The following is a 121,896-nucleotide window of genomic DNA, read 5'->3' as shown; positions in this document are numbered from 1 at the left end:
TCCCCACTGGTGGTTACTCTTGCAGAGGGAAATGTGCACTTCTGCCCACATCCAGCCGGGCTCTGCCAGCTCTCCCAGCTTCCCCCGCTGGGTTGTTTTACCCACGGCAGGGAGACCTGGAGCTCCCCGAGCTGCAGCACCACTGTACGAGCTTGGAAAGCCCCCGGCTGCTTTCGTTTTCTATTTACAGCCCCCAGGCTGCGAGGGCTGAGCTCGCTTGCTGGAGGAGCAGGAAAGGAGCCAGAGCAGTCCGGGGACAGATGTTGAGAAATGTTGACACAGCAATACCAGAAGAACTGGATGTTTATTAAAGATTAAAAAAAACAGGCAGTACATACATAAATTCTTTTTTTTCCCTTTTTTTTTTTTTTCTTTCCCAGGGAAAGCTTGCCTTAAAACAGCACCCGGCAAGCCCCGGCTGCAGGCAGAGGCGGCACTGGATGGGGACACGGTGGCAGCTACATGGGGACGTCCTCGTGGACGCGCACCCGGAGGGGGCAGATGCGCAGCGCCTCGGGCGGCGCGCCCACCGGCGTGCCCCCCACGTAGAAGTAGGGGAAGACGGTGCCCCCGAATTTCTCGTGGAAGGTGTAGATGTGGGTCTTGCGGTCGGCGTCGTAGAAGGAGAGCTCCCCTTCGTCGCAGTCCAGCTCCACCCGGATCCGCGCCAGGTCGCCCAGCGCCGCCTCCGAGCGAGCCGCGTTGGACGCCCGGCACGTCTCGCCGTCCGCCCCGGGCAGGCGGTAGATGTACCAGAAACCAGAGCGGGCGTCGTGGTGGAAGGTCCAGTGGGTGCCCCCCCGCGGCCGGGCCACCCCCACCCGCCAGTTCGTGATGCCACCCAGGTCCACCTCCCAGGTGTGGAAGCCGGCGGAGAAGCCGCGGGAGCCCAGGATGCAGGGGGCCGAGGTGAAGCGCTCGGGGTTCTCCACCAGCAGCTTGTAGCCCCCGTTGGTGACGCTGGTGAGGTCCTCAGACACCGAGAGCCAGCCCGCAGCGGAGTTGGGGTCGAAGCTGAAGGGGACTGCAATGGGGACAAGTGTTAGGAGGGCCGAGCCTGGCTTGCCACGGGGACGAGCTTTATGGGGTGGAGCGCAGCCCTGCAAGCACCCACCTACCCATCCTTTCCTTTCTGGGGACAACCAAAGGCACAAGCCCCACCCTACATGGAGAAATGCACTTTTTGGGGCTTCCTTTTTGGGGTGCAAAAAGATCACCCTTTTGCTCTCCAACCCCCATCTCCCCAGCCCCACCAGAGGCAGGCACAACTGACCCAGCACCCATCGCCCCCAGGCTGCCCCATGCAAAGGCTGCTCTTGCCCTTTGGGAGGCACCCCCACGTCCCCTGGTGCCTCACCTACGGTGATGATGTCCAGCATCTTCTTCCACACGTTGTACTGCAGCGAGCCCAGGTACTTGGCGGCGTCGATGAGCATCCCTGAGGGCACGGCCTCCGGCTCCTCGGCCGTGCAGGCGATCCTAGGGCAGGACGGAGCCGGGTCGGGGTGGAGGCAGGGGCTGGGCTGGGTCTCCTGGCACCCTGGGTTTCTGCAGGGGCTTTCCTACCAGCACCCTGCATCTCCTCCTGGGTGGGCTTCCCCAGCAGGGCTCGGTGCATGAGCAGAGCAAGAGAAGGTCCTGCCCTAGCCCCTGGGCCCCCACCTTGCTCTCATCCCAGGGATGGGGCTGCAAATCATGCTGGGAAGGTCCCAGCACCGAAATCCCACCAATGCCCCTCTTCCGCTATTGGGGTTTTAATGCTTCAACCCCAAACCTGCAATGCTGCTTCATTTCTGGGCGCTTTCTCCCTGCCTGAGGCACCCGTGGGGGCCCCCAGCGCCTTGTCCCGCTGGAGCACGCTGCCCTGAGCGGCCACAGCAGGAGGGGACGTGCGGGCACAGGACCTTGCACAGGGCAGAGACCTCGCTTTGTGCCGTGGGCAGGGATACAGGGGACACAGCCGGGGCCAGGACTCACCTGCGCTTGCGGTTCTTGTGGGTCTGAAAGAGAAGGAGACACCGAGCATCAAACCTCTGCTTGTATGGGGTCCTGGGGGCTTACAAATGCCCCGAGGATCGCCCAGCGCCGCTGTGCCCTTGCTTGGTGGAGCCACGGGGACCCCAGGGCACGGGCAGCACCCCGGCGGGGCTTTACCATGAGGAAGGTGTAGTCGTCCTCCGTGAGGTCGGCCTGGAGCTGGCGGGCCTCGTTGAGCAGAGCCCGGCTCTCGTCCGACAGCCGCTTCATCTTGCCCTCGATGAGGCCGTGCTTGTGGCGCGTCTCCTCCTGCAGCTGGGACAGCAGCGCCTTCTGCTCGTCCCACAGGAACTCGTGCAGCTTCTCAAACTCCCTCTTGATCTGCTCCTCCAGCCGCACGGCTTCCACCTGCCCGGAGTGGGGACGTCACGGCTTCCCCACGGGAGCCCCCGTGTGCTCAGCACCCCCGGGCTCCCCTCCATCCTCCCCAAAATGCTCGGCCAGCTCCGGCACTCGCCGAGCTTCTCGCTGGGAGCTGCCCTCCCCAAAATAAATGGCCCCGCTGCCAAGGCGGGCACCACCCCACGCCACATCCGAGTCCTTCCTCCCGGCATCACCGTCCTCACTGAGGGATGGAGCAGCCCAGGATGAGTGCAGCCTCCGCCCCGGAGCTGGTTGCATTCCTGCCCAGGGTGTGTGTACACACGCGTGCATGCGTGTGCATGCATGTGCGGGGAGCTGGGCTCGTTGTCACCCTGCCAGGGGGACCGTGTGGCTGCCCCCACCCCAGTGCCGGCCTCGCACCTGGTTGTGTTTGGAGATGGACTCGTAGGAGCGGTGCACGGCCCCGAAATCCTTCACCTTGTCCCGCAGGGAGGTCTCCATGTTCTTCAGCTTGGCCTGCGGGGGGGAGACGCCTTCAGGACCCTCGCGAGCCTACGCCCCGGGTTTCAAATGCGGAAAGACAAGAGCCCCAACCCCAGCAGGACGCGGTTAAGCAGGATCCTTGCTCAGTCCATCCCTTCCCCTCCTGCAGCCGAAGTCTGCCAGCGCTGCCCACCCGCACCTCGGGGCTGTGCACCAGCGAGGCGGAGGACGTTTGCTCCATGGCAAGTCCTCCACCCCGCTTTCCAGCCCTTTTTTTTTTTTTTTTTTTTTTTAACGCACTGTCAAATCCCGGCCTGCCCCTGTGCCTATCACACCGTGGGCAGCCCGCCAAGCCGGCTCCGTGCGGAACAGCCGCCCCGCGACATTTGAAATCTGGCGTGCTCCCCGCGGGGCTGAGTCACGGCAGCGGCGGGTCCTGGCACGGTGCCTGGCCCCAGCCCTGTCTCCTCCTCCTCCGCAGCCCGTGTGGCTCCACGGGGCTGGGCTCGGGGCTGCCTCTCCCGCGTCCCCCCGGCTCTGCGGGGCCGGGAGCAGCCGGCTGGGTTGTGCAACCCCCTCCCCAAAATCAGCGCTCCCAGCCCCGAGGCGCTGCTGCAACAACCGGCGCGGCTGGATCCAGCTCAGCCCGGCGAGCCAAAAAACGGGGGGAGCGGGCAGCTCTCCAAACCCCTCCCAAGCCCTCGGAGCAGCTCCCCTTCACCGCAGGCTTTTGGGGCGAAGCGCTGCGCCCTCGGGGACGGGGTGGCACTGGGTGGCGATGAAGCCAGGCAGAGCGTCGGCAGCGGTGCCGCGGGGGCAGGAGCGGTGCTGGGGACCCACCCTTGCAGCGTGGTGGCTTCACCCCGGCGGGCGCAAGCGTAGGTGCCGGGGTGCGCACGGGCTGCAGCCCTCCAGATGTCGGGGTGCTCCCCATGCAACCGATCCCCCTCTTTCCTGGAACATCTCGCACTCACCCTGAAATCCGCAGCCGTCTCCTGCACCGGCCGCATCTTGTGCCCTTCGTGCTGCTTGGAGCTCTGGCAGACGAAGCACGCCAGCTCCTTGTCGTCCAGGCAGAAGAGCTTGGCTTCCTCCTGGTGCACGGTGCAGAGGGCGGCCGGGCGGCCCCGCCGCTGCCCTTCCTCCTTGAGGATCATCTCCACCAGGTTGTTGAGCGTGTGGTTGACGCGGAGGTCGTCGAGCGAGGAGGCCTCCTTGCAGACGGGGCACACGTGGTGCCGGTGCTCCCAGGAGCGGCTCACGCAGCCCTTGCAGAAGTTGTGGCCGCAGCAGAGCGTCACGGCCTCTCGGAAGGGCTCGTAGCAGATGGGGCACAGCAGCTCCTCCTTGAAGGTGGCCGTGGAGGACGAGGCCAAGGCCACCGAGCTGCCGGGCGGGGGGCTGGCTCCTTTCTCCATGGCGCTGGGGACAGGGGGAAGGAGGCTTGGAGGGAGGCCAGAGCCGGGTTTCCGAGGGCCCCGACTGGAAAAACAGCCCCGTCCCTGATGCAATCGGCTTCCTGCCTCTGACTCACCCCCTCCAGCTCCCTCCCCGGCCGGGCACCGGCCCTGAGTGACACCGCTCCGGGCCACTGCCGGCCGCCCCGGGCGGGCTCCGGGATGCTGCGGGGCAGGGGCCGCCGGTGGCCGCATCCTGCGGGGGGCTCGTCCCGGTCCCGTGCCCGTGCTCGGAGCCCCAGCCCCGGCGCAGCCCCAGCGCCCCACCCCGGTAAAACCACCGCGAGCCCCCCTTATCCCCGGAAAGCCCCCCCAGTACCCGTGGTGGCGTGCTCGGATCCCGCTGCTTTTCCCCCGGTCCGGATGCTCGCCCCGGGCGCAGCCCCGGCGGCCGCTTCCCCTGCCCCGGTGCGGCCCCGGTGCAAGCCCCGGTGCTCGGTTCCTCGCCCCCGGTGCCCGGCCCCCAGCCCCAGGTGCCCTGTCCCTTCCCCCCGGTGCCACCCCGGGGTCTGTTCCCTTCCCCCAGGTGCCCCCCCCGTGCCCAGACCCCCCCCCGCCCCGGTGCCCGGACCCCCATCCCGGTGCCCGGACCCCCCGGTACCCGGTTCCCCCCCCCGGTGCCCCGTACCTTGCGGGGGGCGAGCGGCAGCGTTTGCAGCGTCCCCTCCGCCGTGCGGGGCGGTGCGGGGGCCGTGCGGGGGCCGGCAGCATCCCGGGGCCGGGGCTCGCACCGGGCTGGCGGCGGCGAGGGCGCCCCGGGAGGCGGAACGGGGCGGGAGGAGGCCGGGCTGCGGGGAGGGCTCTCGGCAGCCGGCTCGGCCCCCTCCGGGCTTGCCTCTGCCCTGCTGCTGCCTCCGGGAGCATCCTCACGGGGAGCGGGGCTCGTCCCGGGGTTTGTGTCCCCAGCCCCATAAGGACGCCAGCCCCATAAGGGGCGTCAGCCCTGGCAGGTCCCCCGCCAGGGAGCAGGAGGAGGGTGAAAACGATTTTCAAGGGCGCAGATAGCCAGCGAGCAAAGAAGGGTGTTGTGCCGCTCTGGTATGCACGTGCAGTGAGAAAGCGCTGGTGCTGTGCAGGGGAGTCAAGGGTAAAGATAAAGCCGGCCTGGACACCCGTGCTGGGAGCGAGACGTGCCTGGGGTGAAGCAGGGAGCGGGAGGGACGCGACGCAGCCTTCCTCGAGATAATTCCGCCCGTGGCACTGCTTTGGGCTGGTATCGGCCCGGAAACGTGGAATTTGGGTACAGAGCTGGGACTGATGAGGGAAAAATAACTGGGGGTGGGTTGTTTGGGAGGAGTCTGCGAGGGACAGACCCTATAGGCCTTCAGAAGCTCTGGCAGGGATTTTCCAGCAGCACAAACACCTCCCCAGGGAGGTGCAGGAGCAGGCAGCAGGACTCCGGCCACGGAGGATGCCGAGGGACCACAAGGTGGAAGGACTGGAAGGGGTCAGGGAGCAGGGTCCTGGCTCAGGCCCACTGGAGGGGTCCCGCAGCTGTGCTGCCCCGACAGTCCCCGGCTCCCGTCGCAGGAAATGACGGGCTGGGACAGTGACGCACCCCCGCTGCCCCCCAGCACCTTCAGAGGTGAGAGGAGCACTTGGAAGGTCCACACACACGCCTGGCCCAGGTGTGGGAGAGGTTTATTAGCCCCGGCCAGGAAGCCCTGGCTCACGGCAGCATCAGCTTGGGGCAGAGAAGAGCCCCCGGCACTCCCCGTGCTCCCCCGGGGCAGAGCAGCTCCAGATCCAGGCACTGCACGGGTGGGGACAGCAGCTTGCCGGTCACCTGCGGGGAGAGGAACCCGGCGGTGATGGCATCCAGGTCCCTGCCTCCACGTCCTCTGCGTGGGGACAGCTGGGGACAAGTCCCCGTGCTAAAAAACCCCTCTCCTGCGGGATCGCACCGCGTGCCCCCCCCCCCGCCCCCCCCAGCACCACGTCCCTGGGCTGCAGGGGGACCCCGCGCTCTCACCCCGGAGGTGCTGTACTGCTCCAGCATCAGGCACAGCTCCACGTTCTGCTGCTGCAGCTCGTCCAGCTCGGCGAGCAGGCTGGCCCTCCGCGTGAGGACGTTGCTGTTGCGGGGAGGGCAGAGTTAAGGCGGCCCCGGGGACAGGCGGGGAGGTGTCAGCAGGGTCTCTGGGGTCTGAGAGAGCCTCGCGAAGCCCATCTGCAGGGACAGGGGGGGAGGTGGGCCACCTCCACCTCCCCGCGGGGCGCCCTTGGGCTGGTCTCCAGCACAGACCCAGCACCAGCACCGCTCTCCTGCCACCGAGAGCCGGCGCCCCCACAAAGGCAGCCCCGCACACCGCTCCTAGTCACCCCCTCGGCCACCCAGGGGACGTCGCAGAGGTCCCTGCTGAGCCCCTGCCCGCAGGAGCAGCGTCAGCCACGTTGGCAAACCCCTCTCACAGCAAGGCCACAGGGTCAGCCCCTCCTGGGCCTGCCCCGTCCCCAGGAGCCAGACACTCACTAATATTCCTCCAGTGCCGCCGCCAGCGCGTCCCACAGCTTCAGAGTTGTCTCTGGGATAACGTGTGCCAGGGCTTCCCAGTACTCCCCGTCCTCGGAGCTGTCCCGAACCTGTCGCACCTCCTCTGCTGACCTGTCCTCCTCCCTGAGGGACAGAGAACAAAGCCCCGAGGGGTGCAGTCCTTCGTGGGTGACAAACAGCCCCGTAGCCTTCAGCTGCACTGAGCACCTTCGCCATCATCACACGAATGAGCACGACCCCGCAGCTGCTGTGGGATCAGCTGCCTCAAGGGCAATGCGGTGTCCCCTAACCCTGCCCACACAACCCCAAAGCCCCTTGTCCCCTTGTCCCAGCGCTGTCTGGCTCTCTCCCAGTGAGAAGTGCTCTGCTCTGCCCTTAGTCCTACCTCGGCTTGTCAAAGCCCTGAACAACGAACGCTTTCAGGATCCTTAGGACATCATCAGCGCGGATGTACGCAGACGGAAGGGAGCCCAGCGGTCTCTGAGGAGCTTTGAGCTCATCACTCTGGGCACCGGACTCACTGCCCGCTCTGTCCTCCCCCAGATCCGTGACATCTTCTCCACCTGGGCTTCCCTGGTTGTGGAAGGAAGGTCAGCAGGCTGGGCACGGTGCCCTTCTACCACCTCCTCCTCCCCAAAAGCCACCTTGGGCTTCCAGCCACCTGCAGCTTTGTCCTCTAGCATATTTAGGGAGCCCGGGCAAGAACGCGTGTGCAAGAGGCCCTGGGCAGCCACGGCAGAAGATCCTCACGACCCCTCAGCCTCATTTTTACCATAGGCTCTGCTTTGCACCACAGAAAATGGGCCAGGGTGTTCTCCAGCTTGGAGGTCGACTGGCATTGCCTGGCTACATCCCTGGGGACAGAATTGCTAAAATGAGGGACCTGGTTTAAATGTTTTGTTGGGATCAACCCAGCTCCACCTCCACTACTGCCCTGTCATGAGCCCCTGGAAGGGCTGGGGCTGGGCGTGCTGGCCTGGTTTCCCCACACCTGGTGGGTTATGTCCCCGGGTGTGTGGCTGCAGGGCGGCCCCGGCACCGTTCACCTCCTTCCTCCTGTCACAGGGAAACATTTCAGGGTCACCATAACGTTCCTTGCCCCAGGGGTTCAGGCGATGTTCTGCTTCCCCTTCTCCACACCCCCTTCTCTGTTGGCTCTCCCCACTGCTGTCTCTGCAGTCCCACCTGGCTGAGAGCCGCCTCCTGGGCTTTGTACTTCAGGAAGAAATCCACCAGCTGGTGCAGGTCATCCTCACTGTCGATCTCGAGGGCCTGGGGGGCAGAGGAACGCGGCTAGCATCTCTGAGACAACGTGGGTTTTCCAGCCTACATCTATTTGTCCCTCCCGAAATGCACCGAGTCATTTTTTGGGCCATTTCTTGGGCCACCGTGTCCTGCATGCAGAGCTTTCACATGTGACTGGCAGCCTTCCCACAGGAAACGCATCCCTGCAGCCCCTGACAGGTTTAGATGTAGAGCTCAGTGATACGGTTTAGTGGAGGACTTGTTGGTGTTAGGTCAGAGGTTGGACTGGGTGATCTTGGAGGTCTCTTCCAACCTAGGTGATTCTGGGATTCTGTGAACTGACAACTCACCGAGAAGATGGAGTCGAGCCTCAGGAGGGTGCGTTCGTGCTTTCCCAGTGCGCGCAGCGGCCTCAGCAGCTTTCTCTCAATGAGGAAACCCTCGGGAGACACACAAAGAGGAAGCATAGAAACAGGAGCGTCTCCGTCCACGTCCAGAGCTCAGCCCCCTGCAGCCAGCCCGTGGTATGGCTGCACCACCCTGCAAGCGCAGCCTGAATGGGGAGGGCTGGCAGGAGCTGGGCAGCGTGAGGATGCTCCTCGGCAGCCTGCCCTTCCTGATCAGGGCAGGTGCTGCATCGTCACTCACCGACTCGTCGCTCATGAGCTCCAGGATCCTCTTGGCAGTCTTCTTGGAGATATTTTGCAGAGGTGTGACTCTATCCCCAGCCTTTGCTGTGCTTTCTTTCCTTCTTTCTCTGTCACTCACTTCTTCCTTCTCCTCAGCCTTTGCTATGTTTTCTTTTCCTCCTTCTCCACTGCCCACTTCTTCCTTCTTCTCTTTCTCCTTCTCCTCCTCTTTCTCTTTCTCCTCCTCTTTCTCCTTCTCCTCCTCTTCCTCCTTCTCCTCCTCTTCCTCCTTCTCCTCCTCTTTCTCCTTCTCCTCCTCTTCCTCCTTCTCCTCCTCTCCTCCACAGCTGCTCTCTGAAACACAGAAAAAGGGTTTGCAGAAGTCTTTATATGCTTTGACTGTGCTCCCCAAACCAGCACTGAACACTGTAGGAGTCCACCGGGGAAATCACAGCTGCTCCCTGAGACCCGGAAAGCACCCCAAAGAGCCCAGGATGCGAACTGGCTCTGGGGTAGCTCACTTGGACCTGGGAGACGCTGGCTCCCCAGGCTGCCTCGGCATGAGCCAACTCAGAGCTGGACACATTCCAGACCCTGGCTGGGCTCACAGAGTCAGTAAGATCCCACCTTGCGATGGCAAAGGCAGGGGAGACGGAACGGAGAGACAGAAGGGGCTCTCATGGAGGAAGGTGAGGGTCTCCCAGTGCCGCAGGGGTGACAGGGGCACTGAGGCTGTGTCCCACCTGCCAGGACCTCAGCAGCCAGCTTGGTCGCCATCCTCTTTGCCTTGTAACGCCTGAGGGGGCCGACGTTGTTGAGGAACCGGTACCGAGGCTCTTCCCAGGGCAGCCCCAGCTGCTGGGTGTGAATGATGCGATCTGCATCGAGGGCTTTCCGCATCAGCCATTTGGCTTCCTCCTCGTTCATAAGCCAGACCTCCGTGAACTTCTCAGCGTCGCTAGCAGCGAAGTGCCTGTGCAGAAGAGAGAAAGCACCATGGCAGCAGGCTCTGTGCCCCAAAACGAGTCAGCTTCCCTTTGTACCTCACTCTGAGGCCTCATCAGGGGTGGGTGGCCAGGCCTCCGCACGCAGCCCACCTCATCCTCTTCTGCACCTCCTTGCACTGTCCTGTGATGCGCTCGCAGTCAGCTGCCAGGCTCCGGTTCTCCTCCCTGAACTGCTTCTCTTGTTTGTCCAGTTTTGTTCTCAGGTTGTTGAGTAAGCTGCGGAGCCTGAAGAGGGACAGCAAAGCTGGGGATTCCCGAGGAGGCACCTCTGGGCAATTCCGGCGTGGATGAAAGCTCTGGGACTTGGGGCTGCCTATCTGCTAGGGACTACTCAGTGCCAAGGCCTGACTGACCCTGACCCAGCTGGCAGAGTTTCCCCACTGCTGGCTTATTCAAACTGCTTTGGGGATGGCCCTGCCCTGGGGTGGGCTGGGACAGAGGTCACCGGCCTGTGCCAGGGGGCAGTTTCCACAACAAAATAAAAAATAAAAAATACTGGGAGGTGACAGCGGGTAAGGCAGAGCCCATCTTCCAGGGATGTTTTTGTTACCTGTTGATCTTCCTCTTCTGCTGGGCTCTGGTGATGGTGTTCTCCTCATCCTGCTTCTTAAGCACCTGAAGGTTGTACTCCAGCTTCTCCTGGTTCAGCTGATAGGCGGCTTTCGTCTGCTGGAGCTGCCTCTCCAGGTTCTGGCGTTTCAGAAAACACAAAAACGAGCTGTGCCGTGAGCAAAAGTCACACTGGAGCCCGGATCTTACTAAGTCTGCATCTCCAAGTCCCATCTTCCTACAATTTCTCCCAGCTAACCCCTCCTGCCTGGCTGGCCATGTGGCACGCTCTGGTGAGTGATGGAGACATCGGTTGTCCATGCTGCGGGACCATTTCTGGGGAAAGGAGAAGGGACTGAAGCTGTACCCAACTTACACTCACTGGGGCACTAACATGGGCCTCGCTCCTCACCTTAGCTGCTGATTTTCACGGCAGTTTTAAGAACCGCGTGCCTTTGGGACCTCTGCCCTCCTGCCAGTTTCACTGAATTAGCCAAAAGGCGCAGAAGTTGGAGGAAGGCACGCAAAGGAGTGACTGCACGAACTCCAGGTCTCGCAGAAACCAGAACAAAACAACTAACACTTCTCTTTCTGCACTGATGCGTTTGTGAACGTGGTGTCTCGCTGGGTAGCCTGGAGGACATGAAGCAGACAGCGAGTCCTCCCCGTTACTCCCCAGCTGAGACGGAGACATCTTTCTTGGCTTCTCAGCACCCCATTTGCTCAACAGCTGACGGAAAGAAGAGCCGCTTCCAGGGCTGATTGCTGCTGTCTCCTGGGGCCGCTGCTTTCAGCTGGAAGGCATCACACCCTATCTGTCTACGATTGCTGCTCTCTGTCAGCCCTAAATGCCATTTGGAAAGAAGCTCAAGGGGACGTGACAGCATGCGATCAGGGGAACCCCAGGCTCAGTGGGGTGTGGGCAGCGTGGCTGCGTGGATGGATGAGAGGCAGTGCTTGGGCCTTGCATAATTTAATTCATTAGTCTGAGCACGTTCCATGTGGAAGAGGAGGCAAAAATCTGCTACTGAAAAATTTTATAGCGCAGTGCTTTACTGGGGAGGCCCAGAAAGATTTCTTCCACAACAGAAAGTGATTTGAATTAAGCTGCTACGTAGCCCCATATAAAAACATCAATTACTGGCTCAGCTGTGCAGAGAAAGAAGAACAGAATCACAGAACGGTTTGGGATGGAAGGGACCTCAAAGCCCCCCCAGTTCCAACCCCCTGCCATAGCAGGGATGCCGCCCACCAGATCAGGTTGCCCAGGGCCTCGTCCAGCCTGGCCTTGAACACCTCCAGGGATGGGGCATCCACAGCTTCTCCGGGCAGCCTGTGCCAGTGCCTCACCGCCCTCTGAGGGAAGAATTTCCTTCAAGGTCACAGCAAACTGCACAGCAGAGAGACCCAACTCATCACCAGATGCTTAGGCAGGGGGGAGCCTTGCTCTCTGCCCAGGGGGGCTCTGAGGGCAGGTGAAGGGTCCCAAGCTGCAGGCAAGGAGGACATTGCTACCTGGGTTGGGAGGTTCAGGGCTCTCCTGGGTTGCCCTGTGTACAACAGGGAGCGTACAGACAACCTGCAAGGCACCCGGCAGCAGTCCCACCTGCCTGGGATCAAAGCTTGCCTAAAGAGATGACGAAGGCAAATCCCTGCAGGGACAAGGGACGTTCCCCTTGCAGCAGACGGAGAAAAGCCATGGCCCAAACCCCATAATTAAAATGCTGATTACCATCTAATAAAACCGGGGAATACTAATTAGCCTCAAAAACACGGTCTTCGTCTTTAGCTCTCGACTAAGCTCTTGTTTCAGAGACACCTCGGGACAGTGATATCACCTGTTAATAAGGAAAATAGGTGTTTCCCACTTCTCTTTTCTTATCCTTGAACTGGAAAGGTGAATTCTGGGCTGTAAAGAGTTACACAAATCTTGCTCATCCCTCTGCCCCACTGAGGGAACGACTTTACCAAGCCAGGCCCAGCAGAAGTTGACTTATGCTATTCCTAAACCCCTGCATCAAAGAAGAGCAAACCGACGGCACAGACGCTCCTGACAACCACCAAGCAAATCCTTGCCATGTCTCGGCTTTCCTAGCTTGAAATCTCAAACCTTGACCTGAATGTTAATTTAAATCGTCCCCACCAAAACTCAAATCCATAACTTTTACTTGCATCTAGTACAGACGCAGGGAAGTCATTCTCCTCCTCCATCACACAGAACTGTGCATATTTGTAGACAAATCTCCCGACACAAACCTCTCCCCTTGTCTAAACAGAGCCAGTCTTTCATCCTTTTATTACAGGTCATTTGTTTGCTTGCTCTCTTCAAGACTCTCCCCCCTACTCCCTCGTGTGTTGCCAAACCTGGACAAGGACACGTAGGTACAAAGTAGAGAGGAACGGTTACTTCCCTGCCTTGTATAAAACCCTCTTGAAACTGCAGCTAGAGATAGCAGGTGCATTTTTACAACAGCACCACAGCGTCATTTGTGAACCTTGATCCCCAGCGTGCTGCTGCCTCCCTCCCCAAGTGTTTCAGGGCTGTTTTGGGACGTTACACACTGCATCGCCCTCCGGGTTATCAAATGAAGATGAAGAAGGCACAGAGTCAGGACTGGCCCCCTGGACTTGCCCTTTCAGGCTGACAGGGAGCTTGTGACAGTAATGCTTCTCCGGTGGTTGTGCAAAACCTTCCAGACACCATCCCTAGCCTGCGTGTCCCTGGGCTTCCTAGGAGAACACCATGAGGGATAAACGACGAGCCTTACTAAAGTAAATGTAACAACATGTCCCATTTCTACCGTGCAGCCTGGGAAACAAGAAATGACAGCAAGCAGGTAAGGTGTGAGCTGTGGCCGGGTCCTCTGCTGAGCTGAGGAGGCTAAAAAATGGTGGGGAAAGCCAAATCTCACAGCCTAGGGCAAACACTGGGGTGCCAAACCTCACAGCCTAGGGAAACACTGGAGCTGCAGGCCAGCAGGGTTGTGGAAAGCCACAGATGCACTGCTTTGTTCGCACTGCTCCTCGCAGACAATTTGGTGGATTAAGAGGTGTCCGTATCTCCGGGAAGCCATGGCTCCGAGGTGTGGATGCCTAGTGATTGCTCAGCCAGTGGCGTGTGAGGGCCGTGCTCTGCCACCACATGCCTGGCTACCTCGGGAAGGGCAAACTCATAATTTATGTGTGATGTGGGCTTCAAGGGCATTAGAGAAACTGTGGGTCTGTGGTTGGATGTCAGAGGGAAAAGCTCATACTTCCTCGGCCAAGGACCCCAATAAAGGAGGCAATTAGTTTGATCTGAAACGATCTGGTGTCAGGACACTCACACTATTTGATTCTCCTAGTGATCACGATCCCAGAAGTAACAAAGCACTCAGCCTTCCCAGTTGCTTCATACCTCCTAGTTCACGTGCTACAGAAGCCTAAGAGCCAAGGGCAGACGGGCACTGCAGCGTGAGTCCCACCGAGACGCGAGACAAAGAGCTCCATCACCCTGTTGATACGGGGCTGAAGAGCTGAGATGACCAGATACCAGATGCAGCTTTCACTCCGATTAGCTGCCCCCCAGAGCCAGCAGTACAATGTAAAACCCAGGGAGAGCTGCTCCCGTGGCACACGTCTGCCCTTTCCGTACCTGCACGTCATTCTCCAGCTGGACCTTCATGCTGTTATACTCCTCTTCGTCCTGCACCCGCAGCTGCTTCAGCTGTTTCTCAAACTCTTCCACCTTCCTCATGCGGGCATGCAGGTATTCCAGCTGAGGGCAAAGGGAGAACGCCATCCATTAACGGTGACAGCTTCCTCCCACGATCACAGCTCCCCCAGCCAGCGCAAAGCAAGGTCACGCACGGCTAATTCGCCAGCAGAGCAGTCTGAAAAACCGCCCCTCTGTCCGAGGGAGCCAGACGCCTCCCCACACACTTGTCTTTCACGGCAGCCCACTGCCGGACAGCAGCGCTGCTCCTGGTAACCTTTACGTACCTCGCGGGGACGTTACCTCTTTCGTGTTGTGGGCCTGGATGGCCTCCTCCCACTTCTTCCTGTTGCTGTCCAGCAGCTCTCGCCGCTCGAGCTCAAAAGCTTTCTGTAAAGGAGACAGAGCCCCTCACCGTCAGATGGTGAGCCCTTCACCATCACCTCGTACTAGTTCACATCAGGAGAGGATCTGGTGCTGCTGCCTGATGTCTCCTCTCACAGGCAGAGACCTGACACTGCAGCGCCACCGGGACTGCAGCTAACAGCCACCCAGAGCCCAGAGGTGCCCGTGGTGCTGGGTAGCCCGAGAATTCGCTGGAAATCTGTGGAAAGTTAAGTCCATCCCAGCCAGACCCAGTACAAAATCGCTGTCTGCAGATTAGGAGTGGAGCTTGGTCTGACAGCCACTTGGTTTCGCCTAACGAGACGTTAAATGAGGGGAGACGCCCTTGCTCATTAGCAAATACAAACTCGATCTGTGAAGTGGGACCTCCTGTGCTCTGCGAAAGGTAAGGCTGAATGACCCCAAGGCTCCTCTGGGGCTTTTAGGGAGATGGATAACCAGCCAGCAGGCAGCAACAGCTTCTACATGCTCCCAGCTGAACCACGGTCACTCACAGCATTGTACAAACCAGCCCCGCAGCACTCAGCACCATCCAGCACTCTTGCTCAGCCGTATTTCAGCCTCATTCACCAAAATATCAGCCCTACTGCTCTGGGCAGCAGTCGGCCCAGCCCGCGCAATGAGCCTGAGGCCTTTTTTGCCATAGATGTGGAGAAGGGAGCGACTGCAGGCTTTCTAACTGGACTCTCCCTCCACCAAACGGACCGTACCTCAATGTGATGCAGTTTGTGACGGTAAGTTTTCAGCACGATCCTGATCTGTTCCTCCATTCTCTCCAGAAGCAGGTGGATGTCATCCGACTGCTTCTTAATGGCCTGCACATAGCGCTCGTCTTTGCTTTTCAGCTCCTGGAGGAGGGTAGGAGATGCTGAAATCGGAGGGAAGTATTTCTCTAGGAACCCTCCGGGGCTAACAGAGAATGTAAGACCCAGACGCTGCCTTTTCCGAAGAGGAAGAGGTGACAAGGGCAAAGGGCCAGGGATGGGTAGGAGGGAAGGTGGGAGGACAGATCACCACTGCCACGGTCCCCGTGCTACCTGCTGCAGTTCACCAATGAGCTTGTTCTTCTCCTCCAGAAGCAGCGCGCACTGCTGCTGCTGTTGGTTCAGCAGCTGCCACAGCTCCTGCGGGACCGTCACATCCTCAGCCAAGGCCCACTTGGAGGTGATCTTCTCAAACTCGGAGGCGCTGGACTTGGCTTCATTCTCCAGCTTCTTCACCCTGCAGGCAGTGGGGAGCACAAGGCGAACCGGGCGCTGGGGCAGGGCAGCAGGTTATTCAGCCGCTCCCGACATGGTCCAGCGGCCCGCGCCACATACGAAGCCACAGGAGCACCCCCCTGCATGACTTAATCTGACGAGTGTCCTCCAGATGTCAGCGGAGCAGCAGCTTCCCTGCAACCCCAGCGACGCAGCCCAACCCAGTGCTCCACACCCTCTGAGCAAAGCTGCCAGAGCCGCCAGATCCAAGCCTGCTTAGTCCTTTAGGTAATCCGTTAGGCTCCAGAGTCCCTGGAGCATCAAAGGGTCCCACAGCTGGAAGGAATTCAAAGCGCACTGGATGCAGAAATGCCTGTCTGAGGAGAAGGTCCTTCAGGCATCCACAGGCTTGGTCGTGCAGCTGGACTGAGCTTCTCCCGTGCACAGCCCACCCTTGCCACCCCCAAACCTCCTCTACGGGCAGTTTCTGGGCACAGCACCTGGTTCCTTCAAAATTCCTGTTGGGAAACCGTCTGAAGAAGGGCCAGAGCTCTTGCTACAGCCAGTTTCCCATAAACTGTTCCTACAGTGCCCTCCAAAGGCAGCTAGGAGCTCGGACGTGGTGTTTCCCAGCTGATCTTGGAGCCCTGCAGGCAGGGCTGAAAGAGCCAGTCCCTCGGAGACCGCCCAGCTCCTCCGGTGGAGCAGGACGGGTTTGCCTGGGAAGCCACACAGAGGGGATCAGAGAATAACTGAGGCTGGAAAAGTCTCAGGAAACCATCGGGTCCTGGTCACGATGGGATCAACGTGAACGTCAGAGCAGGTTGTGCAGGGCCTCGTCCAGGCAAGGGCTGAGGGTCTCCAAGGAGGAAAATCCCTACAACATCACCGGCCCCTGACCCCACATCTGACCACTCTTGCTGCGAAAACATCGATATCCAACTTCTCAGACTAGCACAGCCTCACGTTTTTCCCACTCCTCACACACCAGAGCCCTGTGTGGCTGTCCCAGCACATCCTCATGCCTACAGATGGTGGGCAACTGCTGGAAAGGGGCCGTTTACTGAGCCACCTCAGCAGAGGGTGGCACCTCCAGGCTCAGGAGAGCTGCTTGGACGGCCAGAAATGAGGGCAGCTGTGTCTGTGCCTCTCAAGCACGGAGACCCCAAGTATGTGGCACAACATAACCATCCTGCGAGGTGCTCCGAGAGCTGCACAAACATCTGGACTGCTCCTTCCCAGCGGCGCAGACCCACAGCACAATCTCTTACCTCTGCTGCTTCAGCTCTGCCTCTTCCGCCCTCCTCTGCGTTTCCCTGGAGTCAGCAGCCACCTGGATGTTTGTCACCATCTGCGTGCCTTCGAAGAGCAGCTTGGCCAGCCTCTGTGAAGGAGGAGGTGCACACATCACACCCTGAGAGCTGAGCTCTGGAAGGAGGGACGCTCAGGATTTGCCCCAGGAATCACCTCCCACCCGCTCCCGAGGAGTTTCTGTCACTGCATCTTTTCACGTAAAGATTGCTGTGACACTGGGAACTGCGCAAAGCTAGAAGGGTAAAAGCAAATGCCTACAGGTCAGGGACACGAGAGGACCTTCCTGTCCTACTGCCACACCTGCTGGCTCTCCTCCACCTCCTTGTGGCTCCTTCTCTCTTCTTCTTCCTCCTTAGCCTCCTCCTTTGGCTTCTCATCTTCTCCAAGGGCTTGCCTGGGCGGAGGGGAGGAAAAGACAGAACATTTTGCACCACACGAAATTCCTAATGTTCAGAGACCACCTTGCAAAGCTTGCAGCTCCACCACACGGAGCTGTCCGGACCCATTTGGGGGTTGTCACTGACCCCATTCTAGTCCCCTGGGATCTCACCTGAAGGAAAGGCTCTGAGCTCAGGAAGGGGAAGACGAGCCTGTTTGGGTGGAAGTGGACGTTACTGTTAAGGTTTGGCCCCATGGTTTGGCGATGGGGTCCCCAAGCACCTTGTGGTTCCCTCTCGGTTTGGGGAGGAGATGTTGGGTGCTGCCCAGGACTCGGTCAGAGTAGCTCTGGCTCAAGGGGATGGCATTGCTGAGGCCTGGTCCAAAACTGCTTGGCAGGGAGGAAGGGGCAATGCCTTGGTGCAGTTCCAGCCCAGGGAGGTCCCCAAGTCCCAGCTGGGGGAAGATGGGGTCCCTGACCCAGCCCCAGGTCAGGAGAGGGTGGCAGGGTACTGCCACCTGCTGCTCTGATCCCACCCAGCCCGGAGGGACAGCTGAGGCTTGCAGGAGGACCTCGGTTCAGCCCTGGTTTGGGGGAAGGTGTGCTCCATCGCTGGCGAGTCCCAGTTTAAGGAACAACTGGGGCCTGATCCAGGAAGCCACTGCTGTGGTGCTGATTTTGTCCAGGGGGCAGATGGTCTGTGGCAGGGCCTTGTCTTGGAGCAGGGGGAATCACTGCCCCAGTGCTGGGCTGGGGACAGGACAGGGTCAGGGGCCTGGGGACAGGCACACCCCTGATGCAGAAGAGACTGACCTGGCCCATAGGGTTCACTGATCCACTCCAGATCCAGGCTGAAGCTGTCCTAACCCTAACCCAGTGCCGCTTTGCAACTGGGACCCTGTGCCAACTGGCAGGGAGTGGGAATTTGGGGCAGTCCCTGACCCAGAACCAGCTGGGGGAGAGGTCCTGGACACAATGAAGGCTGTCACAGGCACGCTGGGTCCCTGCCCCCTGCCAGCTCATGGTCGGGGTGCTCAGGCCCACTGCCCGTGTGGCGTAGGGAATATTCCGAGACCTGGTGCCTGCTCAAGGAGGATGGTCCCTGAGCTTGTGGGGGACCACAGAACCACAGAATCATCTAGGTTGGAAGAGACCTCCAAGATCACCCAGTCCAACCTCTGACCTAACACCACCAAGTCCTCCACTAAACCGTATCACTGAGCTCTACATCTAAATGTCTTTTAAAGACCTCCACGGATGGTGACTCAACCCCTTCCCCGGGCAGCCCACTCCAACGCCTAACAACCCTTCAGGACAGGCTATTAGCTCAGGGTGAACCGGTCCTGGTTCGGGGGTGCCAGCTCAGGGAAAAGGAAGCCATCCACGACCAGACGCTGGATTTTGGGGAGCAGGCAGTGGAATTGGCGCTGTTTTGGGGCCGCCGCTCGGGTGGGAGCCGGGCCCGGCCCAGTCAGGTCCGCGGGAGGGCCCCGGGGCTCCCCGTTCCTCACCGGCGCTTGGCATCGAGGCGGGCGGCGATGCGGCGGCGGCGAGCGGCGATGCGCTCCTCGGGGCCGGGATCGGGATCGGGATCGGGATCAGGATCGGGATCGGGGTCGGCGTCGTGGGGGACCGGGGCCGGGGCCGGGGCCTGGCCCCGCGGAGCCTCCTCCGCGCCCGCCCTGCGCCTCATGCCGCGCCCGTCGCTAGGCAACGCGGCCGCTGCGCATGCGCGGTGCGGAGCGGCGGGAAGGGGGGGGGAAGACGGAGGGGTGGGGGGTGAGGCGAAGAGGGGGGGGCGGCTGTGGGGGCTGCAAGGGGGTATCCGTGGAAAGGGGAAACCGTGGGGTGTTGGTGGGGTTCTGGGGGCTCTGTCATGGAAACACAGAGCCACCAAGGCTTGTAAAGCCCGCCAAGATCACCTGGTCCAACATCCCCCTGCCACCAGTGTCAGCAATAAGCCACGTCCCTCAGCACCACGTCCAACTGAAGCCAGGGATAGAAGAATGGGGGCTTGCTTAATCACATTAATGATTTCTGAATAAAACAATCGCTATTATTAAAGCCAGGAATGGAAGAATAGGGGCTTGCTTAATGGCATTAAAAGTAGATATTGCTGAGTGTCTTTGCTTACTCGCACATCGGGTAATAGGGAATATAAGGTTAGGATAAACTAACTAACTAACACTGCGCAGGCGCAAACAGGAGGAGTTCATGGAAATGACTTCTTGGAGCTGATTTTAATACAAAGCAGGGATAGGTTATGCATATGTATAGGTGCATTGGGAAACTTCATGCATATGTAACTCTTTACTGCATATAACCAAAGCAAGTTGCCGCGTTAGGGCGCGCATGTCTTTGGGAGCTATCCCACATGCGCCCGGCGCCGAAATAAACCACGTACCTACTTTATAACTCATCTGCTTTGAGTTGTAGAGTTCTTCCACCAATCACAACCTTTCCCTGAACGCCCCCAGATGATGTCCGTCCACCCCATGGCCAACATGAGGGCTCAGAACCAAAATGAACGGGTAGGGGAAGTGCAGGGGGTGACAACATGCCAAGAGCTCAGACCAGTACGGGTCCCTGCTTTATCCTCGTCAGTCCCTGACCTGGGTGGAGAGAGAACCGGCAATAAAAGTCGCCCTGCGATTGTGTTTTTGCAATAGGAGGTGTTTTTGCAGTGGGAAATTCCACTAACCTTGCATATGCAAAAGTGATTGTGTGGCATAGCAGTGGGGAGTTGTTAAGCAGATGAGGGGAAGGTCTCGCTGTCCCAAAATAAGGGGGATAGCTAAGAAAAGCAGGATGAGCAGTACGAAATTAACAGTTGGTCAAACAAAATTGTACATCTGTGGTATAGAAGTGCCTAGAGTAGGTTGTGAACCTGCAGTACTCAGCCAGTGAGGAAAAGGGAGAAATCAGGTGTCGGGTAATAGGGAATATAAGGTTAGGATAAACTTTTACTGTGCGCTCCTGCTTGCAGGATGCCCGCCATTGCAATCGCAAATAAGATAGCTTCACACTAGATCCTGCCTGAAGAAAATTATTGAGAGTTTTCTCACAACCCCGACAGCAAGTGAGTGAGGACAGGAGCTTTATTTGAGAATGCCTTGACTCGAGTTTTCCTGAGCTGCTCCTTCCCCGCCTGTTTCATGCTCCCCCATTCTCATCTGGCTGGATATGGCTGTGCCCACCATGGGGCAGCTCCCTTCCCTTCTCAGAAGGGCTTACTCCTGCCGACCCTCGGCCACCAAAACCTTTGCCATGTGAAGCTGGTACGCTCAGATTTGTCCCTGCTGTCCCTGCATGGGGACTCTGGGTGCGGCTCTGCCCTGGGGCCATTCCACCCATTGTGTGTCAGTGGGATGGAACTGTGGCATCACACCCACGGCCAGCTTTGGTGGGCTTCAGGTGGCTCAGTGTCACTTTGCCTTCGTGGCAGTGAGCAAGAGGCAGAGCGAGCAGCTGAATTAGTGGCTTAGGAGTGTGTTAGTGGAGCTGGGAGAAGGAGCAAGGAGGCGGGTAGGAGCAGGTGGCATTGCTGTGGCCCCAGCCTCCCCTCCCCTTGGGTTTGTCAGCCTCCCCGGGGCTCCTTCCAGCCCTGGGTGCGCAGGTTGATGCTGCCAAACGTGGGGCTGGGCAGGGTGAACACAGCTGGGGAGGATGGGGAGATACCTCATGCAGTTGTGAAAGCCTTTTTGTTGAGGAGGTGTTTGTGTAGGGAGAGATACTGTGCTCTGGGAGTGCTGGGATGAGAGCATGAGGAGCCCAATCGCTAACCTCTGGTTGTGTTTCGGATGGCTCTGTTACACAGGACTGGGACTGAGCACAGGTCATTGCCTACCACGAGGTGCGGTCCCTGTGGCCTGATGGGGGTGCTCGGACAGCTGGCCTTGTGGTTCTTCATCGTCCAGCTGCAGACTCTGATGAAGGCGCTTGGCTTCCACTCTCTCTGGGGCCAAACCATTTCGGCAGCCATCGTGGTTGCCAAGTCCGTGAGGATGGTATCGCCAGAGGTAAAGAAGCATCCGATGCCCAAGTCCACTGCCCTCCTCCAGCACTAAGAGCTGCTCCTGGGCTCCTCAGGGCACCTGCCCCCAGGGCCAGGGGGATGGATCATGGTGGAGGGGAAATGTGCCCGGCTGAGCGGTGCTTTCTGTGCACTCCCAGGGGACTGCTAAGAGGAGAAGCACATGGAGGAGCAGGAGGATCCGGCGAAGAGCCCTGAGGAGGCTCGTGAAGAGGCACGTCCGCAGTGGAAGATGCAAAGGGAGGTGGGTGTCATGGAAGGCGGAACGGCTGATGGAGGGCCAGGGTCGATCCAAGCAATGCCCAGGAGCAGCCCGCTGCTCACACACAGCGCAGCCCCTTTGCTCTTTCACCCTTGGTTGAATGCCCCAAACCCAGGGCCCCTCTCTGCACCCAACCTGGGCCTCTGCAGGGCCTCCCTGATGGGGTTTCCAGCTCAAGGGGGCCCAAAGGGAGCCCTGCAGTCCCTCACCACCTCCTTTCTCCCTCCCAGCCTGAGACAGAAGTGGCTGCGTGCTGGGCAGCCCCGGCGGTACTGGCTGCGGTCAGTGAGGAGAAGGGGCTGCATCTTCTGCAACCAGCAGCAGCCCCCCTCGGTGCCAACGGTGGCTGTCTCCATGCCTGCAGGAGTGCCGGGAGAGGTGCTGATCAGCTCACCTCCATCGTCACCTGCACCTCACAGGGTGAAACGAATCTGCTTCGGGAAATAGTAATAATGCAAATAAATGGGGGTGGTTCTTGAACATGGCCAGGAGTTTTATTTGAGAAACCCTTGATGCGATTTGTCCTGACTTGCTCCCTCTCCTTTCCCTTCCGTTTCACGCTCCTCCATTCTCCTCCTCGCAGCCACACAAACACCCCAATGGGGTATGCAGGGGCCTGTCCGGGATCCCTGGTACAGTGCAAAGGAGAAGGGACCCCTGAGGTGCCCTGGAGTGGTGACAAGCCATCAGGCTGGGGATGGGAGCGATGGGCTCCTGCCATGGCCACCTGCACATCCCCAGAGGCCCATGGGGCGTCCTTGGTGGCCCTCAGAGGGAGGCTGGTGACAGCAGCCCCAGTGCCACCAGCACTGTGGCTATCACAGTGGCTGTTATCTGGTCCCAGTTGCTATCATAGGGACCTTCCCTGCCCTCTCCCCCACAGACCCGGGGCTGCCTCCTGGGGTGTTCTGCACCCACAAACCCTCAATGGAGGGGTGTTGGGGCAGCTTCCTCAAGGGCTTCACTGCCTCCTGCACCACTCTTTTGTGTGTGAACGTCCACGTTTCAGGGAAGGAGTGGCTTGGGCTAGTTCCCCCTGCCCTGACAAATGTCCCTCGGGGAAACCAATAGCCTTGAAGAGGGAACACCCCGTCTGCCTGCAGTGCCACTGGTGCTTTGCCGGCAGCTGCCCATGTCACAGGAGGTCTCCGAAGAGCCCCCCACAAGGGACTGTTGGGCACACAAACCACCAAATCCATCTGCTGTGGGAGCAACGTGAGAGCTCGGCAGAGAACTCAGCCGTGAAACCCAGACTTTATTGACAGAGTACAACAGCAGTGTCCTAAAAACATCCCCGAGAGTCATTCCAGCAGTGAATGAGGGTCTTGCACACTTGAAGCTGAGCATGGTGGGTCTTCAACAGCTGAGTATGGCAGAGACTTTAGAAGAGAGCCCTTCCCTCCCTCGTCCCCAATAGACACAGCCAGAAATGCCCCAGCCCCAATGCACCTGCATGAGCACAAATCAAAGCCATAAGTGAGACGGGCACGGGGAGCTCACGCGGTGACAGAGGCTGTGGCTCCCTGTGAGCCCCAGAGGTGTCCAGGCAGCAGCCGTGCTGGGTTGGTGGCCCTGGGAAGATGCTTGTGCTGCTGGATGCTTCCCTGCCTCTGTACGGGTGAGTTTTGGATGGGGCTCTCCCCACCTTCTGGGTCAGAGTGACATGGTGCTGGGAATAAACCACAGCTTGGTTCCAGGTGCTGGTACTGCTGGTTGTGGGGCTGAAATGCCATGTGGGGGCACAAAGACAATAGCAAGAAGGGGGACAGGGGCAGGCAGGACCAAGCAATGAGGTCTCAGCCTTTACCCCCTGACTTAGATGGTAGACATCTTCTCTCCTTTGATGCCATCAAAGCATCATTTCCAAAACCACCTCATCAGTGGTCCAGATAATAACCCACAGCTCCAAGCTGGGTGGCCGTGCCAGGCACACACTGAGGTCATGCAGCCAGAGATGGAGATGCAGAGGCAGAGACAGCACAGAAGACAGCAGTGTTGGCTGGTCAGGCAGCAGAGAAGGGCTGGTAGGACCCAGCCCCAGGGGAGGAGCAGCTCCAGCAGCACCCACAGACAGCAGAGCCCCCTCCAGCCACAGCCACAGCTGTGCTGCGTGTCCCCCACCTCTGCCAGGACAAGATGTCCGCCAAGGTGGCCATGACACCTCACAAAATGGCCGCCTTGTTTTCCACAACATGGCTGCTGGGCGTGGTGTTCTCAGAGCTCTTGCTCATGGCCGGACAATGTGTGGGACCCCTCACCGTGTCAGGTCCCACGTCTCCCCTGCCCCATGGGCACAGCCGCCGTCCCCGATGGCCCTGGACCAGCTGCAGGGAGCTGGGCTGGAGCCCAGGGCCTGAGGAAGGGCAGCAGGGTGCACTGCCTCCGGCAGCCCTGGGGCAGGATGGAGGACAGAGTGCGGAGGAGCACCGGGAGCAAGCGGGGACAGCTGGGGACACCAGAGAGCTCGGCACATGCCGGCACAGGAGGGGACCAGTGGCTGCCACCTGCTCTGCTATTGAAGCTCTTCTCCACGCTGTGATGATGGAGGGACTACCAGCACTAGAAGTCACCAGAACATGAGAGCTCAGCAGAGAACTCAGCAGCGAAACCCAGACTTTATTGACAGAGTACAACAGCAGCATCCTAAAAACATCCCCGAGAGTCATTCCAGCAGTGAATGAGGGTCTTGCACACTTGAAGCTGAGCATGGTGGGTCTTCAACAGCTGAGTATGGCAGAGACTTTAGAAGAGAGCCCTTCCCTCCCTCGTCCCCAATATACACAGCCAGAAATGCCCCAGCCCCAATGCACCTGCATGAGCACAAACCAAAGCCATAAGTGAGACGGGCACGGGGAGCTCACGCGGTGACAGAGGCTGTGGCTCCCTGTGAGCCCCAGAGGTGTCCAGGCAGCAGCCGTGCTGGGTTGGTGGCCCTGGGAAGATGCTTGTGCTGCTGGATGCTTCCCTGCCTCTGCCAGTGCCCCGGGGAGGGCAGAGCAGGGCAGGGCAGGCCCCTTGCACAGCCCCAGGGCTCCATTTCTCAGAGTCCCTCAAAGAGCATTTGGGGAGCGTTCCCACGGCTCCAGAAATGCAGCCCCAGCTCTTGCTCCCCTTCCCGCTGCAGCAGAGCACCGGCTCCTTCCCCACTGGGAAAAGGGGTCCAACACCCCCAGCCTGAGTGCCCCGCAGTGGCCGGCTGGTCACTGCTACTAGCCCAGGGGAAAGATGCCCAGCCTCGGGGTCAGAGCCTTCCTCCAGACCCATTTCTTTGGGAATGAAGCCAGAAATGGGATCCGTGGAGAAATGCAGCAGAGGAGGGCCAGCAGCAGTGAGATGTCCCCCGAGGCTGCTGCGAGGCTGCGGGCAGGAGAAGGGCATGGGGTTGGGGCAGGTGGTGGTGCTGGGCTGGGGACTGGCTGCCCCCATGCTTCATGCTCCCAGGAGCTTCTTGACCATGTAGCCTGGCATGCTGTAGAGGAAGAGGGCCACCATGATGAGGAGCAAGAGGGCCAGCACAATTTTGATGATGAGCCACTTGTAGCGGGTACAGATGAGGTATTTGATGGACTTGAGCGGGTTGAGGAACCAGATGAAAGACGTGTCTGGGCGGCTGCCAGGGAAGGAAACGCCTGTCATGAATGCCATGGCCATGGGGAGGGCAGGCAGCGCAGCTAGGGCCACAGTGGGCAAAGGGAGGCCCTGGGACCCCCTTCCTTGGGCTATTTTGCAAGGGGAGTCAGCAGGATGTGTGCCAGAGAGAGTGATGCAGGAGTGTGAGGGAGTCAGGTGAAGTTGATGTCCTGGGCATCAGGACCAGAGGGCAGGAGGTGGGAGGCCAGGAAAAGGGGATGGAGGCAAGAAGGGAGGGAGAAGATGAAGAGAGGAACAGAACAGGGCAGTGAACAGTGGGCAATGGTGGGAACCACAGGAGATGGCTCTGCCCATAGTTCTCATTTCTACATCCCCTGAGGTGTAAGCCTTCTTCACCTCCCCATGTATGCCTCCCCATGGGACCACCCAACAGCATCTCCTACAAGCCCAGGTATCTGCTGGGGAGAGGGCTTTCCTACTTACTTGGGTTTTTCCAGCGGGTCAGGCTCATTGCGAGCCAGCCCAGCGGGGGATTTCTCTGCCTCCTCTGCAGTCAAGAGGTGTAGTTCAGCCTCAACTTTCCCCTGCACAGAGAGAGGTCTGCTGAGCCCAAGGCAATGCTCCCCACCTGCCCCCCCAAGACATAGGAACAGAGGGGGCCTGAGGGAGCAGAATTGGCTGTAGGGGGTGTTCTGCAAAGAGCACAATCCCCACGACAGAAAATCACCCCCTTCTCCCCATCCTTACGGTGACCTCCAGCTCATCATTCTCATCCCTGGCCACAAACGGCCACCAGCCTTTCACCCTCTTCTGCTTGAAGATTGAGACCATGGGCAGCTCCGCCTCGTTTGTCACCATCTCCAGGCTGCACTGCTTTGACGTCTTGGCTCCCCGGGGGAAGCGGTTCAGGTCCAGCTCGATGGCCCCTGGCGGGAGATGATGGGAAGCAAAGATGTTGGCAGACCCGAAATGAGAGACCTTGTCTAGAGACAGTCCTGGAAAACTTTTTTTTGGGGAACTAAAAAGCTGACATCTTTGCTATGGGAACAGCCTTTGAACAGCAGCAGTGGAAATAAAGGCTCTCATTCTACCTGCTCTTATACCTAAAGGGGTGTGAGAATTAAAGTTGTGTTTTTGCAGTGTAAAATTCCACTAATGTTGCATATTTGAAAGTGATTGTGCAGGCATAGCAATGGCATAACAGTGGGGAGTATGTTACGCACAAAAGAGGACAGCAGAAGGTCCCACTGCCCCAAAATAAGGAGGATAGCTAAGAAAAACAAGATGAGCAGTGTGAAATCAGTAAAAACAAAAATCACGGGCCCCCTAGTCATGAGAGAAGAAGGAAAAAAAAGAGGAAAAGGAGAAGTTAGTGGTTGGTCAAACAAAATTGTATATATATGGTATAGAAAGGTGTGGAGTAGGTTGTGAACCTGTAGTACTCAGCCAACAAGGAAATGGGAGGAATCAAGCGTCGGGTGATAGGGAATGTAAGGTTATGATATACTTTTGCTGTGCACTCCTGCTTGCAGGACGCCCGCCATGGCAATCACGAATAAAAATGCTCCTTCACTGAGATCCGGTGTTATTGGCTGCAGATTGTTTCTCACAGGGGCTTGCAGGATATTTGGGCTTGAGGACCAGGGCTGCCCTCTCAGGCTCCGTTCCCATCTTGGTGTCATCTCTCCCCACATCACCCCTGCTCCTCCAGCCGCTGAAGGACCCCCGCCGGCCACCCCATTGCCCCAGTTGAGCCCCTTCTTACCGAGGAAATCATCGGCTGAGAAGTGGTCGGCGTCCCACACCTGCAGGGTGAGCCGGGCCGGGATCTTGTACTCGGTCTCGTCCCAGGAGAACATGGACTCCTTCTTGGAGATGACAATCTTCTCCTCTGCCATCAGGTAGTCGAAGGGGAAGATGTAGCGCCAGTTGAAGTTGCCTTCACCAGTCAGCGAGTGGTAATGGACGTCCGTGTCCTGCTTGTCCTCCTGCTGGCCCTTCAGCCACCTGCAGGGCCCAGAGGGGTGACAGGGGTGGCGTGCCCTAACAGCAGGGAGCAGAGGGCAAGGGGACATCCTGCACGTGCAGCCGGGACGTCTCCAGGCCAGCAAGGCATGGACGGACTGGAAGGACCTAGAGCCATAAGCTTTGGCCTGGGGCTGCTTGAAGCACTGCAGCAACCTCTCCAAGGGGCAGCATGGGCATGGGGCACAAGGTCCTAGAGATACCAGTGGGGTTTGAGGGCAAGAAACCCTCTAGTCTGACCTCCACTGACCGCAGGTGTCCATGGACTCCTTATTTTACATTTATTTGAGCCCCTTGTAAGGATTTAGGGTCTGATGCAGTCTGCTTTGGGGTGGGGTTGTCTCTGCTGACCCAGCCTCCAGCAAAGGGACCTGAGGAGCCCAGCTTGGCCAGATAATAACCCACAGCTCCAAGCTGGGTGGCCGGGCCAGGCACGCACGGAGGTCACACAGGCAGAGATGGAGGTGGAAGGGCAGAGACAGCACGGAAGACAACAGCAGTGTTGATGCTCACTGACCCCACACCCACAGCTCCCCCAAAACCCACCCTGGGGTCCCCCCAAGCACCAGCACCCCCCAGGTTGAAGCAGAGGGGGTGGCACGGGCTGACCATGCTGTACCTACCCCCGGACAAAAATGTCGCTGGATTTCTCGCCCGTGAAGTAGTCGTCGTCCTCCAGGATGACCTCGTCTGTGTTCCACACTATCACTCGGAGCTCGTATCTGGCAGGAGGGAGGGAAACACGGAGGGGAGGTGGTGGGGAAGGGGCAGGAGAAAGGGGAACCCTCTGGAAGGGGAAGACACCACCTGGTGCTTCCAGTCTTGGGATGTCTGGAAACGTCAGCGTGGTTGGGGTGCCCAGGCAGAGGGCTGGGCTGTGGAGCAGCAGCAGAGCAGGGAGAAGCGGGGCTCCCCCCCAGCCTTGGGTTTTCCCAACAGATTTGGGAGATTTCCTTACTTCTTTGGTTTCCTGGGGGAAATATCGGTGGCAGGGCCAGGCGCTGGCATATCCATGGGGAACATGTCCACCCACATCTCCAGGCGGCCCTGCAGGGTTGGAGAGGTGCAGTCAGCTCCCCGGGTCCCTCCTCGCTCCCAGACACCGTAGCATTCCCCCCCAGCTCCTCCTGCCCTTCAACATCAGTCTGGCTGTGCCAGATGTGGGGCAGGGGCTGCAGCACCACACCGAACCCTGCCAGATGTGGGGTGGGACAGGGCTGCCCTGTGCCAGGAGTCCTTGCCCACCCTCCTGGCATGGTGTGGTGCCAATGTGCACGGACATGGTGGATCCAGAGGACCCAGAGACTTGGGGGTATGAAGTGGATGAAGGCAGGAGAGGGAGAGGCACTGGAGATTCAGTCTGTTGGGGTCACCAGGAGGGTGCTAAGGGCTGTTGGTGCCCGAGTGCTGCTGGTCGGAGGGTGCCTCCATCCCCTCCACTGACCACAACAAGGCTGGTGTGCCCAGCTGAGGTCCCTGCACGCTACAGGCTGTGTCCCCGCTGCCCCGGGGCCGCCAGGACCTGCTCGATGCCCGGCTTGTCGGGGTTCAGCAGCGGGCGCGTCTCCACGTGCTCGGGGACCAGCTTGCAGCCTGCCCGTGGGATGTCCTCCCAGTGGCGCAGCACAGTCAGGGCCAGGTGTTCGTCGGTCTGCTTCTTCTGACCTGCGAGGGCAAAGGGAGGGCTGAGCGTGGAGGTCTGGGCAGAAGGACACCAAGGACAGCAAAAAACCCTCTTCCCCTGCTCCAAGAAGGACCCCGGCTCTTCCTGGCATCCCAACTGGGCTTGCAAACCTCTAGCCACAGCACCTTCCCCAGGGATGTGCCCATGCACACACACTCCCCTTGGATTCCTCTTCCAGCTCCTCCCTGCTCCAAGGAGCAGTACTGCCGAGTAGCTACTCCTCTCCATTGCCTTGTGCCCACCTTGTCCTTGAGCCAACATTTCCTAACTCTTCTCTTTCTCCTCTCTCTAACCCGAACCATTCACGGAAGGTGGTCCCCAGCCAGTCTGCTTTTTCCCAGGCTAAACGAGCTCCATGTCCATTGACCATGTTCTCCTCCTCCGCACCCCTCCTGGCCTGCCTTCATCTTTCTTGAGCACATGGGTGTGCTGGGACACAACCTTTGAGGATTCAACTACATAGCGCGTGGCTTCCTAAGCCCTGGAAGGGCCGGGGTGGGCTGTTTTCATTGCTCCTCAGGCATACCAGGAGGAGGTTTCTGAAGGCAGCTTTTGGCCATGCTGCGGACACCTGTGGGTGACTCTGACAGCAACCCACGTGCCTGGGTGGTCTGTAAGACGCTGGCAGGCCACATACTGCAGGGTCTGGGCAAGGTGGTGGATGGGGAATGATTGCTGTGCTGCTTCAGGTGATGGGGCCACTGGAGCTGTCTCCAGCCCTGGATGATGAAGAGACGCCCAGAGCCCTGCTCCCCCCAACCCTCACCCCACGGGGCAGGTACCGTTTTCATCCTCGATCTCTGTGGGGCCGGTGAAGACCCTGTTGGCCACTTTCACTCTTCCTCCTGGCCCGAAGTGCGGCCCATCCACCTTGCCCTCTTTGCACAGCTTGGACAGGATTTGTGAGGGCTTCATGGGGTCACGCCACACATTATACCCGTGTCTGCAAATAGGAGCGCAAGGTCAGTGAGGTAGTAGCAAGACCTGAAGGAAAAAGCCATTTTGCTCCCCAGTGAGGTAAATATTCCTGCCATGAAGCATCCAGCATTCACGGGGGAAGGATCTGAGGCTCCAAATGTGAAGCCTCAGAGCAGACGAGGTCCCTCTGCACCCCAATCTCTACCCTTTGCTAGCACCTTTCCACCCCAATCCCTTTACTTTGTGCTAACTCAGACCCCAGTGCACCCTACTTGACTTTGAAGCTCAGCTTTGTTCCTTTGCTCACCCATCTACTGAGCCCCACCAGTGCCCCTCAGCCCCTTCTGTTGCCATTGCCCATCTCTTTTGATCCTAAACCCCATTAAGAGTAAAGGTACAGCACAGACTTCCCCATCAGAAGCCAATGGAAGAGGGAGATTTCTGCAGGAAACCTAGGCTTGGTGTGGAAGACGAGACAGACATGGGTCCAGGCAGGAGACCGGGCAGGGAAAGCTGTGTTCGTACATGGAGTAAGTCTGTGACACCCCACACGTAGCTCGGTGCTTGCTGTAGTAGCGGTTCTCCAGGTCGATCTTGGTCTCCCCAATGAGGTCATCTGTCCCCACCAGGTCCCAGTCGTACACTGCCACCGTCAGCATGGACTCCATGGGGAAGGTGGCCTCAATGTCAAAGGATCTAGGCCAGGGGAAAGCAGATGAAGAGAAAGAGAACAAGCTGAAGTACCTGGCTGCTGCTCAAAGCCACCCGTGAGTGAGGTGGGTCTGTCCCTAGGCAGGAGGTGGCACATGGTCATTGCTTGGCCTGGGTGCCTCAACAGCCCTGAAACTAAGTTTGTGTCACTGGGGAGCCAGGCAATCCTCTCACTGGAGTTCAGGCCTCATGTTTCCTACAGCAGATACTTAATTGTGATCAGATATGGACATCTAAACATCCTTTATTGTATTGACCATACTCCTGCTAAAGGAGAAATGGCTTAAATGAGGGTGCCTACGCTGCTCGTAAGGAAAGTTCATTGTGATGAGTCCCATCTTCTGAACCCCAAACAGCTGTGGGATGAACAGGGTGCAGGTCCAAGGGCTGTCAAGCTTGGCTCAGGCTTAGCTCACCCCTTCCGGGTGCAAACAGGTAGCAGAGCTTGGGCAACTCACTTTCCAAAGACAGGGTTCAACTGCTTGGAGATGTAGTTCTCCTTGTCTTTGATGTCTGTCTTCCCCAGCTTGATGGCAATGTAGGGGTCAGCTTTCCCGTTGATGTCAGCTGGGTGCAGGTCCGTGGCCTAGGGGGGAGAAACGAGAGATATCAGCTCCATCCGTGCTAGAGATCAAATCAGGAATGGCCCCGGTCTTGGTCCCTGAAACCAGCAGTCCCTTCCCAGCCATAGCCACGTGGCTGAGCTCTTTGGTCCCTCTCAGCTGAGTCACTTGGATTAAACTGGTGAGAAGTCCTGCTGCATGCTGGACCAGTTTGTGGGTTTGAGCTGTGGAAGGGAGCACAGGATCACACTTTGCCACACCATGCAGTTACGCTCACCCGCACAATGTAGACTCGGACCAGCACATTGATGGGGTCGTTGCTGGGGATCCCCTGGAACATGCCAAAGTTGGGGTCGTATCCTGCCTCCTTGGTGATATCATCGGGGAGAGGCACTTTGTAGACACACATGGAGCCCTGGAGGGATGGAGTGCACAGCCTGATCAGAGTCCTGCTGCCCCGGGAAAGGGGCTTGCCAAGGAATCAGACTAGCAGAGTGCATGGGCAGGGATTTCCAAGAGTAAAAGTGACATTGGGACAACAGCCTTGGCACCGAGCTGGGATCCTGTGCTGGGCAGGGGCAGTCCTGGGCCAGAGCAGCTGGAGGAGGCAGCCACGCTCTTTACATCACTTAGACACAAGCAAAGAGCTAAATTGGCATTAATTGGCTTAATCTGCCAGGCTCACAACCTCCAAAAGCAGCTCCACTTGTCCAAGAATCTTACAGCTGGCAGAGGTGCTCCTGCATTGCCTGGGGGCTGGCGCTGGTGCCAGTGAGTCCAGGTGAGCACTACTGGTGAGAAAGGGTTCTCAGAGAAAACCCGGGGCAAGACTTATTTCTCCAGTGGCCAGCAAAGAGGATCTGCTTTTCCCTTGGCCTTCTTCAAGAACTGTGAAACATCTGTTTGCCTGCAGATCATCCCCTCTGTGGATGCTCTACCTGGAGCCATCTGATTCCTGGGGCTGCCCTTGGAGGCTTTCCTTCCCTGCAAGGTGCTGTGGCTGGGTCAAGGCAAATCGCTTTCTATTTCTATTCCTGCTAAAGCACCTTCAGGAGAGAAGCCTGTAGGCAAGGGCTGCCCTAGTCTTGGTTTAACTCAGCAACCAAACTCACTTTGAACCTCCCCACTATCCGCTCCTCTTCTGTTGCGTTGTCGTCGTTGTCCCCAATCTTCCCGCGGAGCAGGTTGAAGGTGTGCAGCCAGTCCTCAAAGTTATCAAACTCTGCTTCCAGCTCTTTGTTGAAGACCTAGATGATGGAAAGGAGGGGAATCAGATAAAAAAACAGGCTCCAGATAGCTGGGACTGACTCCCATCCTGCTTCTGTTGAGCAGGCAGAGCCTCCTCCTCGCAAGCTGACACACACACCTTCAGCTCTTCGATCTTCTGCTTGTTCTTCTTCTCAGGAAGCTCAGGGGCCGACTGCTGCTTCTTCTTCTTGTCATCTTTGGGTGCCTTGGACTTCTCCTTGTTCTTTGCCTGGCCCTTGAAGCCTTTCATGGAAGAGTCATCAGGTTTGATTTCTGAGGCCGAGGGGAAGCAGCGGGGATGGAGGAGATGGAAATGAGGGGGGAAGACAGGGAAGGGGGGACTTGATCAAAGTCCTTAAAACAGAAGGAACATGAAAGCTGACAGCTGTGACTGCCTGCAGCTCCCAGCCCAGCCCTGGAGCAACCTTTCAAGCCCTCTCCTGTCTTTCCCTGAGCCTGGCCATCGCTGCCCAGCTCAAAGCATTTCCAGGAGCCCAGGCAATGCCGGACCATTCTGCCAGCCCTCACAGTCCCCATCCCTCACTGCCTCGATCCGCCAGCTTTCATGACTGCTGGGCAGTGCAGATGGGGACAGACAGACGACCACAAGGACTTGGTGTGGAAAGGAAAGGAGGAAGGAATGGGAGTGCCAAGGGGAAATGGATTCTGCTCAGAAGACAGGACAAGAGTTATGTGGGACTCGTGACACCCCCCAGCAGCCCCGCCATGACAGCAAGCCCAGGAAGAAGCTGCTCAGAGTCATCTCCAAGTATGCTTGGAGTCATCTTAGCCAAGAAATTTTGCATTACCCAGGCAAGACAACAACCTTCCGTCGTGTGAATGTGGGACATATGGAGAAGATGAGTGAAAGTCGTCAGGGAGACCCTTCCCAGCCCTGCTGGAGGGACTGGCAAGGGGCTGCAAATGGACAAGGTCACCCCTGGCCCATACAGCCCAACTCATTGGTATTCTTGGCCCATATCACTTGTGTTATAAATTTTGTTTCAGTCAACTTTAGACACCTGCAATGCCCCTGTAGGAGCTACACCCCCCCCCCCCCCCCCCCCCCCGATTTCCTTCAGAGACAGATGCATTTAGGGCACAATTTATCCTATTGCAACACAGTACTGAAAAGGGGTCAGAGATCTGGCACTAGAAGCTCACGTTTTTCTTCTGCCTGTGCTAGGCAGGGAGAGCAGACCAGGATGCCTCTACACACAGGTAAAAGCAGTCAGGTTAGAGGAACTCCAGACCTTTTGTCTGGCTGAACCTTCCCTTGAAAAGCTGGGGCAAAACAAGTTTTCTTTCTTTAAAGCTTCCTGCAGAATGAGGATGGAAAACCCCATGAAGGCGATCTAGAAGCACCTACTCCTTGGCACGCTTAGTAGAAGCTAAAACGTCTGCATGGCCAAAGCAACACTTCCAATGACATAGGAACTGGTGATTGCACAAAAATGCCCTGGGACAACAGCACAGCCCCCAGCCAGCACCCCGCATTGCTCCCCTGCAGCCTTCCTCCCGGCAGGGATGGGCTGGAGGCTGCCACAGTCCCAGGCTCTGCACCCCAGCCGTGTCAGCCCAGCACTGCCCATGCCACGTCCGCAGTCACAAAAATCGATCCTGCTTTGGGCTGTACATGCTGGGAGCACCTGATGCGGCAGAGGAACAACTGCATGCACCAAAAGGGGTGCCCGAGCACCGAGAGGAGCCCCGGTCCTTTCCCTGGTGGCCCCGCTCCCCCTCTGCTCACCTTCTGCAATCTCCATTTCTTCCTTCTCCTCTGCTTCTGCTGCGGCCGCTTCCTGCTGCCGGAGTTGCTGGGAAGGAAAGAAGTGAGCAAGGAGTGGGTGACTGTGTCGAGGTCCTTGTGCTCGCTAGAAGTGGCTGCCTGGGGGTCGCAGCTCTCCAGCTGTCCAAGCAGGGAGCTGGGGTCTGGCAGTGCTGGAGAGATGAAGCCTCGAGCTCTGAAAGAACCGTGTCTGCCTGCAAGCCAGGCACCCCAAGTGCACCCAAGGAAGGGGAAGCCTGCTCAGTTCTGCCAGGTAAAAGCCTTGCCAGCAGGCTAGCAAGGAAAGCAGCACAGCCCCAAGCCTTTGGAAATAGCTGGAGAGAGCTGAGACCTTGCCTACAGGAGACAAGAAGGTTTTCCTATTCTACCTTACGTGTCTCACCCCCCTGCTCTGCACCCACCTCCTTCATAGTCTCAATTGAAGCAAAATACTTGGACCACCAGTCCAGCATGCTCTCGTCCGGCTCCTCCTCTTCCACTTCCTCTCCTCCTCCTCCTCCTCCTCCTCCTCCTCCTTTCTTCTTCTTTTTCTTTTTCTCCTTCTCTTCCTCAGACTGCAGGGACGAGGGAAGCAAAGACAGAGAAGGAGAGGGATCAGATGAAAACAAAATGTCTCTTGATGTGCAAAGGAGGCGGGTAAAGCACCTGAGAAGGCAGAGCCCTCCTGGCTGGGTGGCCTCTTTAGCTCTTTCCCCCTTTTACAGCCACAGGCATGGAGCAGCAAGGTGCCCAGGGCTCCAGCAAGACACAGTGTCAGAGTCCTAAGACATCCCCTCCTGTCTATCCCTATCATCAATGCATTTTCTAGGCTACAGCACCCGCACTGTACACGGCAGCAATCCTCTCTTAGCCCAGGAAAGTGCCCTGCATCCACCTAGAGGTACCACAAGTCCTTTTTGGAGCTGGTGTCTGGCTGTGCTGGCAGCAACCAGCATCCCCCTCCCAGGACGCTGCCCTGCTGCTCCTGACACAGCAGGGCTGGGAAGTGCAGGTCCAGAAGTGCTTCCCAATCTGCAGGGACCAGCGCTGTTCTGTCTCTGCCTTGAGACGAAGGGGTGCTGGTCCCCTTTGACAGCCACACAGAAGGGCAAGAGGGGGCACGGAGGGTTGGGAGCAGGGGTGAAGAGCAGCTCCATCACTTACCACGTCCACCTTCACCACCGCGTCGGAGTTCTGCCGCCCGGGGTGGAAGGGAACAGGGAGAGGGAGAGCAGGTTAGCAGCACAGCCGAGTACAAGCACACACAGGCACACGCGTGCACGGTGAGCCGGAGGAGTCGCAGACCGCTCGCCAGGGCTGAAGGAACCACAAGCCTTGAATGAAGAGCCCTGGCTGGGCACGCTGCTCGTACACGGGAAACGAATGCTGTGAGATGCCAAACCCGGGGGACACATCTCTCTGGGATTCCAAGGGAAAGTCCCACAAAATGAGAGCCTGGCTCTGGAGACGTACCCTGGCTTTCAGCACGGATAACTCCTCTCTGCTCTCTTGGAGCTTTCCTGCCCAGCCAGGGAGGTTTGCAGGCTACTGTGGTAGGCTGCTGGGGCTTTCCAGATGTGCTCATATGTGCAGTTGCTCCCCTTGTGTGAAGCTGTGTGAGATGTACATGATACAGCTTCTTGTGCAGGTGCTGGAAACTCTGCATACAGGTGCACGTGTAAATGCACCAGGGACTTTGGGGTGTGTGCACGTGTGCACCTGTACGTGTGCTTGTAAGGCACGTGTGTGCCATAGCCTTTCTGTAAAAGTGCACGTGTGAGGGGCCATGCACATCTGGAGCCCACAGCGTGCCTGCAGGCACATGTGTGTTCTGCTCATCTGTTTGTGTTTGTTGCTGCAAAAGGCCCCCTGCAAAAAGAAACTTCTTTCTTTTCGTGGATGAAGCTCTGGTGCAGAAGGGTATAAGAAGGAGCAGAAATTCCCATTCTGGACAAGAAAATGAGCACAGGTACATTCAGGCTGTGCACAAAGCCTGGTGCCTCGGGGACACATTGCCTATCCACCGCTGGTCACAGAGAGGGACAGGGTTGTGCTCACGGGTGCTCGTTCCCATCTGGCTGTTTTTGAAGGAAAACTTCGAGCTGCCTGATTTGCTTAGCCCGGGATAGTCCAGCTGAGCCCAGCCAGGACAGAAAGGGGCTGCTTTGTAGGACTGCTGATAACCCCAAGGCCCTTCATTCCGGGAGTCAGCCCGGCCCCATGTTCAGCAGGACAAGGTGGCCCTCCGTTGGGTGGGATTGGCAACTCAGTGAGGAGAGGGATGCTAACGTGGCGCTGACACACGGATACTCACTGCTTCCAGCTTCACCATTGTCTCCATCTTCTTGATGGGAACCTCAGGCTCCATGTTGACAATGATCTCCCCTGTGGGGCGAGAGCGAGGGGCCCCGTTGGCCATTGCCAGGTAGCCTTTGAGATGTTTAGCTGGACAGGGGACAGAGAAAGAGAGAACAAAGGAGAAGGACAGTGTAGAGAAGAAACTGAGAGCTCAGGTGAGATCCCGCAAGATTCATGCTGGAGTGATGTGTGGCCACCTTGCTCAGAGAAGAAGAGCAGGGAAGACGAGCACAGCCCCTTACAGCATGAAAAAAAAATTCCCATAGCAAAGGAAAAGAGATGGTGAGAAAGGCACCTGCCCAGCCTCCCAAAGAGAAAAGACAAGGAGAAGAGATTGCCCTGAAAGTAGCAGCACACAGATGCAACACAGCTCCAGATCTGTGTCTGGAGGCAGGGACAGACCCCAGCAAACCCCCCAGACCTCCCGTCTCTGCCCAGCCAGGAGTGCCCCCACCTCCAGCAAGTGCTTTGAGAAGGGGAGCGATTCCAGCGGATCACCAAGCCCCAGGCTGCTGGGCTGGGTGCAGGGACAGTAACTTGTGGTGGTTTTGCCGTGGAGAATTCCCCAGGGCTGATAGAGAATGGAGGTTGGGATTCGGAGGGTGGCCCCCATCTGTAGCTTTCCAGTTTTACCCAAATAATGGCAGCAGGCAGAGAGCATGGCAAGTCCACCTCCCAGGCTTAGGGAGAGTGTGGGCTCATGAAGATGCAGAGAGGTTAGAGGTGAACCAGCCTTCCTTGTCTTACAGGTGTCGGGGGAGCATGCAGTTACTGCAGTGAGATCCACAGATGAAAAACTCAGAGGGGACTCGGGGCCTTACACCCTGCAGCTTCCCACCCCGTTGTCCCCATCCCTGCAGCACAGCTCCCTTCACCAAGGTGAGGAAACATCTCATCTCCCTCTTAGTCCGCGCCCCTCCGTTGTCCGCAACCATGCTCCTGGTTACCCGTCATGTTCCAGTGCTGGGCCTTCTTGTCTGGCGGGCGGTAGATGAACTTTCGGAGGGAGCTGACGGCGTGGGAGCCCACCAGGGTGTAGCGCCCGAAGGCCCGGCAGTCCACCACCCTGATGTTCAGGGGCGGGTGGAGCAGCTCGTTCTCTGGGAGGTCCTGGGGAGCAGAGGGGGGCTGGTTAGCAAGGGATGGATGTTGGCTGTGGGATGTTCACTTTGGTGGACACCAGCAGGGACTAAAGCAGGGATGGTTTAGAGCAGCTCAGCAGAGCAGGGCTTGGGAGCCTGCAGAAAAAGCCCCCCGCTGGCTGTGATGGAGCTCAAGTCCTCTGTTGTTGCAGGGGAGCTTGAAGCAAGGGTTTGGGAGCTCCGGTTTGGGTTTCAGAAAGGCTGGGTTTCGGCTGAGGACCCCGGGGGAAACACTCACCACTTCGAACGACTTGACCAAAGTGCTGAAGTTGGGGTTTTTCTTGTAGTTCTGGATGAGGGCAGACTGCACCCCCTTCCCAGCGCACTCAATGTCCACCCGGGGCCGGTCCACCTGCGCCAGGTTCACTCTCTTCAGGTCCCTGAGCCCCCAGAACAAGATCTAGGAGAGGAGGAGGCAAGGCATGAACATGAGAGGGCTGCCCTCAGCTTGGAGGCCAAAGGAATTGGTTCTGCACATCCCCTGGGAGTGTCTGAGACTGGGAAATGGGATGGATCCCTTTAGAGTCCTGGCCAGCAGCATCTCAGCCCAGCAGAGACACTCGTACCCATGGATGAATTGTGCACAGAACATCTCGGGCTGTATTGCCTCCATCTCCACTGTCTAACAAGGCAGCCAAGGGAGAGGGACGCTGATGGCCAAGCCCATGTGCCCTTTACCACAGGCTCTAGGCTCGCTGTGGTGCCCATATTTAAGCAAGGGGTGACCCAGTCGTCTGCTCTGTTAGGGTGGCTGCAGCCTAGCTCCCCGTGCAGCCACTACAGACAGATCCCTGCAGTGCAGACATCTAGACTTGGTGTCCAGCTACCCACCAGTGATCCCCCCTGACCTCCAAAAACCCACGGACAGGCTCTCCTGCCCTACACAACCCATCAGAAGCAGCACTCACAGCGTGACCCGGCCAAGGCCATGACAACACAGCAGCTTTTGCTGTGTATCCGCCTTGCTGCTGAACATTAAAATCTGGTGCTCCGATGCAATTACCTCCACTCTGTATTTACTCAGCACCGGCCGAATCCCCAGTGGCACCGGCAGGATGGGGCCCCGGTCCATGTCTGTGGGGCCGTCGATCGGGGGCAGGTCCGACTTGCCCCCAGGACCAATCTGGGAAGAGAAGCAGCTTGGATTAGGATCAGAGAATGATAGAATGGGTTGGGTTGGAGGGGACCCTTAAAGCCCACCTAGTTCAACCCCTCTGCCACGGGCAGGGACACCTCCCAGAAGCCCAGGCTGCCCATGTGAGCCACCCTATTGCCCCGGGGCTCTGAGGACAGGACCCCGTCTGATTGCCACCACAGCCCTCAGCATCACGGCATGGCAGAGACCAAAGCCCCAGCTCCGGGGTGCCTTGTCTTTGGAGCACATTACCGGTGCTGGGGAGGATGAGATGGCTGCTTGGGTGGTTCCTTGGATGGCTCAGTCAGTGCAGAGGGACCCCCAAGGGCCACCTCCCAGGCACTGCCTGCTCCTGGTGCACAAAGATGCGTGGCCAGCCCTGAGACCGCTGGCCCAGCTGGTACTCAGCTGCATTAGAGGAGCCTGCAGCCATTCAGCACATCCAAAGCCACCACTGTGATGAGTTTGCCAGGGCCTCTCTCCTCTCAGCTGCGAGGTCTCACCCCCGCCCTGCACACCAGGAGACTGCTGAGACATGGCCGTACAAATGTGACAGTGTCAGTGCATGGAAAAGAAGGCAGGAGAGAGGGAGGGTTTAACTCTGGTACTTCCATGCACTGTGTGGATAAAATTTTGCCATATTCTTGGGATGCTGATCTGAATTCTCATCCCTTTTTCCTTATACCTTCAAACTGGCATCTCAGAGAGCCCCAAGACTCCCATTGGCATCTCCCAGTGACGCTGTAGAGAGTTTGGGCTAATGCAACCCTTTAGTGGGGTGCCCTGTCCAGAAGGAAGCTGGGACTCGCTGCGCATCATCTTGACCAGCATAACTGGGCAGGAGCTGCCCTCTTCATGGCTCAGTAGATGCGTTAAACCCTTCTAGCTCCTCTAGGATGTACGAACTACCTGCTGTTTGTGTAAAAATGGACTGACCCCACTGCCTTGCAACCCTCCAGCCCGTCCTTGCCCTCCCTCAGGCTGGGGTTGTTGGTACCTGGAGCAGCTCGAAGGCTGCCAGCAGGTCGCCCGCGGTGGAGTTGCCCCTGTAGATCTGGTAGTACTCCAACTGCGGGGGGAACCGCGGCGGGCAGTACTGCTCATCTGACATCTTCACCACCGGTTTGGCAAAGGTGCGGCCCATGAAGTCAGCTTTGCCCTGGGGAGGGGAAGAGAGCACTCAGGTTTGCTGGCCCAGCACGACGCCTCCCAGCTCTCCCCACCATGGTCAGAACACGACCAGCCCCCTGGGCCTGGGACACCAAAGCTCAGCGCCAGCTTTCACTCCTGGCTTCCCATCCAAAGGCGCTTCCTAAAGCATCAGCATCTTCAAGTAAGGTGAAGGAGATGGCCTAGGGCTGGGACAGCAAGAAGGCCAGGGTTGAGCAGCTTCTCTGAAGGGAAAGGCTGTGGTAACGTCTCCTTGATTCCCACCTCACAAAAACTCTCGCTTCACTCTCCATAAATAAGATATCATTCAGTTGAGTCTAAGAGATTTAATGAGAAGCAGAGGCTCCTAGTCCATGCCCTGGGAGATGTGGGGAGACCTTCTCCCAAGGGTCAGGAGAAAGGCTGCTTCTTGCACCCTCTGCACTATTCGCCTTGCCTGTGAGCCAGGAGTGATTGCAGCATCTATATGAGAGATTTTCCTCTGCTGAGATTCATCTTACCACAGTGTCCTGGTCATAGATCTCAATGACAATTATAGGGGGGTCATCCCGCATCTCGTGGGCTTCTCCGTACAGCTCCACGTTGTCGAAGACCAGCAGCTGGTCCCAGGTTGGGCAAAGGGTCTCATTGAGGACCTGGAAGAAAGGAAGAGGGACTTACTGGGACCCTGGGCAGGGGCAGCACGCAGGCTGTTGGTCTCAGTTCTCCTGCACCAGGGGCAGCCACGGGGATGGGTTCTGGAGAATGAGCACAGCCCCGGCCTGTCTCAGCCACGTCTCAGGCAGCAGCTCCAGCGCCTGGCTGCATACGTGTTTTTTGGGCCAGCAAGCCATGGAGCATCTCCCAAGGACTTTTCCCAGTAGTAAAAAGCCACAACAACGGGAAAGCAGACACAAGTTACTCCCGCTTCCCACCAGCTCTCCAGGTCAGGAGATGGTGCTCACCTCAGTGCATTGGCTCTGGGAGGTGAAGAAGACTCGGGCAAAGGGGTCCGAAAGGCCGCTGCTGTCGGCAGCAAACAAACTCCTGGCCTGGTACATGTGGGCTCGCAGCTGGAAAACCTGCTTCTCTGCAATGGAGAGGGGCAGTGAGACAGGTTGGTACACAAGTCTGGAGCCCAGCCGTGGGGCTCAGCCTGGAGAGCAAGGTCTCTGAGGCATGCTATTGCTCAGGGCTGGCACTAATGAAGGAAATTGGTTCAAAACACGATTCCCAAATGGATAAGGACTTCCCCAGCATCCTGCTCTCAGCATGCAGAACGGCAGCTATGAACGGGGCAGGGAGGAGGAGGCACAATTCCCACACCCCAGCTCGCCATAGAACTCCCCATGGAACAACTGGAAGTATTTCCCCTCAGCTCCTGGAAGACCCTTGGCCCAAGTGGTGTCCAATCAGGCTTCCCCTGCCCTCCGTGTTCTGTCCCCAGAGCCACCAAGGGCAGCAAGCTCTTACTGGTGTAAAGGAGGCTGATGGGTGGGAAGGACGGCAGGTTTTGGCCTCTGGCGATCTTCTTCTCCTCGAAGCCACAGGGCAGGCCACTCAGGAAGTCCTTGCGCTGCTTGTTGAGGCCCAGCCACAAGTAAATCTCCATCTTGGCTTGAACCGTCCAGCCGGCAGGTCCAAAACCCCTCTTCCCAGGTAGCTGGGTGCAAAGGACAGATGAGTTTAGGTGGCAATAGGGGAGGCCTTAGAGCTGGACAGACCACCTCTTGCTGCACTCCCCTTCCAGTGCATTGCTTGTACCCCACTTACACCCAGGGACGCAGCCCTCATCAATTTGGATCATGCCCACTACTCTGTCTCATGCGTTATCTTTTTCCTACCACGTTGGCTTCCTCTTTCCAAGACAAATTCCCCTTTCCTGGCCAGCCGGATCGAACATCTCTCTCCTTACAGCCATTTATCACCCACCAGACTGCATATGACCAGTGGTTTACACTTCCTAGCAGCACATTGCCACTATCAGTGGTGGATCTGTTGTGCGTAGTATTCAACCACCAGCAAAATTGGATACCCAGCTCCCTCATCTCCAGCTCCCATCCTCCCAGTTAGCCTGTTCTCCATCTCCCATCCTCCTGGTTTGCCCCTTCTCCATCTCCCTCCTGGCTGCAGTTCCCCAGGGAAGACAGGCAGGCACCTTGAGGAAGACGGTCTTCACTTTGGCGCAGTCCTTGCCCATCTCCTCATCCACTATGGAGTAGAGGATGTCCTTGGAAGGGACGCGGGCGTAGGCAATGCGTTTGTTGTTGCTCATCATCCAGATGAAAATGTCGGGAATGGTGTGTTGGGGCTGCGAACACCAGCAAAGAGCCCTGTCGGTGTCTCAGCTCTTTGACCACTGAGGCACTGGCAGGGCTGTAGACCTTTGGAAGGCAACTTCAGCAGATCCCACAGGAGATGGATGTGCCTCGTGCCACCTTGGGGCCATAAAAATGGTTTTGAGCCTCCCACTGCAGAACCTTGTCTGCTTAAGCAAAGCTGCTGAGAGCCAGTCTCAGCAGGGTGAAGCCTAGCAGGAAAGAAATTGGGATTTACGTTTGTTCTAATTTGAATTATTATTATTATTTAAATTATTTTAAAATATAATAACAATAACAATAACAATAACAATAACAATAATGTTGGGTTAGAATACTGAAGATTCTTCCTTCCTCTTCACTCAGTGGCCATGGAGACTGTAGGGCAGGGGCCATTCCTCCGTTCCCTGCTCTGGAAGAGGTTCCCTGTCTGAACATTTCCCACCATGCCCTACAGTCTGTTTTATGTTCTGTAGTGGAGAGTCCAAGCCAAGGCAGCCCTTACTGCAGCAAGGAATATGTAGTTGAGCCTGGGAGCTTGCCATGGGAAGTGAGAACAGGAGGTGCAATGACTACAGCTTCCACAAGGGCCAGGAACCCCCACTGGCTGCACCCCACTGATCCAATCTGAAACTGAAAATATCAGAGGAACGGTAATTTTCTGAAGGAAGGAAAAAAAGCTCCTGCTGATGCAGCATCTCTTTGGAAGTGCTGTGAGGAACTGTCATGTAATGGTGTATTATCTCTTACCCATGAGCCAGAGTGAAGCAAGAGCATGCTGCTATGATAAAAATGAGATGGCTTGAGTCCTGCAGGAGGACAGGGCTTTATCCCACAGCCCTCTGAAGAGCCATGTACTTTATCAGCTCCCTGCCTAGCCAGAAGCATCCCCCTGGTGATGATTTCAGTGCTGTGTAGACATGGTGCTACCTTCCAATGGCTGGTGTGTGGGGACCTGCACGGCCTCACCATGGCTGGAGGCTGGCGAGACCACCTTCAGCTCAGCTGCAAGAGGGCCCAGCTCTGTGGCCAGCTGAGAAGGGCTCTTAAATTCCTTCTAGCACTGACTCATTCCAACCAGACAACCCTGGGAGGCCTGGGGCAGTGCAGAAAAGCAGAGAGGCTCCTTGGCCGAGAGCTGTGCGCTGAGGCCTTCTCCCCCCTCAGGGCGTGCAGAGGCCTCCATGAGGCCTGGCTGCTGCCTCGCGGCTCCGTCCCTGTCCCCATGGCAGGGCTCTCACCTCGTCCGCCAGGAAGCGGAGCTTCTGCAGGAAGTTCTGCACCAGCTTCAGCTTGTCCTTCATGGTGTTCTTCTTCACCTGCGACCGCAGGGTCGTGGCTTGCTGGCCCATGTTCTCCTGCAGTTAAAGGAGAGCCCGGGACAGAACAAGGGGCGTGTAGGTTTTCACAGGATAAATCTGTAGCTTGGTGGTATGCAGCTGGCTACAGAAGCTGATGGCCTGTGCTGTGCCAGCTGGATAAGTCTCTGCTCTTTGTATTTCTCTTTTGGATGTCTATTTGCTTGTTTAACTCCCTTGTAAGGAGCTGGGCTACCAGCCCCAAATATTTAGGTTTTCTCTACTGCTGAAGCGTCTGTGCTCTGCAGGGCTCCCAGAAATCCTCCATTCCAGTGCCCTCAGCTGTTTGTGAACCCACGGGACACCTGGGACCCTTACCAGACCCAAGTGCTCTTGGGCTCCTCTGTTCAGAAACAACCTCCATCCCTCCATGCACAGAGAAACCAGAACACCCCAGGACCAAACTCCCCATTGCACTGACAAGGTCTAGCTCTGTTCCTGAAACCTCCTCATGTCCCTGCCTGGCTGCATCACACTCACCAGCTCCCGCATGCAGGACTTGAGCCTCTCCCGGTCCAGCCTCGTGCGGGAAGAGTGGTGCTGGTCCTTGTCAGCCAACGTCACGAAGCGCCTACGGAAAGGGTCAGCAGCATGAACCCTGCAGGATCCTGATGGCTCCCTCAAGCAGTGTGGCTGCCTCTGTGCCACCAGGACTAGGGAGAAATGTCCTCAGTTTTTTTGCCCAAGCCACAAGGCAGCCAATGTGGAGTGGTGCCAATGCAATGGAAGAAAAGGAAAGGAAGAAATCCTTTATTTTGAGGGTGGTGAGGCACTGAGCAGGCTGCCCCAAGGAGCTGTGGGTGCCCCATCCCTGGCAGTGCCCAAGGCCAGGCTGGATGGAATTACGGGATTATAATCCCTCTGGAATTATGGGATTCTACAATCCTATGGATGAAATGCTCTCCCATCCTCCAGAGGATGACCAGTCAAGGTGAGGTCACACTCCCAGTGCCACAACCTTGCCCGTAGCCCTGCAGAGAGCAGGGGTGTGCAGCACATCGCCTTTGCCCATCTTTTACTCACAGGCACCCACTGCTCAGCTCCTCCAGGACCCCTCGCAGCCGGCGCTCCGGGTGCGGCTTCTCCGTCTTGATCATCTCCTGCACGTCGTTGAGCCCTTCCTCCTGCAGCACAATGGGGGAAGCCATGAGGGGTCAGTGGGGTGGGGTCCAGCCCCACAGCAGCCCCACAGACAGCAGCCCCATTGGGGTGCTGCCAGAGGGAAGCATCTGCTCCTTTTCCAGACCTGATGTCCACAGGGCTAGGGTTTGGGGCATTTTTGTATGGGGGAGATGGTTCTGGGTGGTGGGAATAGCTCCATTACCCCCAGTGAGAGTGGCTGAGCAAAGGCCACAGTGTCTTGGCTGGACCTGGTAGGTTTTCTCTTTGTGGGTCCTATTTGGACCCCTCTACTCCACTGTCTGCTCTTGTGAGCCTCCACCTGCACTGCATTCAGCTCTGGGCCCTAGCACCAGAAGGACACAGACATATTAAAACAAGTCTAGAGGAGGCCCCAAGGATGAGCAGAGGCTGGAGCCCCTCTGCTCTGGAGCCAGGCTGAGGGAGCTGGGGGTGTTGGGCCTGGAGAGGAGAAGGCTCCGGGAGACCTCCCAGTGGCCTGCTCATGCCTAAAGTCCATGAAGGCAAAGCCAACCCCCTCTTGCTGCCCTTGGTGGGGACCACTGGGTCAAACTCACAGAAAATTCAATGAGCCCCTGGGATTTGGACGTTCAAATCGAGCATTTCACATGGGGGAACTTTCCCCTTTCTGCACAAGTGGGTTACTGAGTCCTGCAGTTTGTCCCAGCTTTGTGGCAAGCTGAAGAAATGCTCGGGGAGCCTGGAAGTGCCTCATGGCCAACTCAAGCCCTGGCTGCCTCCCTCCATGGCCCACACTGACCAGCTTGTCTGCAATCTTGTCCATGATGTTGGCGTTATACAGCCTGCGGCGCTGGTCCTGCCACCAGCTCTTGATGTAGATGCAGGGCTTCTTCTCAAAGTAGGGCAGGTGGAAGTAGTTCCTGTGGGAGGAGGCAGAAGAGGCGCTCAGTGCCCCTGGCCAGCACCAAACCCTGTCCCCTGCCTCTCCTGCGGAGGCAGAGCTGTGATGGGGAAGGGGCACATGGGGGGTCAGGCTGGGAGAAAGGGGGCTGACGTGAGCTGTGCCCTTGAGGACAGAGGCTCCAGCTCTCCCAGCACCCTTCCCTGCCCCAAACCCCATCCAGTTTGGCCGTTGCCAGGAGGGAACCCCACTCTGTCCCCAGCCAGAGCCCACCCAAACATAAAGCTATTGCATAAAGCTACTAGCATTAAGCTACTGCAGATCTTGCAGGGGTCACCCTTAGTCCAAAACCAGCCTCAGCTCATCCTTCTGAAGCCATCGAGGGTATTTCCATCCAGAAGATGTCAGCAGAGCCCTGTGCTCGAGCGAGAGGCTCCCGGCACACAGAGGCTGGATGCTCTGAGGAAGGGAGCATGAGCAGCTGAGCCCAGGCTCTCCAAGTGTGTCCCCTCAGCATTTGGTGTTCACCCACACAAGGAGCTGGTGAACAAGTGAGGGACCCCCAGGCAGACACCTTAACTGGAGGGCAAACAGCCCCAGTTCAATGTGGTTTGCTTTGTTTCCCAACTGAGTTCAGTCAGCCAATCAATTCTGATAAATAACATCTACTTACTGATAAAACACAGCTAAAATAATCCGCTGCGAGTACTTCTCATTAGGTTACATCCAATTAATTTTCCTGAGTACAAGTCCTTTACGTGCAAACCCAGGCTGGGGCTGAAGGCCAGCCCAGACACACTAAGACACGTGCGCTGATCCCGCTCAGTTTGGGGTTTTCTGATCCAGCTGCTTGGGGCAGAAAACACCAACCAGAATCCCACTTGCAGCTGTTTGGATCTTGTCCGTACGTTAAGGTCATTGCTACCTGCACACTACATGGCAATTTGTTAAGGAGGCGCAAAAGGTTGTCTTAATTTTACAGCTGGGGAAACTGAGGCAGGTAGAGCAGAAGGAGTCTGTCTGCTGACAACCAGATGTGTATCCACAGACCAAAGACAGGACCAAGTCTGGCTCTGTCAAGCACCAGCCAGTGGCCTGTCCACGACTGCAAGGAATGGAGATAGATAGACTGACCAAAAGAGATGCTGCAAACTAGGGGGAGAGAAGATTTTGTCTTTCATCCCAGTCTCCTGCCTAGCTCATTCTCAAGAACTTTTTTCCAGTGTTTTTTTTTTTTTTTTTTTGGCACCCTCCCCTCTCTGGATGGCTGTGACCTTGTATAGCTTTTAAGATCCCATGTGATGAGAAAAAGCAGCTTGTCCCAGCACAAATGACCCTCACTACTGAAATCCATGCCTTATCTCTAGATGGATATTGCCTGCCTCCACGTGGTGCCTGTGACATTTTTCTGTCGTGCAGATAAAGAGAGCAAAGAGGTGAAGCCCAGACCTCTCCCCCCTGGTGTGCAGTACCAAGGGTGGCAGTGCTCCTCAGGAAGGACCCAGATTTAGACTAGTTTCCTGAACGCATGGAGCTTACGTGTACAGGAACGGACCTATTTTCTGAATGCTTTTTGAATCCACTGCTTAGCCTCATCCCAGTTTACCACAGGGTCAGAGCACTGGACAGCCACGAGTGTTGGGTGTACAGCTGGCCAGGTGGGGGAGACATGAATTCAACCCTTATTAGACATCAGAGAATCACAGAATCACAGAATGTCAGGGATTGGAAGGGATGTTGAAAGATCATCTAGTTCAATGCCCCTGCTGGAGCAGGGAATGGGGTTCCCTCCATAGGGCACTCGTGGCCCTAGGCCTGCTAGGCCCCATGACGGCCCCATGGACGCCCAGCACATGTGGGGACACCCATGGAGCCCATCTCTGCCCCCTTTTGTGGTCAGGCGGGCAAGTCACCTGTCTGTGACCAGCGGCTTCATGGGCTGGGATGAGGAGACGGAGACCATCTCTCCGTCCTCGCCACCTTCATCCTCACTCGAGTTTTGCAGCAGCTCGGACTCCTCCTCGTCGCCGTCCCCTCCTTCCTTCTTCCTTCGCAGGACGGGCTTGGCCGTGCCGTCGATCTGGTTCCCGTAATTACCTCGAGAATAAAATGTGAAATGAAGTCATGGGGCTGTAATTTATTGGGGGTTAAACGAGCTCGGTGACCTGCCTCTCATTCAGGCTGGGGATATTTTCTCTGCAGGACCCATGTGGGACAGCAGAGTTAAGTTCTCCAAAACCCTGCCCAGAAGCCACAAATTGATGGCATATCTCCATCCCCTGCTCTCCATCCCTGCCCCCTGGCTGCTTTACCAGGGCTCTCAATCATCCCTGGTCCGTGTGCTCTGGCACGTGGTAGCATGGAAAAGGAGACAGCTGCTCTTGGCTCTCGATCCTGCATTCCCCCCTGTAAATGCTCCGAAACCACCCTCGCCGAAACCCAACCAACCTATCGTGACCTCAAAGTTGATGGGCTTGTCACCAATCTTCCTGTCGATCATGGTCGCTTCCAGAAAGGCTCCGAAGAGGAAGAACTCCTCCATCTTCCCAGTGCAGTTCTGCAGGGGAAATCCCATGGATCGGGGTTCAGGTCAGCCCAAGGGACACCCAGTGCTGGGCTGAGGGGTGCATCACCTGGTACCTCTCAGCACCCCAGGGGCCCTCTGGAGGTGAGGTGCCACCACCTATGGGTTCTCAAGGAGACGCTGGGGTGTCCCCCTCAGCCTGACCTACTTGAGGGGTCTCAGGCTCACTGCAGAGAGAGTTTAGTTGAAGATTTGAGCCTAATGTTTAAATGTGGTGGATAAACTGAGATCAGCCATCCCTCGTTTGTGAGGGACTGTCTAAATGACACTCAGGTATATGAACCCGAGTTTGTTCTCCAGGTGAAATTATCAAACTGCATCAAACCTGGATGGTCTCTCAGAACTGGAACGGCTTTATTTCCAGGTGGCTTAATTTCCCTTGGAGGTGAACTGAGACCACTTAATTTCCAAAATACACTAAATGTGCACTGCCATCCGACTGCTCCGCTTCTACTTCCCACACTTGGCTCCACGGATTGGCATGTGTGGGCATCCAAGCCTGGATGTGCCCATTTACACAGGGCATGGGCAAAGGCCTTGCAGGCTTTACACATCAGGACTAATGCTGTGGGACTTCCTTTTGTCAGGAAGCAGCAGTTTAATTTCTCTGAGCAGTTTCACCCTGCCAGAATTGGTTGGGAAATAGATTTCATAGAATCATATCATAGAATGGCTTGGATTGGAAGGGACCTCAAAGACCATCCAGTTCCAACCCCCTGCCATGGGCAGGGATGCCACCCATGAGATCAGGTTGGCCAAGGCACCATCCAGCCTGGCCTTGAACACCTCCAGGGATGGGGCATCCACAGCTTCTCTGGGCAACCTGTGCCAGTGCCTCACCACCCTCTGAGGGAAGAATTTCCTCCTAACATCTCATCTAAATCTCCCCTCTTGTAGTTTAAAACCATTCCCCCTTTTCCTATCATTATCTGCCCAACTGAAAAGTTGCTCTTGGCTTCTGTTTTAACCCCACCTTCAAAGATGGGAGTGAGAACACTGGCATTAGGAGATGACTCTCATTGTCTCTAACTCCCATCATCTGAATGATCATAAAACCTGAAATCCTTGCAGGACTTGCTTTCATTATGCTGGGCGATCCAGAACATTTAGGGCAACACTAAATGAGATCCTCAGTTTGTGATAACAGAGATAACTAACTGAGATAACTGAGATAACTCTTCACTCTTCAGCTCTGCACAGTTAGGGGAGACTTACATCAGCAACTGATGTGGCCTGCTCGACTTGCACCTCAGTGGAGCTGTTGATCTCCGGGTTGCTGGTGTCCAAAATCTCCACAGCAAGGCTCATCAGAAGCCTGGCCCGGAAGGAGACACCCTCGCCCAGGCCCTCGTTCAGCTCCTGGTGCTCGTCCATCAGGGTGTAGTTGCGAGTGGAGCCGTACATGTTCACCCACGCGGGGCCGAAGGTGGGCAGGTAGCCTGCAGCAGACCAGACGTGCACGTAGGGAGGGGGTGTGCAAGGAGGGCACGTCTGTGTCTCAGGGTGCAAACATGCTCATGGGTTGGCATCACTTTCCTGGCGTGTGTGCAGTGATGTGGACTTAAATATGCACATAGAATCATAGAATCATAGAAACACCAGGTTGGAAAGGACCTATAAGATCATCTAGTGATGTGTGTGCATGGAAATGCCTTCTTGCAACTGCATGTGGAGACAGTTTTGCAGTCAAGGCAGTGATGGGCTCTGTGCGGTGCACCAGTCCAAAGACAGAGGCAAGTCTCCCATGGAGCAAGTCACCCAATGGGAGAGTCAAGAAAAAGAGGACTCCCCCCTTAGTCCTTTTTCAAAACCCATCTTTGTTTTTGCATTGCTCCTGCCCACGTGTGCTGGTGTGTTCCTGGGTGTGTGGAAGTGGCAGCCTGTGAGATATTCACCCCTTCTTGGGAACACATTTTTTGGAAGGGCCAGCTGTTCCTGGGTGTCTTTGCTTTCAAGTGTTGGACTGGAGGCTTGTGATGGGGCTTGGTTCTCAAAAAGTGTGTGTCCAGTGACCTCGGAAGGCCACTGCAGCAAGCTAAGGTCCCTCCAGCAGGGCACCACAAAGCAGCTACCTCCAGGGGTGGGGAGAGAGCTTGGGCTATTGTGCTGCACCTCTGCCAAAGCAATATCTCTCCATCTGCACCCCGCTGTAGCTTTACCTTTGTCTCCTTCATTAGAGATCTTCCGCAGGTCAATGAAATGGGTACCAATGGCCACGTCATTAACTTTGTCTGAGTCTCGAATCTGGACCTTTATCCGCTTGCACAAGGGGGGGAACATTTCTGTGAAGATTATCTGCTCATTCCAGAGAGGCTCGTAGCTGCTTTTTTGCACTGACGTCTTCCCCTGCCGAGCAGGACAAGAAAGGTGTTTGACATCTCTTGGGTGGTCTGAGCTCAAAACCCATCACAACCGGAATTCCTTCTTGCTAGCGACCACCAAAACCCACATTTTGCCGTGTGGCTCCCCCACATAACAGGCTCTTCTCTACTGGGGCTGCTGCCACCCCATCCTAGTCTGCACAAGAGAGGGGAACGTCGTATGCAGCAAACACGGCGGCTTTTCCATGCCTCCGTGTCATAGAATCACAGAATCATTTAGGTTGGAAGAGACCTCCAAGATCACTGAGTCCAACCTCTGACCTAACACTAACAAGTCCTCCACTAAACCATATCACTAAGCTCTACATCTAAACATCTTTTAAAGACCTCCAGGGACGGTGACTCAACCACTTCCCTGGGCAGCTCATTCCAATGCCTAACAACCCTTCCGATAAAGAAGTTTTTCCTAATATCCAACCTAAACCTCCCCTGGTGTCCTTGTGCCAAGACTGCTCCTGCTCATGTCACCCCCCCAGTACTGCATGCAGCTCCCTCACCTTCTGCCCCGCGAAGACCACCTGCACGTAGGGGTCTACCAAGTCCTTGTTCTCGCCAATGAGAGCCTTCTTCACGTTGGCCATGATGCTGGTGTTCATACGGGGCAGGCCCTCTGCCCGATAGATCTTGATGTAGAAACGAGCCCACTGCCTCTCCGGAGGGACCCCGTCTGGGAGGAGGAGGTTCCTGCAATGGCACAAATTGAGCTGGGCACAGCCTTTGGGTTGCCAGGTTGGGCAGGAAAGGCTAATAAGGGGCGAGAAGCTGCCCCACTTTCTGAGCACTGGCCCAGGGAGGTGGAAAGAGGACCATTTCTGCAGCCCTGCATTTTATTGCTGTCCTGCCTCCATGCGTCCTCCTGTTTTGGGATGGGGAGGGATGGTTTTTTAAGCAAAATCTTAAAGAAGTCCCTTGAGGTGCCCCTGGGACAATCTGCGTCCCACCTAAGGGGTGTAATCATTATAGTCAGTGGAGTCTAGGGGACAATTAAACTTGGCCTAATTTAGATAAAGCAGGCCCTATTAAAGGGATGTTAGAAGAGCCTTTCCTTTTTCGTGGTAGGAGGGATGATCATTTGGGGGTGAGACCTGAACTCCACCAAATGCCTTTTATTGGCAGATTTTTTCCTTTTCTGGGAGAAGAAATGAGAGCCGTGGGGGATGATGTGAACAAAATAATTTCTAGAGGAATTGCTGGACCTGTCCAAGAAATGGAGCTGTCCAAGAAAAAGTGACAAAATATCATAAATATAGCACAGAACTATCACCTAAAACAGCTCAGTTGGTGCCTCCAGCCCCGGATCCCAGCAAGTCAAGAAAGCTACACGGCCGTTTTGCTCCTAGTCTGGGTTTCTGACTATGTGGTGAGAGGCTGGGAAGTGGATTTTAAAGCTTGTGGATGCACATGGAGATATTTAATTAGCCTGAGACATTTGAGGCTAGAACTATGTTTTAAACTCTCCTGTTTTTTGTTTGTTTGTTTGTTTGTTTGTTGTTGGTTGGTTGGTTGGTTTTTTTTGTTTTGTTTTGTTTTGTTTTTTTGTTTTTGTTTTCCTTCCACAGCCTTTTAGAGGGCCTGCAGGGTCACAGGGCCCTGTTTTCTCTCTGAAAAATCAACTTATTCAGTCTCTCTGGTTTCATTGCACAAGGTAAGCACGGGCATAAGAGGGGCATTCTGGGAAGGCTGCTGTCTGCATTGTACAACCCAAGGTAAAGAGGCACGAAAGGTGTTTCTCGAGAACGGATGTGTGAAGCTGGCTCTGCAAATCCTTACCCTTCGATATCATCCTCATCTGTTTCATTGGCTTTGTGTGGAGTCTTGATGTTGTCACCCTTCCCTACGACGGCAATGTCACATTTCAGGTAACCTTTCAGCCCGGCGGTGAGATCCTCGGGGTCAGACAGGATGGCCCACTTGTGGTAGAACTGGTGCTCTGGAAGCCAGGGGACAAGACAGTCACTGTCGGAACGGAGCACAGCAGGAATTCGGACAGAACCTCCCGAAAAATTCATTAAAAGATCTGTCTCATGTTAAAGACAGAGAAACAGTGGGATAAACTGTCTGTGGAAGGATGTAGCCTCGACCACTGGAAGTCTTTAAGGCCTAACGTGCCTTCTGGATGGTGTGAGACAGATTTCATCCTCATGTGGAGCAGGGAACCTGACCAGATGCTCCCTCTGTCCCCCCAGCACCATTTGCTGAGCACTCTTGAAGTGCAGGCACTGGAGGCTCCATTTACGCCTTAGCTCTCAGGCTTATTTACAGAGGCAGACTGCTGCAATAGGCATGACATGGGAGCAAGGAAAAAAAATGCAGTGATCTTGGAGCTATCTTTTCCAAAGGGAAGTTGATATGTTCAGCTCTGGCATGCTGCAAGCACCGGGCCCTCAGAGGGGCAATGCTCTTCTGCAGAGAGCAGGCATTTCATAGGTCCCCTGGGTGTGTGTTTGCTTTGTCAGTCCCCCAGGCAGGACCAGCATGATTCCCTGATTCAGGGACTGGGCTTTTCAGGCAGAAGTGTCCTGGAGAAACTGGCAGGGAGCAAGGCATGGGCTGAATGAGCTTTCCAGGGACCCCTCTGGACCTCTTTTACACAATTCCCTAAACTAATCCCATCCGTGCCTGCTCTCATTGCCCGCGCTTAAGGACAGAATGCCAAAAGCATTCACTTCTCATTTATAGTTCTATAAAACAGGTTTCCCTGAAACAGATGTGCTATAAACGAGGCCCATAATTGCACAGCAGATTTCAGGAGCGCTCTTTAGGCCCACCTGCACTTTTAGCCCCGTCACTGCGGGCTTTACCATCAGCACAGCAACACAGCAGCAGCACTAATCAACATCTTTCTCTTTTTCATTGCACACTGAGCATCTCCCTTTCTTGGTTTAAACGTGAGACACAGAGGGCAAGATCCCAGGACCTCATCCCAGGACCTTGGGCTATTTGAAAGGTCAATGCCGTGCTTGCAAAGATACCCTGGGCTTCTGCAGTGGGTCAGCAGAGAGCTGGCACATGCAGAGGTGCCACCTTATTCCGGGTGGGGTATGCCACCTTCTCTGGAGGTGCCAAGTGCTCTTTCTAGGCTGCAGAGGGAGCCCAGCTGACTTGCTTATGTCTAGGACACTAATTAAGTGAGATTGGCATCACCCAAGGGAGCAGTGCCTGCCTGGCTGCCTTGCAAAGGCGTTTATTCAGGGGTGCAGGTAGGCACGCATGCCAGTCGCACACCGTGGCTACGTACCCGGCTGGGTATAAACGGTTCCAACATCCATCTTGAAGGAGCCTACCAAAGTCCCACTGCGCAGGAGGTTTTTTGAGTGGATCACCTGGAAATCAAGAGGGGAAATCAAGTCAGAGGTTTGCCTATGCCCCGGCTCTTTCCGGAGGTGTTCGGTGTCAGGCAGGAAGGGAGCTGATGCATTTTCCTTGCTCGGTGCAGGACCTTAGTCTGTACTAGGACTCTAAGAGGCAGAGATGGGTTGGCAGCTCTTGCTTAGCAGTCTTGCAAGCCTGTATTAATTGGATTGAACAGAAGCAATGCAAAGAAATTCATTTTTGCAACAAGGTGCAGTTTTCCAGCCACTATGGCAACAAGACACCAGGACGCCAGGGCACCAGGACATTTACATGAAAGGTCTTTAGGATGATCAAAATCGATGCCTTAATTCCCTTTGTGGGAGAAATTGTACAACCGGTCTGTGCATGGGATGGATGTGGGGGCTCCTAGTTGGTGAGTCAAAACACCCACAGTCAGTCACGGAGGGCACAGCGGACACGGCAGCAGAGCTGTGTGGCCGCAGCAATTGAAGGCCAGTGGCATAGAGGGACCAGGGCTCAGCAAGAAGGGTGAAGCTTGTAGGGCCGAACACCTCAGCTCCTGTCAGGGACTTTACATCCATTCCCAATGGGGTCTTTTTCTTCAAAGCCCGGTAAAAAGGACAACGCGACTGCGCTCACTCACGGACAGCTTGATGATCTTGTCGAACATGACGTCTGGGGGCACGTGGAAATCGAAGACGAAGTACTGAAAGGAAAAGGGCAGGCGTGAGGGCAGGAGAGCAGCTCCTTTGGGGACGAAAGATGGCATTATGGTGCCCACTCCGCCAGGACAACTCCAGCCCCTGGCAGCATCTGTGGTCCGAGCAACCAGGAGGAAGAACCGACTGCTTGGAAAAACCGAGAAGAGGTCAGCACAGATCGCTTTGTACCATTTGTAAAATGCCAGAGGGCAAAGGCTCCCTTTCTTTTTCTGTGTGGTTTGAGATTTCATCTTATTCTGACAAAAACTGACAGAAGAAAGAAACCCCGGGTGAAAAGAAATCCCATTTCATTGACTATGTAGAAACAGGGGGTCTGTGAGCATTGCTGGGGGACAGACCCACCTCATTGTAATAAGGGCAGTTGGTTGATTCCTTCATGGACGTGTATTTCTTTTCCTCTCCAACCTCCACGCAGACCACAGGGTCCATGTTGAGCCCAACCAGCTGCCGGGCCTCGATGATGGTGACGCTGACCTGCAGAGAGGGATTCGTGGGCCTTCCCCTCCCGAGGGCAGCATCAGATGCCGCTCCTTGACTCCCATCTCCTGGCTTTTGGTTTTGAAGCGTTTTCATCACAGTGTTGGCAGCTTTGGGGTTTCCTTGTCACACCAAGGACACCCAGCTGCTTGGACAAGCCTGAGAGCTGTGAGGTGGTGAGAGCAGGAGACCCAGGGCATCCCTGATCCTTCCTCCCCAGAGCACGAAGCATGGGTTTGCTTCCTACAAGGCGTAAAGTCCAGGGGATTTGGGAAGGAGAGGCTTGTTTGGTGACACCCCAGCTGGCTTAAGGTGCTTCTGCTAGAAAATGCAGAGGGTGCAGTGCTCCTGCAAGGCAGCTGAGAAAGGGTAACAGAGCCCCCTGAGGAAGAGGGCAAGGCTGCCTGGCGTTTGTCATAGAACAGAATAGAGAGCTCTACCATGTCATGGTCACTCTGCCCAAGACGGCTCCCTACCTCCACATCTCCCACCATTCCTTAAAAACAGTGCACAAACCAACCCAGCACAATGGAGCTGAGGTGTAAACGCATCCCGCAAACCCGTCGTATTCCAGAAATGAGCCATCCCCCACAGACACTCTCCTGCGATCCTCTTGCTTGCAGGGGTGGAATAACCAGAACTTGTGTCCCTTCTGTCTCTTGGCTGCAATTCCTTCCCCCTCCTCTTCATGTTCTGGTTGCACCACTCCTGAACCGAGCACACTCACTGCTTGCAAGCCTCACTGTTTGGTCTAGGTTCATTATGTGTCTAATTAAACCTCCTCCACATACATACTGCTCTAACTGCTTCTCCTGTTTGGTCTCGTCTGGGATGCACAAGTGGATCTGGCAATGCTCTGCAATAAATCTCTAACAAAAATCATTGTTTTTGTCATTCCAAGATGTCCCCAGGAAGGTGTTGCTGTGCCAAGAGGCGAGGACATAAAGCGAAATTGCTGCCGAATCAGCATGCCTTGGTGAAAATGAGGAGAGAAACCAATTTATGAATCACGCCGACACCAACAGGTAAAAAAAAATGGGAGCAATATGGCTCATATGAGCCTTGGGAAACCAAATGTGTGGTTCTTCTAGTGCTGGATTAAAGTGGCAGGAATGGAGCACTGCTGAAGAAGACAGCAGCAGCCATGTCCCAACCTACCCGAGGAAATACAGCGATTTTCTGGCTGCTAACTGCCAGGCTCTGCAGTCTTCAGTATGAACTGGCAGACTGAAAGGTCTTGGGAAGTAAGAGAAATGCCTTGGAGGTGGCCTGCTGCTATTACAGATTAATCTGGGCTTTCTGGGCTTCAGATTGGGCAATCGGATTCAGGGTGGGGAGCCACACCAGCAAGTGGCTTAATGCAGAACGTGTTGCTCTGCTATTGAAACTCCAGCTCATGGGAAGCCACGCTGGTCCTTCCTCCTGGCCCCTGAGCTGTCCCGCGGGAAGGGGGGCACACGTGCTGGGATGAGGAGCTCCTGCTCCTCAGGCAGCAACTCTGCTGACATTCATGGTCCAAGAAGGTTCGAAATAAAAGCTCTCAGTCTGCCTCTTCCTCTCCTAAAAGCATCCAGCCGAGCATCCTCCCCTCTGAGAGCTGTGGACGCAGCGCTGTCACCTACCTGGTAATCCATCGGCCTCCCAGCACTCGGCTCCATTTTGATGTCGGGCTTGGACCTTTGAGGGGGCAGAAGGAACCATCAGTCAACCAACAGATGGACTTGCTGCCAGCTGGGACAGAGCATTGGCAGCCCTGCAATCTGCAGGGAATCCGCTTGAATGTGAGGAACGCAAACCCCAGAGCTGCAAGCTACCATGGCACATTCGTGCTCTTTTGTTGGACATTTCCAAAAAGCACTGCTTGCACAGGATGACATGATTTTTCCCTTACCCCGTGTGCCAGCGTAGCCCCCCTGCTTGCACAAGCTCACGTCTGGCCCTCACCTTTTATTCGAGACATTGGTGGTTACAGCTGTGACGGAGGCCAAGGAGATTGTGTCCGGGTCCAGCCCCCCTCCGAGCCTCATGGCTTTTCGGTCCAGGTCTTCTGCCTCCAGAACGGCGGGTTCATCTGCATAGGCACACGGAGACAAAAGAATGTCTCTTGCTGTTTCCACTCAGTGAATAATTAAAGGTGCAGAGAAAGGTAAGCAATACGTCCTATCGACCTCACCCGATAACACAAAGAACAATGGGCGTCAGGTCAGCTCACAGGCAGCCCAGTCCAAAAAGGATTAAAAGGAGGTTTGCCTCATGTGACATATTATTCCACCCGGGGAACGTGCTGTATACGGCTTTGTGATGGCAGTAAGCTTTGGAAAACTGAGAAATGAGGAACAGCCCAGACTTCAAGGGGTAAAACAACACTGGAGCAAGCTGCAGAGCGAGCTACCAGGAGAGCAGCTGCAAAGGCAACCAGCTCTCCAGCTCGGGGGTGGTTGGGTCTGGAAAAACAGGAGAAAGGGGTCACGTCCCAGGTGGGTCAAGCCCCCAAAGCCAACTGGCAATTGCAGACCCAGAGGTCTGCATTTCTGTTGAAAGAAGTTGCTGAGATGCTGAGCTTCCTTGTGTGGGGGTCATGTGCATGCAGTGCCTGCCCTCCTGCCTTTGCTCTGGGCAAGAAACGAGCAGTTTCAGAGGCAACAAGCAAAGCAGGGACAGTTCCTGTCCTTTGAGTCAGACATCCCGGTGTAGGTGATGGAACACAGCTTGGCTTGGTGGCACCAAGGGGTAGCACCAAACCTGCTCTCGCAGCACGGGCGCTGCTCCTGGGGGACAGGTTTCCTGTCTCTACCAGCCTAGGCAGGCCCCCAGCTTGCTCCAGGAGCAAGGGGAATGTTTTTAAAATAAGAGAGGGGAGATTTAGATGAGGTGTTAGGAGGAAATTCATCAGTTAGAGGGTGGTGAGGCACTGGAACAGGTTGCCCTGTGGGTGCCCCATCCCTGGCAGTGCCCAAGGCCAGGCTGGATGGGGCTGGGGGCAGCCTGGGCCGGTGGGAGGTGTCCCTGCCATGGCAGGGGGCTGGAATTAGGTGATCTTTAAGGTCCCTTCCAACCCGAGCAGTTCCGTGATTCTATAAATCTGTGATTCCATGATCCTATGGTTCTGTGACTCTATGAATCAGAAAACCGATGTGTTGCTCGCGGAGCACTGCAGTGTGGTCTGACAGCAGGAAACCCAGCGCATGTTGCCGTATAACCAAAGGAGGCAAGACATCCACCCCATCCCAACACCAGCTGGCAGGACCAGGGCTCTGACAGAGGTGGTATGAAGTGAGCAGAGCCCCTGCAAAGCGTGCAAAAGCCAGGGGCACATGGATAGCTGGGGAAGAAGTTATTGCCGTGTACCAGCTGCCACCAGGTGCGGGGAAGTCGCCAGAACCAGCATCTAATGCAACGTTTCCTCCTTCTTCACAAGAACGTACTGCCCCAACTGTTTGCCATTGAAACCCAATATTCGATCTGGATGGAAACAGCAATGAATTTCGGATCGCTGTCCCTCGTGCGGCTCCAGGAAGGCGTCCAATTTCAGGCGGCCCCGCGGTGGCCAAGCCCGTCCTTTGCTCTGCTGTGCAAGCACCAAGGTGCAAGGGCAAAACTGTGCTTGGCACTGTCATGTCTGTGAATTACCCCTAAAAACAAGCTGGAGGCTGCCTGCGTGACCACCAGTCTTTTCACCACAGTTGCACATTGCTGTCTGGCAAAGGGTTCATTGGGGAACTCTCTCCATCAGGTCCCACTCCCCATTTCCCCACGGAGACCTTCCCTCCAGCTCTTCTCTCTGCACCAAGCACTCCCTGCCCCATCCCTGAGTTACAGACGGGCTGTGCCCAAAGTGAGCCCCTCGTGGGGTCTCTCAGGTGCTTTCCTGGGGTGTGGGAGATGGTGGAAAAGCAGCACAGCAGGGAACACCCTCCTCCTGGCACCTACCTTGCTTCCGATGGTCGTCCTTTGTGGGACGTGCCTTGCCGAGCTTCATGGCTGAAAAAACTCCTTTCCCAGCTCTGAAAGGGAAAAAAAAAACCACATACATTGAATCCTGTGTTTTCAGTGCAGTCGTCTGGGATCTGGTTGTGAGAACATTAGGAGCTTTCCACAGGTCAAATCAAGAGAGGAATGTCAGCTGATAGAGCAGACACAGACAGCTGCAAACAAGGGCCAGCACGCCAGAGTCCCCATAAATGCACTGCCTCTGAGTCTTGGGTCACATTTTCTCAGAAATGCCCCACACTGAGATAAAACTCGAGGCTGGAGCACAGCATCAGCACGAGCAAACTCTTCCACCTGCCCCATGCCCCTGCTCTCTGCTTGCCCCCGCTGCTCCCTTCCTCTCCTAACCCCTGTGCGATTGCTCCCTAGGGCAATTACCTAAAAAAATTGTTCACTAAAAGTAACCAATTCTAACCGCCTTGGTGTCAAAAATCAGTAACGTCTTTGGCTAGGTATGCAGCAAGGCCGTGCAGGTGCCCCTCGCCTGCAGGGGGTCAGGGCTGAGCTCCCCACCTGCTCTCTGGGCTGGGGTCAAATTCGCTCGGGAGGGTTTGGGCTGGATTGGCAAAGGTTTGCGAACTGCTTGCCAGATGCTTTCCAAAAATGTTAATCACTTTAAGCCAAGCGTCAGAAGGAAAACTTCCCCTAGCTCCGAATGCTGCTGTGGGATGCAACCACAAGTGCTTCAGGCATCCGGACCCTGTGTTACTTCCCCATTTCAACAGAAGCATCTCAGGAGTCTGAGATAAAATGTTTGGCTTCTAGAGCTCAAAATTCACCTTATTGTTAACATCCATTTACACCTCACCCAGTTCAGAAGGAAACAAGCAGACTTTCAAGTAGCTTTTTAAATGGATGCCTCCCGGGGTGTTTTCTCAGCTCACCACAGCCTCACGGACTGGGACCATTTAAATGAACTTAATTTCTAGTCCCTGGCTTGCTCTGGTACAGCACCAAATACTCTAACCTGCATAAAGCACAGTACTGCAGGGTGATATAAAATGCCCTTAAAATGCAGCACTCGGTACGCAACAGGATTATCACAACACCGGCCAGACTGCTCTAAAATACAGATTTAACCAAAGGTCAGAGATTGCTGAAGGCAACAACAGATTTGCAGACATTTTTGCGAGACCGTTCGCTGTTACTTGGATGCAAGGCCGTGCTGCTGTTGCAAAGACTTGGGAGCTTCAGAGTTGCACAAGACTGGAAGTAATGTGGATTTTTAGCCTCAAGAATCAGCTGAAAATCCCCAGAGTAGCCACAGCATCTGCAGAACTGAAACCGGCGGAAGCACAATCAGACCGTGCGGAAACTCCCTTCTAAATTAAAGAGTGAATTGCTGGAGAGGTGCTTGGACTTTGGCTGGGATGAAGCAGTGCTCAAGGTCTCAGGGCACTCTGGTGGCTGTGATTTGCCCGCAGGACCCCCAGACAGGGGCAGCCCCTCAATGGGCAGCCAGAGGATGGGCGAGGAATGGGATCTATGTTCCCAGAGCAGCTGCGGGGGCAGCAGCACTGTTAAACCCTTTGCAAACTCCCTCTTTTATGAGCAAATGCAGGAGCTCAGGCTGTAAAACTCTGCTTCGAGACCTGTCTCCACTGCCAAGTTTCCTTCTAGCAAACAAACGGCCCCTCAGCAAGCTGCACACCTCTGGTGTTCGTTATGTTCCCTTCTTTTCAAGACATACCTTAAAAAATGGGGAAGAAAATCTCACCAGCCCCCGAGCTGTCGTGCAGGCAATTTGCTTGCAGATGGTTGGTGATAAAATCACTGTATCTGTCCTGGGAATTTACTTCCAGAATTGTGGAATGGTTTGGGCTGGCAAGGACCTTAAAGCCCCCCTGGTTCCAGCCCCCTGCCATGGGCATGACCCCTGCCCTCAGCCGAGGCTGCCCCCAGCCCCATCCAGCCTGGCCTTGGGCACTGCCAGGGATGGGGCACCCACAGCTCCTCGGGGCAGCCTGCGCCAGGCTTTGCCTTTTTCCTTGGGAAGTAAAACAAAGCAGAAAAGCAGCTGGTGATGGATCCAGAAGGAACCTGCAGAGAAGACACTGGCAGTGCTGCTGCCCCATCAAAATATCGAGCTCCTTCCAGGGCCACCAAGGGTTTATAGGGTCCTGGTGAGCACAGCATCTGATTGCCCCCCTCAGGGGAACGATGGGGCTGGCTTGGGGCCATGTGGAACAAGATGTGTGGATGTGGCACTAGGGGACATGATTTAGGGATGGGACTAGGTCAGATTGGTGGCCCTGGAGGTGTTCAAGGCCATGTGGGAAGGGGCTTTGGGCAACCTGGTCTGGTGGGAGGTGTCCCTGCCCATGGCAGGGGGGTGGAACTGGGTGGTCTTTAAGGTCCCTTCCAACCCAAACCATTCTAGGATGCTATGAAGAGGCCCCAGAAATGGGAAATACGTAGCCTGACAGCTTCTAGCCCACCCATGAGATGAGCCTCAGCTCCAGAGCAGAGTTCAGAGGGCACCCAGCCATGTCCCCATGCTCGGCTCATCCCTAGTTCTTCCCTCGCCCTGCCCCTCCTGGTGTTCCCCCGGGCACTGCAGCCCTAGGGGGACGAGTATTTAGGAAACAGCCACCGAGGAAAACCAAAAAAAGCACAAGGGAGTGGATTTGGGTGGATTTTGGCAGCGTGCGTGGCAAATATCAAGGACAAGGGAAGAAGCAAGCAAAGGACCAGGAGGAAGCCATCCCAGGTGCTTTGGGGGCAGACACCCAGGTAACCCCCCCAGCAGCTCCAGCCCCTTCCCAAGCCCCCTCTCCAAGCCAGATGAGCACCAACAGGTCCCAATCGCTGCCCCCATCCCCTCCCTGTCCCACAGGGGTACTACCTTCACCCTCCGGCCGCCAGGAGCTGGCTTCCTCCAGGAGACACTGGAAGAGCTCTGCCGAGACGGGAGAGCCGCCAACATCTATGGCAGGAGGGCCATGTCCTCGTGCCCCACGAGCAGGTCAGGGTCAAGCAGGGACGGGGACCCTGGCCAAAAGCCTGCTCTCTGGGTACAGCAGGGGTTTTGGCAGCGTTAAGGAAAGGCCGTGCCAGCCCCTCCGTTGCTCCTGCTGGGCTAAAACGTGGAGGCAGGCGGCAGCAGCCGGGTGGGAGCCGGCGGAGAGCTGACACCGTCCCCGCATGAATATTGCATGAGGACCCGTGAACCTGAGATGCCGACGCAAGCTGTGCCACAACCCCCTCTGCCGCAGCCTGGCTTTAGCCTCCTGCAGCACCGGGATGCCGCCAGCCTGCCCGCCTGCTCCCTCCAAAACCGTGCCAGCTGCTGGCCCGTTGCAACCTGGTTTGGTGTCTCCAAGCAAGCTTAGCCCCATATTAGACACCAGAGCATCCACCCAGCCTCCCCCGGTGCTCTTCCCTCGGATTTTCTGGTGCCTAACATGGGACTGAGCAGATTAATCGTCTTCAGCCGATGGAGGAAGGCACATCCACGTTTTGCCTGCAGCTCCCAGGAGAGCACGGCTCCGCAGCAGGGGCAGGCAGACCTGCAGCACGTGCAGGGAGCTGGAAGCAGCCCCTCTCCTGGGCAGCTTCTGGTTAAAGATCTGGTTGCGGGTTACTGGTTAATTATTCAGGGGTAGAAAGGACACTCTAATCATTGCTTTTTACTGGGGAGTTGAGAGCAGGGAAGGAGAGCGGGGCTGTCACGGCTCGTTTCTCTGCAGGAATTCTGTCTGTAAGGTGGGTGCTGCCTCCACGTGTGCCAAGGACAGACCCCAGGGCCACACCGTCCTCCGGACAGCTTTAATAATGTGCAGGGAAGACCCCAACCCCAGTCCCAACCGCAACCCCAGCCCTCTTCTCCCCCTTCCAACCAGTGTGGGAGGAAGGCCAGCAAGGGCTGGGCTGTTCAGGGCAGGGAGTTTTTCTTCCCACCTCTTCTCGTGTCTGCCTTCAGGACACTTCTCTCCTTTCCCCACCTCCTCCCTGTCTCCTGTCTTTACGCGAGTGCCTGTCTGTTCATGCCTGACCAACACAGCAAAATACTGCCATAAACTGGTCTTTAAGCAGCAGTGCAGTGAATATGAGCCAAAGAAAACCACACGGGTGGGGAAGTGCCCTGACGGGGCAGGGGTTGTCCCCTGGGCAGCAGATATTAGCCTGTACTCGCAGGAGACTTGAGCTTAAGCGCCAGCAGATCTGTGTCGGGGGGCTGGGGGATGCTGCTCAGGCACAGCCTGGTCTGGTACCAACACAAGCGACCGGGATAAAAGCAAGGCAAGAGGTGAAGAAACACGTCCACGTGGATGATGTGGCAGCCTGACCCATGGGCACCAGCGCTGTAAAGCTGGTGCCAAGTCCTGTGTGCTCAGTCCTGCGCCAAACCCCTCTCCTGCCCCAAACATCCAAGCATCCAAGAGACCCGAGCTCCTCCGGACCCGAGAGGCTCAGATTTAGAGAAGGGGGGAGCACAGCAGGCACCAGGCCAGCCCCAAGGTGAGCTAGAACAGCTGGAAACAAGGAGGAGGAGAAGGAGCGGGGAGAGCAAACCTACTTGTGCTCCTTTGTCTTCTCTCTGCCTTTGCTGGAGCCGGTGGCCGGGTGTCAGGGGAAAAAAAGGCAAATGAGTTTCAGTGCGTTTCAGGAGCTCCAGCCAGCCCACTAAAGCAGCCCTCCTGCAGCTCTCCTGCTCCTCAGGGGTGCTCCCGGGTACCCCATCCCCAGCTGTGGCCATGGGCATCTTTTCTCAGCCAGGCTGATCCCAAACATTAGGTGCAGGAGGAGCAGGGCTCTTCTGCTCAGCCCAGCACGGGCAGGGGTCAGCCTGGAGCAGGGGAGCAGCCAAGGAAATCCACCCGGAAAAGCAAACAGCGATGGCAGCCACTCAGCTGCGCCATCTACATTGTAAATCTGCCTGGGGTGGAGAGGGATTTAAATCACGCCAGGCTTTCCTCTGTGGTTCATGCATGTGGTCCAAGCTCCCTGAAAAGCTGTGGCTTGTCACCACCTCACCCCGGCCTGGGGGCTCGTCCCCTGGCTGTGCCAGCTCCCAGCCCCACCTCGCTGGGCTCTTGGCTTTGGCTTTCTTAAAGCCTCAGCTCTTGGACCTCAGCTTCCTCTTAAAAAAAATGGGCTGCTTGTGTTTTCTGCGTTACGGAGACAGATAGAAACAGCGAGGGGGGACACTGAACTTCAGCAGAAAATCAACTAAATAAAAACAAAATCACCAGCGAATCACATGGCCCAAAATATAAATATAAATATAAATATAAATATAAATATAAATATAATATATATATCATATAAATATAAGCTATATATATATATGCATATATAAACAAAAAATATAAATATAAATAAATGAGAGGGACCCCAATAATCCCTGCAGCCCAGCCTGCACCAAACTTGTTCCAGTGCTGCTGGTTTGGCTGTGTCTGCACACACAGGCCATGGGGATGAGCTGCTGCATCTCCCCAAGGGACTCGTCCCTGCAGGACCTTTCCCTGCCACAGCCAGAGCCCATCCAAAGCACCCTGGGGTGCCCCTGGGGTTCCCCTGCCCCCATCTCTGGATGGGGATCAGCATCCTCGGGTGGCTGATCCCATTAACCTGGGTGGATGCGAGGGCTGCAGAAGTGCTGAGCTTCGTGAGGGGCTCAGAGATCCCTCCTCCAGTGCCCCGTGGAGCAGCTGATGCTGCATTTCTCTCTCTGTCCCATCCTTCACCCCCTGCCTCTCCTGCTCCAACCCTCGTTGCAGAACGAAGCTTCTCCGACTGCCACAGTTTGGCATTTTGGTGCCAGAGAAGGACACGGATTTCCCAGGATGGCATCACCAGGGAATTCCCACTTTGTGCCTTCATGAAACTTGGTCTTAAGCACTCTCGTTAGCACAGCTGAACTTGTGGCCCTGCCCTGGAGCTGTTCCAAGGGAGAGCTATAGGAAAGTGAGCCTGGGCCAAAGCAGGGGAGGGGGAGTCAGGTACCTGAATGGCAACACGAGGTGTTTTTTCTCTCTGCCCTTAGCCTTAGCTCTGCAACCACAAAGATCGATGAGTTAGGTGAGATTCGTCCTGCTGCAGTGACAAAACCTGCACCCGCCTTCTCCCCTCAAAACCATGCTCAGCAGCATGCATCAGGCACCAAGCAGGCATGCCAGATGAGAATGAGATGGGAATGTGCTGGCTGACTGGCCGTGTGCACGGATGGGTGGGTGGATGGAAGGGTGGATGGATGGACGGACGGACGGATGGATGGATGGGTGGATGGAGGGAGGGATGATGGACGGATGGATGGGTGGATGGATGGACGGATGGATGGATGAAGGGATGGATGGATGGATGGATGAAGGGATGGATGGATGGATGGATGGATGGATGGATGGTACGGCACTGGGATTGATGGACAGAGAGACAGACCTATATAGAAGTGGATGCAGGGAGGGATGGATGGAAAGAATTGCATTGACAGATGAATGGAAAGAAATTCAATGAGATGGGTGGATTTTATTGGGATGGATCAATGCACAGATGGACAGGTGGAGAAAATAACATTAGGATGAGGTGGTGGCTAGTAAGAACTGTGTTGGGATGAATGCATGATGGATGGATGGATGGATGGATGGATGAGTGGGTGGATGGATGAGTGGGTGGATGGATGGATAGCTAGGCAGACAGATAAATCTCATCCTACAAGCTCCTTCAAAAGGCCCCCAAGTGGAAGGAAGTACGTCCTTGTTGGTCATAGGAGAGAATAGACCAAACCCAAAGAAGACCTTCCCTTTGGGGAGGAGGGAGTGGGGTGAGCACAAGAAAGCTCTGCCCCCCAGTAAGAAGAGGGCAGGAAGCAGTTAGGATCCTTCCTTGGGGCCAAACACCATGCAGGGATTGTTATGCCAACACATGTCACATGCGTGCACACAGAATGCCCAAAGGGCCTGAGACAAGAAGAGATACCATCCCCGGTACCTGGGATCTTCAGGGTCTTCGCTGTTTGGAAGAGACACAGCCAGGAGGATGAACGTGAGGAAGAACCAACCCCCCCCCCCCAAAACAGATGTACCCTCCCACAGCCCGTGGGAGCCCACCGCAAGAGGAGAAGGGAACACTGGCTGCCCTCCCCACCCCAAGAATGATCTCCTGGAGATGAAGCCGAGAAGGTTCACTCACTGCAATGCACAGCAAAGGGCACGGTTTGCTCCAGCCTCAGCCAGCACTGCATGGCCAGGCAGCGAGGAGGCACCGTCCCGGCAGCAGGACAGCGATCCTATCCCAAATTCTGCATCCTCTCCACCTCCCCCAGGTACTGAGCAGCAGGAGCAAAGCACAGACCTCCTCCTGCATCTCCTCTGGTGACTGACCCTGTGTCAGGGCAGGGGTTGGAACTAAGTGGTCTTTAAGGTCCCCTCCAGCCCAAACCACTGCAGGATTCCCTGATTCTATGACCAGGATGGGCCAGGATGAGGGCAACCCCCCACCAGCCATGACATTTTGGTACCTTGCTACTGACTTGTATCCATCGTTGAACTTAATCCTGAGCGAGGCACCGAAAAGAGAGAAAAACAACCACAGCGTCAGGCTTCTTGAAGCATCCCACCAGCAGCAAGGCACGTGCTGAGCCGGCCAGTGCCTTCCAGGCTTCTCCAGCATAGCTGCTCATGCCATCCCCAGGGAAGGTCCTGAGGTGGCAGGGGCTGCCTTTCTGGCACAGGGCACGGGAGCTGTCACCAGCTGGCAGCGGGCAACCTCCAGTGCTCCTCTGGATCTGGAAGATCTCCAGCAATTTCATTGTATATGGGAAGGGTTGCAAAAAGGACGGGGGAAGCGTGGCAGGGACTGGTAGTCTTTGGGAGATCGTTTCATTGCCTTTGCCCAGGACAAAAAGGACCCAGGTTGCACAGTCGTGCTGACGGAGGCATGGTGCAACACCCCTGACATGTGTGCCCAAATGCCACGCTTGCACCATCAATTCCAGACCTCCTTGTCTACTTGGATGTGGAGGTTTTGAACCTGTCCACATGGATCTTCCACCATAGCCAAGGACAGAGACACACAGCCAAAGAATGAATCGATCCTAGGTGAATAAATGTCCCTTGGGATATTCCTCTCGGGATTTCCTTTGACTGTAGGGACAACCCTAGGGAGATGGGGCTTTGAGCTTCCTAGGGCCATGCAGGATGGTGCTGCTCTGCCCCCCACAGACCCAGTGCCCACCTCCCTTTAGCCACAGCAGCCCTGGAAGCCACCAAAAGCACCACCAGCACTGAGCAAACAGGGCTGCACCCCTGACCTGCACGGGCTGGCCAGGGGGGTGCCCAGGCATGACAGAGGCAGGGGGTCTGCACGTCCCAGCCTCACGTCCTGGAGGTTTCCATCACCAAGTTCAACGCCAGAGCTTGGCAACGATGCCAGCTTTGGATCAAGCGACCCGTGGGGATAATTAGTGGAGGGCAGAGGGCTGAACCCGGTCGGACACGGTTTGGGTCTGCTGGGCACGCACAAAAAAAGGCACGATCAATAATTCAGCGTGCCCAGATTGCTTTCGGCTGAGGGCTCTGTGCTGCCCATCAATATTTCAAGGCCAGCGGCTATCAGGTGATGCGTCATGGGGGCTCGGTTTCAAGGTGGTGTGCAGCTGTGATGTTCACAGCCCCATCCCGCCGGAATTTGGGCAGGCCAGCAGTCCCTGATCTCCCTGCACCTCTCTGGAAGTGCCCATCAGAGGGAACCCAGGGACAAATAGATGGGAAATAGATGGACCAGGGCTCGTTCTCTGGCCACGATGCAGCTTGTGTTGGACACTTGTGTGTCTTATGGACACCGCAGGGTGAGCAGGCTCCGACCAGAGAGCCCTGGTGGAATGTATAAACCTGGATGTGGCGGATCTGGGCCCCCAGGTTTTGACATTTTGGCCTGGATTTAAGGAATTGGTCTCTGGAGAGCAAGACTCTGAGCGTGTCTCAGTGGGGCAGAGGCAGGATTTCAGAGCCGTGGTCTGAGCAGGGCTGCTGGGGGTATTTACCTAATGTGCTGATCTTCTTCTGCGTCGTCTCCAAGGCTGGGGCATTTACAGAGAGAGAGGGAAAATAACACTGTGATAAGAAGTTAGAGGGCTCCTCCGTTGTGCCAGAATTTTTAAAAAAGGGATGATTTGTTCCAGTACAGGAATAACCTCAGAGCACAGCACCACGGCAAAGCACTCCACGCATGCCTGGGGACCCACAACCAGTCTGAGCTGAGCTGAGCTTGATTTTTTTTCAGCTGAGGTGGCAGTGGCTTCCCCCACCCTCACTTGTAGCACCTGCCTTCTCTGTCTTGTCTCCAGCTTGCTCGGCCACCCAAAAAAACAGCATGCAAAACACAGAGGCAGCCCACATGGGACCAGAGCGGCAGTCAGGATGGGTTTACTGATTGATTTCAGCTCTGGTGGGGCTGGCAGGTAGGTAGGTAGGTCCCCTGTGGGGTGAGCACCTGGTGCAGAGCATCCAGGTGGCCTGCAGGAGCTGGAACGAATGCAGCTTGCAGCCCCTTTTGGGCTGCAGATGGACCTGGTAGAAGCAGCACAAGGTGAAACCCCGGAGCAAAGCCCCAAAACCTCGATGGGGCAGACTGGGGTGGGCTGGGGACTGAGCGCCCCCATCCCAGGGTTTTGTCCCAGGGATGGGACAGGCTGCACTGACATTTCCTGCATCTTTTCCTTCCCGCTGCAAGCTTCCAGCCCTGTTATTTCTGAAAAACACGCCTCTCTGAGATAAATCACTGCAATCTCCCTGACTTTTTTCTCACCTAACGTTCCAGTATAATAGAAACAACAACAACTGGTGGGCTGGGACCCCCATTTCCAGGAGCAGCACAGGGACCCTCCGCCTGCCTCCAGCCGGGCTGCAGCGTGTGTGCAAGCAGAGGATGAACCCAGGCTCCCGGGGGATCCATCAGACAGGGGTTAAGCCAAAAGGAAGCACATCTGGGGGCTGTGTTTTAGGAATATTTGCCCAAAGAGCAGCCTCCTGCTGTCATTCAGCCTGCCTCTGAAATAACAACGTGATGGGTCACAGAGGCCCGCAGAGGACGAGGGCTTTTATAGCTTCCTCAAACAGTCCCTGATGGGTTTGGAGATGCTCCTGCTGGGGGTGATGAGGTTTAGCTCTGGGGCTGCTGGTGCTAGACACGAAGCAGGCTTTGCAGCGAGGCTGCAGCCTCCAGCGAGCTGCTTTCTGCAGGTTATTGACCGCAGCCTGATTTCTCACCGTGCTGTTTGTCTCTGCCAGAACCATTAGCAGGGAGCCCGGGAGGTGCTCCAGGCTCTTTGGTATTTTTCCCTGTCGTGGAGGGAAAAAAAAAAAATAGCAAAATGGCTTTGTGTCTGCACTTTCTCGCCAGGAATCCTGCTGGGACTTTACGGGGAGCAAATGGCCGTCCCCTTGTGCCTAGGGCTGAAGGCAGGGTGGCCTCGTGCAGCACTTGCTGGGGCAGAAGGGACATAAAGCAGAGAGATGGCAAAGCTGGCATCCCTTGCTCACTGCTGCAAAATAACTGAGTGCCAGAGCATCCCCATCATCCCCACCCGAGTGCTGTTACCTCCCTGGGCAGCCCCTGCACCTAAGAACCTCACCACCACCAAGCCACCCAAGGGAGGTGACCCTGATATTGAGCTGGCCACCTCTTCCCATCCACCTACACCCGTGTCCAAGCTCCTGTGCCCAGCTGCAAGGTCCAGGCAGGATTTCAGCCAGCCCCAGGCCACAGCAAAGGGGGGGCGAGTTTGGGGCCAGCGTTAGCAGAAAAAAGAGGGTTTATAATCTTTGGAAAAAAGGGCGGGCCGCTGAGGAGGACTACAAGGATGTAGCGAGGCTGTGCAGGGAGAAAATTAGAAAGGCCAAAGCTCATCTGGAGCTCAACCTGGCTACTGCCGTTAAAGACAACAAAAAATCCTTTTACAAATATATCAATGCGAAACGGAGGACTAAGGAGAATCTCCATCCTTTACTGGATGCGAGGGGAAACCTAGTTACTAAGGATGAAGAAAAGGCTGAGGTGCTTAATGCCGCCTTTGCCTCAGTCTTTAGCGGCAATACCGGTTGTTCTCTGGATACCCAGTGCCCTGAGCTGGCGGAAGGGGATGGGGAGCAGGATGTGGCCTTCGCTATTCATGAGGAAATGGTTGGCGACCTGCTAAGGAGCTTGGATGTGCGCAAGTCGATGGGGCCGGATGGGATGCACCCGAGGGTACTGAAAGAACTGGCGGAGGAGCTGGCCGAGCCGCTTTCCATCATTTATCGGCAGTCCTGGCTATCGGGGGAGGTCCCAGTTGACTGGCGGCTAGCCAATGTGACGCCCATCTATAAGAAGGGCCGGAGGGCAGACCCGGGGAACTATAGGCCTGTCAGTTTGACCTCAGTGCCAGGAAAGCTCATGGAGCAGATTATCTTGAGGGTCATCACGCGGCACTTGCAGGGCGAGCAGGCGATCAGGCCCAGTCAGCATGGGTTTATGAAAGGCAGGTCCTGCTTGACGAACCTGATCTCCTTCTATGACAAAGTGACGCGCTTGGTGGATGAGGGAAGGGCTGTGGATGTGGTTTACCTTGACCTCAGTAAGGCTTTTGACACCGTTCCCCACAACATTCTCCTCAAGAAACTGGCTGCTCGGGGCTTGGACTGGCGTACGCTTCGCTGGGTTAGAAACTGGCTGGATAGCCGGGCCCAGAGAGTTGTGGTGAATGGAGTCAAATCTGGTTGGAGGCTGGTCACAAGTGGTGTCCCCCAGGGCTCGGTACTGGGGCCGGTCCTCTTTAATATCTTTATCGATGATCTGGATGAGGGCGTCCAGTGCACCCTCAGTAAGTTTGCAGATGACACCAAGCTAAGTGCGTGTGTCGATCTGCTCGAGGGCAGGAAGGCTCTGCAGGAGGATCTGGATAGGCTGGAGCGATGGGCTGAGGTCAACTGTATGAAGTTCAACAAGGCCAAGTGCCGGGTCCTGCACCTGGGGCGCAACAACCCCAAGCAGAGCTACAGGCTGGGAGATGAGTGGCTGGAAAGCTGCCTGGCCGAGAAGGACCTGGGAGTATTGGTTGATAGTCGGCTGAATATGAGCCAGCAGTGTGCTCAGGTGGCCAAGAAGGCCAACAGCATCCTGGCCTGTATAAGAAGCAGTGTGGCCAGCAGGTCTAGGGAGGTGATTGTCCCCCTGTACTCGGCTCTGGTGAGGCCACACCTCGAGTACTGTGTTCAGTTTTGGGCCCCTCGCTACAGGAAGGACATGGACGTGCTCGAGCGAGTCCAGAGAAGGGCGACCAAGCTGGTGAGGGGTCTGGAGAACAAGTCTTACGAGGAGCGGCTGAGGGAGCTGGGCTTGTTCAGCCTGGAAAAGAGGAGGCTCAGGGGCGACCTTATCGCTCTCTACAGTTACCTTAAAGGAAGCTGTAGTGAGGTGGGGGTTGGTCTGTTCTCCCACGTGCCTGGTGACAGGACGAGGGGGAATGGGCGAAAGTTGCGACAGGGGAGTTTTAGGTTGGATGTTAGGAAGTACTTCTTTACCGAAAGGGTTATTAAGCATTGGAACGGGCTGCCCAGGGAGGTGGTGGAGTCGCCATCCCTGGAGGTCTTTAAAAGACGTTTAGATGTACAGCTTAGTGATATGGTTTAGTGGAGTACTTAGTGTTAGGTCGGAGGTTGGACTCGATGATCTTGAGGTCTCTTCCAACCTAGAAATCTGTGTCTGTGTCTGTGTCTGTGTCTGTTATTTTTGTCCAGGATATAAGATCATTCACTTTGCATGAACATCTTTTGGGAACTGATGTTTTTTCTCTGGTGATGGAGGAGTGACCTGGAGCACCTGATGAAGGTGTTTGCCTGGAGGATGTGTGTGTGCCTGCTCCTGGGACACGGGGCTTGAGCTGCAGGCAGCCCCCTTGGTCCCAGCTGCACATAAATGCCTGGCAAGTGCCTGGCAAGCACGGCACTATTTGTGTGCTCCTGGTTGCTGCTGCTGCTCTTCCCCTTTCAAGGCCCGTTTGTTCTACCCCCCCTGGACCCTCTCAGGAAAGGGAATCGGCTGAATAACAAAATAATGTCCCTAATGAGCCGTGGGAAGAGGCAGGCAGCTCTGTGATGGAGACACCGACAGCCCGTGGAAATCCAGGGGGATCTTTCCACTGCCTTCAGCCGGATCCAAAGCATCCCCAGGAGGACACAGATGATGGAAGCAGGCTGAGAAGACACGTGGGATTACATGAAAGGGGCTGCCAAGGAGATTTCATCCTGCTCACTGGGCACGTACAGCAGCTTCGTACCTCTGCACTGCCAGATTAAAGGTGCAAGGGCACGCTCCCTGCCTTTGAAGACACACTGCCTGGCAATCATCACACCCGTCCTGATCTCCCCCATCCAAAGAAAGGTTTTGGATGAGAAATAACCCCAAATCTGCCCTGTGGGGCTGGCCCTGGTGTCAGCTTGGTGCCTGGGTTTTACCTGAACTTCTCTTTGCTGCGTCTCGTCCCTGAACCCTTTCTGGGCATGGTGGGGAACAATCCACAGCACTGCACAGCAAGAAAAGCCACTGCAAACAGAAACACACATCACAAGGATCTTTACCCTGCTCTGGACAGGGCTGGTCTCAGGTTCTGGGGACAACTGTGGAGAAGGAGAGGCCTCCCAGGCGAGGCAGCACCCCAGCTGCAGCCTCACCCCACGGCCTTTCCTCCTGCATCGCAGCACCCGCGCATCCTTTCCAAGGATGCTGCTACAGCTGCTCCATCACAGCTCTCCCACAGCTGAGAAGTGGGAATCCAGCAGCAACGCTTGCGGGACATCCCCAGGGACACGGCAGGAGCAACGCTGCACTGCATACCCCACGGCCACCAGCACGGGTGGGTGCTGGCAGGCTCCCTACCTCGTGCTGAGGGAGCCCTGGCTAAGGGTGTCCCCCTCGCCCAGGAGCTCGTCTTCGCTGTGGTAGTACATCTCGTCCTCTTCCATCCTGCGGGGGTGGTAAGATGGGAAACGTGAGCCCCTTTCCTCCTTGGTGTTCGTATTGGGGCTGACATTGATGGCCACGGGGGACCGAAGCCCCCCTGTGCTGCTGCTGCGGGACAAATCTTCTCCATCCCATCTTCTCCTTGGGACAAAGGCAGCAGGTGAAGCCCTGGGCCACCCTCAAGCTTTAGTGCACTTATCCGCATGGTATCTTGCTTGGGACAGTGATTAGAGCATGCCCTGCATTTTTGGGGTGACTGCAGTGCCACTGCCTGCTCCTGGGATGCCCAGGGAAGGAGCTGCAGCAGCCTGGCTCTGGGTCAGCCCTGCGGATGAGATTTTTTTGAAAAGTATTGTGGATATCAAGGAAAAAATGCTGCCAAGTTTCGGAGGCTTTTGCCAGACTGTGACCCCTGAGAACCGCTCTCCCTCCTGCTGAGCTGTGGGGGAAACGCAGCAAGAGGATCAGTGCCGAGTAAGATTTGCCATGGTGGTGTTCAACCTGCACACATCCCTGCTGCCTGTTCCTAAACTGCCGCATTCATTTCAGCTCCCCGGTAGGAAGGATGGGTCACCCACTGGGTGCAAACCGGCCCCAAAATGTCCTTCTGCACCAGCACGGGGGCAGCTCAGCAGCCTCCAGCACCAGGGGTGCTCAGCAAACCAGGCACCTGCCCTGAAAAGTGCCCCCGGTGGGCTAAGCCGGCCAGCTCAGCCTCATCCGCAGCCCCCGAGACCTCGTGCAGAGCCCCCAGGCACAGCAGAGACACATCAGAGTCTCCTTGTGTCTTGTTTGAGAGCAGTACGGGCAGGATGGGACCCTGTGAGGGGGCTGTGCAAGCAGCGCTGTGCCTGCACACCATCCCAAGACCCCCCCAAAGCCCTCAACACCTTCCCTCCCAGCAGCATCACAGTCCGCCGAGCCGGGAAACGAGTCTGCGCTTTCCATTTGCCTGAAAATTCACAGGTTTCGGCCCAGTTCACACAGTTAATTAAGTGCCTAGGAGTGATGCGAGCGACTGGGAATATCTTTCCTCAATCTCACCGTGGGGAAAACGAAATTTTGCCCTTATATGGCCGTAATAAAGTGCTAAACGCAGGCAGAAAGCAAACACTGCCAGAGCACACGACTGCAGAAACGCAGGGTGGAGGATGCATGGCTGCAGCAGCACCAGAGATGCAAATATTTTTTTAAAAAGTGGTCAATTCCTAGGGTTATTCACCTTGCAAGCAGTTGGGCTGTGACCTTCATCCAGGGACTGCGTGGTCCTGGGGGGTGTAGAGCGACCGGAGCACCCAGCTCTGCACCCTCCGTGCACAGCTCCCCCTCCCCTACTGTTTACCAATTTCCATGAGATTTTAAGCAAGTTCAGGGCTTTGAGGTCTCCACTTTTCCAGCTGGGTTCAAGAGCTACTGGAATGGAGCCAAGCAGAGTGACTGTCATGGACAGCACAACTACATAAATGACATAAATTTGCCTGAAAACGTGACTTGGCAGCTCGTGAACCCGATGCTGTTATACCTGAGTGGTTTTACACTTGCAAAGCCCTCCTGTTGCCTAAAAGCTGGATGAGGGATTGAGCACGGGGCTCAGAATGGGCAAAATCCAGCCCAGCATCTCCGTGGTCCATCTGTGCCTTGGCCTTGTGGGTGGCATACGAAGTGGTAAAGGGGCTGTTCCTTGGGGTCCCGAGCACCCGTAAGCAGCAGCCTCAGCTCTCATCTAACCCCAGAGGACAGCCACCTGCAGCGTCCCCAGCCCCGAGCCCTCCCCACACATCCTTTGCAACTGGTTGCAGCAGCTCTGTGTCAAGCAATGGAAGGAGACCGTTCCTGGGCTTGTTTTCATCTGGGATCACATCCCATGATCTTAGGAAGACACAAAGGTGATGGCAAGGTGCTGTAAACTAACAGAAAGCTGGTAACAGCATCCCTTAGAGGCCTGGAGGTGTCCCCCTGCCATCCAGGGGTTCTCAGCTAACCCAAACAGGGCTCACCTTCCCTGGCATGTCATTTCCTTCCCTGGAGATGTCATTTAAACCTGGTGACGTTCAGGGGGACAAAGCAGAAAACAGGGCTTATCGCCTCTGTTCCACAGCATCTCTGGTTTCTCCTCCAGCCTCACCACGGGACGTGCACACTCGTAATGCTCCTGGCACATGGACACAGGTCAAAGGCACTGTCACCACCCCAGAAGCATCCTCATCGGTGTGGGATCACGGCCTGCCTCCTGCCCCCAGCACACCTCCACCTCCTGCTCTGGGGTCGAGGTGCAGGACCCCACACTTCATCAACCAGCCCCAATCCCACCTGATACGAGGAGGTTTGCCAGCAGCCAGACCCTTCACCCTCCTCAGATCTGTATTTAATCACATTTATAACCCAACATCTTCCATGCCTTCCAAATCCCAATGCTTGTGGGAGGCCTTGGCTCCATTCTGGAGGGCCCTGGAGGAGCACCAGGCCCTGTTGGCACCAGCACGAGGCCCCATATGGCCCATCCTCACCTCCAGCTGTGGTGCAGGTCTCACAGAGGCTGGGGAGGAGGAGGAGGAGTGCTATGGGGTGGGAAGCTCCTCAGCTGGGTGCTGGGGACACCGCAGCCTTTTGGTGACAGCCCGGCCACCGCCATGCTGCCCCCATTACCTCCTGAAGCTCCTGTCGGCAGGCTGCTGGCTGGATTTCCCCGGGGACACATCGGAGCTCTGCCGAAGGCCGGGGAGGAGGCTGTCAGTCTCCAGAGGGCACCTGCCGTCCCCCTCCGGGCGGAGGCCGGGGGTCTCCAGGAACTCCTTGTCACTCCACATGCCCACCGTCCCGTCCTGGGCCTGGTACCGGATCTCTATGGAGATGCTGGTCTGGAACACACAAAGAGATGGGCTCAGCCCCGAGGAAGGCAGGTCCCACAAAATCCAAAAGGCAGGAGGAGCTGCTGCCTTGGCTGCCTTACGTCCCCAGGCCTCTTCTCTTCCAGAGCATGAGGCATTTGGGGACTGGGCCTTCAGGGTTTAAGGCCCGGCCGAGGATGTTAGAGCTCATCATGCTGCAAAGAGCCACCAACGCCACCCTTGTCCTGATGGCCAAAGTCCTAAAAACTCTGCTTTAGTCAGACTAGCCAGTAAAGTGACTCTACTAAAACCAGAGAATTTGGGAAAGGCGGATATGGAACCAGCTGCCGCAGAGATTAAACCAAACCTGAACCCCAAACCTTTCTTCACCTCCACCTTCTGCTGAGAAGTTACTGGGTAGCACTCAGAAAACTGGTGTTAGACACGAGGATGGGATGTTCCTAGCAGAAAGAAGAATTCGGCACCATGCACAGGGATGGAAGAGGTGGTGGCAGGACCCCTGAAGAGGGAGGACATGTCCCCAGCAGAGGGACCCCAGGAGGAGCAGCGCTGCCCTGCATCAGGTGGCCGAGCTTCTGCATCCCAGTATGATCCTTATGGGTCCCTTCCAACTCGGGATATTCTATGATTCTGTAATTTTAGGATTTTTGTTTGTTTGTTTGTTGGCGCACGCAATTTCCCACAGTTAGCATCCATCGGGAGTCAGCTGCCAGCAACCGCTGGAGATGCAAACCCTGAGCAGGAAAAAATGCGATGGAAAACCTTCCTTTTCCTGTATTTTTAAGAGAACCACCTGTATTTTTAGGAGAATGGGGGACATCCTGGTGCTGCCTGTCCGAGGGAGGGAGAAGAGCTGGGAGATGCAGGATGTGGCTGGGGGGAATTCAGGGCATTCAGCGAGCCCAGCTGGACACAGCTTTGCAGAAGGTTTTGACTGATTTTGTTCTTTCCACAGCAAAATGCAAATTTGAGTCAATCAGAATGATTTGCCCCACTGTGCTGCCCCCACCAAGCTGTTTCAAATGGTTCAAAAAAGCAAATACAGAGGGAGAGATCCACGCTGAACCATTACTTTTTCATATTTTTAAGCCACTTTAGTGCTGTTATGAGACATTTTCTCTTGAAATCTTATTTTAAAACTACCTTTAAAAGTTAAAAAAATCCTTAAAAAGAAACTAGAAATGATGGGTGCAATAAAATGGATGATTTTGTCTTGGGGCTGAATAAAATTGTCGCTTGTTTGAAGGGAAAATAGTAGTTATAAACTGCAACCAAATTCACACTGCAAACGAAACTCTGACTTTTAATGGTAAAGAAAGTTACGCAGTGGAATAGTTCACTGAAGGACTGCTGGTTCCTCTGTCACTGGACATTTTAAAATATTTGTATTTGTATTCGTATTGTTTTTTATTTTTTATTTTATTTATTTTTATTTTTATTTATTTTTATTTTATTTTTATTTTTATCTTTGCTTTTATTTTATTTGCTCCCCTGCCAGCTACCAATAATTTTTGAGGTGTCCCAGAGCCCCTTGTTGATGGCCGTATTACACGACCACGAAACCCCTCCTGGCTTTGCAGCTCTTGGGTCTTTTGGTCAGTAACACTATTAGGGCCGGGCAGCAAAGAAAAAGAGAAACCTTTTTCAGCCCTTCCCTGCGTTTGATTCCAGATGGTGACACTGAACTGAACTCACCTGGAGCCCTGCAGCACAGGGGTCCCAAAGTGCAGGGGTCCCAAAATTTAGGGTCCCACAGCACAGGGGGGTCCAGCAGCACAGGGTCCCTGGGCACCTGCCCCCCACGTCCCTGCCCTCCTGCTGCGGTGCTGGAGCCAAGCCCATGCAGAGGACACACACCCCTGGGACCATGGGTTGAGGGAACTCCTCCTCCTCGTAGAGTGGAGTCCGGCAGTGGTTTGGAGACAAATTTGTGAGTTTTGACTCTCCTGGAGTTGCCATGGAGACTGCATGGGAGAAGGAACCAAAATCCTGATGAAAGCCCAAAAAGCGAGCTTGCACCCTCACCTCCTGGCTCTGGCTTGAGCAGGGGAGACTTGGGGCTAAACCATCCCTGAAATAAAGGGGGAATAAAGGGACGTGGCATTTCTGCCCAAAGCAAGCCCCAGAAAGTGTCCTGGGGCTGTGCTGCCTCTGCTCCCCTGCCCCTCCTCAGGACTTCTTCCCATTTATTTTATCAGTTTCATTCCCTCTCTCCCCAGAAGTCACCTCGTGTCTCTGCTGATGAAGCTCCGTTGTGCTGAGCCTAGGAACCCGCTTATAAAGGGACAGGGAAGTGTTGCGTCTAGCGGGGAGGGAGGCAGAAATTTTACTTTTTTTTTAAATCAAAACACCAGTGTTTTTATACACTGGAAGATCAAAAGTAGCTGTATTTCCAAGTGTGTTATAAAACTCAGTCTCCATGGTAAACAGCTCCCATGAGGTGCATCAGCCAGACCTCGGGGGCTCTGGATGAGGGGTGCACACCCAGACTGGGCGGTGTTTCTTATCCCAAATTTCCCCAGAGAGGCACAAAGAGTGGGACTTCACGTTTCTTGTGCACTATCAGGGTCAGATAAAAGCAGTGTTGGGGTCACGGCGAAATGCTGTGAACACAGAGCACTGCAGACAACCAGTGGAACCAGCGGCAGGACACTTTCAGGCTATTTCTGAGCTGTGCACGAGCAATTGCACAAAAGCAAATGCAGACAGGCGGGTAGATAACCTCGGGAAGGGAGCTGTGACCTACCTGAATGGCTGAGTTGTTGTCATCTATGAGCGTATCCGTCACCTCCACGTGCCCTTCCTCCACCACCTTCTGCAGGACCATGCGGAACGTGCCGATGAGCCTGCGGAGCAGAACAAAGTCAGGCGAGCTGCAGCGAGCACCTGCCAGAATTCATTTTTAATGGGAAAGGGAAAAATGGGAAAATTTTAATTGCTGTAGGTGATGCTGAGCCTGCTTTTATTATTATTATTATTATTTTTATTTTTATTTTTATTTGAGCGTGAGGCTGGGCTAGAGAACTCCTGGAAAGCCTTCCAGTATGAAGCATCCTGAGATCCTTTGATATCACCCTTTATCCTATGATATTGCCATTACTGCTGTGATCTGTAGGGTACAGGGAAGCTTCATGCCAAAGCCCAGTCCCTGCGTGGCTGTCACACCTCCTGCAGCAGCTGACAGCCTGCCCCGAGCCAGCAGCACAGGTCCCAGAGCCGCAGGGGCTCGTGGCTGAAGGTAGACACTTGCAGCAGGCGTGGAGCAATAATACACTGTACAATAATACAATACAATACAACACAATAATACACTTCCCAAGCTGTTCCCACTCCTGTGCTCAAGGGCTCACATCTGTCCCACCGGACCTGCTGGCTCCCACCACGGGCTGCAAGAAACGCCGAGGCTGATGTAGGGCATACAACAAACACCAAGGCTGACGTAGGGTGTAAATACAACACCTTCCGACCACCGTGGATCCTTCTCCCCGAGCATCACACCAGCGCCTGAGCCCCCCGACTGCAGACACCTCATCGCTCTTTGTGGCTCCTGCCCACAGGCTCTTTGCACCCCGCTGCTCTCGCAGCCAGGAGTGCAGCACCGTGCACTAAAAGCAGCCCTGCTCATTAAATTAAAAGCCCAAGAGGATGCCACGGGGAGCAGAGAAGCCTGGCGCTCGCTAATAAAAGCCATTACTTATTCGCCAGCTCATGGCTTGTCAAGGAGCTGTGGCTTTATGTTCTCCGTGTGCTGATGCGGCACCAGAGGGACCTGTGCAGACTGGGCTGAGTCGGCCCGAGGAAAGAGCCAGCTGTGAGTAAACAAGTGGCTCCCGACACGGAAAAAGCCCTGAAAAGGTGAAAGTGGAGCTGCCTTACACCACTGGCCTCGCATGACACCTCCAGCGCCACGATCCCAGGTGACAGAGATGGTGCACCAGGAACATTTATGCAGTACTCTGCTCCAGCAAGGAAGCAGCTGCTGATAAAACTGCTTTCTTGTGAACCTCTAGGCATCCCTGTGATGCTGATTTATCGAGATATGATATCAGAGAGGAACTGCCCGTGCTGTGTGCGGGCCACGGAAGGCGCTTCTGCCCCTGTGCAGCCCAAGCACCGATGCTGTGTCCAGGCTGACCTGGGATGGAGCTGCCCAGAGCCCCAGGGGTGTTTGTCTGACCAGAAAACAAGCTGTGCCATGCAGTTACTCAATTTCACACCACTCACCAAGTGACCTGCTGGGGGGGACATTAATAAACCACCTGAGGAGAACAAAAAAATGACCTTTCTGTGGCTCAACCACTTACCCAGCTCTGGCTTGCAGCAGCAGCAGGGGTACCCCGCTGCAGGGTGCCGTGGCGGTGTGTGATGCTCCAGGAGCAGAGGGCAGCACAGGGCAGGGCTGGCCTGTGTGCCGTGCTCCCACCCACCCGGGAGCACCCTGCAGGACCTGCACCTCCCCACCCCAGCTCCCTGGTGCACCCCCAAGACGCCAGATTGATCACAAACTCCTTTTCTCCAAGTGTTTCCCATTGCTGCACACATGAATAATGCAGCACCGCTTCCCACTGAGACCCACATCTTCTCAGGGATGCACTTATCAGGGGAAAAATGCCGTGTCAGCCTGGATTTCAGGGTTTGCTAAATAATGAGGTTTGCTGTTTGCAAGAGAAGCTGCTCTCTGTTGCTTTGGAAAGGCTTCTGCTAGAGGTGTCTTCATCTCTCAAACCTCGCCACAGGCTGTGCTGGGGGGCTCTGGAGGGCTGTCCCCTGGGCTGGCTGGACCAATGTCAGCAGGTGGCTGCTCAAAGTCAGTTTGGAGGGCTTCTCTTGTGGCCTGAGCTCTAAATCAGGTTATTTTAGTACGGTTGCTTACTAGGGAGGTTTGTTTGTGAAGGTTTCTAGGCTTGGCTGGCAGCTCACTGTGCAGATCGTGTTCCTGCATGTTTGTAGCTGTCGGTATCTAACCTGCTGGCACAAAATGCAGCCCCTTGGCAATGCTGCACAGCCCTAAGGTGCAGGGCTGGTGCACATGGCAGAGGTGTCTGTAAGTGGAAACACCCCCAGAGGGATGGGGAAGTCCCGGGAAGTCCTTACTAGCGTGGAGGGAAATGAGCTGGAGCTACTTGGAGGCAGCCTGATCCCCAGGGAACCTGCCCTGGGCTCCGGCTGCCTCCACCGTCCTCTCCAGCATCCTCGGGCTGATGGAGGCAGGAGAAACAAAGTGTGACTGCAGCTCCTCATTCCTGGACATTTCTGCTTCCTACATACACTGCAGTGAGCGCTTTGAAGTGGTTTCAAGCTGCCTTGCCTTGTTTTAATTGCAGAGGGGTGGGAACGTGCCTGCGCCCAGCTCTCACCACCTGGACATCTGCTTCCCGTCTGAAATCCCCTGCAGCCCAGGGCTCACAGCTGCTGCTTCTCCAGCAACAAAGCAGTTGTGTTTTTTTTTTTTTTTTTCCTTAATTTTTCCAAAGGAATCTCACACCAGGATGGAGCTTTTTGTTCAAGGGTCACTACGTCTGGCTGTGCAGAAGGGACCTCCTGCGGTGAGCACCACCAGCTCCGGATGAGGCTGGCCATTGGCTTTGTCCTGCCAAACCTCAAAACCTTCCATGGATGCTGACCTCCCTGATCCATCCTTCCATGGATGCTGATTCTGCTTCCTCTACGACCTTCCTTGCTGGTGGGACAGGGCAGGCTGCTCTTAAAAAGCGTGGTTCAGACAAATAGCAGTGGCAAAGCACGTGCGCTTCCCTGGTGCTTTGTGGGGAGCAAACCCCTACAGCAGGCAGCTGCGAGAGGCCCCAGCTCTGCCCATCTCATGTCTTAACACCAACATCACTTTGGGACAGGGCACAGCCTGGGGGTGTCCCCGGCGCTGCTGGGGCCAGGAGGGCTCAGGGCTTTAGGGCATGGCAGCAGCCACATGCTTGTGCTGCAGCTCTCCCTGACAGCGTGTTTGGATCCATCGCTGTCAAAGTGCATTGCAAGAAGAGTGGGAAAAGAGCCTGGGAGGCCAACAAGGAGCAAACATCTCCAGGAGGCGTTTCACAAGCAGCCCTCTGCGTCCCGCTGTGCTCCAGGGGGAACAGTTGAGGAGAGCGAAGCGGCCCCGCAGACCTCATCTGACACGTCCAAGTGTTGGGTTCCTCATGCAGGGGGGTGAGGACGCGGGCTCTGCACCCATCCAGCCCCCCTCCCAGCATCACAAGGACTGGTGACATGCAGTCAGAAGTCATCCAGAGCGTGGTTGTGGATGGGGAGACAGTCACAGGGGAGACATCTCTGCCCCAAAGCAGGCAGTGGGAACATCCCGGGCAGCAGGACCCGGAGCAGAGGGCTCCTGAGCCCCCAGACCCACCTGAACCTGCCACCCCCCCTTCTTCTGTGCCCTGCTGTTGTGCTGCTCCTGTCTGGGACTGAGAGAAGCCCGGAGGGGGAGCAGCATCATGCCCACCTCCAGCACTTCTCAGCTCCCCCCCCACTGAGCTGCAGCCAAAAAGCACGCGAAAGCCGCCCGTGAGTGCTCCTAATTGAGGCTGGAGAAAAGCAGGAGTCTCAGTGCCAGCTCTGGCCCCCTGACAGTTTTTCCCCAGCCGCAATATCCGTATCGTGGCAGCAGGCACCGAGCAGGTGCTCCTGCCTCCAAGCAGGCAGCCATACGTTGGCCCTTGCACCACTTTCTTTGCATGTCTTTGCAACCCCTTGTGTGCTGTGACTCTGCTCGCAGACCTCAGCCCAGCTCATGTCTGGGAAGGACCAGAAAGATGCACCCACGTCAGGCCTGGGGTGGTGGTCTCCTTCCTTGGCCCCCTCCCAGCCCACGTCTCCAGCAAGAGCCGAGCCAGAGGGGATCAAATATTCAGCACTTGCCTGCGCCGCCTTTCACTTCCGAGCCTTTCATAATTCATCGAGTGCCCTGCTCCCTTCCCTGGCATTTCTGCTGATGGAAAGAGAGAGGGAGTTTTTCTGGGTCACTCGTAATTTTATCAGATTGTTCGAGCATCTTCCGTTACCAACCCAGCCCGGTTCTGGGCTTGCAGCCCTGGAATGGGGCGGTCTGGGACTGCTGCACATCCCACCACGTGCTGCTCTTTGCTCTTTGCCCTCGTGGCACGTGCCACCTTTCCACGAATCCCTCTGCATGCCATGCCCAGAGCATTTCAGGACAGACAGTGCCCGGGGGGATGCAGAACCCTGCCAGGCGTTGCCAGCACTGAAGTGCCCACTCCCCCAAAGCAAAGGCAGCACTGAAGCCTGAGATGTTATTAGGCAAAAAAAAAAAGCTGAAGTCTGTGCAGCTTGGTCCAGTTCTGCCAACAGCATCCTCCAGGCCATGAAGGCTTGTCCCTCCTTCCCTGCTAGCTCAGCCCCTTGGATGCCATTTGCTCCCTGGGCAAATTCTGCTCCTGGAACCTGGGAGAGCCTCTGGAATGCAGGTAGACTCTCATCCCTCCCTGTACTCATCCATCCTTCCATCCCTTCATCCATCCCTTCATCCATCCATCCATCCCTTCGTCCATCCATCCATCCATCCATCCCTTCATCCATCCATCCATCCATCCATCCATCCATCCATCCATCCACCCTTCTCCTTCACCAGTTCACCAGTGTGGGGAGGTGCACACGGCCGCACGAGGAGCCCTGATCCCCGCAGGGCTCTCCAGGCTGCCATCCTCCCTGGTGACACATCCCTGTCCCCAATCTCTGCTGGGATCTTAGCACGTGCACGACACCCCCAGCACCCGCCGTGACAAGATTTGCTGGGTTTTCATTTCTTAGTCAAAATATTGTGTGCCACCGAGTCAGACACCGTGCCAAGTCTGAGCGCATCCACGTCAGCACCTTTGGCAACCAGGTCTGTAATCGCATCCCCAATGACTTTCCTGACAGGATCTGTTTCTACAAGACAGGGCTGACTGGCGCTCATTATGTTATTCCACTTGTCTTCCAGGGTGAATGAAAATCCATTCATATTTAATGAGAATTTTTGCAAGAGTTTGCTTGGGAAAAAATAAAGTTAATTCACTGAAGCGACTTTTCATATCTGGAGGCTGCTGAGGTGGAGCAGCTGGGGTGTCCTACATTTCTCTGGGTTATCCAGCCATTAACAAAACAGGAATGATTGCACACACTCACAGGGTAAGCCAATTTACCATCCACGCAGGCAGGGTGCAGCAGGGTGATGAGGAGGTAAGCGATTTGGGAAGCTTTGGCTGCAGCAGGATGATTACAAAAGGAGCAGCGGTTTGGCTGTGCAGTGAAAAAAGCTCTTCAGGCTGCTTCAAGCTCTGGGCACACATCATGTAAGCCACAGGAGGGAATGTTTTGCATCTAACACCATTGCATGAACCCTGTTTTGTACCTAAAGGCATGGCCAGTGGTTGCCACTGCAAGCTCTGCAGCGTCCAAGTGCAGGGGAACGTTCGAGGAGACCCTGCTCACTGATCCCACCAAACTCATTTGGTAGCTCCTGGAAAAGAGGTTGGACATGGACCTGCCTCGGAGGCGAGTAACCCCACAGCCCAAGAAGTGCAATGCAAAATGCAGAGGAAGTGCTGATTTCAGGAAAAAAAAATAAAATAAAAAGTACAGTCCATGGATCGGAAAGGGTAGGGAGTCTGGGCTCTCAGGAGGAAAAATCAATTTATACTGACAACCCAGACACATCAGGAAGCTCATCAAACCCTGTTGGTCAGTGTACGTCTTCTGGCCCATCAAAAATGCCCACGTTAGGGCTCCTGGCCCAGGGGCGATATCTTGGTGTTCAATAAACTCGTGTAGATTTTTATTCCATGAAGATGCCAAATTCAGTTTTGAGCCTGTAAACTTCTGGCATCCGCAAGATGTCATGGGGTCCTCCACAGCCCAGCTGGCTTTGTCTGAAGACTGACTTCATCCTGAGCCTGCCTCTTGATGTCTTCTTTTAAAACTTCACATTTTTCTGCTGGAACAGGGGATGAATAACTGCTGCCTCCCTGGTTTAGCCTGATGGATCTCTGTTATAGCACAGCATAGCATAGCATAGCATAGTGCAGTGTGGAATAGTTCACTTGGAAGGGACCTTCAAAGATCAAGCCCAGCTCTCTGACCACTTCAGGGCTAAGAAAAAGTTAAAGCAAGTTATCTCCCCTTCTGAACTGAAGACGCCTAATTTAATTTACTGTTTAAAAATAAAATAAAGTAAAATAAAGTAAAATAAAGTAAAATAAAATAAAGTAAAATAAAGTAAAATAAAGTAAAATAAAATAAAGTAAAATAAAATAAAGTAAAATAAAATAAAGTAAAATAAAATAAAGTAAAATAAAGTAAAATAAAGTAAAATAAAATAAAGTAAAATAAAATAAAATAAAATAAAATAAATAAAATAAAATAAATAAAGCAGCTCCAGAGCGTTTGGCCCCTTTTCTGGTCTATTAGATCCATTTCGATCTATTAGATGAAATATTTTGCAAACATTTTGTCTGGGTTAAAAGCACAGAGTTTCATTTGCAGAGGTGCAGTTGTTTTCTGCCTTTGAGCAGTCCTCTGCACAAAAAGCACATTTTTATGTGTGCACCCAGGGCTCCACTGGGTGGGACGCAGACCCCCAGGTGCAACCTCGTGGTGTCCCTGGGACCTGGCACGCTGAGGGGGAACTGGGGAGCACTGGTCCTGCTGCCACACCGATGATGCTGCAGGGTCTGCCCGTGATATTTCAGCGCGGCTGGCAGCAGAAAGGTCCCAGCACTGCAGGCTCCTGCGGTGACTCTGCAGCACATCACCGTCTGCGGGTGAGCAGAAGCGGTGAGCACCTCGGTGTCCCCAAGTCCCGCTGGGGGCAGCTTCTCACTAAAGGCACGAATCCTGCAGAGACCCGAATTACCAAAGAAGCCGGAGCACAAAGGACAAAATGAAGCTCTATTTTTATCCCAGAGAGCTGTATTAAAAGCCCTTGGTATTAGTCCTTCTGTCTCTTGGCCAGGTAAGGGGAGCCAGCTGCCGCCTGCTCTCCGCGGATCGGCTTTCTGCCGGGGGTGTTATCTGTGTGCCCACCACGGCATCACCCTTGTCCAGATCTGGTTACTGCTTCTTCTCACCCCGGAGAGGAAAACGGTGACATGCAGCCAGCGGGGAGGAAAACAAACCTCCTCGGAGCAAAAGGCATGAGGTTTCGTGCAGCTTTCTCCATCCTTATGGGATGTCCTGGCTCTAGGCACAGGGAGAATGTGGGGCGCAGAAGAAGCTGGTCCAAGTGGTCCCCCAGGCCAGGGCAGGACCTCCTGTCTTGGGGATGCTGCTCTGTGGCTGCTGGACCACTTGGTGTCCTCTGGTGTCTCCCCATCACAGCATGCTGCCCTGGCTGCTGCCTCCGCTTGCTCCTTGCTTCTCTCTGCCTCCCCCACACATGTGGTCCCCGGCACCAGGTCGCTGGTAGGTGGCTTACAGTGTCTTCTCCTGCCCAGACACACTCAGGTCCACACCTGGGACCCCACATCACACACCTTCCTCCTGCACATGTCCCCTCCCAGGGCACTGTGGCATCATATGCCATGAATTTTCACTCACCCTGGAGATATTTTTTAGGTTTCCCCAGGGGACCAGAAGGGAAAGGGCAAAAATGAATTGTATTCCTGTAGGAGTTCCTCACTGAGTTCCTACAAATCATCTCACAATGCAACAGCTGTTTGGTTTCATCACCTGCTTTCCATGATGCGATGCGTGGCATCAAATGAAGAATCTCATGCTTTCAGGATGGGTGCATAAAAATGTTCCTATTTGTCCTTCTCTTGGGCTCTCGGCTGCAGGACTTTAAATCTGCACCTTCTCTAGTAAATTAACCTCCATCAGGATGCAGCACTGTCGCTCATCCACCCACACCAGGGCAAGGTGTCCCCAGGGTGGTTTGGTTGGGTCTGGGCTGGAAGGGAGAGTTCCCAGCCCAGCCGTGGTGCTGACGTAGGGGCAGGGAAGCTGTGGTTCTGTAGTTCTGGCTGTGGATGTGCACTGACACAATTTTATACCTTGGCATGGGGCACCCTGCTTCCGCTTGGTCCCCAACAAGGTGACATTGGGCAGTGTTGACCAAGGAAGAGAAGAGAGTGGTTTGGAGTTGGAGAATAAGCATCCCAGGGGAAATGTCCTCTGGCCACCATGGAAATCAGGAGGTTCTTTACACATTTTTACTGAAGAAACTGCCACCAACCATGGCTGGAGGATGGTATTCCTCATTTAAGGTGCCCTCATGAACTGTCTCAATGCACTGCCCCCTTCTTTGGGCACCCAGCCATGCATTGCCCTGGGGAACAGCTCCCAAGGATGGCCACCAGGCACAAGCCCACAGCCCCTCAGTGGAGCCAGAAGCAATCAGCTGCTGTCAGGGGACCAGGGCCAGGGAAGGATTATCTTACCAGCTAATCAGATGCATGGTGCTGGCCACAGGGCAGCAGACAAAGGCAAGGCAATAGCCACGAAGCTGCGGCTCGGCACCGGCCCCCTCCATTATTCACGGCAGGCCTGCATCGGGTGTCGTGCCTTTATCTGGGGCTTTGATAAGTTGTGCTAATCAGCTTCACGTGAATTATTCACCACGGCTCGCCTTTCCAAAGCCTGGGGACAGGGCTCTGCTTCTCCCTTCTCCTCTCCCTCCTGGTCAAGATTTGTGTCTGTCTGTCCTCCTCCTCCTGGAACAGAAGGACAGGCTGTGGTTGTGGCCCTGCCTCGGGACCTGGCACTGATGTACTGGTGTGGGCATTTCTCAGCAGGCAGGACATAAATCCATGGCTAATCCCTTTATATTTCTGACTTGGAGCACTCTTCTGCGGGTTGATTCCTGCCGCCGATGCTCAGATCTGAAGCCAGTTCCTTCCACCCCCATTAGGCAGCCTGTAGGGTTGGACCGAGGCTCTGCTGCCATCGCCCCCTTGGGCTCCTGGTGGCCTTCTGCCTCGGGGAACTTCAGGAACTTGTCCACCCCCTGGTCCCAAAACACATGGTCCCAGGGCAGGATGCATTTTGCTGCTCCCAGCTCTTCCAGAGCCCTCGCCGCTCACTGGGGGTTCAGCTGCTCGGAGGGTTACTTGGTCAATGGCAGGTCGTTTCCTGAAACCTCATTTCTCCTTCATGTTGTCTTGGTGGCAGCCCTGATGCCCGTTACTGCTGCCACTGCTGCTGGAGCCCCCGTGCTGTGAGGAGAGGCTGTGAGAGCTGGGGCTGCTGGGCCTGGAGCAGAGGAGGCTCCGGGGGAGCTCCCCCATGGCCGTCAGTACCCGCAGGGAGGTGCGGAGAGGCCGGAGCCGGGCTCTGCTCAGCGGTGCCCAGGGCCAGGCCCAGAGGCCCCGGGCCCAGCCTGGAGCCCCGGCGGCTCCCCCTGCCCCTCAGGCAGCACTGCTGGGCTGGGTGGGTGCCCAGGGGTGCTCCCAGCCCCAGCCATCCCGGGGGGCTATGACAAGGGTCCCTGTCCAGCTGCGGTGCCTGCGTGATGGGCCTACCATGCCCAGTTTTCAAAGCCCTCCTGGCTGCGTGCTGCGACACAAAGCTGCCACCCTGACCCCAAACCTTCAGCACTTTCCCCAGTTTCTCACCTCCCTGATTTAACACCTTGCTGCTCACCACGTCTTTTGGTTCCTGTCTGAGGTCCGATGTGCTATGACAACATCGTGCCCGGTTGTAATAACAACGCTAATAGAGGTGCCAGCTCCTTCGAGGTGTTGTCTTTTGGGTGCCTGCTGAGGGGGTTCCCTGCTCCCCACCCCTGCCCTGGGCTGTGCTGTATGGACGGATGGCTTGGGGGCCCCACACAACCAGAGCACCCCGTGCTGGGGCTCCCTTCGCTGCTGGGACACACACACCACTACAGGGATGCTTCAGGGATCACTTTACCACTGTCTGTAAATGCCAGCACGAGGAAACTGTTTCCAACCTGAAGTGCTTTTTAATTCAGCAGAGAGATGGAACAGGTAATTAAACTCTGGAAAGCTGCTGCAGGGAGCTGGGGATGCTCCGCCACAGAACATCTTTCTGAGATTAGCCCCATGCCAGCGCCTGAGCCTGGTCCTTATTGTGTCAGGATGCTCCCAGCACCCACCCCAGGACCACAGCAGGACAATAGCATCCTCCAACTGGCCTCTGGCCCCAGCAGTACTGGGGACAATAAGCTCCACTTTTGAAGGCAAATGCAGCCCAGAAACAGGGGCAGTAGCTGCTGTTCCAGCCCATAATGATATAAAGCAGGCAAACACGCTGGATAAATATTTCTGTGCATTGTTCCAGAAGTAGTTTGTGGGTAATCATCACACACAAACTGGCAGCCCCTGATCCGCTGATAGCATTTGTAATGAAGTTGGAATAACAGAGAAATCCCGGCACAGCAAAGTGTTCACACGGGGTGAATGGAGAGAGCCCAGCTCACCTGGCAGCCATCCTAGGAAAGTCATAGAAAATCCTGTATAGGATTCAACAATAAAGGAATTAAAAACTGGAGTGTAATCAATGACATTCGAGGTAGGTTTATGAGGAGATGGAGCATGTCAAAACAAGCTCGGTGAGCTTCTTCAGAGTCATTTTTTTTTTGGTAACTGCGTGAAAGGAATAGGTTCCTACAAAATGTTTGGTTTTACAGTGCCTGCTATCGATGCTACACACTAACAAGAGCAGATTAATGGAGAAACTCTAAAAATAGGATATCAGTTGATAGTCATCGCTGAATGGCAGTGCTATAGTGCAATTTTGCTATTAAACCCCGATGACTACTACATTGGTGACTGACATGTAAAAATAACTTACAAAACAATTTCTAAATAATGAGCACTCAATCACCGGGGAGTGGAGGCAGCCCCGCAGGATGGTGAGGACCTCACAGTGTGCCTGAACCAACCCAAACGGGCACTCACGAGCCAAAAACACCTCCAAGAAGCAGCACCTCAGGCTGGCAGATCATGGTCTGCACTCCTGGGAACAGCTCCAAAAAGTTGGTGCATCCACAGCCCTGCAGGAGTTTGCACCATGGAGCATAACGAAGCAATTACTCCCTGGCTGCATGAAGGGAGGAGGGAGGTGGCTAAGGTGTGTCCAGCCTGTGCTTCGGAGGGGAGGCGTTGAAAACTGAACACTAGTGGGATAACGAGCTGCAAAGATGATTGGGGATGGTAAAAAAAACAGGAGCAGCCTTCTCAAAAGCAAGGCAGAGGGATGCTCTGACTACAAAGGCGTGAGAGCTTTCAAGGGATGAAAATGCCTGCCAAGAAGCAGGCAGAGGTGCTCCTGGTTTTGTGGGCTACAGGCACCACGACAGGAGCCCTGCTGCCTCAGCTGTGACTCCTGTGTCCCTGGGGCACGGAGCACAGCATGGGGCTTTATCTGTACTGAGGGGGATGAGCTGGTGGAAGCTGGGGTCGGATCCCTACTCAGTGCAGAGCAGCAAGGGATAAAGGTGAAGGTGCTGCTCGGTTCATGCTGAAGATGGGATCGTAGGGAGCAAGCACCGGCTGAGTCTCCATGGAAGGCAGAGGTGCAGACCCAAGGCTGCAGCCTGCTCCCTCCTGCACCACCAGCTGCTGCTTGAGAGTAAGGCTGACAGGTGTGTGCTGCCCAGGCCCTCAGGAGCCAAAGGCAAACTGAGGAAAATAACCAAAGTGATGGGAATGATAATACTGAAGGTTGTCCTGGGAGGGGAAGTGGCTCTCAGCTAGCTTGATGCAGCTGTATAAGCAGTTCGTCAAAGGAAAAAAGTCAGTAATTAATTTGGCTGCATTATTGGGATATTTATTTTGTGTTGGGTATTTGGAGATTTCTAAGAGAATTTGGTCACCCAGGGGGAGGAAGGAATTACCCGAGTGATTGCTGGCTCAGCCTCTAATCAGTGCAGCCTGCTGCCATGCCCTGGCTTTTCCACTTCCCAGGTCCCACAGAGGAACAGCAACAGTCCTTTGTTTGCAGACACACATACTGCACTTTCTACTTCTTAGTGCATCTTTCAAGTGGGATTTTTTTCAGGTTCAGAGAGAGAGAGAGAGGGAGAGAGAGAGGAAAGGGGATTGCTTCTTTGTGTGCACACCACACTCCTGTCCAGGAGGTAAATGAGGTATGCCCTGAAGCGCAGTTTGATAAGGCAAAACCATCTGATTCAGCTGGCCTGACTTCGTTTATTTTTGATGGGTGATGAAGATAGGAGGCCTGGAGCCACCATGGCTGGTGGGATGCCCCGTCCCTTCCCATCATCTGTCTCCAGGCTGGAGCAAGCCTGCCTTGGCTGCAAGTGCTTTGCACCGCGTGGCAGCGACAGTACCCAGGGGACAAAGGTGTTCACACATGCCCTGTGGGCATCACTCATGAGCTTGGAGACCTCTCCAGCTCCACTGTCTCAGTGTAGGTGCCTTTAGTAAGTGGTCTGAACGTGGCTCAAGGTGGCTCACACCAAGCAGAGCTGGGATCTCCCTGGCCCCCTCCTCTCTCTGCATCTGACATGCTTCCCCCCCCAGCCCAGCCACCACCCCCTGGGGGCTCCTTGCCTTGCTCCTTGAATGACACAAGTTTTTCAACTCTCCTGCTGCTCAAGCTCTGACTTAAAAGCAAGATGAAGGTAGGTAATCTTTTTTTCTCATTTTTTTTTAATTGTGCGTATTTAGCACGCCTGCCCTGCACACCATCTGTCTCCTCGTTTTTGGGCCGCGAAGCAAGCTTTTGCACGAACGTCTGTGTGCATCTGGGAGATGTTCTGGTGACCCTGCTGAGCCCCAGCTGGGGAAGACACTTTGCTTTCAGAGCGAAAATGTTTGCCACTGTTTTTTGCTACAACAAATCCTTTCAGCAACGTGTGTTCCTCCGGAGAGCCAGACCCAAGCAACGTCCAACCACAGGCAAACCAACCGCAACATCCAACATCCAGCCACGAGCCCAAGCCCTTCCTTGGCTGCAGAAGGGTTTATAAAGGCAAGGCACCAGGGAGAAAGGGTTGGGAGTGACAGCAAACCCCAGGACACGCCACGGCTGGGTGACACCTCGCAGTAAGGGGGGCTCAGCGTCTGGCCCCACCGCACACACAAGAAACGGATTCACGGTGACTGCCCCTGTCCGTGGGCACCAGCACAGCACCTGCACGTCACCCAGATCCCCTCCTTCTGTCCACCAGTTCTCAAACCTTCTTCCTCTTCCCATTCCTAGGCTCACCATGAAGTCCTGGCTTCTATTTCTGAAGCCAAAGCTCGTGGGAGAAGAAAGGGCCTCGCTATCGGATGAGCATAGCAGCAGGACAAGCCCTGCAGAACCTCTCCTTGGCTGCCCATCAGCTGTCTGTTAATGCAGTCTGCAAACCTTGAAAAAAAAGGATCTTTTTTTTTGTTTTCTTCCCTCTATAATATCAGTGTTAATGTTGTGTAGGACAATTCACATCTCATTCATGTTTTTGTGAAATGCTCCCATATTTTTGCAGTGACAGCATGGAAAAATGTATGAAAAACACTAAGGCTGACAGAGAGGACAAACTTTTTCTCTCTTGTGTTCATTATCAATGCGTGGGCAAAACTTTAACTGGAATAAACCTTAAAAAAAACCCCTCATAACATTGCACATAATGTGTAAGTCCTGACAACGACCATATCCAGGTGAAAACAAATTACAATAAATAGTAAGATAAATAACCAAGTGCAGAATTTGCAAAGCTGGAGAGACACTTTCAGGTATCAACTTCCACCTCGTTAACTTACTAAAGGAACTTCCACCCTGTTAACTTACAAAAATATTTAATTTTCTCTTAAACACATGCAAAGCATACTGAACCAGATGGCAGAACCTTCACAAAACCATGGTGTAGACGTGGCTGCGACCACAACTAAATTGTTGGGTGCTACCGGCTGCACTCACAAGCTGTGTTGTTTCACAAAACATTTGGGCTTCCTTGCCCAACCCAGGAAACACCTCTTCGTCACCCTCTGGCCCCCAAACCCAAGGGGGATGTGGCCCCAGCTCAAGCAGGATGGTGGGAGGGAAGGGCAGCCCCGCTCTCACCTGTTGGTGAAGACCTTGCTGTAGTTGAAGACCTGGATCTCCAGGATCTCGTTCCCATCGACGTTGCTCGCAACCGGCCAGCGGAAGGTCTGGGGAGGAAGGACGGGGAGATGTCAGGCTGGGGACAGGGAGAGGCGGCAGAGGTGATAAGGATGGGGCTGGGAGGGCCACGGGGGGATGCTGAGCACCCCTTCTGCCCAGCAAAAGGCAGGGCTGTCTCACAGGAGGCTCGCTAACCGTGTGTCCTGGTGCCAAATATATTTATATCTATACCTATATCTATGCCTATATCTATACCTATATCTATATCTATCTACATAGATATAAGTATAGATAGATTAGATATAGATATATAGATGGATTAGATATAGATATATTTGGGTTATAGATATAGATATATTTGGTTTTCTTTTTTTTTTTTTCTTTTTTTCCTCCCCAAGCTAAGGAATCACCCTGCCAGGCCAAACCACCCGAGCTTCCCTCATTTTCCAAGTCCTGGATCCCTTGCAGCCTCCCATGTCCGAGCAGAGCCCCAGCCGAGCTGCTCTCGGTGCCTCGGGGACAGCAGCACCAGCACACGGGGACGTGGCAGCGGGACTGAGCCCCGCACCGCTGCAGGGCTGCATTCAGAGCCTGGAAGGGAAAGTGCTGGCCAAGCAGCTTCACAGGAAGATGTTTGTGACTCTTCAGAAATATTCAAATGCTTATCTCCGAAGCTAATTTTTTCCCTTTTATGTTTCCTGCAGTGAGTCAAGGAAGCAAATACAAAAACATCCTGAAATAGGAAAAAAAATAGAAATGGCCTCACGACATCACTTTGCTTCCCACAGGGATGGGGAGCAAGGCCCTGTGCCCAGGACCTGTGCCAGGGCTCTGGCACCCACCGGAGTGGGGCAGTCAGGCTTTTGGATAAAGCGCCCCAGAAAGTCTTCCTTGGGCACGTCACTGTCCACAGACCAAATTTTGGGGAGGAACTGGAACGAGCATCCCTCTGTCCTGAACGCGTATGGGTGAGTCCCTGCCCCATGTTCCTGGGCTGTGGGGTTGGGGACCCAGCTGTCCCTTGCCCTCTGGGTTTGTGCAGCCCCCAGCATGGGCGAGCCCTCCGAGCATCCCCACTGAGCCTGGCTGAGAGCTCTCCATGCCACGCAGCCTGTTCGGGGATGTTTACACCACAGCCAGCGAGCAAATGCCAAAGCCCTGCACCCGGGAGAGCAGCAAAGCACAGGGACGAGCCCCAGTCTGCTGCTTTCTGCAGCTCCACTCCTCTTCCCAGCATTATTCGTGCCCTGATGCACACCACGGCGCTGTGCTCTGTGCTGGAAGAGGTCTCCAGCCCCAGGAGGAGAAGCAGCCGTGTGTCCAGCTCTCCAGCTCTGCAGGCTGTTTCCAGAGGGACCCCCATCCACAGCCACGCACGCAGCCTGCTAAGCTGCTGGCGGTCTGCCTCAAACCCTGGGGAATGCAATTCAGTAAAGGAGAGCGCCCTGCTCTGAAAGTTGTCCACAACCCCCCAAAAACCACCAGAAGGACAAGGAACATCACCCAGATCCCCAACTACAGAGAGCTGTGCCATCTTCCCCAGCATGGGGACGACCCATGCCCTGCCCATCCACACTCCTTCTCCTCCTGGTTTTATCCCAGTGCGTGGAAAACTGATCCAGATGATTTGGGGTATTCAGCCCTACTCCCTCTTCTTCTTACAGATGCACCATCCCATGCCCCGGGGCATCCTGCAGCAAAACATGGCCATCGCTCCCCCAAGGATGCTGTGCTCTAAGCCTTAAGAAGAATTTTATATATATATATAATATATATATATTTTAAGCCTGGAAAGGATTATTAGAGTCACCCACTGACCTCTAATACAACCCAGACCACGGATTTTTGTGTTTTACTCAGAGGCTCCTAAATCAGAGATGCCCTGTGCCTCACTCATAACAAATAAAAAACAGAGGAAAAAAAAAAAAAAAAAAAAGACATACCAGAATTCAATCAGCAATTAATTACCCTTCCAGATAAGTGGCTTCTACAGCTGGTTACCTTCAGTAGTAAATATTTGCAGCATATTTCTGCCTTGAACCTGTGGGTGTCAAGGCTGCAGTGGGATGTGGGGACGGGCTGCCCCCAGCCCCATGAGCAGACCCCATTAACACGGACCCAGAGCACGTCTATCCTCACCATCCATCACCATGACACCTCCCAGAGCTGGGGCTGCTCCCCGAGCCCCCCCTGTTTTTCTTGCACTCCCTCCTTCCCCAGCTGGCTGGCAGGTGGTTCTCCTCACTGGTTTATTGTTAAAAGTCTTCTTAAAAGCCCTATGCGAAGCTAAGCAAGTGATGTCTGCTGGGTCAGTTTTATCTGTTTTATTAAAAAAGGGAAAAAAAATAAAATTAAATTAAAAAAAAAAAAAAGGTTTCTTCTCCACTTGGAACAGAAACCACTCGGGGTGCACGTGGGATGTGATGCAACTGTTCCTCGTTATGTGAAACAGCCACAGCGCCGCGGCCACCCTGCAGAATAGCCAGCAGCTTTTCTTCCCCAGGCTCTGGAAAGGCCCAGGTTCTACATAATTCATTAAGCCACGAATAAAAATAATTGCAAAAAAGAAACGGGAGGAAAACAAACAAAAAGGAAACCACTGGGGCAGCCCAAATCCAGCCTGGTGGTGGGATCTCGCGAATGCTAAGCAGGGGCAGGGAAGCTGATGTGCTCTTCGCTTCCCTGCGAAGGCTCCTGGTGGGGGGACTTTGGGGTGCTGCAGTGAGGCAATAATAAAAATTAATTAAAAAAAAAAATGTCATCTGGGCTTGTCAATTACTTGTTATTTGTGTATACCCAGATGGAAATATTTCTCTCCTGGACTCTCCCATCAGCTAATTGCTGGGGGCAGCCCAGGACCCCCTCGCTGGCTTCAACGTCCACGTTCCTGCCCTGGCCATTGCTTCAGCAGCACGAGCAATTAGGGATTTAATGGGGTGGGAAGAAACAAGACTGCACCTATAACACCTTTTGCAGCAGCAGCCCTGTTCCAGCACCCAGAGGAGGCACAGCACCCTCGGTCCGATCCTGCAGGGCTGTGAGCTGCCAACAAGTCACCTGCAGAGCTGGAGAGGTGAGCCCAGGAGCGGGGGCTTGCCTTTCGTACCAGCAATTATTGATCCCATCCTGCTGGCACTGGGGGGAGCCCAGGCTGGGCTCTGCCCCCAAAACCTGCACTGAAGGCAAAACCCCCCCAGGGTCACAACCAGGAGCTGGGGGTGCCTCGACCTTGGAGCAGCTCAGGGCTGTCGCCCCACAGACAGACCCCACACCCAGAACCAGGAGGGAATCTTATTTTCTCACGGTAAAAAAAGCTTTAAACGTGATAAACAGCTTTAAAATCGTCATATTTCTCCTGGGCTCACCTATTCTCCTGCCCCTGGGAATGGGTTATCTTCTCGGAGAAGCACAGAACAATCAAAGGAAGCACCCGTTCTCCTTTGAATGCCTATTTCCATTCTGAACGTGACTTCAGAGCAGCAGCTCTACTCCCTGCTTGTGTGGGTGACCTTATTTCAATCATCTCTGAATATTTTCTCGGTAACCGCTGAAGGCAAAGCTGCATTTTAACACCACGCAGGGCTGGGGCTGCAGCTCCTTCTCGCCCCCTCCCCAAGCCCCACGCCGGGCTGATCCATCACCCCGTGGGCACCCAAAAAGGATCAATCAGCTTGTCACCACCACGATGCGAGGGCAGGGGATGGGGGCTGGCACCAAGCAAAGATTTGGGACAAGAAGGGCTTCTTCCTTCCTAGGCAAGGGGACCGCAAGCCATAAGCCTGTGGGGTTCCCCCAGTATTTTTTCCTGAAACCTCAGTGCCAACAACACGGGTTGCTTTTTAATTAACCGTGTCCCACATGCACCAGGGCTGCGTTTGAGGGGAAAGGCAGGCAGAAGGCAGAGCCGTGCTCCCAGGAGCGTCCACACCATGGGAAGTGCCCCAGGTCTCACATCCCCGACACCCCCAGCCCCAGCAGACCAGGGTCCTGTGGTCCATGAGATCCATTCAGCACCCACCAGAGACATGCTGGAGCTCATAAAGATAGTGCCAACACACTTAAGTTTGAGTTTTTCACCTGTAACTGCATTTTTTTCCCCTCTGTCCTTGCAAGGAGCTGTTGCTGCCTTGGGAATCCCTCTGCTCCAGAGGGAGAATGGATATTTTTATGGAAAATCAGTCACGGCAAAGCAAACCAGGCATGAGAGATGGACCAGGAGGCAGGCACGTCTCCTCTTACCTCGTCAAACCTGGCCTCGTCCTCGCAGCTTTCCAGCACTCGGGTGTAGAAGGAGAGCCCTGCAGAGGGGACGAGGAGACACGGGTTGGTTGTGAGCAGGGCGACGGGGAAGGAAGCCTCTGTGCTGAGCCTTTGGGGTGGCTGCTGAGATCGGCTTCCCCAGGGAATCGTAGGATCACTTAGGTTTAAAAGACCTCTGAGACCATCAGGTCCAGCCATTCACCCAGCACTGCCAGGGCTACCACGAAACCACGTCCCGGGAGCCCCAGCCTGGTGTTTTTGGCTGCCCTCGTGGGATAACCTCACCCCTCCATCCCCAAACCGATATTTCTACTTAATATCCACTTTATAACATTGCCTCTTGTGGTGTTATGAAAATGCTAATAATATCTCACTGAATCAAATTGAGTTTTTTTTTTTTTTTCCTTCCTGGGTAATTAAAGCTGCCTCAGGGCAGGTGCTTTGGGCCAGACCTGCACAGGCAGCCCCTGGAGGCCAGGGCACCCCCCTCCCACTGTGCCACCAACTTCATTTTACCAAAATTGAGACATCCTGCGGGCACTGCTCTTTGCAGGGAATGCCCCATCCCATAGCTGGGCCCTTTCGGATTTAATCGTTACCTAAGGAGAGCCAGAAAATCCCTTTGCCAGGTGCTGGAAGCAAAGCCAGAAGGTGCACCACACATCCCAAACCACCCTCCCAGTCCCCTGCCATGAATCTTTCCACCCACAAATGCGGGATTTTCTCACACAGCCAGCTCCACCTGCAGGACCAGGGATGGAGCCACCAGGAGCCAGACCCTAAAAGTCCCCAGCTATGGGGTCAGGCACCGTGTGTCGGTGCAGGCAGCACCTAAGCACTGCTGTGGGCTCCCACGGGGGGTGCTGAGCATCCCCATGCACACCAAGATACCAGACCAGGGTAATGAGACGTGCACAGGTCGGGGGGGGGCAATCAGCCACCGGTGGGCACATGCAGGTTGGAGAAGAAACTCCACCCAAGGTGGACTATCTGCCACCCGCCCTATGTGACCTGAGAGCAGGTATTACAGCGAGTGAATGTGGTGGGAGCCCCTGCCCTATGCCCAGCCAGGAATTGTTTCATTAAAGTGATGCCATCAGCCACGGTGCCTGGTGTGCTGCGGGGTCTCTGGCTGGTCTCTCATTTACACGCAGCTAATCCAAAGACCTCGCTAAGCTCTTCTCCAACTCCTGTGATCGATTAGCTGACAAGCTGTCTGATTGCACCAGGTCTAAGGGAAAACACTGCGCTAGGGGCAGACCTGTCTCCAGCAGGGGACCAGCACAGCCCTGGGTGCACAACAGCATGAGGAGGGCAGGGAAACATCCTGCACCCTGCACAGGGGTCTGGGATGCTGCTGTCCCACTGCAGCCCTGGAAAAGCTCAGATCCTGCTGGGAGACGGGAGCTGCCCCCACAAAATGAGCAGGATGGGGAAAATTCACCAGTGGACACCTCCGGTGTTCCCACTCCCATCGTGCTTGTTTGTGCTCCAGCCCCTGGACATTTTTCCACTCTTCCCTTGAAGCCAGTTTGCAGTGCAAAGATTTGCTTAAAAGCCCAAATTAGCTCACTTCTGAGTCCTCCCTGCAGAATAAAGAGGTGGGAAGCTGGAAAGCTGCACAGGCAGCAGACGTGGGGCTGTGCAGACCCCTGTGAGCCAGCCTGGAGCACGCACAGGGCACCGACAGCGTGATGGAGTTCAGAACCAGCCCCACACCTCCTAAGAAAGCTGAGGGTCTCAAAAAGACGAGGGATTTTGGCTCACACACCCCGGTCCCCCAGGTACAGGTGGTACCCTGGGTGCCTGGTGAGTCAAGTCCCACGTTGTGATGGGAGGGGAGCCCCTGATGTTCGGGGTGGGATTTTGGCTGTCCCCTTCTCTCCTCCTGGGGAGACAAGTTGGCAGCTCCTCCTGCAACCGAGAGCAACAACCAGCTCCCGTCCTTGCCTCAGTTTCTCCTATTTGCTAAGCACAACCAGGGCAGCTGCTGGGTGCCTGGGGCCCCTGGTGGAAGGTGAGCAGCCCTGATCTGTTCCCCTCCCACGTCGGACCCTAATCGGAGCCCTTTTATCGGAGCTGTGATTTATTAATCTCCCCCTTGAGCTGGAGCCAAGCAGCATTTCAGAGCACAGCCCGCAGAAATGCACACAGCAGGCTGTCACACAGGGTCCGGCTCCTTCCTTAACTCTTTCCCCGCAAAAACTGGGGTCTAACGCTGCCTGTAGAGTCAACGGAGAGTGGCACAAGTCTCCTCCCTCAACTCCTGGGCACCAACCCCAGCTGCGCACCCGGGGATGCTCCCCCGGGGCTGACGCGAGGGTCACAGAACCCAGAATGATTGAGGCTGGAGGCACCCCTGGGTGCCCCTGTCCCCCCCCTGCCCCAGCAGGGTGCCCAGCCCCATGTCCCTGGGCTCGGGGAGCTCTCCAAGGAGCAGGCCCCGGCCCCTCTCTGGACAGCACCAACATTGCTGGCCCCAGCCCAGCACAGGGCTGGGAAGCCAACAGGACACCAATAACACAACGTCCCCACACCATCACCCTGCTCCCCATCGATCCTAAATTACCACGGGGCAAGGAGCCGGGCAAGCATCCACAAAGCCCACTGAGAAATGACCACGAGGTGAGCACATGAGCCTGTCCAAGCCCCCGGGGCTGCCAACACGTCTGGTTTGAGGCTCTGACTTCCGAACAGCAACCAGCAGCTCAGCTTGCCAAAGGACTGGGCACTGCTTCTCTCCTTGCTCCTTCCCACCGTGTGCTGCCACCCAGCTCTGGTCCAATGCCAGGGAGCTCCAGCTGATGGGGCAAATCCTCCTTCCTGCCTTACAGCTGGCAGAGCTCTTGAACAAGGGGTGTCTGGGGGAGATCACCTTCCTACAACGATCGCACTGCTCCTGTATCATGGCAGAGCGATAGCTCCGGTCCGTCCATCCTGAGCAGGGCTCTGCAGCCCCACACAAGAAGGACCTGTCCCAGGTTCGTGCCCCACGTTAGCCAGCACCCCCAGCCCCATGCTCTCCTGCAGCAGAGAGCCATGCTGTGCTGCATCCACAAAACACCCACAGCGTCTGCCCCCAGACACCCCTGTAAGCAGGGCAGGCACCGAGCGGTCTCCTCTTGTCCCCTTTGGAGACCACGAGCAGTTTGGGGCAGGATTTGGGGCTGGGTGTCCTGGATGGCACTAACATGCCACAAACAGGGCGCTTCAAGCCGCGGGGCCCTTCATGGGCAAGGCTTGCTGCAGCTTCTGGCACAGACTGAGTGGCACAGGAGGGAATGGGACCAAAGCTCCTCCACCCGCTGGGCGAGGAAAGGGGGCCGGTCCTGCCCCAGCCGTGATGGGGATCACTCCCTAACCCGCTGCTGCCCTTTTAGCCATGGGGTTTTGCCAGCCACAACCTCAGGATCCAGCCCTGCTGGGTCTGGCTGCCAAGAGCTTCTCCTCCAGGGCTGAGCTTGCAGAGAACAGCAGCAGCTGGTGTCCTGGCCACGGACCCTGCGCTGCCCAGGAGGAGCTGGGGAAAAATCATCCCCAGCTGCACACAGCAGTGAGATGGGCAGCACGAGACCAAGTCCCCTCTGCGCACAGAGGCTGAGTGCAGCAGGCTACCAGGAAAACATCTCCTAACCTCCTCAGCCACGACACCGAATTTCTTAGAGGCAAAGAAACGCCCACGAGGAGCCCAGCTGGTGGCTCAGCACCACGGGGAAGGAAGCGGGGCCGTGAGGTTTGGTGTCATCCTGCCTGGAGCCAGCGCTGCCCGGCGTGACAGCGGTGGCAATCCTGCACTGTGCAGGGAAATAGGAATGGGAACATGGGATGGGGACAAGGAAGCATCTCCAAGTGGGAGCATTTTGAGGCTGGGACCATCCTGGGCTTCTCCATCGGTCCAAGGTGCAACCTGTTCCCAAGGGTTATCCCTGTGCTGATTCTGGGAGGCAGAGACCATACAGGAGTGGCTGTGCTGAGGGCACAGACCCCTGGGGAGGTTTGGCTCCTTTTTCAGCCCCCTAGGAAGGCTTTGGGGCTGGAGGGGACCTGAGCAGAACCAAAGCTGCAGCCTCAGAAGAAATCCCAGCACACGGCGGGTCCTGGAGCCAGGCAAGTTCCTCTCCCAGCCCTTCTGGTGACACTGCCCTGGTGGCACCACTTTGCCACCCGAGCAGTAGCCCTGACCCTAAAAGGGGCCCAGCTCCCCCCAACCATCCCCTGAGAAGTGGGGTTCACCACCCTAGGACTTCCCCCCCCCCCCCCCATTCCCCTCCCCAGGGCAGCAGGGATGGGGGGACAGCTCTACAAGGGGGCTCACACCCCCTCGGGGAGGGCTGTGCGACCCCCTAGGTGCACCCACGATGGGGAAACTGAGGCAGGGGCACCCGGGCACAGCCCACGGCGGGACCTCCCCCCAAAATCCGCCTCCCGCAGCCCCCTCCCCGCTACCTCGGAAAGCCGCCTTGGCGATGCGGTCGGCTCTGCCGCGGAGGCCGGAGACGGTGCGGAGCTGGAGCTGCAGAGCCATGGGGTGCGGAGCGGGGAGATGCGCGGGGCGATGCGCGGCGGCTCTCCACCGGGAGATGCGCGGGGAGATGCGCGGGGTGCGGAGCGGTGCGCCCGGAGATGCGCGGGGAGGTGCGCGGGGAGATGCGCGGGGGTCTCCACCGGGAGATGTGCGGGGAGATGCGCGGGGTGCGGAGCGATGCGCCGGGAGGTGCGCGGGGAGGTGCGCGGGGCTGTGCGGGGAGATGCGCGGGGGTCTCCACCAGGAGATGCGCCGGGAGATGCGCGGGGCTCTGCGCGGTGCCGTGCGCGGTGCTTGGTGTGGTGCGGTGCCCCCTCTCCCTCCCCAGCGCCGAATTAATCCCTTTATTCAGCCGCGGCCCCGCCTGCCCGCCCCTCCCCGGGGCTGGAGGTGGTTGGGGGGGCGGGATGCAGGAACCAGCCCCAGACCCCCCCACACCAATCTCCCAGTGGGGAAACTGAGGCAGGGCTCCCCCCCACTGCGAGGCACCTCCCCGGGTGTGCTGCTGGCTGGGGGGGTAGAATAAATGCGTGTTCCCCCTCCCCTGCCCCAGGCATGTCACGGGAGGGGGACATGGTGCCTGGGAGGACCTGAGCTCATGTCCCACCGCCCAGGACCACCATGGGGACATGGGGTGCGTGGGGACCCCGCTGCTCTCAGCATCTCCTGGGGTGGGGAGCAAGCGATGGGGGGGCTGAGATCCATCCCCCCGCCTGTGCCAGCCCCCGGGGGTGGGGGGTCAGGCTCAGAGCCCCCCCAGGGGCAGCAACAGGGGCGCTGGACCTCGGCCCTCCAGCTGGTCCGGGTTGGGGCCAGAGGTTGGTGGAGATGCTGGGAGCTCCTGCACCGCTCTGCAGCCTGCACTCGTCGTGCTCTGAGCCTCAAAACGGGGGGGGAGGGTCAAGACATAAATAACAGCTTTAAAATGTGGGCTTGTGAAGAGGAAGAGCACAGAGATGGGGGCTGTGAGCCTCACGTCTTGCTTTCCTGCTTGGACACCTCCCAGAAAAATACTACTGTGGTGGAGAGCGAACCCATGAGGGATTTAGTGTCACCAGAGAGAGACAAGGGAGGGTGCAGCCTTCATAAATGGGTAATAAAGCCCTGGAAATAGGGCACCTGGTTCCATCCAACAACATTTTTTGGTTCCTTTTTGGTCCTTCTCGGCAGGGCTGCGCAGGCTGCTGCTGCTTTTGCAGCCCCTTTCCCCCCTCTGCCTTCGCTCTTGCTAAAATGCTGGAGGCTGGGGGCAACGAGGGTTTCTCTGGGGTTTGTCCTGATCATCCAGAGGAGCTCTCATGGGTTTTGGCATGAGTTTTACCCTGCAGGTGCTTGGCTCTGCCCTGACGTGTGGCCAACAAGCAGCTGGATGAACGTCAGCCCCTGGATTCCTCCAAATCAGATCCGGAGAGACCCAGCGGTGTGAAACCTCCCACTGGTACCACTCATCCATTCTGGAGATCCAGCAGAAGATGTCCTCGCCTTTATCTCCCCCAGCTCCACTTCTCAAATTCTATTTGAGAGCAAGCAAATTACACCAGTGCTTCAGGCAGTCACTGTCAGAGCAACCCACGTTGCCCCAAAAGCACCGGCACCACGGAGAACACGGAGAGCACCTCCTGCACCACGGAGCTGAGTTTAACCTCCCCCCAGCACCAGAAAGCAGATATCTGAGTGATCTTTAAAGAAGGACCTGGCTGGAGGCAAACCCACATTGCTCAGGGTTTGGTAGGACCCTGGTCAGTGGTGACCGAGACCCCGGGCACGTGCTTGGCTTTGGTGGGTTGCAGCCTGCGGAGAGGGGCCGGGGGCTGCTCCTTGGAGAGCTCCCCGAGCCCAGGGACGTGGGGCTGGGCACCCTGCTGGGGCAGGGGGGGACGGGGCACCCAGGGGTGCCCCCAGCCCCAGCCATCCTGAGGGCTGGGGTCTGTAGGAGCCCCACGGGTGTGCAAATACCCCCCGTGGGTCTTCTGGATGGAGCTGCACCCTGGTCACGTCCCTGCACAAACTCTGCCGGTGCCTGTCTGCTCGTAGCTAAAGAGGCCCGGTGCTTTTTTTAGACGGGAGAATATCTCCACCTGCACTGCTGGTGATTTATCTACCCATTATACAATTAAATGGGATAATGAAGGTGAGCAGGAACAACGCAGGAACCCAATTTCAAGCCAAGCCAACACGCGGGTCCCCGAAGCACGGCACACCCGAAGCGTTCCCCCAGCTGGATGTGATCAGCAGAGCGAGGTGAGAAAATGCCCTTCATAAACACAAATCTCGATTTTCACAACGTCTCTGCAATTTTCACATCGCTGCACGTGAATAAAATCCCACACCCACCTCTGAATCACTGCTGATTGTTCCTATTTACTATGGGTTTACACCAAAGGCAAGGGGAAAGCACAGCTTGCCAGGGCAGGATCAGGCCTTAGCTAGACCCTCTGCGTGCACCTCCCACGGCACCAGTATCCCATCAAAGTAAGCCCAATCCAATCACCCATCCCAAAACAATGGCCTTATGATGATGCTACAAGACTTCACGTCCAAAATTAATGAAATTTTCTCTTCTTAACTCTTTTTCTCTTTTTTTTTTCCAGCTCTTTTCCTCCTACGCTCGGAGAAATCATATCAACCTCCCCATTTGTCAAACCGCTGAGATCCTTTATATTAATTACAGAAAGTTTCTATTTTTTTTTTTTTTTTGTATGTTTTTCGTTTCCCTGATTTTGTGGGCAGCGCCAGCTCGTCGGAGAGCCGGAGAGGGGCATCGTGCTGGGGACTGAGCTGGGAACCAGGAACCTCTGGGACAGGCTCCAAGCCAGTGCTACCGGGCTGCCCGTGTATTATTCAGGGGCTGTGTGTGAACACGCATAGAGGCAGATTTTTCATGTGTTAGGTTTCTTTTTCCATGGCATGTGGGGTGCTGCCTGAAGTCCCAGCAGCTCCACAGCCCGAGCAGCCCCAGCTCCAAGCTGCTGCTCAGCCTGGAGGAGGCAAAGAGCTCCTTCCAGGGCTGTACCCAGACCTACAGCACAAAGAGCACACCCAAAGGAGCTGTCTCTGCTAAATAAGCTTCTCTAAATCTCCTTCTGATTGCTAGAAAGCCCCGAAGGATGCCTGAGCAATTCCCTTTTGTTGCCTCTGCCCTGCAAGCAGCTTGGGAGAGCTGCTCCCTGAGCCCCTGGGAGCAGGAATTTGGCATTTAACACATCCAGAAGTCCTGGGAGTGCTTCATCCTGCTGGATGGGGACACAGGGGATGGAGATGTGCTCGCATAGCCCAGCCCATGGCTTTTCACCCCGCCGCAGGCTCACCTCGCCGCTGGGACGAGCATTAATGCAGCTCTGGCCGATGGGCTCCTCTCAGACACAGAAACCACCCTTATCGGGGAGCTCCTGAGCTGGCACAAGCAGCAGCTTTGTGCGAGGATAGAGAAGATTTCATTTTCCAGTGGGTGATTTTGCTGAGAGAGCCATCGCCTGCCCTTTTCCTGCAGGGTCTTTATTCCATCGCCGAAGCGCTGCAGGTTCCCCTGTCTGCCGAGCTCAGCAGCGGCTTCGGCTTCAAAACCTGGGGCGCCCTGCTCATCTCCACCAGCCACAGCCCTCTGGCTTCGGCAGCCGACATCCCAAACCCCACGGAATGGGAGCAGCAACCAAAACCACTTCTCCATCGCCTGCTGCTGCTGGGGACAGGCCAGCGAGGAGCAGAAGCGACCCTTGTGCAGCTCAGACCTTCCTCGGGCCAGCTCCACGCTGCCCAGACTCCGTCTTTCCCCATCCCTGCTCTTCCCAAACCCGACTCGCCTGCCGCAGGTCTCTCTGCACCAGCTGTGTCCCCCCCCCCTGCATCGAGTCTCTTGCATTTTGCAGGGTTTTTGGGATGCAACCGTCACGAGCGAGGCTTTGTGGGGTAACGCCGCACCACGGCATCATCTGCACTTCGGAGCGCTGTGGTGGGCGGCTCTGCACGCGCGCGCTGGTCTCGGAAGAAAGGGGAAAAATGCTGTGGAGGCAGTTTCTGTACATAAAGCAGAAGCGTGAGCAAACGCAAGGGCTTGCTAAGAAAGCGGGGGGTTGGGGGGGGGAAATGGAAAAAAAATCCATGTGGCCTTTTGCATCATTTTCCATTTACCTTCTTTCCTTCCCATGGTATCCTCCGAGACCGGCTGGAGAGCCGCGCTTGGACGCCAGGCAAGCTCCTCGCCCTTCCTTAAATGCCAGAGCTGATCCTGCTACTCGGCAGCCTCAGCACTGCAGCAGCTCTCTCCGTGGGGAGATTTTCCTTTTGTCTTTTCTTTTTTTTTTTTTTTTTTTTTTTTACGAATTCTGATATGGAGGTTTTCCCATTTTCTTGAACTCAGCACAACTAACAAACCCAGCTTTCCTAATCCATGCGCACTGCAGAGGAGCAGGCTGTGAGGACGCACGGTGCTTTTCCACGAGGTTTTACGTAGAAAACTCCTATGGGATGGATTGAACCATCCCCTCTTTCCACCAGTCCCATGCTGGATGAATCCACATTTCACTGGGAACCGGACAAGACAGCCACAAGATCTCGAGCATTTGGGTCATGAGCTGGCCAGGAGAGGTGGCCAGGACATCTCCAGAGCCAGAGCTGCAAATCCTAGCATGATGCAGGTGCTGGAAGGTCTCTGGATTTCTGTTTTGTTTTCTTTTTCTTTTTCTTTTCTTTTCTTTCTCTCCTTTTTTTTTAATTTAATTTAATTTATTTATTTTTTATTTGCAATATCTCAGACCTTTCAGATCAAGATTCAAATAAAGACCAGCCCCTCCAATTCCCGCGTGTCCCCAAGCTCAAGCGCTCATCCTTGCAAGCCTAATGGGATTTTTAAATTATTTTAACCGAATGTGCCTCTGTCTGTGTGTGCAACTGTTGTCTGCATTGGTTCCACGCAGGCGATTCACCCTTCCCAAAGCTTTTGGGGGGCAGGTCCCCAGTTAGCTTCCCCGGGCGGGAAAAGATCCCACGGTTCCCCTTTCACAAAGGAGCTGCCTAAAGCAAAACAACCCCCCCCCCCAAAAAAAAAAAAAAAAAAAAAAAATAAAAAATGGAAATATGGGGGCTTTTCTTGCAGAGGGTGGGTTGAGGGGTGCAGGGGTTGGTGGGGGGGTGCAGGCAATGGTGCCGGGGGGTGCAGGCAGTGGCAGCAGGCGATGCTCACGGGTGGGTGCTGTGGGGTACAGGGGGTGTCAGGGTGCTGGGGGTGTAGGGGTGTGCAGGAAGGTCTGGGGGAGATTGCGCTGGGCTCCCCCCGTTGCCTGGTGTTGGTGTTTGTGACGTGGCTGGGGCGGGCAGGGCAGAACGGGAGGGATCCAGGTCGGGCTGTGGGCACCTGCGGCAGGTAAAGGCTGCACCCTGCGTGGATCCTGCACCCCACATGGATCCTGCACCCTGCAACAACCCTGTACCCTGCCCCAGGGATCCAGCACCCTGCAGGGACCCTGCACCCTGCATGGATCCTGCACCCTGTCCCGGGGATCCTGGACACTGCATGGATCCTGCACCCTGCCCTCTCCACCCTGCACAGATCCTACGCTTGGTCAGCGTGGGCTGTGTCCACAGAAACCGCACTCTCGGTGGCAGCTTTTGGGGCTTCTCTTCTGCCCTCCTGCGTGGCAAATCCAACCCCGGGGCTGTGCCGTCAGCTTGGGTTTGGCCCCGAAGCGCTGAGCACATCCCAAGGGATCGGGTACCGCGAGAGGGCTCTTGCTGGGGAATGAGCTGCTCAGTCCTCTTGTAACTGCCTTTGGCAGAGGCTGTGCTCCCTGCTGAAACACTGCCGGGTCCCGGGGGGAGATCGGGGGCTTTTCCCCACGGATCCTAAACATCCCCCAGCCCTGCGAGCAGCACCGAGCTCCTGCTTGTCCTCTCTCTGCCCCCTGGCCCCTTCCCATCCCCAAGTGGCTTCTCCCCACCTTCTCTTGCTCTCTTCCACCTCTGCCTTTGTTTTCTATAAGCAAAGAATGCCGCTGCAGTCAGGGCTTGTCCAAATTACTGCAAGATGTCTCAGCACCCCTGGTATCCCCCTGCCCACGATCTCTGGCTAGCAGGGCTACGTGCCCGGCTGGCAGTGATCTGCTGCTTCTCCCTGAGCACGTCTGCCTTCTAGGCAGAGCTGTGGCTGTAGGGTACATATATATATATAAATAATTTTCCTCGGCTCGTTTGAGAGCATCATTCTGTGGCCCAGCACCCTGTTGGCAGCCCCCTGCTGGCTTGTGGCTGAAGGACTCTCGGTGCTTTAACCCTGGGGCAGATTTGCTGCCAGATCTCTCCCGTTCCTTTTCTCCCGGCTGCTCTGGCAAACACCAAACTGCAGCCACGCTGCAGGCAAAAACAAGGAAAAGCCCCCCCTGGGCAAGCAGCATCCACCTAACAGCGAGGTCTGGATTAACGACCTGGTGAAAGCTCACCTGGGTCCCCGATGAGCAGAGCTGTGGTGCTGCATCTTGCTCCAATATGAGCAAAGGGATTGGTTTTGGTGTGCAGATCAGGAAGGGTTTTCCTGGGAAAGCTGCTCTGTGTGCAACAAGAGGTGCTGTGCAACACCTGAAAGCCTGATTTCAGGTCCTGTGCAGAGCCTGCGTAAAGAAGTGGCTTCCCCTGGCCCTGTGAAATGGGCACACCAGGATTTTTGGGAGCGCTGCTGGCACACAGCCTTAGCAGTGAGCTGCAGGGAGGGCGAGGATGTAGAGGATGCATTTCCATCTTCTGGGCAAACACACGGGGAATCCTATGGACCCTTTGGGGCAGCCGAAAGGGAAACACACTTTTTGAACAATTATTGTTAGTGGTAACTGGATTCGCAGCTGTGAGCATGCAAAGGGCTCAGGGACCTTCCAAATAATGGCTTTGTGGGTGGAAGAAGTGGCAGAAATGGGTACGTGCAGCCCTTCCCTGCCTGCAGACCCTGTCACCATGTCCTGGTGACTTGGGGGGTGAGGAAGGCAAGGAAGGATGCTCACCGGGGGAAATCCGACCAGGTGTTTCCCACGCAGGTGTGGAAGGCCCATCATCCTGCACACCCCCGGACCACCACCATGACGCAGCCGCGGAGCCCCCAGCCCCCTGCTCCCTACCCGGAGGAGGTGCCCCGCACCCCGCTGCGCACCCGCTTCGACCTGGATGGTGGCCGAGCCCTGGAGCTGGGCAGGTTTTACCAGGTGGGGACGGGGACGGTGATGAGGGACAAAGATGATGTCCCCTCCTCTGCTGCCTGCACGCAACGGGCTCCATCCCCCAGACCCGTGCAGGGGCAGCGGGCAGGGATGGCACCGCAGCACCCGAATTGGGAGCGCAGGCAGCCTGAGCACCCCGGGGTGCTCACAGAGCTGAAACAAGCCCCGGGTGTTTCAGCCCAAGCATTGCTCTTGTATTTGCATGGCAGCGTGTGCTGTGCGTGGCTGCTGCAGGCGGGCAGCCGGAGCTTGCATTGCTCCCATCTCTGGGTGTTTATTTTTTGGGAGGTTTTGAATGCAACAGGGACTGTCGGATGTCCATCATCCCACAGGCAGGGACTTGTGTGCACAACACCAGGCATAAATCAGCGCCCAAGAGGCAGCACTGCTCTGTTAGGGGGTGGAGGTGACAGCGGTGGGCTTGCAAAGGAAAAGAACCCCCCATAAAATCCTGGTGCAATAAGGTCTGGGGGGCTGCACCGGGGAGAGGTGCCTATTGCTTGCCCAGACCCCTGCACGATTTCGCCTTTGAGCGCAGCTGGCCCAGCAGCACCGCGAGTTTTACCAGGACAAGACTGGGACGCTTTACCCCGTCCCCTACTTTGTGCTGCCCGTGAAGGAGAAGGAGAGAGACCCGCACCCGCTGAACCTGTGAGTACCCAGGGGGCACCCCAGGACACAGCAGCACCCGGTGGCCCAGCCGGGGCTGTGGAACCGAGCCTGAGGGGTGTGGGGAGAGCCAGCCCCACACCTGGTCCAGGCAGAGCTGGGGGTCCGCTGCTCAGCTGCACCAGCCCCCCGCCAAGCAGCTACCTCCAAAATAGGGGCCCTGGAGATGAGAGGAGGCCAGAGAAGATGAAAGGCAAAACTCGCCCTCTGTTACTGCTCAAGCAGCGATTCGTGCTGCCGGCACCGGTCGGGGGGGCTCCTGGGCACCACAGGTCCCCCAGCCCCCGTGCCCATCCCCCCCCACCTCTCCTCGCCCCTCTCTGCTGGGTAGGTGATCGTGGCATCCCCCTTACCCCTTGTGGACAAACCCACCCCGCTCACTGCCTCTCCTTGGGGAGCCCTCGTTGTGCCCCTCCAGGTGAAGCTAGCCCCTGTTGGTGCGTAAAGGTACAAAGATTTAGGACAAACCTACTGCCTGCGAAGGCACAGCACCCTCCAGGCCCCTAGAGCCCCTGGGAGCATCAGCATGGACTGACCAAGCCTGGAAGCCCAAGAATCCCTTAAATTTTGTGTGTGGAGCTCCGAAGAGCTGCTTAACCCAGTGGTTAATAGGTAGGCATGGAGCGCTTTGCCCCCACGCTGCATGCTGTGCCCCTCTGGACTGGCCACCGCCGGGTTACCTGCCCTGTGCCACCTGAAATGAGGGCAGTGCACAGCGGTGAGGAGGGTGTCCTTCACCTCCCCGGTCCCATTTTGAGGAGGAGGAAAGAGTGGCAAGAGGAGGACAAAGAGGGGAGCAGCTGCTGCCAGGGCCGGGCACGCATCCTTCTCCCGGGGGTTCAGCTGGCAGAGCGCACGGCCAGCTCCTGCGCTGCTAAGGGTGGTGGAGACCAAAGCTGTGGGCAATGCCCGGTGCCTCCCTGCCTTCAGGACCTGCTGGCAGCTTTACCACTGGCCCTCAGAGACCAGAAATTCATTGCCCACCTGGTAACCTGGCGCCTTGCCCCCCGCAGCCCCCCGCTCAGCGGGAAGACGCGGTGGCATTTGCTGCGCGTGTCCCCGGAGAACCTGCGGACCTACCAGACCTTCCCCTCGGGCAAGAGGGTCACCTCCGAGGAGAGGGAGGTCCGCGACAGCTTCTTCGAGTACCGAGCGTGAGCCACAGCACCCAGGCTGCCCTCGGTGGCGAGGTGGTCTCCTGGATGGGGGAGGCAGAGCCATAAAATAAACGTAAAGCAGAGGGAGATGGTGCTGGATGGGGTCTGTGCGCACAGGGACTGCCCGGGGACCCTAAAGAGAGGGGGCAGCCACCCATGGGGGAGCTCCTCCTGCTGCTCCAGGCCATCAGAGGCTGGCAGGGATTGGGGACAGGCAGGGGATTAGCTTGGTGTGATGGGGTCACCGTCTGCCAGGCAAGGAGCCCCTGCGCTGCGCCGCTGCCCGGGGATCTGCTGGTGGGGGCGGGGGGACACCCAGGAGCCCACTCGGCTGGAGATCCACCAGAGGTGGTCGAGAGATGTGGCACGATGGGGGAAAACAGGCAGGTTTGGGAAGCAGAAATCATAAAATAAGGGAATCGTAGACTCATGGAATCGTGTAGGGTGGAGAAAACCTTCAAGTTCATCAAGTCCAACCATCAGCCTGGCCTTCCGAGTCCCATAGCGTCGTAGGGTGGGTTGGGTTGGAAGGGACCTTAAAGATCACCTCATTCCCATCATTAAACCATGTCCCCACGACCACGCATCTCTTAAACACCTCCAGGGATTGGGATGCCACCAGTGCCCTGGGCAGCCCGTGCCAGTCCCTCACCACCCTCTCCATGAAGAAATTCTGCCCAATATCCAATGTGAGCCTCCCCTGGGGCGATTTGAGACCACTTCCTAAAATCGTCGTGCTCAGGACTGCGGAATTCAGGGCCAGCAAGCCCCGGGGTGCTCTGCGGGGGGAGGCAGCTGGGAGGCTCCTGCTGTTGCTCGATGGTGCACGGTGCTGCGAGGGGCTGGGCACAGCCTTATCCCTGCTCCATTTCTGCAAAAAAAAAAAAACACACCACCTTTTCTGCTGTGACTTGGACGTGGGTGACACATTGCAGGGCAGTGCCACCCAGCTGTCCCCGGGGAGCAGCCCTGCAAGCGGTGCTCGTGTCCCAGGGGTGTCCCCTGGGCTCCCACAAGCCCTGCTCTGCTGCCACGTCCTCCCAGGGTCGGATTCTGCATGGGCTCAGGACGATGCTCGGCACATCCATACCAATATCCCAGGCCAAGCACTGTTCCCAGTGACCACTACGGAGCCAGCTCGGAAGGGGACATGCAACCCTCTGGGTGTGTGCGCATTTGAAAACCCAGAAATGTGTTTTTTTAGCAGTTTTTTATTGATTTTTTTTCCCACTCGCTGACATCTGAAGTGAAATAACCCTTTTAAAGCTCAGCACTCCCCCTGTGAGCTTGTGTCATCCCATTAGATGGGCTGATGGGGACCGACTGCTCCAGCACTCCAAAAGCTAATTTTAACACACCGAGGAAAGTTCTTGTGCATTTTAGTGCATTTCCAAAATCACCTTAAACTCCTCTTCACATTGTGCACGATTTTAGCACCTGCCAGCAGACACGATGAAGAAGGTCGCTTTGTGCCAGCGGTGCAAAGACCAGACACCAAGGGACATATGTTTCTTTGGAATATGAGAAAAAAAATTTGTTCGTGGCACCATTTTCACCATTTTTCCCAAACTCATTTTGCCTCCCTGGAGGGGCTTTCCACGGCCCTGCGAGACCCCTCTGCAGCTCCTCGCCCCCAGCCTGAGCCCCCCAGCATCACCCTCTGGGGACTTTGCAGCTCCCCGCACCTCAGAGGAAGGAAATCTCATCGTTTTTTGCCCTGGCCAACATTTCCAAGGCAGGTTCAGCCCCACGAACACCCTCCCGGCACGTGGAGACCCCACGGAGCTCGGTGCCCTGCAGGGTGCTTCCACGGGTGATATCTCGCCCTCTCCTCTTGGTTGTAGGAAATGTGGTCGTGGGATGCTCCTGGAAGCATTGGGGTGGGTCTGTGAGCCTTAAACCATGCTGGCAATTGCTGTGTGCAGCATGATGGAGCTGCTTCAGCAGATTTTTAACCCTTTTACCCTCTTCTCCCCAAGGCTCCGTGCAGCACCGGGAACACCTCTGCCTTCCCAGGGGCTGCCAGAGGTGCAGCCGGTCCTGGCGAGCCCCCAGACGCCAAGAGAAACGGGGGTGTTTGCAGCACACGAGCACTCAAACCCCTCCAAAGATGTTCACGGCCCTCGCAGCCTTATTTTAAGGGGGTTCGCGGGGTTTGTGGCTCATCCAGGCACAGAAAACGCAGTGCTTGCCACGGGTGGAGCACTTGCAACTCTCCCTAAAACAAGGCGCAAATTCAAGCAGCCTCAGGTTTCTACCCCAAAAAGGGTAGAAAAGGGTTTGTGCAAAAAAAAAAAATGCCCTCGTCCCTTGGCTCTGCATCTCTCGCAGCTCCCCAGAGGCTCGGAGCAGGGCTCGGTCTGGGATTTTCCCCCCGCTTCCCCCGTTAGAGGGCAGCGGAGCCCCGCAGGATGCGCGCACCAGGACCGGGGCCTGATCCGGATCGTGCCGCACCCCGGGGGTCCTGGGCTGGGCTCTGCCCGCTGGGTCCCGGTCTGGGTGCTGGGGGTCCTGTAATTGTATGGGATCTGCACTTTGTATGGGATCTGCACCTGTGTGGGACCTGCACTTGTATGGGACCTGCACCTTGTATGGGACCTGCACTTGTGTGGGACCTGCAATTGTATGGGACCTGCAATTGTATGGGACCTGCATTTGTATGGGACCTGCACTTTGTATGGGACCCGCACTTGTATGGGACCTGCACCTGTATGGGACCTGCACCTGTATGGGACCTGCACTTGTATGGGACCTGCACCTGTATGGGACCTGCACTTGTATGGGACCTGCATTTGTATGGGACCTGCACGTTGTATGGGACCTGCACTTGTATGGGACCTGCATTTGTATGGGAACTGCATTTGTATGGGACCTGCACTTGTATGGGACCTGCACCTGTATGGGACCTGCATTTGTATGGGACCTGCACCTGTATGGGACCTGCACTTTGTATGGGACCTGCACGTTGTATGGGACCTGCAATAGTATGGGACCTGCATTTGTATGGGACCTGCACTTGTATGGGACCTGCACTTGTATGGGACCTGCAATTGTATGGGACCTGCACTTGTATGGGACCTGCACGTTGTATGGGACCTGCATTTGTATGGGACCTGCACATTGTATGGGACCTGCACTTGTATGGGACCTGCATTTGTATGGGACCTGCACTTGTATGGGACCTGCACTTGTATGGGACCTGCATTTGTATGGGACCTGCAATTGTATGGGACCTGCACCTGTATGGGACCTGCACATTGTATGGGACCTGCACTTGTATGGGACCTGCACGTTGTATGGGACCTGCACTTGTATGGGACCTGCATTTGTATGGGACCTGCACTTGTATGGGACCTGCACATTGTATGGGACCTGCACTTGTATGGGACCTGCATTTGTATGGGACCTGCATTTGTATGGGACCTGCACCTGTATGGGACCTGCACATTGTATGGGACCTGCACTTGTATGGGACCTGCACTTGTATGGGACCTGCACTTGTATGGGACCTGCACTTGTATGGGACCTTCATGGGGCTGGGGCTGGAAGGAACTGGGTCCTTGCACCATCTGGGGACGGGGATGGCTTAGCTGTGTCTGGGATTAAAACCCATCACCCGAGCAAGGCTGCGGCATGTCTGCTGGCGCGGGGCGAAGGGGTTTTCCTCTGTGGTTCAGCGAGGCTGGCTGCCGTGATTTGCTGCTCCCGTGGCACTGGAAGGGGCACAGTGGGTTGTTGTGCCGTGATGGGGGCAGGAGGGAAGGGCAGCAGGCAGAAATAAAGGAATAAAGGGTTGGCGCATGCCCTCTGCGGCAAAAGCCAAGGGCAGGGGATGAAGATGGCCCTGAAACACCCTGAGAAGTTTGGGGCTCTTGGGTGAAAAATGTGTTCAAATCTTCAGGAGCCCTTCAGGAGTCAGCCCTCAGGAGCCACGAGGAACCTGCTGGGGGCTGCACTGTGAGGAGGAGCTGCTGGGCCTGGGGTGCCCTAATGGGGAGCTTGAGCTGGGCGGCATGGAGGGAGAGGTGCTGGGAACAGGTCCCTAGCCCCAGGATGCTCAGCAGGGACCGGGCAGAGCCCCCGGGGTCCGCTGAACCCGAGAGAGAGGAAAGAACTGAAAAAAAACGTGCTGTGATCCAGGGACTGGTGTTATCCAAAGGAATTTTCCTCCCCTGGAAAGGCTCCAGCCATCAGAAGGATGATGTAGGGACAGAGCCCGCAGCGTCACGGAGGACTATATAAGGTGCTTTGGGGGGTGCTGAGCGCCCCAGCACCGCTCGGGGAGGCTTCCCCGCGTCTCCCTCTGGGCACAGAGCTGCAGAGAGCCCGGCACGTGGGGACCCCTGCCCTTCACACAGCCGTGGGGCAGAGGAGGAAAGGGAAGGCCCCCCCCCACCTCGTTTCCCAGCTCGTCTCTCATCCATCACAGCAGAGATGTCGCGGAGCAGCAACCCCACTGCTTGCTGCCCCCTTCCCACATCCCACGAATTCGGGCGGGCTCCGTGTTTGGCCCAACCCCCTGATGTCTCCGAGCGAGCCCCCTCCTCCTGGAAAACCACCTCCCACCTCTCCCCCTGCCCTCCGAGCCGGGTGCTTCCCCCCTCAGCCCCCCAGCGTGGGCACCCCTCGTCCCAGCAGCCTGCAGGTGGATCAGCCCAGTTTATGGGATCGGTCCAGCGCTCGTCCCCGCCGGGACAACTTGTTTAATCTTCCCGTGCGCCAGCGGCGTTGGCTCTGTCCCACCTCTCCCTGTTTAGACTGCGAGCTCCTTTGGCCTGGGGATGTGTTTTATTGTGTGCTCACTCCGCCAGCAGCACCAAGCCTGGCGTTGGGCAGAAAACAGACGATCCAGAATAACAAAGTGCTCGTTTTCCCACTAGAAAACGTGAAAAAAATGTCCCTATGGTTTTCCACAGGGACGAGAGGCAGGGAGGGTGCAGCCTGGGCATGGGGCAGGCGGGTGCCAGCAGGAGCACGCTGCTATCCAAGGGCAGGAAGGGAGAAACCCTGCCACCCTTCCAGCCCTATTTCCCACGTGTTTTAAGCCTCTGGCACAATCCTGAGCGCAGAGGGAGATGCAGGAGCCACGCACACAGGAGGAAGCAGGCGGATTGCAGGTAAGCAAGCAGCGGGGCAGGGGGCTGAAGGTTTCCAGCAGGGGCCATGGTGGCCCCGCAAGGTGCTGCTGCCACCCCTGCCATCAGCGGTGACACCGCACGGACCACCCCAGCTGGGAACCTGGCCTTAAAATCCTTTCATTTGAACCCCCTTTTTTTTCAGGAAAACAAGAAAAAACAAAGCTGTGTGGTCCAGGCAGCGTTCCCTGCTACCCTGGGAGTTGTTTTTTCTCTGGCAGGGTCAATCAGACGCTGCTGGAGGTGCGTGCCTGGGAGCTCCTGCGTCATCCCTGGGCTGTGATACCTCGCAGGCAGTCCCAGGGAAATGTCCTGGCTGCTTTGCCTGGGGACAAACGTCCCTGAGCTGGGGCTGTGGGGCGGTGGGACTTAACCCCTAACCTCGGGAAGGGTCCCGGCCAGCTCAGGCGTTTTCAGCCTCACGTGGTCCATTTTTTGTACAAAGACCTTCATGATTCGGGCTTTGCTCAAAAATCAGGCAAAGGAGCAGAGCTTTGAGCAATTTGAGCATGATTTTAACGTATCTTCTGCTGGTTTGGTTTGGTTTGGTTTGGTTTGGTTTGATTTGGTTTGGTTTGGTTTGGTCTGGTCTGGTCTGGTTTGATTTGGTTTGGGTTGGTTTGGGTTGGGTTGGGTTGGGTTGGGTTGGAGAGCTAGACTTTCTGCAAATGGTTGGTGTGCAGTTTCTGAAATGAAGAGAAATTGGGGAGGTTCGGGGGCTTTTTCTGCTGCCTCCTTGGTGGTCTCCACACCTTTGGGACCTGCCAGAGCCTCGTGGGAGGACCTCCATCGACACTCACCGAGCACAAAGCCCCCCAAAACGCGCCCTCCCACCCGCCCCTCCGACACACGTGGGGATGCGGTGCCCCTCCTCTTTCAGCTTTGTTTTGTCTTAACTTCTAATGCCCCTGACAGCTCTTCGCTCTCACAGCGTTTTTTCCAGGAGCTGGTAAAGTTGAGCTGTGAGATTTGTGCAGCCCTTCATGCAGATAGCTTTAATTAAACGTAGGGAAGTCAAACGCGCTCGGCGTAATGCAGACTGACAGCTTATCTAAATACTCTTAGCTCTTGGGTTTTAATTAAGCCCTCCAGAGTGATAGTTTGATTCCTTAAGCACAGCTCAGTCTTCTCCCTCTTCACTCTTTTGCTCTTCCTTGGGACAGAGGAATGGTTCCTGCACAGGAATTTGCTATTTTCACTCCTGGTTTCCCAAATTTTAAGCCCTGGACAGATGATGGATGCTGCTGACGTCAGGAGGAAACCTGGACGGGTTGCCACAAGAGAATCTCTCTGATGATAGAAATGGTGAAGTTGCTCGTTTGTTTTTTTGTCTTCTGAGAAACCTTTTCTTTTTTTTTTGTGGATCAGAAAGTGTGGCACTGGCCCTGAAGCCCCCGCAGGAACACCCCAAGGTCCTCGGGTGCACCAGAGGCAGCACAAGGGGGGCTGCAGAGGGCAGGAGGGACAACCCCACTCGGGCTCCTGCTGCCCCAAAGAGATCCGTCCCCAGGTTCTCCCCTCCTCCCTGAAGGCAGGTTTGTGGCACTACGTGAAAGGGCAGTGTTAAGTGAAACACATTTCCTTCCCCTTGCACTTACCCCGCTTTTCCCTCGGCAGCGTAATCCTGCGGTGACGCAGCTGGGGCCGGGGGCCGTGCTGGGGCTGCGGCTCGTGGTGAGCATCTGTCCCCCACCCCCTGCCATCTGCGCCGCCGAGGGGAAGTAATTACACGAGACTGATCATTAAAGTGTCCTTGGCTTCTGCTACAGCACCCTGGGGAAAGGAGCAGCCTCTCTCCCAGCAGGGGCACGGCGGTGCGTAGCCGCACGGAGCGTGGCACGGTCTGGGGTGCACGGCTGGCACGGGGGGCACAAGCACCCCAAGGAAACTCTGAAGCCCTTGCCTCTCCTATCACCATCCTTTGCCCCATCTCCTCCTTTCCTCTGCCCCATCCCATTTGGGGCAGCTTGTGTGGGTGGCTCTTTGCACAGAACCACACTTTGCCGGGGTGGCAGGGGACACGAGGTGCATGAGGACGCGCGGCGGGGAGCGGTTTGGGGACCCGGACCTGCCCTGGGGTGGGGAGCGTGAAAAGCAGCAAAACACAAGGTCCAGATTTATCCAGAGCCGGCAGGGGAAAGCAGAGCAAAGCCCAGGAGCAGTCCCCAGACAAGCAGGGAGGCTTCTCAGCTCTCCTCCCAGCAGCTCTCACAGCCCCTCTGCGGCTTTTCCACAGCTGGAGAAACTACAAAGGAGGAGGGGAAAAAGAAAAAAAAAAAAAAAAGAAAAGAAAAGCAAGAGGAAAGATGCGAAAAGGCCTGAATCCTCAGCATGATTCATTTGTATTTCAAGCCCAGAGGAGAGAGGAAATCCTGGTAAATCCTTCCTGGCTTCCGCAGATGTTCAGGGGTGTGGGGGTGACGTGAGCTGCTGGCTGAGTCCCCCGTGGGGCTGCTGTGGCAGAGGAAACCCCCTGGCAGGGGATCAGTGTACATCCCTAACTCCTTACCTTCCTGTCTGCAATCTTTTAGCTTTGGGGCAAAAGCTCCCAAAATATTTAGGGGTCCTGCAGAAAGGCAGGGCGAGCAGCAGAGCTGGGGCTGGGGGCTTCGCGGGGGCCCTGGCTGCAGACAGCAAAGCCTCCGGCGTGGTGCTGAGCTGCTGCAGCGAGGACGGGGATTTGCCTTTAGAGGATGAGCGTGGCAGTTTTGCTTGAATTCAGGAAGATGTGTTTAGGACAGTTGGGGAGTTATTTAGGGCCGAAGGCGCGCGCCTCGAGCAGGACCACGTTCCCATCTTGGGAAGAGCCGAGCAGCTTTCGGCCCTGGGCAATAAATGCGACTGTCATGTCACGATACCCAAGTGGTTTTCAGGAAAAAAATATATATAAAATACATACAGGAGCTGGGAGCTGGGAGCTGGGGACTGGGATCTAGGAGCTGAGAGCTGGGAGCTGGGAGCTGAGAGCTGGGAGCTGGGAGCCAGGAACCAGGAGCCAGGAACCAGGAGCACAGCGAAGGTTTCGCAGCAGGATGCGAGCAGGAAAAACCATTTTGCTTTCTCAAATCCCAAGCGTGAAGGGGACGGAATGAAATTATCAGGAGGGCGATCGGCAGCCAGCAGCAGGCAGCCGGCCCAGCTGACCCACTGCAGCAGGGACAGGCCAGGAATGCCAACAGGATCAGAAGATCCCAGCTAAAAAAATAAAATCTGTAGAGCTTCCTCTCCACCAGAAAACTCCCCAGCTCCTGATTCCCCATCCGGAGCCCCCTCTGCAGGTTCGGAGCCCAGCCGAGCTGCGTCCCCTTCCCTGGGGGGTGGTGGCACTGTTGGTGTCCCCCCAAGCAACGCCACCTCGTATGCAGCCACCTCAAACCCTGGGTGGCTTAATGTCCCTGCTAGCCCATAATGAGCCACCTGGGTCCCCCATCACGCCAGAGGCACAACCCCTGCGGGAGGATTTAGGGTTTTCTCTGAGCGCTGACAGCACTGAGCAGCGCCGGGCGGGGAGCAATCCGTCCATCAGCCCTGCTGCAGGAGCCAGCGCTTCCCTCCCCGCCGGGCACACCAGGCAGCAGTGTTTCTGTAATCTCTACATGTGTAGTTTCCCCGTTAATAAAATAAAATAAAATAAACCAGGCCCATTATTCTCGGGGCGTACAGGCAGCGGTGCGTCCTCTCTCCCAGGGACGTGAGACGCGTGTAATGTGGGTTTTCTAACGAGGCGTTTAATCCCTAAAGCATGCAGAATGATTGAAAAGGGAAATGACAAAGGGAAAATTAAAAAAAAAAAAAAAAAAAAGGAGACATGGCTGCATGCTCTGCATATGTAATCCCCTTCGAGGCAACGCAGCACGTGGGTCAGCGTCGGGCCCCAGCTTTGCTGCACTTGTTGGGCTGCCTGCACTGATGTTGATGCTCTGTGTGGGCAGTGGGAAACTTGTTAAAGCCCAGACTCACGATGGGAAGCGTAAAATGATTTTTGTGCCAAGATACAAGGCTCCTGCGTGCCCCTCTGCTGGCAGGATGGATGCGGAGGTGTCACGGCCACGCTGTGCTCGCCCGCTGCGGTACCCCGGGGGCTGCGGGTGGTGGGGGCGCTGGGGCTTAATGAATTTCCCTGTTCACAGAATAACTTTAGGTTTTGATTCGTCAGGTCAGTCACTAAACCCAATTATGCCTTACTCACCCTGGTCTGCTCAGCATCGCTCTTGTTAGCATCCTCCACTCAATTACGGCATCCTCTGAGGTCAGCTGCCAAGGGCAATGGGTTGGATGGGAGTAAAATAAAACATTTGTTTCCCCTGTGCCTGATGAACTGATGAACAAGGGCCGTGGATCACACTCATCCTAAACACAAATCAGGGTGCAAACTTACTCACAGCAGCGCTGAAAGGGAACATCCATCCCAAATGTCCCTGGGCCAGCAGCGCGGATAAACCCACCCCGTTTACACGGACCGCTGGGGTCCTGCTGGGTTTGGGGGAGATGAAGGGGCAGGCAGATGGCTTTGCCTTGACGTGAGAAGCTCTTCTCGTGGGAGATGGAGAAGACAGAGCATTTACTGACTTAGAGAGCTGGATCGCCACGAAATGCGGGGCTGAGGATGGCACAAAATGCAGACCTCGGCTTGTCCTGGGCTCCTTTGCGCAGAAAGCACTCTTTCCCCTGAGAGCTATCCTGGTCTGAAGCCTCCCCCAGAAGCATGAGCTCTCGTCAGTGCCTCCGGCTCCTGTTCCAGCCTTTCTCTGCCCCGTCCCCATCCACAGGCACTGAGCGAGGCTGGAAGATGGATGTGCTTTTAGCAAAGCCAAGCTGCCCTCACCCACTGCATCCATTTCCTCCCCGGGCGGCTGGAGGACAGGCTGATGGATGGGCTTGTGTGCGTTGACTCATTCCCAGAAAGTGCTTGGAAATGAAGGAGGAATGCTAGCACCACCTGCCCAAAAAGAACCATTCCCGTCTGGGACTGCTCGCTGGGGCAGGAATCACCCCAGTGCCCGGTCCCACCCCGCTCCCCAGTCCCAGCAGCACCCCAGAAATGGAGCATCTGCGGCAGGAAACAGCTCGAAAACAGTGCCAAAAAACCCTCCCAGCTTTGTCCCAGGCTCAGTCCTGAATGTCTGCGTGTGGCAAGAACCAGCAGTCTGAGTAATACTCTGCAAGTTGTACTTGGAGGAATTAATTCCTCCGGGGAACCGGACGGGTAATCGCTGCCCTTTTAGTGTGTCGCTTGGACTCGCTGGCGCTCCTTGGCCTCTCTGGCCCCGGCTTAGCTTGCCTGCATTCGCTCAGTCATCGACCACATTTGGGCAGTGAAATTTCCAAGGAAATGCAATAAAGCGGTCCTCAGAGACTCCTTCCCACGTTGTGTTGGAGATGAAAGCTGGGAGGAGCTGGGCCACACGAGAAACCCGGGCGCTTGCAGGCACTGCCTGTGCCCAGACCGTGACTCAGGGCTCTCCTCGTTTGGGGATGGCGCCAGGCAGTGCTTGGTGGTGGGAAGGGATTTTTGGGGGACCCCATGAGATTTTTGGGTCGTGATGTGTCCAGCAGGGCAGTGCAGAGTGACCTTCTGCTCTGTGTGCCCCGGGAAGGCAGCGGAGGGGACCTGGGTGATGCTCTCCAAGCACAGAGGTGGGGGTGCTGGTAGGGGTGTCAGCAAGCTGAAAGCCAAATTACCCTCCAGGGCTGGAAGAGGTGAGCAAGGTCCTTTTGGCCGTGCAAGACTGGCCTTGGAATAATGTAAAAAGAATATTTGGAAACAAGGAGAACAACGGAGCATCAGGCAGCTTGCACCCAACGCGCACCCCGTGCACGGCCAGAGCCTCTTCGCCTCCCCACACCCAGCACAAAGCACAGGGAGGAGAACACCCTCTTGGTCCTCTCCCTCTCAGAAGAGGCTGGGATGAGATAATTTCGTACAACTGCTGTTCTCTTTCTGTTTTGCTGCTCCTCTGTGTGTGTGAAAGGGAGCGAGGACACTCCTAATTAGATTGTTGTTGGGCAGATGTATGAGCCGCCGAGGAGTGCGAGAGAAAAAAATGAAATAGATCGCAGCTTCCCTGAGATGTTTTCATTCAGGAGAATGAAACTGTGCAGGGCTATTATTTTGTCATCCAGTATTTGGTAACGAAGCAATTAAATTCCCCTCTTTATCGAAGCAGGGCTCCAGAAGGCAGCAGAGGGAAG

The 121,896-nt window shown here is 55.9% G+C and overlaps 4 protein-coding genes across 8 annotated transcripts; 1 reads left to right on the top strand and 3 right to left on the bottom strand.

Moving 5' to 3' along the window:
• Nucleotides 1-286: 286 nt before the first annotated feature.
• TRIM35 (tripartite motif containing 35) lies at nucleotides 287-5,064 on the bottom strand. Of its 2 annotated transcripts, none has more exons than XM_035563711.2 (7): nucleotides 4,930-5,064; nucleotides 3,819-4,266; nucleotides 2,782-2,913; nucleotides 2,155-2,385; nucleotides 1,978-2,000; nucleotides 1,358-1,479; nucleotides 287-1,024 (listed from the first exon to the last, which is right to left on the bottom strand). In XM_035563711.2, exons 1-7 carry the CDS (start codon nucleotides 5,010-5,012, stop codon nucleotides 459-461), a joined length of 1,605 nt encoding a protein of 534 aa, XP_035419604.1. In that variant the 5' UTR covers nucleotides 5,013-5,064; the 3' UTR covers nucleotides 287-458. The 2 variants fall into 2 exon arrangements, with proteins under 2 accessions (XP_035419604.1, XP_035419605.1); XM_035563712.2 differs by having other exon boundaries at nucleotides 2,782-2,877.
• Nucleotides 5,065-5,925: 861 nt separating this feature from the next.
• On the bottom strand, nucleotides 5,926-18,921 carry DRC1 (dynein regulatory complex subunit 1). Of its 2 annotated transcripts, XM_035563603.1 has the most exons (17): nucleotides 18,728-18,921; nucleotides 17,138-17,231; nucleotides 16,795-16,907; nucleotides 15,362-15,545; nucleotides 15,035-15,172; nucleotides 14,223-14,309; nucleotides 13,860-13,982; nucleotides 10,227-10,366; nucleotides 9,767-9,901; nucleotides 9,413-9,642; nucleotides 8,689-9,023; nucleotides 8,391-8,480; nucleotides 7,981-8,067; nucleotides 7,181-7,368; nucleotides 6,775-6,918; nucleotides 6,274-6,376; nucleotides 5,926-6,087 (listed from the first exon to the last, which is right to left on the bottom strand). In XM_035563603.1, exons 1-17 carry the CDS (start codon nucleotides 18,907-18,909, stop codon nucleotides 5,971-5,973), a joined length of 2,490 nt encoding a protein of 829 aa, XP_035419496.1. In that variant the 5' UTR covers nucleotides 18,910-18,921; the 3' UTR covers nucleotides 5,926-5,970. The 2 variants fall into 2 exon arrangements, with proteins under 2 accessions (XP_035419496.1, XP_035419497.1); XM_035563604.2 differs by lacking the exon at nucleotides 5,926-6,087 and having other exon boundaries at nucleotides 6,323-6,471; nucleotides 18,728-18,912.
• A 6,019-nt stretch (nucleotides 18,922-24,940) lies between these two features.
• On the bottom strand, nucleotides 24,941-101,547 carry OTOF (otoferlin). 3 transcript variants are annotated; one of them, XM_035563601.1, is made up of 47 exons: nucleotides 101,469-101,547; nucleotides 97,002-97,060; nucleotides 92,721-92,809; nucleotides 78,484-78,583; nucleotides 75,535-75,746; nucleotides 63,470-63,499; nucleotides 58,891-58,964; nucleotides 56,905-57,031; nucleotides 56,583-56,637; nucleotides 54,826-54,957; nucleotides 54,405-54,467; nucleotides 53,685-53,769; nucleotides 52,217-52,376; nucleotides 50,944-51,130; nucleotides 50,225-50,411; nucleotides 49,281-49,504; nucleotides 47,930-48,038; nucleotides 47,395-47,578; nucleotides 45,380-45,500; nucleotides 44,503-44,603; nucleotides 43,960-44,050; nucleotides 43,363-43,479; nucleotides 41,962-42,114; nucleotides 41,277-41,466; nucleotides 40,769-40,893; nucleotides 40,325-40,459; nucleotides 39,652-39,813; nucleotides 38,523-38,642; nucleotides 37,758-37,919; nucleotides 37,325-37,487; nucleotides 36,334-36,404; nucleotides 35,184-35,213; nucleotides 34,442-34,594; nucleotides 34,002-34,068; nucleotides 32,370-32,494; nucleotides 32,116-32,250; nucleotides 31,281-31,418; nucleotides 30,899-31,026; nucleotides 30,255-30,425; nucleotides 29,594-29,754; nucleotides 28,650-28,792; nucleotides 28,086-28,174; nucleotides 27,751-27,849; nucleotides 26,868-27,109; nucleotides 25,850-26,028; nucleotides 25,586-25,686; nucleotides 24,941-25,121 (listed from the first exon to the last, which is right to left on the bottom strand). In XM_035563601.1, the coding sequence occupies exons 1-47, from the start codon at nucleotides 101,545-101,547 to the stop codon at nucleotides 24,941-24,943; spliced, it is 6,009 nt and encodes a 2,002-aa protein (XP_035419494.1). The 3 variants fall into 3 exon arrangements, with proteins under 3 accessions (XP_035419494.1, XP_035419493.1, XP_035419495.1); XM_035563600.1 differs by lacking the exon at nucleotides 63,470-63,499 and having other exon boundaries at nucleotides 36,334-36,464; XM_035563602.1 differs by lacking the exon at nucleotides 63,470-63,499.
• Nucleotides 101,548-108,605: 7,058 nt separating this feature from the next.
• Nucleotides 108,606-110,570, top strand: FAM166C (family with sequence similarity 166 member C). Its single transcript, XM_035563651.1, has 3 exons — nucleotides 108,606-108,728; nucleotides 109,282-109,394; nucleotides 110,426-110,570. The coding sequence occupies exons 1-3, from the start codon at nucleotides 108,606-108,608 to the stop codon at nucleotides 110,568-110,570; spliced, it is 381 nt and encodes a 126-aa protein (XP_035419544.1).
• The last annotated feature ends 11,326 nt before the right edge of the window (nucleotides 110,571-121,896 follow it).

The sequence above is a fragment of the Cygnus atratus genome, chromosome 3 (assembly GCF_013377495.2).
Source record: "Cygnus atratus isolate AKBS03 ecotype Queensland, Australia chromosome 3, CAtr_DNAZoo_HiC_assembly, whole genome shotgun sequence".
Lineage (NCBI taxonomy): Eukaryota > Metazoa > Chordata > Aves > Anseriformes > Anatidae > Cygnus > Cygnus atratus.
This window is presented reverse-complemented; position numbering and strand designations above follow the sequence as displayed.

Coding starts and splice junctions, on each gene's coding strand:
- OTOF (XM_035563600.1), bottom strand. CDS start 101,547: ATGGCTCTGCAGCTCCAGCTCCGCACCGTCTCCGGCCTCCGCGGCAGA. Junction 44,051..44,502: donor GAGCTGAGCAGTGGGTGCCT/GTGAGTAAAAGA, acceptor CCCTTTCCGTAG/GCGCTTCGTGACGTTGGCTG. Junction 32,495..34,001: donor AGAAATGGAGATTGCAGAAG/GTGAGCAGAGGG, acceptor CTTCCATGAAAG/GCTTCAAGGGCCAGGCAAAG.
- DRC1 (XM_035563603.1), bottom strand. CDS start 18,909: ATGAGGCGCAGGGCGGGCGCGGAGGAGGCTCCGCGGGGCCAGGCCCCG. Junction 15,546..16,794: donor GCAGAGCTGAAGCAGCAGAG/GTAAGAGATTGT, acceptor CACTGCCTGCAG/GGTGAAGAAGCTGGAGAATG. Junction 9,902..10,226: donor CAGAAGAGGAAGATCAACAG/GTAACAAAAACA, acceptor GTCCCTCTTCAG/GCTCCGCAGCTTACTCAACA.
- FAM166C (XM_035563651.1), top strand. CDS start 108,606: ATGACGCAGCCGCGGAGCCCCCAGCCCCCTGCTCCCTACCCGGAGGAG. Junction 108,729..109,281: donor AGCTGGGCAGGTTTTACCAG/GTGGGGACGGGG, acceptor CTTTGAGCGCAG/CTGGCCCAGCAGCACCGCGA. Junction 109,395..110,425: donor GACCCGCACCCGCTGAACCT/GTGAGTACCCAG, acceptor TGCCCCCCGCAG/CCCCCCGCTCAGCGGGAAGA.
- TRIM35 (XM_035563711.2), bottom strand. CDS start 5,012: ATGCTGCCGGCCCCCGCACGGCCCCCGCACCGCCCCGCACGGCGGAGG. Junction 2,914..3,818: donor AGACGGCTGCGGATTTCAGG/GTGAGTGCGAGA, acceptor CCCGGGGCGTAG/GCTCGCGAGGGTCCTGAAGG. Junction 2,001..2,154: donor ACGACTACACCTTCCTCATG/GTAAAGCCCCGC, acceptor CTTCTCTTTCAG/ACCCACAAGAACCGCAAGCG.